Source organism: Capricornis sumatraensis, chromosome 1, assembly GCF_032405125.1.
Source record: "Capricornis sumatraensis isolate serow.1 chromosome 1, serow.2, whole genome shotgun sequence".
Lineage (NCBI taxonomy): Eukaryota > Metazoa > Chordata > Mammalia > Artiodactyla > Bovidae > Capricornis > Capricornis sumatraensis.
Window position 1 is genome coordinate 9,691,450 of NC_091069.1, and position 144,179 is coordinate 9,835,628.

General features: G+C 45.9%; 1 protein-coding gene across 1 annotated transcript; it reads right to left on the reverse strand.

The window, feature by feature from the left end:
• Window positions 1-21,711: 21,711 nt before the first annotated feature.
• Window positions 21,712-109,012, reverse strand: MVB12B (multivesicular body subunit 12B). The gene is made up of 6 exons (XM_068981446.1): window positions 108,923-109,012; window positions 92,372-92,494; window positions 39,557-39,664; window positions 34,501-34,597; window positions 24,325-24,454; window positions 21,712-21,838 (listed from the first exon to the last, which is right to left on the reverse strand). The coding sequence occupies exons 1-6, from the start codon at window positions 109,010-109,012 to the stop codon at window positions 21,712-21,714; spliced, it is 675 nt and encodes a 224-aa protein (XP_068837547.1).
• Between the last annotated feature and the right edge of the window lie 35,167 nt (window positions 109,013-144,179).

The following is a 144,179-nucleotide window of genomic DNA, read 5'->3' on the forward strand; positions in this document are numbered from 1 at the left end:
ATGAAGATGGCCCTGCCCAGGCAGCCACGATGCCCGCTCTCCTCTCAGACCGTCAGAGGGCAGCACCAAGGGGCCGGTGGCTGCTGGAACAGCAGAGGTGGCCTCGTGGTTAGAGATGGATGCTACTTTTATGTCCCACCCCCTACACGCACCCTTGCAACCAACGCACTCTGTGGTGTTAAAATCACAATTGCCATTGTTTTCTGCTGTATTTTAAGCTAAGATTGCCTTCTGGCAGCAGTTTTCTGAGTGCGCTCTGGGGACCTCCGGCGGCTCCTCAGACTCAGGGAGTCGGCCAGGTCACCGCTACTTTCATAATAATATGACATCAATGGTCTTTTCCCCACTTATCCTCAACAAGTGAAAGTGAAAGTGAAGTTGCTCAGTCCTGTCCAACTCTTTGCGACTCCATGGACTGCAGCCTACCAGGCTCCTCCATCCATGGGATTTTCCAGGCAAGAGTACTGGAGTGGGTTGCCATTTCCTTCTCCCTCATCACAAGCAGGCAGAAAAGATTTCCAGAAGCTGTGTGGCTCGTGAGGCTGTCCACTCTGATGTTTGCATAGGTAGCCTCAAGTTTTACATTCTTCTGAATTTTAATTTTTATAAGGTAAATATAAAGAAGGCTTCTCTGGTGACTCAGTGGTAAAGACTCTGCCTGCAGTACAGGGGATGCAGGTTCCATCCCTGGGTTGGGAAGATTCCCTGGAGAAGGAAATGGCAACCCACTTCAGTATTCTTGCCTGGAGAATCCCATGGACAGAGGAGTCTGGTGGGCTATAGTGCATGGGGTCGCAAGAGAGTCGGACATGACAAAGCAACTAAATAATGACAACAATAAATATAACCTACATAAACAAAAGTTAGTCTTAATTCTCAATTTGTTTTTCCCCAGCAAGAGGGAATCCTCAGTTTTTAAGACCTTGGGACTTCCTTGGCAGTCCAATGGTTAAGACTTCACCTTCCAATGCAGGGGGTGCAGGTTTTGATCCCTCATCGGAGAGCCAAGATTCCACATGCCTCAAGGCCAAAAAAACAAAAACAAAAACAAAAACCACAACCCAGTACATAAACAACAGAAGCAATATTTTAACAAATTCAATAAGCTTTAAAAATGGTCCACATCAAAACAAACAAACAAAAGTCCTAGACCAAAAGGTTTGAAAACTACTAATCGGGGATAATGTGTTAACCACAACTCTACAGAAGACTTGATCCGGCCAGTGGGGCGGAGGCAGACGTCTGGTTGTATGATCTCTGGGTCAGAATGTTCCCCAGACATAAGCCTCCTGAGTCAGGATGACAAGGCTACTCCAGATTTTTAAACAGCACTTCCCCCAGTGGAGATAAGTTGGAGCAAACTCTGGGTGATAGAGAGGGACAGGGAAGCCTGGGGTGCTGCAGTCCACAGGGTAGCAAAGAGCTGGACACAACTGAGTGACTGAACAGCAACAATCCCCTCCATAGTGAGAAACACCATTGGCTCACTCCCTTTCACTGGTGTAAAGAATTGTTAGTTGAAAGTACTTAAAAGAATGAAAAAAAATTCAAACCAGGAGGATGAAATGATACATGTCTTAAAAACATACCAGGACTACATGACTTGTAGGGCCAGTGATAGCTCCAGCTAGCCTCCGGTCACCAAGGGTCTACAAAAGCTAACGAGAATAGAGAACGGTAATGAAGATTCAGAAGATGAATCATTATTTGAATGATTCATCTCTCCCCAGGAGAGATGAGGGGAGGAGGCACGCACACAGCCTGCCCTTTGGCCAATACCCAGTCTACAAATACATCTCCTTGTGAGGGCCTGTAAAAAAAGTGTCACCCAACAGGAGAAAAAGAACATTACCTCTGGGAAAAAAATTTTCTGTACGATATAGAAAAAGCTATCTGCATTAGAAATAATACAGAAATAAAATCCCTCAAAACTAAATCAGCAGCATGATGGATAAACCCCCTCCCCCCTTGAGTTTCCAGAATGAAGAGAAAGAAAACAAAGATGATCACAATGAGGAAAAATATGATAAATATGGAGAACAAAGATCAATCTAAACATTCCAGATATTAGAAAGAAATCAGAACAATTACAAGTGAAAGCCAAAAAAAAAGTTGAAAGCTTGCCTGATTAAAAACCAACCAACCAACAAACACCAAAATATAAAAGCCAACAGGGCTTCCAAGATTCTAAGCAAAATCAATAAAGAGACTCAGAGCTAAATAAATCCCAATTTCAAGACTACGTAACTTCAAGACTTAGTGTAAAGCTACAGTAATCAAGACAGTGTGGTATTGGCATTAACACAGACATACAGATCAATAGAACAGATGGGGAGTCCAAAAATAGACCTACACATACATGATCAATTGATTTTCAACAAAGGTGCCAAGACAATTCAGTGGGGAAAGAGAAATCTTTTCAGCAAATGGTGCTAGAACAATGGATAGCCACATGCAAAGAAAAAAAAAAAAGAACCTTGACATCTACCTCACACCACACACATACATAAAATAACCCAATAGATTCACAGAACCATTCCAGAAAAGAGGAAGGTATAAATGATTAAGTCCAGGCCCAGGATTTGATACTTTTTATTTAAATGCATCTTGACTGGCCAGGTATAGAGTGGCCTCTTAAAGAAAAGACAGGAGAAAATCGTTGTGAACTTAGGTTTGGCAAAGACTCCTTACACAGGACACAAAAAAGCACAAACTATTTTCAGTTGGTATACAGGACTTCACCAATACTTAAAACTCTTGTTATTCAGAAGGTGCTGTTACAGAAATTGAAAGGTAAGCTAAAGACCTAAAGAAAATATTTGCGAACACACATCTGACTTATAACTAGGATACATGCAGAACTCTTACAGCCTAATAGAAGACTAACAAGCCAGTTCTAAAAAGACCATATGATTTAACAGACATTTCACTAAAGAAAGTACACAAATGGTTAATCAGTACATGAAAAAATGTTCAGCATTACCAGTGAGTTATTAGGGAAATGCAGATTGAAACCACAATGAGATGTTACTACACATCTTTCAGAATGACAAAAATTAAATAGACCAACAATATCAATTGTAGACGAAGATAATGAGCAATTAGAACTTCTATGTGCTGCTAGTAGGAATGTAAAATAGTACAACCACTTCAGAAAACAGTCTGCAGTTTCTTAAAAACTTCAACATACCCTTGGTACAAGACAGCCATTACATGGATAGATTTTCACTCAAGAGAAGCAAAAGCATATGTCTTTACAAAGATTCCAATACACATGTACTGGGCAGCTTTACATGTAAAAGTGAAAAACTAAGAACAAGCCAAATGTCCAGTAACAAGTGACTGGATAAACACGTAGTGGTCCAGCCATATGATGGATACTACTTAGCAATCAAAAAGGAACTGGTGATACCTGTAAGATGGATAATCTCAGGATGATGCTGCTCAGTAAAATAAGAAAGACAAAAAAGAATCCACATGGTATGATTCCATTTGTATAAAATTCTAGAAAATGCAAACTAACCTATAGGGTTAGAAAGAAGATCTGTTGCTGGCTGAGGAGAGCGGATATATTACTAAGGAGCACAGAGAAACTTTTGGGGGTGGTGGATATATTCACGATCCTGATTTTGGTGATGGTGTCACAGGTGTATACCTACCTACACCAAAGCTCATCAGGTTATACTTTAAATATGTGCGCTTTATTGTGCATCTAGTATATTTCAGCAAAGCTGAAAACACTTTCCTGATCTTAGAAAAAAAGACCTAGGTAAAGAAGCCAATGAGGTTCCCAGTATTCCAGAAAGGGCAGTAAACAGAGACCCATGATGAATCCCAGCAAACACTGACGGTGACCTCACACCTTTCCTGTTACACGACATGCTGAAGGCTAGGGAGCCACAGAGTTAGGAAGGGAAAGAATGCTCAACAGATGAAACATTCCTGAACCCCAGGTTGTCTTTTATATGTGAACATGACAACAAAGAAGATTATGAACCTTTCCCTGAAAGAAATACATTAAAACATGCTCCAGGTGATTCAAAATTAAGACCTAAGAATGGGGAAGTAATGGGACAAAAAGACCAACGTTTATTCCCTCTCTCTGGAAACGTAGCCTGAGGAAACAATCTGAAGCATGAGAGATGACTTACTTAAGACAGAAACAGTAAAATAACGTTCACTGACATTTTCACAGGGCTTACCCTGCACAGGCATCATGTGATCCTGCTTGAATCCTATGACCAGGCACTGAGATCATTTCTACTGGACAGAAGGTCTCAGAAAGGTTCAGCAGCTGCCCTGAGGGGGGCACAGCTTGGATCTGAACCCTGATGGGGCAAACTACAAAATTCAGCTCTGAGTCACGACTCTCTACTCAAAAACTGGAAATAACATTATAAGATGTCAGAATGCTTTACAGACTTAAAATGATGTTTACAGGTTTTCTGGGTGGAACTGGGGGATGGTGCTTATGACATGATGCTAGGTGAGGAACTCGGGCGCAGGCTGTGTGGGGAGAGTGATCTTGGCTACAGCAAGAGGCAGAAACTGGATCCTTGGGGTGGTGTCTGTAAGAGCAGGGAACTGGGAAAGTGTTCTTATGATGCTAGCGAGACAGACCAAGGAGAAGGAATGAGCTGGACATTTTTATACTAATGTTAACATGGTCAGATCTCAAAGACATGGTTGTTAGGTCGAAATAAAAGGGAACAAAACGAAAACCAAATTGCAGAAAGACATACGAAAACCACCCCAAGAATGACATCTTCCTACTGGCAACAGATACACACATGCCCCAGGATGAAAATGACTTGGAAGGACGTGCCTGCTCAGAGCAGCGATGGCCCTGGGTTCACGGCAGGACTATGCCCATGGTGTAGATGACACAAATCACCGTCTGAGGTCAGAGCAAAGATTTCTTCCCCTTGCTTTTCATATATTTTATGTTAATTTTTTCAATGAGAAATTATTTTCCTTTTTATCAGAAAACAAAGATGGCAGACAATAGGAGAATTCTGCAAGAGCTAGGGTCTACAGAAATGTCCTGCATGGCACTCAGTGCTAACGTGCCTGCTGGGGTACAAGGACCAGAGATAACGCGTGCAAAAGAAAGTCACAGAATGGGGGTAGGGATGGAGGATGAATGTATTATGCAAAAGCCAGTGACTGAGCTAAGGTGGGTAGGGGAAAAGAAACACAGCAAACGGCTAAATGAAATTCCACTTTATTCCTGCAAAACACCACTGGGAAGAAGTCATCTGTGACACACAGCTTCTGTGCCAGGTGTAAGGACGTGCTTAATGAATGCCATTTAATGAAGAAAAAGGCTCTTATAAAACACCTGGCACAAGCGGGGTGAGGGAGCCACAGGAAGGGGGACCTTGGCCGCACCTGCTGGCATTTTAATAAGCACCTTCTCGAGCGTCCGCTCTCCAAGGCTGGTCAGTGGTGTCAGAACCAAGGTCCCTGACCACTGCCCACACTCGCTGACAGTCTGGGGAAGCTGATTTCTTAAGGACCATATGCTCAGGTAACGGAGCATCAAGGAAGCTAATTAAAATGAATCATTTTCAGCTGGAAGGGCCTGGCCAGCATGCATAGCCTCCTCGAAGACTTCACAGGTAGAATCTCTGCACCAGGTCCCCTGTGCTTCCAGACCGAGATCCTGAGTTACCCTTCAGATCCTTGCAGACCCAGGGAGGTGAGAAAACAATGCATTTTCTTGTAACTAGGTTCTACTAAAATAGAGAGTCAGCTATTTTAATGACCTGGGCCCTAGAATATTTTTAGGTGAGGTGATTTTTTTTTCTCCCTCACTGACTTGAAGTCTGCCTCAGAAAGTGCAAAGTTTACTACCCTTTCTATTGATGAGATTTGCTTTGTTTCTTTTTGTAAATGACACCAGCAAAGTCAAGTGAGGTTTTATAAAAACCTAACAATGGACCGATTTCCTCTGCAATGACAAGTCACCATCTCAAACTTTCCATGCCTAGACCTGAAACTTAATTCCAAATATGGCCAATAAATTGATGTCATCCAAGGGGAGACAGACCATGGGGTCCAGAGGCACCTGGAGGTGCTAGAATTGATATGTTGTGACCAACACAGACCACCGGTTTTTAACTGAGCTCCTACTGTATGTCCCAGCACTGTGTTTGGCTCTTGAGAGGTTTTTTGTTTTTTTTTTTTTCAAATGATAAGTGCCTATTCCTAAACGAAAGAAGCCAATTTGAAAAAACTACATGCTGCATGATTCCAACTCTACAACATTCCGGAAAAGGCAAAACTATGGGGACAGGAAAAAGAGCAGTAGTTGCCAGAGGGGCCACAGGGAGAGATGAATAGGAAGAGCACAGAGAATTTGGGGGGCAGTGCAAATACCATTTATGATAATATAACGATCAACATATGTCATCATACGTTTGTCCAAACTCATAGAAGGCACAGTACCAAGAGCGAACCCTAAGGTAAACTATGGTGATTACACAGTGACAGCGTAGGTTCCTCTTTTAAAAATAAAAAGGAAACAGCCATTCTGGTGAGTGACAGTGATCATGGAGGAAGCTAGATGTGGGCGTGAAATCCCTGTATCTATTTTGTTGTAAAGCTAAAACTTCTTTAAAAAATAAAGTCTTTTAAAAATGGTTAAAAAAAAAACCCCAAATCCAATTAAGACTCATCATTCCCTTTTAGATGTATCTAGAAGTAAACTGAAGCTTCCCTCTATCATAAAGTACGTGTGTGATCAGTCGCTAAGTCGGGTCCGACTCTTTTGCAACCCTGTGGACTGCAGCCCATCTGGCTTCTCTGTCGGAATTCTCCAGGCAGGAATACTGGAGTGGGTTGCCATTTCCTGCTCCAGGGGATCTTCCTGACCCAGGGATCGAACCTGAGTCTCCTGCGTTGGCAGGCAGATTCTTTACCACTGAGCCACCAGGGAAGCCCCTCTATCATAAAACTTAAAAATCCTAAATATCACAAGATATACAAATAGAAAACTATAGGGCTACTTGCTTCAGTTTTAACACAATGGCATAAAACAAAACAAACATTTGTTCAGCAACTAACACACACCAGGCCCTCGACTAGGCCCTGTGAAGTACCTAGGGACGTACGTGGGAGTAGTGGTGTTACCTGCCAAGTGGGAGGAATGTGGTGGGGGAGAAAAGGCTGGAGCAATGGAACAGCGACAGCAACTCAAGAGTCAAGACAATGACCTAAGACTTGTTACAAAGTAAGAGAGGGGCAACAGAGACTCCTGCAATGAGATAAGTGGGACATTGTTTCTGATTCAGGGTTGGAAGTGGCTTCCTGGAAGCAGGGGACCACTGAAGGTTTTCTTCCTGGAATCACCAGTGAACTGTGACAGTCATCCCTTACTGAAAACTTGCACTATTCTTCATGCTTCTCACTCACCTCTTGTCTTCACAGCCCAGGGGAGGTTCTACCGGTAGGAAGAAAGAAGGTTCAGAGAGGTTAAGGAACCTGTCCAAGGTCACACAGCTAAAGGAATTGACTGAGCTAGGATTTGAGGTCATGCTTTTTCCACTCTGCCATGTTTTCCACCCTGCTTTACCAAGACGGCAGAAGCACGAAAGTATAAATGCAGACTTGTTCATTTTCCATTCAAGCAACCCATTTGCCATGATCAATATAACTTCAACCTACCGACTTGACTATATAATGAGTTTTCCTCGTGGACGACAACCGACACATTCACAGACACATGCACCCTCCAACCAAATCACTCTGCAGTGGACCAGGAATAAAAGGGCTGCCTCTGCAAGACTAGAAAATTTCAGTCCCAAACTCCCCAAGTTCCTAAACGCATAACTTTAAACTATGTGCAGCTCGACAGCATATGGCAAATCAATTACTAGTTTAAATCTTAAAACAAAAACATGGCAAGTGTGGTGCAGAAATAATCAAGAACAACGGTTCAGTTTAGATTACAGTGGGCCACTAGAGTTTTGAATACAATTAATCATCATTCCAGGCAATGGGAAGCCATATTGACACTTATTCCTAATTTGAATATTTAATTAGGGTGAAGTTCTTCATCAAATTATCGCAGAACTGGGAGAAAGCCTGGAAGACTTACACGATTACTATCTTAACCCCTTCCCAGCTGCTCACCTGTGAGCGCAGCTCTGCGGGGGAGCAGGCCGGTAACCAGCCTGATGCTCTTGGAACTCTCTGGGAATGCTAGCGATCAAGGCTGAAAGGGGCTGGTTGGGGACAACAGAAAGGTCTTAAGGGGACTGGCAGCTTGTGTCCAAAGGAAACTCGGAAACAAACCCTGGACCAAGACAGAAAGTCACACACATGGGTGCCCACTGTGTGCCCAGCATGGCACTTCCATGTGTCTTCCCATTTGATTCTCACAGCAACGCTGCAAAGAAGGTGTTCTTATCCCCATTTTACAGACAAGGAAACTGAGGCTCAGAGGAGTGATGTAACTTATTCAACATGACACTGCTTTTGAGTAGTCTTAAGGCCGAGTTACTCATCACTCAAGCACCCCTACCTTGTATTCATCAAAAGTAACAAATAGGACACTTAACAGTTAACAGAAATGTATTTAAAGCTGCATTGTTTTGCATTGTTGGTTTTCTGCATCCTGCAAATAAACTGGAGGGGAAGGGCAACAGACCCAGGCCTCCTCAAGCAGCATTCTAAACTTCAACTCTTGGATTCAAAATGCATCCCTGAGCTCCCCAAGCTGGGACATCACTCTGCCACTATGGCCAGCTGCTCAGAAGCTGGACAAAGGGATGGGTAGCAAAGCTTGAAGAAGTGGCCTTGAGTTATTGCCCATCTTGCCCCCTCCTCCCCACCCCGACCCTACATAAGGGGGCCGTGCCAAGGTGGTCACTGTGGAACACCACTGGTGTCAGGCCAGGGGGTGAAGATTGGTAACGGGACAAGAAAATGAGAATCTGGTTTTTTTCTTTTGAAATGGCAGTGGCTCAGCAATAGCCTTTATAACTACGTATCGGTTTGGACAAGAGAACTGCATTTCCTTAAGGTCTTCTTTTTCACTGTATGAAAAAGACTTGACGTTTCGCAGCCACCATGAACTTCTGCATGACCAAAAGTAACATGTTTTCCCGTGCAGTCTCTCCCCTGGCCCCCAGAACGGGGACAAAGGCTGACTTCGCACCCTGCACTTGGCCATGGTGGGTCCAGAGATCTTTCTGCTTCCAGACTCCACAGAGGAGCTTGGGGGGGAGTGGGAGTCCTGATGGTTTCCGATCAGTGGTTCTCTTCTAGAAGCTGGAGAAGGGCTCGGTTACCCTCTTGTGGACGTGGACGTGGCCAGAGCTCCTCTGGCAGTGGCCACTTCCGGCAGGAAGGGAAGAGCTGGCCATGCAGCCCCCGTTGCCCAGCCCCGCTGCCCAGCCGAGCGGGCAGTGGGAAACCTGGGATCCAGAATGTCTCCTCGGCGCCTGCTCCTTGCGGGAGCAAATGGCGTCGGGAACTTTGAAACTTTCCTTTGTATATTACATTAATCCATATAAGAAAATCTCTTTTAATGAGGAGTGATGTAGTTACAAACTCTCCAGAGCCATAATTAGAGCAAACTAATTGAAGTTGTGTTTTGACACACTTTCCAAATTCACGGGTGCCGGATGACATATTCACAACAGAGCTGCTGCACAACCATGGCGACGGCAAAATCATTAGGCTAATAACACTTATTTGCATTCTTCTCATGCCGGCAGCTCTCCCTTAAATACTGTTTCTGCTATTGCTCCTTTACTGTAAGTTTCCACGGAAAGATATTAACAGTAATTATTAGTCCTTTAGTGGAATTTTAATGTTAAAGAATAACAGCCTGCATTAACAGACACTGAATGCCAACTCGTCTCCGTAACCGCCGCTGGACGTTCGGGGGGCTCAAGCTGCACCCCAACCTGATGACACAGCTTCAGTGCCACTGAGGGCGACCATGCAGCGCCCACCCCAGCGCGACCTAAGTCCCAGCTTCGTGACACAGCTTCAGCACCACTGAAGGCAACCACGCAGAGCCCACCCCAGTGCAATCTAAGTCCCAGCTTCTCAACTATTCTGTTTCAAATGTTTGACAATGAAAAAACAAATTTTTTTCTTTAAGTACATTAAAATGAAATAGTTAGACATTTTTTCCAAGCAGTTAAAAAAAAAATTAACAATTTACAACACGGTCTTTGGTAATAATACTAATGAATTCCAGGAGGACATGCGTTAACTACTCTGCCACCGCCCTTTTTGGTGATTAAAGACAGACTTGGAATAACTGGACCTGAGAAAGGCCAGCAGGGGTGGGGCGGGCCTGATTTGTAAATAGAGATGCCCTGTTTGCCACCAACAAGGCCAATTTTTTGGATGCTTAACTCACACACACACACACACTCACACACACACACACACACACACACACACACGGAGGAAGACTCGACAGTTCTAAATAATGGTTATTAATGACTCCCGCCTCTAGACTGACAAATTACTTCTGAAATTTAGAATCGGAGAGGTATGAAGAGTGCAGGAAACATGACAGGAAACGCTGGCAGCACCGAGCTCCTGCTTCCTCCATGGGGTGGGGTGTCCGGGGGTGGGGGAAGGCCAGGCCCTGGAAAACAATGAAGGTCAAGGGCCCGCCTCTCTGGGCCTTTGGAGGTCCTACCGAGGCTATGACCACAGCCATCCCCCGCCTGCACCTGGGCAGGTGACCAGCATCTCACCTCCCAGGCACGTGGTAACAGGGAGGTGAGACCTGGTCCCAGATCTGATCCTCCTGCCCACATGCCGGCATCAACAGGTCATGCTAGTGGCCTCCTCACTGTATCCTTAGGGATGGGCTGGACAGTCACTTGGATGCTGGGCTTCTATAAATAACTTGGGATCAAGAAAAACACCCACCATGTCATTTGTTTTGCAAAATTCAAGAGAAAACGGAGGCAGAGGGTGGCAGTGTCTTAACTAAAAATGGGTGCTTGTGTAGCATTTCAACGTACAGTATCCATACAGTTCGGGACATATGTCTAATCTCAACTGGGGACGGTTTAGTTGAATGAAGAAAACACTTTCTTAGAAAAACGTCGAAGACTGTACTCCCTTAAGGCTTGGGAGTTTTTGGTTTCTGAAACTACCATCCTTGGACCAATCTGCTATTTTTCAAGTCACTGATTACTCGACAAGCAAAAAAGAGGGGAGTGAAAAAAAGGGTGGGGGGAAATCTAACTTTCATAGCTGCAGCAATGTTCCAAATCATGGCATTTATGCACTGCATTTAAGTTTTATTACACTTGAACCCTGCAATGCCAAAACACCTACCTCCATTACAGAAGGGAAAAACCAAGCCGGGGACTCGGGGCACCACACGTCCATTCCAGATGATCCAGTCTCATCTTATAAATTGAAATATTTAAAGAGTCTCTAAACCTCACTGACCTTGCTTTTAAAAACAAGGAACATATGGGCACTGAGAGCTTTTCATCTTCTTCCAGCCTACTAAAATATCCGCTTCTCCAAAATTCAAGGGTAGCAAGCCTGCCAAAACTCAGATTCATGAAAGGCCCCGTGTGCGTGAGAGCACAGGGAGGACAGGGAGGGGCCTGGGGCGGAAAACAAACCCTCGTAAAGAACCCAATGCACATTCTTCCCCTTCTTGCCCACTCAATGTCAAGAGCTGTGGAAAACAAAGTGAAACAATGACTAATTGGGTGGTGGAATGTGGGCCCTGGTCTGGAAGCACTGATGGCTGAGTTTGGTCTTGGCTCTGCCACTGGCTTCAGGAGACACTGAGGTGGGGAGGGCTCTAAATTCTAAATGCCTGAGGCTCCCTGAAGGCAGGGAGGGCAGGTTCCCTGAAGACAGGGACCTGGGCTCTGATCCTGGCTCCTCCCATCCTAACCCTCAGCCCTGGGGTAAGCTGCCACCTCTCCAAGCTTCTTATTTCTTAAGATAAGGACTCCATTATTCACCTCACTGCACGGTTGTAAAGATTAGAACGATTAAACACAATACGTAGTATTTACACAATGCCTGGCACAAGATGCTCAAAAAAAAAAAAAAAACCCTGTAGCTGAAATAATAATGATGGTGGTGATAATTGTATTTATTCTGATAATTATTAATATTATTATTCAACTGGAAACAAAACATCTGCTGCTCAGAAGGGAGTTCAAGTTGAATGCCACCCTACTCATGGGCAAAAGCCCCACCCAAGGAAATCCAAAGGCCTTTGAAAAGTTACTACAAGCAAAGAATTTTATTAAATACCCAAATTAATCGTTGAAACCCTGTCTTGAAATAGAATAGCGGTGGGGGGGGGTAGTTGGGGGGGCAGGGGCAGGGGGGCAGCACATGCAGGAGTGGTGAAATACCAGAAAATTCCACTTCACACTCATTTTTCCTTTGTTCAGCAGCTGGATTTACACAGAGAGGCCCAGGTGAAATATTCCAGAGAGCTACCTGCAAATAGACTGCCAGCTTCCACTCTGATAAAAGGTAAAATATCCTCCTCTAAATGGTCTGGTTCACAGAACTGACCCTAAAGTGAACTGATAAACCTGTTCTGACACATGGAAAACTATTTTCATAATCCTGAAAAAGACCTTTCTCCAAACCCCAGAGCTTACACCCACTGTGCAAAGAGCACTGGCACACTTGAGAAGCAGACACTGGAGGGAATCATTTCACATTTATAACCCTGCCTTCTGGGGCAACAGCAGCAAGCCTGCATAACCATCATAACCACCAAGGAAAATAAGACAGTCACAAAGTCACAAAGATCACACGTTTACAAGCAGATTTTTACCTTGTCAAAAATCTGACTCGGGAGAGTGACAACAGAGAAGGCTTGCTCAGAGGTGGGAGCTGTATTGACTACTAGTCAATTCTTCATTAAACAGAAGCTCTGACTTCCCAAGAAGTCATATTAAAAATTAATATCAAAAAGCATATCGCTCAGCCTAACTCATCATTCATATCTAACAATACCAAACTGTATTCTAATGAAATTTCACCTTCAGAATTACTCTGACACCCAAACTAAGCTGGGTATTGTTATAAAGGCAGCCCAGGCTTTGCAGCACAAGCATTTCAAAGATATTCAAATAACCTCGCTCTGCAGGTCTCTTTCACACCACTCTCATAATCACCAGAATAAATCAAACCGCTTGTAACCCTGCGTAATCAAGGGCTTTGAAGCTGGTCGAGGGACCCGCTGGGGTATGGCTCCCACATGTTCTCCTCAGGCAGCAATCACAACTCGAGAGGACTGGCCCCCAGCCAACATCCACACGTCTCCTGGGAAGAGTGCCGCCCACACCACAGGCTCTGGGAAGTCCTCTCCAGTGGCTGCGAAGGAGCCTGGAGAAGCTGCACCCCAACCACCAGCCCCTAAAGGTACCTGCTTCGCTCCCCAGGGACATGCTTCACACCAGGGAGCCTGTGACCTCCAGCATCAGGGCACGAGGACAGTCTGCCAACCAGGGGTAGCTCATCTGCTGCTGTTTAGCCACTAAGTCGTGTCTGACTCTTCGCGACCCAGTAGACTGCAGCACGCCAGGCTTCCCTGTCCTTCACCATCTCCCAGAGTTTACTCAAACTCATGTCCATTGATGGGGTAGCTCATCCATGCTTGGGTTCAAATCCCAGCTCTGACACTTAGTAGCTGTGTCATGTTGGGAAAGGAGTGTAACCTCCCTGATCTTAGTTTCCACATTTTGAAAAGGAGGGAAAAAACAGTACCCAACTCAAGAAGTGTTATAAGGATTAGATAAGCTTTTCTTTGTAATGCACTTGAATAGTGCCTGACACCTAGAGAATGCAAGTATAAGTCTCAGTCGGCTGGCCGGCTGGCTGGATAGATGGAAGGAGAGATGCATATGATACCTACCTGGTCCTGTGTGTCTAACCAGCTCACTTTATACATTCAATAAACATTGGCCCCCACGTGCCAGGCATCTGGAGTTCAAAGGTCCCTACCATTTTAGAGCCACACCATTTTCCACTGAATACTTACAGTCTCCAATGACAGGATGCAGCCTAAAGTACCTGGTAAATTTTGATATACGTGATGCAATGTTATCATCTCTATTTCTGTGACTAGCCTTTTCTGAGGCTTTAAAGGAGGGAAAAAAAAGGAATGTGAGACTCCCTGTCATCAATAAGCCAGCAGATCTAGTCACAAGACCAAATATAAATAAACACGGCAATGACAGGGAAATGTGAAATGCCAAACTGCAGGATGCGGGCAACTGGAGGGGAGGAAGGCCTTCCAGAAGTGGCGAGGGAGAGGCCAAGCCTGGAGGCTGGACAGGACCAGGCCTCCATACTCTGTGGAGGCCAATCTGCTGCTTTCAGGGGGTGCAGGGGCTGGCAGGCGGCGAGGCACACAGCAATGGCCTGAGCAGAGATGGGTGGGGGATAAGGACAATGTGCCCAGGAGCCAAGAGGAGATGGGCTTGACTCACGTGAGACCAGGTAACAGGCCAGGGAAGGCTCTGAATTGGAAGAAAAAAAAAAAAAGGACGTGTGTGTGTGTGTTTGAAAACCCCAACAGGATGGGAGGCGACCTAGGGCTTTAAAGTTCCAGACAAAGAATGTAGTGTGTGCTATTTAGGAGAAATTAATACCGAGCCCCAGGAGCCTCAAGTCTAAGTTTGATTGCGTGTTCTGGCTCCGCCCCCTCCAGCAGGCTCCTCTTGGGGATGCCCCTGGAGGCTGGTGCTTTTAGCTGGCTGGGTGGGTGGGTGCCCGTGAGCAGGGGGAGGCGGCGGCAAAGCCGCATTACCATCTCCATCTTCAAAGGATGGTCACAGCAGGAAGGATACAAACACGTGTGTCCTATTTTCAGACTGAAACAAAAAAGGCGTGTGGTGTGCGTGTGAACAAAAAGGAAGTCTAGTTCTCCTAAGTAAAGCCAGACTCGCAGCTGTGCCTGGACCTGCCCTGCAGACGGGCACGGTCCCACAGGCCCTTGCTGGGCTCACGCACCCCTGAACTGTTGCTACTGCGGAAGTGGAGCTCAAAATCCATGTCCTAAATTGCTTGCTATCAGGAGGTGGGGGGAAACGTCACCAGAACTGGCCCTTGGGCTTGCCTTCTAATCTCACCTTCATGTGGGACCCATGTAACCCTTCTCATACATGGTGAACCCTTGTTACAAAACAGCTTTCAACTTGAAAATGAATTCCCTCCAATCCTCTGCACTGGGCTTTCTCCTTTTGTTGTTCTTTAGTTGCTAAGTCGTGTCCAAATCTTGGCGACCCTGTGGGCTATACACAGCCTGCCAGGCTCCTCTGTCTGTGGGATTTCCTAGGCAAGATTACTGGAGCGGGCTGCCATTTCCTTCTCCAGGGGATCTTCCTGACCCAGGGATTGAACCTGCAACTCTTGCATTGGCAGGCAGATTCTCTCCCGCTGAGCCATCAGGGAAGCCTTCTCCTAGTAAAGCTACAAAAGTGGTGAAACTGCCAGGCCTCCTTATAGGCAAATGTCCCCTTGCCAAGCCTGCTGCCCCTTGGGGTGGGGGCAGGCACCTTGGCTGGAAAGGGAAAAGAGCCTCCCTGATCTGTGCAACCCTGGGCCTCCCGTTCAAGTCCTGCCACAACTGGTGTGGTCTAGTCATACAAAGAGCATCTTTACAAACAAACATGGACAGAAGGCAGCCCGAGGATTTTAAGCCAGCAGGACTGCAGCTGGTGAACAAGGCTCCGTCCCCGCTGTCGGCTTATTCCGTGGGTAGATCAAACGGCTCGGTGGATCCTACGTCCATAGGAAGCGGGGGCCAGGGGGCCAGGATGGAGCGCGGCAGCCTGCAGGCTCCTGACGACCGATGTGGAGGGGGGCCTGCATATGCGCGGCCTGAATGCTAGATCGCTGCGGCGGAATGCTGCCTCTCCTTTAGGAGGAGCCATTAACCTTTCAGATGACAGCCCTGGGATGGCAGTGACGGAACCATTTCTGAGGTCAGCGAGGATCTATGTTCTCAAAAACCTGACATGGACATGCGAAAGTTGTGACTGAATCCCGGTGTCCCTGAGTGGAAGAGTAAACGCGAGTGACAGATCCTCTGCAATCAAAATGCCCCATTTCCCAGAGTATCTGTCACAGATTGATAACATCCACGCAAAAAGTTAAGTACAATTATGTCTGTCACTAAGAAACATACCTCGGAACCTGTGACTGACAACTTGCTGGAAGCTGACAAATCACCGGAAGATTTCTGAACAACTCGGAGCAGCGCCGCGCACCTTATAAGGGAGGCTCAGCCCCCGCCTGACTGGGGAGAGGCTCCCAGGAGGCTGTGCCCTGTGGCTCCGGGAGGGAAGACGACATTTCCTCCCGGGGCGAGGGGTGGGGTGGGGGTGGGGAAACAGTGTCTGTGGAGGGTCACAGGACCTCAGACTAAGGCCTGAGGTCTGCGGGAGCAGAGTTAGGGGGCAGCTCCCCCCTGGGGACTCCCAGCCAGCAGAATGGGCAGAAGGAGCTGCTGGAACCAGTCCGGCTGCACCACACAGGGCTCTCCGCCGCCACCCCACAGGTCCCAAGCTCCGACCCACTGACACTGGTTCTGGATGAGCTGAAGGAGGCCAGGCTAGAAGCACTGGGCACGGTGTGAGCAGACCCGGGTGTCAGGCGCCCACTGTAGCACCCCATGGGCAAGGGGTCTGCAGCCCTAATGTGCAGGCCAGCTGAATCTGGATTCCTGAAGATGGGGCTGGAGAGTGGGACACATTTCTTAATGGGCTAAAGAAGAACCGCTGAAGGCCTGAAAAATCCACTTGCTGTTTGCATCCTCCCAGCGATGGGTGCACACGGCCTCCTAAGCTGGCTCCTTTAATGCCACGGGGTTTTCACCCTTGGTAAGTTCTCTTTATTGACTTTAAAAGGTTAAGCCCAAATCTACCTCCTGTGACTTCAGTCCAACTCCAGGGGCTCCCAAAGCCCCAGCCCCACCTGGAGGCACTTCTACGCTCCCTTCTACACGGTAACCATTTGGACATCTGAAGCCAGCTGTCCCATCTTTACTCAGATCAAAACTCAGCGATTCCTTGTACTCAAGCTCACTGCTCGATTTACGTTAACTTCTACAAGGTGACCTGTCCCACTGTGCGCATAAGGCTGCATTCATTCCACGCACCCAAGGCTGTGCCCGCTTCACACAGACTGCGGCTAAGCCAGGTCTCCTCAGTTTGGCTCCCGCGCAGGTGGATGTTTTGAACCGTGGGGGGCCCTGTCCGTTTTCACCCATCACCTTTCATCTTCTGGATGAGGCAGGATGCTCTGACTGCAGAGGAGACGTGGGGTATTGATTCTGCCATTCAGCACATCAGCTCTCCCTAATGACTCTGTGTCATCTGCACATTTGATAAGCATGCCTCTGATGTCTTTATCAAGCTACGGGTTCTACTGTTCTGCAAGCCGGGGGGCAACAACTCACCAGGGCCCCTCCTGGGAGGGCACAGAACCGTTCCCTCTCCCACACGCTGGGGCAGCTGGCACTCCATCAGCTGCAAGTCCTCCCGCCTCCCCGAGATTTTCCAGACCTTGGTACCAGCAGAAGCTGAAACTTCTCCTCCTGGCAGAATCACATATGAGGGCTGGGGTGGGGGCTGCCCAGGCTGAAGGGGGAAGGAAGGTGCTTGCTCTGTCTGCACCCATCCCGATATCAGAAGGGCCAGGACCCAGGGACACCAGTGTTTGCTCACACGCACCGGGCTGACCCAAAAATCTGAAGCCAGCCCAGGAGGCGGGTGGGCACGTAGGATCATGTCCAAGGCCCATGGCCAGGCCCAGCCTGCGGGTCAACGTTCGTGAAGCAGATGGCAGAGGACGGAGCAGCGCTGGGGCCCAGGGAGAAATGGAGGCTCCAGGCCCCTGGGGAAGAAGTGACACGCCCTTCTTCACGTGGGTAAAACTGCCAAGAAACGAGTGGAGAGATGTGCGTGTGAGAGAAAGATTCGCTGGACGAGGAAGAGGAGCTCTGCCAACACACCTTATCCTGGATCTTGCCATGAACTTCAAACACTCTGCCCCATTCGCCGGATACAGCCGAGGGGCCTGCCCATCCTGAAAGGACACCACCACGTCTGGCCCCGCAGCTGGCATTCTCTGCAACAACAGGGAAGAAACGGGCAGGAAGCACACGTTCAGCGGGGCAGTACCTGCCTCTGGAAGGAGAAGGCGGTTCTGTCAGGACCGTGAGGTCTTTGGATGGTAACCCACCATCTTGCCAACTGCCCCTTTGGGCTAAGATCAATAGGGGTGACAGCTCTCCAAAAAACGACTGGAAGTTATTTGAAACTCGAGTTAACAACAAAAGAAATGAAGGCAGAGAGCACGCTTTTGGCTCTTGAGACATAAACTCAAGCTCACAGAGGCAACAAGCCCTGCTACTGGCTCTCCCTGGCTTCCTTCCCACCCCCAGGGAAAGAAGAAATTGGGAAAATAGCCCGCGGCCCTTGCTTCCAACAGCCTGCCCGTCCTCCAGCCTCCTCCACACTTGGTCAGTAGAGGGCACTGCCTCACCACGCTCTCACTGCAGCCCTGGCTTTGCAACTTGATCCCTGCGTCCACACAAAGACCACAGCTGAGGTATTGCTTGTGCTTTCACAAGAGAAAGCAGCAGCGAAACACAGACTTTGCTTTTTTGTGATATGATAGCACTTATGTAAAAAGTACACAGGAAAACGACTTGAAAGAAATATACCCAAAGGTAACGAGCCTTTGCTTACTGGAGTCAGAATTTGTCTTTTTCTTTCTTTGATTATTTTCTATGCTGTTTTCTACCAGCTTGTCTTCCTCTCAGAATCAGAAAAGCCTGAGGAGTCTTCAGGGGCTCACGAGTCATCTGCGGTTGGAGTTGGGGAAGCCGCAGCATGGGGTCCCAGGCTGTTGGAGAGGCATTTCCTGCATAACTGAACGTGTCTGCACCTGGGCTGAGCTCAGGAAAGTAACAGACACTAGACACAGTCCCCGCCTTCCAGAAGGTTACAACATGATCACAAGGTGAAGGGGTAACGGCTGAGAAGACTCTGAGGGCAGAGCCTGGCACAGGGCATTCAGGGAAGGCTTCCTGCAAGAGGCAGTATTTGAGCTGACATCCGAGGCAGGGAATGCGAGACATATCGGACGCACAAGCGTCCACATGAACAAAGGCGCAGAAGCACAAAACAGGAAAGGAAAAACAGGCTGCTGGTTCTAAGTTGGAGGCTTTTGGATGAGAGAGACCATTCCTGGGAACCAGGCACAGAGGCCTCCATTCCACAGGCCCTCTGCAGGCCCCCAGCGGGAACACAAGCGTCACCCACAGCTCTCTGCCAGAGAGAAAGCTGCCAGGTTCCTCTGCTGGACAGATCACAGGATCTGAAGCCACACGGAATAACACATTCATCACTTCACAGATCTTCAGAGGATACTCTGAATTATCAGCATTTCATTAAAAAAAAAAATCAAACACATGCAATAGGAAAATAATACAAAAACTGAAGAACATTAAAAAAAAAACAACCCTGTTGAATTAGGAGGCTCATAGGTGTGTGGGCCACCTATAAATGACTGCACAATGAGAGAGGAGGCTTGGGACAGACAAGGGAAGCGTTAATGTAACATTCAATTATCCTACTGCACCCTGGCTGACTTAACTTGGTCAAATTAGAATACATTTTATATTGACTATTTTGACATTTGCTTTATTTGGCAAGTAAAACGAAACTGATCCAATTTTCTTGCAGCCACTGTAAACCATAAACGGAACAACAAGAGGTTATAAAATGCACAAGCCTTACAAGGCTCCTTCTGACGTGCTACCCCCAGCTTAGACCCTCCGTGGCCCCTGTTCCTGCATCCCCTGGCTTCAGCTCCCAGTGACTGTGCTCTCGTGCTGACCGGCTAGCTTCTGGGCGGGAAGAGCGCGCTCCTGCTGCCTTAACTGGGGTAGTGGAGCTCTTTATCTCACAAAAAGTTAAACCTGCCCAGAGGTGGCGCCTATTTCTAGGCCCTTCCAGACCATATGATGTCAACAGGGAGCAGCTGTAACCTCTCCGAGGTGATGGGTCCGAGCCAACCCCGGGCACAGGCGATGGGTCCAAGTCAACCCAGGGCACACCTGATGGGTCTGAGCTGACCCTGGGCACACGTGATGGGTCTGAGCTGACCTCAGGCACACATGATGGGTCTGAGCCAACCCTGGGCACACGTGATGGGCCCGAGCCGACCCTGGGCACACGTGATGGGTCTGAGCTGACCCCGGGCACGTGTAAGGGGTCTGAGTCGACCCTGGGCACGTGTGGAGGGGTCTGAGCCGACCCGGGCATGTGTGATGGGTCCGAGCCGACCCCGAGCACACGTGATCAGTCTGAGCCGACCCCCCAGGCACGTGTGAGGGGGTCTGAGCTGACCTCGGGCACAGGTGATGGGTCTGAGCCGACCCCGAGCACATGTGAAAGAGATCACAGCTGTGACGGTGCTTGGGGCAGTGAGAGAGGAACTCCAAAGGGCTGAACTGAGCTGCTTGAGCCTCATACTCCTAAAGACACAACTCTGGGAAGCTCTGGGGAGCTGTTCACTTCTCTTCACCTCGAAGTGAAACTAGAACTTACTTCTCAAGTTTTAGGTGAGGCCAGGGATAGTTATGATTAACCACCACTCTTGGTGTGTGAACCTATCTTGAGCGAGAAACACCTGTCTTTCCGAAAAGTCCTGAAGGACAGGCCTCTGAGCTGCCAGCTCCGGCAAGCACGTTCCCCTGAAGGCAGGGGAGGCTCAGCGGAGAACAGGGCGTGAGGGACCAGCCATGCCGCTCTCTCCTCTGACTTCTGGGGTGCAGGGTGTGGACCCTGGGGCGTGCGCAGGGGCAAGCGCCCAGTAACGGCTTTGTCCTGCTCCTGACCGATCCTGTCACCGCTGTTCGCCCAGATGGAAGCTCTGAGACCCCCTCTCGTTAACGCTCATCCACCTCCAACGGCACTGCCTCACCACTTCTTACCTGCTCGTTTACTTTTGTAATTCCTTTCTCAAGTTCAGTCTATCATTGCTGTTTGCTCCTTGTCCTCAAATAATTTACTGCTAACGATGCAGAGGTTTTTGATCAGATAGAAAGTGTTGAGACTACTACTCCGGTAATCTGCTAATACCAGATTTCTGCTCCGGCGGAAATCAGGTTAAATCAGGTACAGAGACCAGTCTGCTCAGCCACGTTTCTTTGTGGAAACAATTATTAAAATGAACAGCCCTTGAAAAACTTCTCGCTATTCTCTCATACCCAAACTACCTGTTTCTTAGTCTGCACCTCTTTGGGAAAAGAAACAATATGGAAATGAACAAAACCACTTACCAACTCTCCTAGAGTGAAACGAGTTGCTGGCTAAGGCAGAGAAGGAACTCCACCTTCCATGGCTAGCCTTCCTAACAGCGAGGCTACAGATCATGTGACTGGTTGCAGCTATGAACTCTTTAGAATAACAAGCCCATTTTAAGCTGCATATTCTGCTATTTTAGAAGCCTGCAGAATATGTACAACAGAGCACAGAATGGCTTTTACATTCATGTAATGCGAAGATTTCTAACCGGTTTTGCAAAATTTCCTCTAAAGGTATATTGCTCCGGCAGTGTTTCTGCAGATCCTAAGTGGAGGTGTTTAAGAAGTTACGCAGGGGGACCCAAGACCACATTCCTCTGGGACATGCATAACAGAACCGTGCCACGGACAGGGCCTCACCTGGGAAGGTTGGGGGCTGGGGTGGAAGCGACGGATGATGGGGAAGGCGTTGTGGGTTGAGATGAATCATGATTTCGTGGTACTCGGCCCATTCGATACCAGATCCCCATGCTGTTCAGCTCCCTTTAAGAGAAAAGAGAAATCCTCATGGAGGCGGTTTAGCATAAAATGACCTGAGCAACAAAGCAGACTGACTCATTTCAGAGGGTCATGGCCTCAGACCTCAGGGAGTCGACTCTGGCCCGCGAAGGTGTCACGGTGCAAAGCCTGAGGTGATGGCAACTGTCCCAACCCCGTAGGCCTGTCGGGTGTGGTCATCTTGCTCCATCCTGGGGCCTGCCATCCTACATATATGCTGTCAACGTGTTCCTCGGTTCTGAGTCTGCAAAATTCTTTTTACTTTGTCATTTCATTGAGGATATTTGTGCCATAATCCACTTCAAGAGGGCAGACCACCTGTGCCTGGTGTTGAACTGCCAGAACGGGCCCCACCCAGCTCCAGGCCACGCCCCTCCTCCAGGATAAGGCCCTTCACTGTCCGTCATTCTCAGGGCCTGTCTGGGAGACATCTTTGCATCACAAAGTGCTAGGCGTGTGCCCCATTGAACCACCACAAGTGAGGGTGGTGACAGAGGGGCTGACAGCTGGCCATGTCTGTCTTCCTGTTACTTGACCGGCACACCTGCCCAGCCCCACCCCACAGTCAGGTGCCCATGAGACAGGTGCACTCTTTGGAATTGTAACCGGATTATCTCAGCCACATCCAACTTCCGACTTCTCGGCTGCCCCATAGATCCACATCTTGGGATGTAGAGGAAGGTCATCTCTCCAAAAAACGAGGACAGATTTGCTCAGTGGATTCTTCTGGTAGCTTCTCTGTATCAGTACACTGCAGGAACTATTCTCAACCAGTTGTGTCTTATTAGCTGGTTGAGTCTAATCAGCTGCACTGACTTTGCCACCTCTCGGTCACGGCCACAGTCAGGCCTTGGAGGAGCTGCTCCTGGTCTGAGGTTTCTGTCCCTCACAGCCGACAACCCCAAACCTTTGCAAAGTAACCTGTAGGGCTGTGCCCGTTTTTAAGAAAAAGTGACTTAAGAGTTCTAAACACTGAAATTGTCTTCCTCTGGAATAGAATTTTTGCCCCCAGATGAAACAAAAATATACTTTATTTAGCAATCTTCTCAAAATGATATAAGAAAAGGATTCTAGTTTTGATTACCAAGACATATATGGTAAGAATCTATTCTTTAGAATTGCTTAAATTGGTTAAAAATTGAATCTTTGAAAAGAGTATAGGGTGTAATTTTAAAAACCTGAATACACATAGTAACTGAATATACATAATAGATGTAGCAATTATTAAATTGTTGGTTTCTACTATTTGTATGTAAGTGGCTGCTTCTAAGATACCTGAAGTATGGTTATTTTCTTAACTGTTTTCTACTCTAGTAATCTTGTTTACATAATGAGTTTAAACCGTGTTGCAAAATGGGAGTTTTGAGTATGTAGAAAGGGTGTGATCACAGAATCCTTCTTAGGGACCTCAAAATCTCAGAGAAGAGCATTCAGATTCCATAGCTGAAGAGTCAAACAAGCTGTTGTGAACCAAGATGAAAATAAACTCCATTTCTGTGACACTTGCTCCCCAAGTGCTTCAAGCAAACACTACTATAGCTGGCTATATCTATCTATCTATCCACCTATCCATCTATATATCTACCTCCCAGCCTGTGTGCAGCCTTCACGGAAAGGCTATGGCTTTTCAAGTAAAGAGGAGGGTTTAGGCTCAAATGAGCAAGATCCAGGAAGTTGACCTCCAAAGTCAAGTGGAGAACGCATCCCTGGGGACCCACAGGGACAGCCAAGAAGCCTGCAAAGCCAGCCAGGGAGATGGCACGTGGCCAAGAGGCCAAAAACCATCTACCACACTGTTAATCTGAGAGACCGAATTTCAGAGGCCTGATGGGTGAACATCTGTTATCTCTTGAATAGCCAGCACCCCTTCATTCCCCTTCTGACTCTCTACCTCCCCTCTGCACTTGGGAAGCAGACACCCCTCATTCCTAGTTGTCCCCATTTCTTCACCAGCTGAAATAGGTCTCACCCATAGGTTTCTTGTTTGTTGCTCGACTCTCCCTTTCTGAATACCAGTTCCAGGGGAGCAGGCTCTTTGCCTCACTCACCGCCATATCCAGGGGCTTTGGCCCTGTGCACCAAACAAGATGCTCCCTGAACTGTGACGGGGTGAATAAACCATGGGGAGAGTTGAGGCCCCGTGGCTGGAAAGGAGGCAGCCCCTTGGCTCGAGGCATCTGGAAAGACCCCTGAGAGCCTGAGGATGAACACATAGGAGGAAGGGGGAAGGAGAGCCCCCTAGGTGGAGCAGGTGGCGTGAGCACGGGAGGAGAGGTTGGGAGGGTGGTGTCCTGGACCGGCTGTCGTCTGGGCGGGAAGGGCAGCGAGAAGCGCTAAGGCCGGACGGAGGCCCACGAGAGGCAGGCAGCCGAGAGGCTGTGGGTCACACAGGTCTCCGGACCTGGCCCCTGGGAGGGACCTGAGAGCTCTCGGCAGACGGCAGTGACGAGCCTGGCCTTGCTGAGACTTACCCAATGAATGTGTACTGAGGCGGGGCCTGCTTGGTCCGGCCCATGATCCGGATGTCACAAATGGCCGCTTCGGTTGAATCCCGTGGGATAAATTTAATGCACAGCCTCTTCTTCCTAAAAGCCACTTCCTCTGAAGGAAAGGACCACAAAAAGGTATGAGTCTTCCAGAGGTGCCCACATCTCTATTCTCAACACCATGTCTCCCATCAGGTTCCCTTCCCGGCGGTGGAAATGACCGGTCATCCAAGACGCCCGACAAAAAGGCCGGGATGCCGCTGCTCCGGCCTGGGGCAGGGTCGCAGTGGACAGTCTCGGTCACCCTGCTCTGCCTTCAGGGCCTGATCCCCGACGTCCACTGCCGGGAAGGGGCCCACAGGGCACACACACCCCTCTGCCAGGAGGAGCCTGGGATAAATCCACGACTGCAACCTGCTTGCTGCTCCAGCCCTCGGACACAAGCACACGGACGCCCCCAGGGTTAACACAGTTCACTACACAGGCCTTCTCTTCTCTTTTTATTACAGAGATTTTCAAGAAGAAGATGAAGTCGCTCAGTCGTGTCCGACTCTTTGTGACCCCATGGACTGTAGCCTACCAGGCTCCTCCGTCCATAGGATTTTCCAAGCAAGAATACTGGAGTGGGTTGCCATTACATTCCCCCCAATAGAGAGAACAGGAAATAAGCTGAATCCACGTGTTCCTATGAACCCAATTCAATACTGTCAACAATGGAGGAACCCTCTCGTCTCCTCCCCTGCCCTCTTGAGCTCTGCGGAGATTTAAAATGACTCTCCAACACGATGTCATTTCACCCACCAAAATCTTGGAAGGCATCCAGGGCAGGCTAATATATATATATATATATATATTTAACCATAACCATCTTAATAATAAGATGTTATTATTCTTAACAAACAATGATTCCTTAATATCATCAAATAGTCTGCATTCGGTTATCTCCATTATCGCAAAAATGTCATTCAGCTGTCGGTTTATCTGGACCAAGATCCAAACACTGTCTGTGCGTGGCACTCGGTGGTTATGTCTCTTTTGTTCTGTGGTAACCTCTCCACCTACCCTTCACCTTCAGAGCACTCACAGGATGGAGAACTCGGGTCATCCATTCTATCTCCTGTAACGTGGCTGAGTGAAAGCTTTGATTCTACTCAGGTTAGACAGCATAGGCAGGAGCACTCCACGGGTGGTGCACGTACATCTGATGGGTGACGGGATGGATGAAATGTGATGACACTCTCGGTGGGTTTTAATGCCCTCAGCCTGGTGCCCTGGTTATAAAGTCCCTAACACCCTGCTCTGGGTGGTCTTCTCATCCCCTGATGACCGTGCCTAGATCCGTAACTTCATTAAAGGTGTCAAATAGCGATTTTCTAACTCTGTCATTCCTTCTGCATTTATTAGTTGGAATTTTTCTATATAAAAAAATCTTTCATTCTTCAACTGCTCGGTCTCCCTGAAACACACTCTAGTACAGGAAAGGACAGACACATCTGTGATTCTTTTCTCTAATTTATAAAGTCTTAGGGTAATGAGTTGGAGAAGGCAATGGCACCCCACTCTAGTACTCTTGCCTGGAAAATCCTATGGACGGCAGAGCCTGGTGGGCTGCAGTCCATGGGGTCGCTAAGAGTCAGACGCGACTGAGCGACTTCCCTTTCACTTTTCACTTTCACGCATTGGAGAAGGAAATGGCGACCCACTCCAGTGTTCTTGCCTGGAGAATCCCAGGGACTGGGGAGCCTGGTGGGCTGCTGTCTATGGGGTCGCACAGAGTTGGACACGACTGAAGTGACTTAGCAGCAGCAGGGTAATGAGTGGCTGCCTAACAACCACAAGCAGTGACCACCCACATGGTTTTGGTTTGTTCATGTGTGGTTTTTAAACCACACATGATGAGTTTCAATCAATTGCAGCCATTCAATACATGGGACAGATCTGGGTTAAAATTCCAGCTCCATCATTTTCCAGCACCCTAATCTTAGGCAAGGGCCTTAACTTCTCTGAGCCTTGGTTTCATCATCTAAAAAGGAGTTAATGAAGCCTGACACCGTAGGGACATGGGGTGGATGAAACATGATGACGCATATGCTTCACTTAGCCTGGTGCCTGGCACACAGTAAGTGATCAGTAAAGAATAGTCATGGTCATTCTTATCATAATACTGTGAGGAAGCCTCGAGCACGCAATCTGTGTCAGTGTTTGGCACTGATTTTCAAGGCCTTTCAGTTCTGTTGCAGGAAATAAGCATATTTACATTAGAGAGCAAGACACAAGAGGAAAGCGCTGTGTTGCTGTTAGTCTTGATTTTATCAAGGGAAGAGGAGAATCAGGTGCTGATGTTTTGGGATTACCAGCTGGAAACTCAGAAACTTTGTGAATTCTCTTCCTAGGAGAGGAAACTGAGCGCTTGATCAGACATACTAGCTCTGAGTAATAATATTGGAAATTGAATCTAGACCCCGAACACGGGATCCAACAAGCCAGAAAGGGTTACTGCGGGGAGACTGTCCACAGCAACCCTGCAGCTTTAAAAACTATTAGCCAATAAACTCAGGCCTTTGAAAGTGTGAAGGAGGTGAGACCTTTCCTCAAAGTAAACAAAGATGCAGGTATTTTATGTACTTGCTTTGCCAGCTGCTCTTTGGTCCATTCTTCCATTTACAGCAAACTGGGGGTAAGAGATGGAGCCGCTAATTACACATGCTTAAACAGGCCTGACTTTAAGTAAACATATTATACAGAGTCAATAGAAATGTGTTCAGTCATGCTAATGAACACAGAGAAAGGACACGGCACTTTACTAAAACAAACAGTCTTCCAGTTTTTAAGTGCTATATGGATTGCAACAAAACGTATTTTAAGTTAATTACAGGAGTCTCATCCTGCCGGCTGATTAAAAAAAAAAAATCAGGATCTTAAACGCTCTCAAACGTCCCAGAGCTGACCACAGATTGGATGACCCTAAAAGAATAGGTGACTCTACAGTCATATCCCTAGGGGGATATGACCCTTGTTGGAGACACCAGGACCCAACCTCACACTGTCCATGTGGGTAGTGACCAACACACCCCTAGTCCCCGGGGCAACTTCCCAGGATCACATAGCTGCACAGGAGCTGGACCAGGACTCAGTCCTGGGCCTCCTCGCTGAATAGATTCAACAAATTGAGAGGAAAATGCAGAACAAGAAATTCCTTGACTCTATTGTAAATCAATATAAAGATATTTTAAGCCACTTAGTTGTCAAAAACAAATGACAATGCAAATTTTAAAACTAAGAAAAACACGAGAAGTGGGAAATTAATACAAGTCAATTTTATTTCTTAAGCAGACCATTCATATAAGTGTAAGCAAAAACTTGTGGAGATGTTCAGTATTGCTAACAAATAATAAGTAAAAATTAAATAAAATGAGAATAGTAAAGCTAAATTAAAAATATAAAGCCTATGCTGACAGGCCTGTGGAAAAAAGGTATAGGTCGGTATCATCAGGGGCAACATGAACTGGTGTTTCTGGAAGTTAATTTGACAACAGAGGGTAATAAAGCCTAACTTTACTGAGCTCATCCTCTGAGCTGTGTATGGCAGGTACCTTACGTGATTCAAAGATGAATTAAACACAGGTCTTGCCCTTCAAGAAAGAGGTAAGTAGCAAAGACATGAAGAAAACATGTAAATGGCTATAATGTAAGCTAAGAACAACATTATGAGGTGGACAGTGATGCCCCATTTTACAGATGAGGAAACTGAGGCCCAGGAAGGTGAAGTCATTTGCCCAGGGTCCCTCATTTGTAAGTGGTAGAGCCAGACTCCACATTAGGCGAGATTGACTCCAGAGTCCAAGTTCCTCCCACTGTGCCAAGTGCAGTCTGTGCTAACAGAGGGAATGACGGGCGTTCAGGACCAGAACCGTATGGGCTTTCCACCACTGTCCTTCACGTTTGCCTACTTTCCTTTCACCCTTCAACAAACGTGTGCTGTGCCAAGCAGCTGGAGAGTAGTAGAGAGCAGACAGGGCTCCTGACCAGCTGATTACAGTCACCCTCTGGACTAAGCCCCTTGTGGGTTCTTTTCCTGGGCTTATCTCTGTATCCCAAAGCCAAGTCTGCAGAGCCTGCAGGAGACAGGCACCCACGGCAGCTGACTGAGGAGAGAAGAGAGCCTGCTTTACACTTGCATCTAGAGATCGGAGCTCACTACAAAGACATGAGCTGTGACATTCAGAGTTGAGGGAAAGGGCCTCTCAGGCAGGGAAAACAACAAAGCAGATCCGTCAAGTCAGAAAAGAAAGGAGCACAAATGGACTTCCCTCGTGGTCCAGGGGTTAAAAATCTGCCTCCAACACAGGGGGGCATGGGTTCACTCTCTGGTCTGGGAAGATTCCACAGGTCGCAGAACAACTAAGCCTGTGCACCAGAGCTTGGAACTGCAACTACAGAACCCACGTGCCCCAACCACTGAAGCCCACGTGCCCCAGAGCCTGTGCCCTGCAGCAAGAGAAGCCACCACAACCAGAGAAGGCCCAGGAGCCACAACAGAGACCCAGCACAGCCATAAATAAACAAATAGAAGGGAGCTTTTTAAAAAGAACAAAAAGAAAGAAAGTTGCACAAGAGGGCACAGTGAGTGGCTTCATCTGGGTCAAGCACAGGTGCCTGAAGATGAGGAAGATGCTTGCAGAGGAAGGTCGGGGCAGGTGTAGAGGACCCAGGACCCAGTAGCCTCAAGTACTTGTAAACTTATCACAAGAAAATCATTCAAAATCTATACATATTCAAACTGACCTATTCATTCAACACCATTCCTTATCAAAATCCCAGATAATTTCTTTGCAGAAATTGACTAATTTTAGAATTGGTGTGGAAGTTTGAGGGACCCAGAACAGCCAAAATAGCTTGAAAAAGAAGAACAAAGGTGGAGGATTCTTGGTTTCAAAACCTGCTACAAAACTCCAGTAATCAAGACTGTGGTTTTGGATAAGGCACGACCTACGGATCATAGCAAAAGAACTCAGAGTCTAGAGACAAACCTTCACATTTACAGTCAACTGATATTCAGCAAGGGTACTAAGACAATTCAGTGAGGGAAGGGATAGTCTTTTCAACAAATGATTCTGGAAAAAAGAATAAATCTGCTGTATATCAACTACACTTCAACAAAAAAACATTTTTTTTAAAAGAACAAATTTGAACTCCTATCTTGATCAGTTCACAAGCATTAACTCAAAATGGATCAAAAACCTAAGCAAAAGAGATAAAACTATAAAACTCTTAGAAGAAAACACTGGCATAAATCTTGGTGACCTTGGATTTGCAATGGTTTCTTAGGTATGACTCCAAAAGCATGAACAATAAAGAAAAAAATAGATAAATGGAACTTCATACAAAATAGAAAACTTTTCTGTTTCAAAGGACAGTATCAAGAAAATGAAATGAATGTATGTCAACTATACCTTGATTAAAAAAAGAAATGAAAACCCACAGAATGGGAGAAATTTTTTTCCGATCATGTAAACGATAAAGGACTTACATCTAGAATATATGAAAACATTCTTATAACTCAATCATAAAAAGAAAAACCAATTTTAAACAGGCAAAGAATTAGAATAGCCATTTCTCTAGAGAAAATATACAAATGGATAATAAGCATATGAAAAAGTGTTCACCATCACTAGCCACAAGGGAAACACAAACCAAAACCACAACGAGAGACCCCTGCATCCCCACTAAGATGGTTAGAATTAAGATGGCTAACAAACACATGAAAAGATGCTCAACATCACTCTTTATCAGAGAAATGCAAATCAAAACCACAATGAGGTACCACTTCACACCAGTCAGAATGGCTGCGATCCAAAAATCTGCAAGCAATAAATGCTGGAGAGGGTGTGGAGAAAAGGGAACCCTCCTACACTGTTGGTGGGAATGCAGACTAGTACAGCCACTATGGAGAACAGTGTGGAGATTCCTTAAAAAATTGCAAATAGAACTACCTTATGACCCAGCAATCCCACTGCTGGGCATACACACCGAGGAAACCAGAATTGAAAGAGACACATGTACCCCAATGTTCATCGCAGCACTGTTTATAATAGCCAGGACATGGAAACAACCTAGATGTCCATCAGCAGATGAATGGATAAGAAAGCTGTGGTACATATACACAATGGAGTATTACTCAGCCATTAAAAAGAATTCATTTGAATCAGTTCTGATGAGATGGATGAAACTGGAGCCGATTATACAGAGTGAAGTAAGCCAGAAAGAAAAACACCAATACAGTATACTAACACATATATATGGAATTTAGAAAGATGGCAATGATGACCCTGTATGCAAGACAGGAAAAAAGACACAGCTGTGTATAACGGACTTTTGGACTCAGAGGGAGAGGGAGAGGGTGGGATGATTTTGGAGAATGGCATTCTATCATGTATACTATCATGTAAGAATTGAATCGCCAGTCCATGTCTGACGCAGGATACAGCTTACTTGGGGTTGGTGCATGGGGATGACCCACTGAGATGTTATGGGGAGGGAGGGGAGGGGGATTCATGTTTGGGAACACATGTAAGAATTAAAGATTTTAAAATTTAAAAAAAAAAAAGATAAAAAATAAATAAATAAATAAATAAATAAAAAAGAAAGATAATAACAAGTGTTGGTGAAGATGTGGGGAAACTAGAACTTTCAAACCCTGCTGGTTGGAAGGCGAAAGGGTATAGCTCCTTTGAAGAACAGTTTGGCAGTTCCTTAGAAAGTTAAATATAGAGTTACTATATGACCTAGCAACTCCATACCTAGGTGTATAACCAAGAGCAGTGAAAACATATGCCCACACAAAAGCTTGTGCATCCAGTGTTCAGGGCACCATTATTCACAATAACCCAAAATGAAACAACCCAACTATCCATCAACTGAATGGATATGTAAAATGCTATATCCATATAATGGAGTATTACTTGGCCATAAGAAAGAATGGAGTATTGACATGCTACAACATGCACCTATCTTGAAAACTTATACTAAGTGAAGGGAGCCAGACACAAAAGACTACAGATGATATGATTTCACTTACATGAAACGTCTAGAATAGGCAAGTCTATGCAGCAAGTAGATAAGTGGTTGCCTATGGCTGGTAGAGGGTAGGGAGGTGAGGACTAGGGAGAAAAGGAGAGTGATTACTAGTGGGTCCGCAGTTTTAATGAAATTTTCTAAAACTGATTGTGTTGATGGTTGCACAACTCTGTGAATATACTAAAAACCATTGGGCTGCAACTTTAAATGGGTAAATTGTATGGTATGTGAATTATACCTCAATAAAGCAGTTATCCCCAAATTCAAATATACCAATATATAAAATCTATCAGTAAAAGGTGCTCCAACACATGCTTTTTCAGGGCGGCACTGTGGATAAAAGTGTGGGGAGTCACGCTCCTGTGTGTAATCTAGTTATCTCCCTACTTCTAGATGTGTGGTGGTGGTGGTGGTTGTTCAGTCACCCAGTCGTGTCCAACTCTTTGTGACCCTATGGACTGCAGCACGCCAGGCCTCGCTGTCCCTCACCATCTCCTGGAGTTTGCCCAAGTTCACGTTCATTGCATTGGTGATGCCGTCCAACCATCTCATCCTCTGAAGCCACTTCTCCTTTTGCCCCAGGAGTCTTCTCTAGGACCACAGTTCAAAGGCACCAATTCTTTGGCATTCTGCCTTCTTTACGGTCCAGTTCTCACAACCTTATGTGAGCATAGGAAGACACAGCCTTGACTATATGGACCTTTGTTGGCACAGTAATGTCTCTGCTTTTCAATGCACTGTCTAGGTGTGCCATTGCTTTCCTGCCAAGAAGCAATCGTTTTCTGATTTTATGGCTGCAGTCACTATCCTCAGTGATTCTGGATCCCAAGAATAGGAAATTTTTTCTACTATTTCCACCTTTCCCCCTTCTATTTGCCATGCAGCAACTGGGCTGGATGTCCACGATCTTAGGGTTTTTTTTTTTTTTTTTTTAATATTTAGTCTTAAGCCAGCTCTTTCACTCTCCTGCTTCACTCTCATCGAGAGGCTCTTTAGTTCCTCTTCACTTTCTGCCATTACAGTGGAATCATTCACATATCTGAGGTTGTTGATGTTTCTTCTGCCTATCTTGATTCCAGCTTGTAACTCATCCAGCCTGGCATTTCTCATGATGTGCTCAGCGTATAGGTTAAACAAACAGGGTGACAGCAGACAGCTCTGTTGTACTCGTTTCTCGACCTTGAGCTAATCAGTGGTTTCATACAAGTTTCTATCTGTTGCTTCTTGACCTGCATACAGGTTTCTCCAGAGACAGGTAAGATGGTCTGGTATTCCCATCTCTCTAAGAGCTTTCTACAGTTTGTCATGATCCACACAATCAAAGGCTTTAGTGTAGTTGATGAGACAGAGATAGGTGTTTTTCTGAAATTCTCTTGCTTTCTCTATAATCCAGCGAAGGTTGGCAATTTGATCTCTAGTTCCTCTTCCTTTTCTAAACTCGGCTTGGACATCTGGAAGTTCTTAGTTCGCATAATGCTGAAGCCAAGCATGCAAGATTTTAAGCATGACCTTGCTAGCATGGGAGATGAGCACAATTGTCCAACGGTTAGCACATTTCTTTGGTACTACCCTTCTTGGGAATTGGAATGAGGATTCACCTTTTCCAGTCCTGTGGCCACTGCTGGGTCTTCCAGATTTGCTGACATAATGAATGCAGAACCTTGATGGCATCATCCTTTAGGGATCTGAATAGTTCCACTGGAATTTCATTGCATCTACTAGCTTTACTAACAGCAGTGCTTCTTAAGGCCCACTTGACTTCGCACTCCAGAATGTCTGGCTCTGGGTGACTAACCACTCCGTCGTGGTTATCTGGTTCATTAAGATCTTTCTTATATAGTTCCTCCGTGTATTCTTTCCATTCAGTTCTAGATGTGTAACCTTGGATAAGCTCTTTAATCCTTAAGTTGCTACTGCACCTCATTTTTCTCATATATGAATTGAGTATGTATTAATAATACCTATCTCCAAATAGGTACCTATCTTCAGGGGTCTTCTGAAGATCAAATGCGATCAGGAACATAGAACATTTATGACAGGGGCTACATAGTAAATACATACTAAATACTGACTGCTGTGAAATTATTAGCTAATACATGTTAATAACAAATGACTAGAAGTAGACCAATGTCCAAAAGTGAGGCGAGCATTAAGAAAAGTATGCTACCCATGGAATCCACTTGTTTCATTAAAATAATAGCTATGTGGGGTCTGTGTAGATATGAAAAGTCTGATTCATAAGAAACATTTGCAGGAAAACAGCCCCCTCACCCCGCCAAAAAAAAAGTAGGTCTAAAATGGGGAAAAGAAAGTATGTGTGACAAAAAGTGAGATGCAGAGTTTCATAATGGATCATGTGTCATAAAGGAAGGATTCTCTGGACTTCTTTCTTATTTGCCATATTACTCTTGTGGATATATACACTGCTGCTGCTGGTCCTAAGTAATATAAAATAAAGCAAGCTAGTCGCCTTACATCAAACTGAGGAGGGTCAACCCCCCAGAGGTTTCCAGCACTGCTTAGGAACTGATGCCACAATAAGAACCTCAAACTGCCACGCGATCCTGAAGAAGCTTCCAACGTGTCAGCCACTCCTGATCCGTGTGGCTCAGGGTCTTCCCTCAATTTCAGATCTTGAGGACTCTAACTCGCAGTCTTTCTGGTTCTGACTTTTCCTGTACGCTCCAAGAACCAAAAGTGGGGGTATAAGGGCACTTGTATTCCCTGAGCGTCTTTTGTTTTTTTTTTTTCCTTTTGCTTCTGGGTCTTGTGTGAAGCCTGGCTTCAGCATCGCTGGAGGATGGGCTAAGGACAAACTACAACCGGTTTCCCGAGTGAACTGATTCAGCGGGGAGCCCCATTCTCAGAGAAAAGGGTGAGTTCTGCTCACTCCCATGCCCCTACCCAGAACACGCCAAAGGAGAGCCGAGTCAGACACGTGTCAGAAGCAGCAGGGTTTATTTGTGGGCACGCAGTGAGGCCGCCTAAAATGTTTCTGAAGCAAACTGCACATCAAAGTGTCTACACATACACCTGGAGGAAGAAAACTCTCACTGTGGTGAGTAGAGCCAGAGGGTGACTCACGTGTGTCCACCGTCTCCTGAATCGGGATGAAGCCGACGGGCAGAGTGTCCTTGATGTCGATGAGCTTCATGTCCACTAACACGTTCCCTAAATGGCTCTTGGGAAGAAAGGAAAGAGACACAGACGATTAATCTGAACACGCCTGTGGTGGGTCTGCCATTCTGGCTTCAAAACGCGTATTTAACACAATGACTCATGCAGCTTTACGACAGCAGGTTAATTAGAGTAGGTGCCAGTTAATGATCCCCAGCGGCTACACGGGGACTCTGGTGGCCCCCAGAAAAGGATTTCGTCTGCAGAATCTCAAGGCCACTCACTTAGACGTGGCCTTGGTTAGCAGAACGAGTGGCCCAGGTGATGCCCGAGAGGTAACCGAGCAGAGAGCAGCTGTGCAGCCACGTCCCGGGGGCCACGTGGCCCCGTAGCCCCGAGCATCAGATCTCGGGACAGCAGGTTTAGAAGAGCACATTCCCGGGGTGGCTGTTGCAGCGGGAGGCGGGGGAGCTGCATCTCTAACAGAGAATCAACCACCCTCCCCAGTGGTTGCTGGTCTCTGCATACTGACACGCATCTCGGTGGCTAGGTATGTTCTATAAAACCCCACGAATCATAAACTCACACAGAGTGGGAAAGCGCTGCTGCCTAATATTACACAGCTTCTAGAATGGCATGCACAGGGGCCTCTTTAAGCCTCTACTTAGTGGCGGTGCACGGGGCCCACAGTGCACAGTTTTCCGTAACCAAAGCAAAAATATCTTCGAAGACGGCACGCTGTCCTATAATTGCGAGAGAGAATTCTCTGCAAATGCCCTGGCACTTGCAGCCCACATTTCAAGCTGGAAACGAGCTCTAAAGAGATCTACCCTACAACTTAAACAAAGTGGGGCCACCTCGGAGGTTTCATTAACATCTTCAGAGTCATTTACAAAACTTAGCTCCCCCTCTCTCTAGAGCCAGTTAGAAGAAGAATGATGCCTTCCCATCCCAAATCTCTCCTGTTAGGATGCTAACAATGCACTTGGCATGCCCATCTCCCAGAAATGCCCAAGCCCCCGTAAGCACATGTGCGGTTTACTTGTTCTGCGTTCCCAGATGACCCCACCACCTTGCCCTGCACGGCAGTTCCTCCGGAGTCAAGCCTGGCCTGCTCAGAGAAGGGTGTGGCCCTCAGTCTCTGTGGCCCCACCCGTCCTGCCCAGTGCCAATACCATCACTGAAAACTAAGAAGGCAACTCCTATCATCTATACTCCATGCTTTGTTTTCTCTTGGCATGCTCAACTTTCCTTCGTATCAGTTTCTAATGGCATGTTTGTGAGGTTTTTATGTAGTATCTGCTTCCCCACCAGGGTTTAAGAACCACGAGGACCAAAACCATCTCTGCTACTACTATATACCCAAGCCTAGCATAGATCTTGCCAAACAGTAGGTACTCGATAATTACTGCTGAATAAATTACTATTTTGGGGTACATTTTCAACCAGACGGGCCACTCAGAATCCAAAATCAAAATGGACTTGCTCGGACGACAAATCTAAATAATGCCAACAAAAATATTAAAAGTATATTTAGTAAGTGCGTTATAAACCAAAAGTACACAAATGAAATACATTCCTGAAATTTAGCCATGAAGGTCAAAGTGTCGAGCGTAAACTAGGACCAGTGTTTTCTCGGCACTGTGGTCAGAAAGCCGTCTCTCTCAAAAGCTGGTGTTTGCGGAGGATTTAAAATGATTACATTTCAGGTAGCTGGGTCTCGGGAAAACAACGCACAGGCCAGCACAGCAAGTGGAGAGTGGAACCCTAACGCGGAATAAATCTCTGACCGTGGAGGAAGGGTTTGAACCATTAACCCAACTCGCAAACATGAGCTGCTTTCAGAATTGCCTGATCTAATCTATCATTTTTTTCTTTTTCCCATGGCAGTTGCTTTTCCATGTCATCACTGCCTTCTGCATTGAGAAATTAACAGCTGGATATGTTTCCCTGCCCTATAGATGGATGGGCGTTCATCAATATCCTTCTCCAACGTCTTCCATCTGACAAGTTGGGTTTTAACAGAAGTCAACTGCAAACCACTTAGCGACCTCACCCTCCACACTCTACGAACGTCCCTGATCATAAAGCCAGAACGTTGGTGGTGCAGCCATTAAAAGAGGCATGAAGACCCCCCGCTCCGGTGCACACGGAACAGGAGGTTGCACTGTCAGAGCTTCCTGCAGCCCAAGTGAGGTCCCTCGGCGCCCTGGGCTGCCGCTGCACCGGGTTTAATACAGTAGGTCTGCGACACCATTAATTTTGCCTGTTCCTCTCCCCTCCCCCATCCTGTGCTCTCTTTCATTTCCTCCTCATAAATATGAAGAACGTATTCCCAATCCTTGTTGAGCAAATGATTCATGCCAAAAGCCCAATATGCACTGACTCAGGGTATTTATATTGTCTCTGGTAGCCAGTATTTGCTAGTATACTGTAATTATTTTTGACAACCTTGCATTTAAGGTAGCCACAGATAACCAACTTAATATTCAAATGTTCATAAATCCTTCTGTTTAATATCCTCCCTACCTAATCTATGTACATTATTATTACAGGTAATGCAGAAAGTACAGGGCATGAAAAGTGCAATTAATCTCGATCCTTCCCCAGGAAGCAATGTCACTCCAAAGCCAGGTTTCTGTGTTAACAGCATTATTGGGGGAAAGGAATTCAGGTTCCAGAGGAGTCTCCCCAAACTCCTACACAGGGAGTCTCAAGTCGCCTAATTAAGAATCTGTCCAGTCTTGAGATTCTACATCCCTCCTTTGCAGTTGTAAAAAATTATGCCATGCAAAGTCTTGGCTCTGACAGCGGGGCTGGGACAGACCGGCTGTAACAGATGAAAATATGGCTCATTCCTGCTCTACTCCTGGGCTGGCAAGGGGGCCCCTGCCGCCCGTTTGAACTGCCTTCCCTCTGCGTCTCACTACAGGACCCATTCATTCTTTTTCTGAAAGTAAAATGCTCCTAATTTCCTTACTGCCTCAAAAGCGGGGCAGAGGATTCTCCCACTGCCCTTGTCCTTGTCTTACACCCTCTCCCACACACACTTCACCATGCCTGCCCGGCCCTCATACAGTAAGAGATACGAAGTAGGCACTCAACACACATCTCCTGAATGTTCGACAAATGATTAGATCGACGTATTTTCTACCATCCACTTACCCATGACACTAAAATTAACAAGCCCCAGTGACTTCTCTCTGCCATTTTTTAACTTGTTAGTGTCCTTACTCCAAGGGATCAGGGGCTCTTCTGGCCGAGAGTACCGACACCCTATTTATAGCCTTCAAGGAAATGCAACAAAAACAGAAACCAAAAACAGCCAATGAGATCATCTGTCCTCTGCAGCTGCGGGCTCCTCTTCAGCAGGAGGGCCCGAGGCTGAGTGGAGGTCAGGAGCGAACGTGTGAAACCACTGGGCAGAGCAAGGGTGTGGACACGAGCTGCTCAAGCCTGGGGAGGTGGTCTGGCAGCCCTGCGCAGTGAACATGCCGACTTCCTGCGGAGAGGGGTAGCCAGTGGCAGAACAGAGGTGACAACAGCTAAGAATATGGATGGTTTCAAAGAGGGTATAGGTAACCTCCAGGGACAAAGGCGACGAGACAGTGCCATAGGTGTTTATGGACGCAGGATGGAGGGATGGAGCCAGGGGCACTGCCCGAACGTCACAGGCCTGACGTCTGGAAAGGTAACCGGGCCTTCAGACCTGCCCCTGGGGTCTCCTCACCGCACTGTAACCCGACCTCAGACCTGCCCCTGGGGTCTCCTCGCTGCACTGTGACCTGAAGGTCCTGCTCAGATCCACCGCGGACCCAGCTGCCAGGAACTTCCCTCCTCCATCAGGAGCTCTGTCCTTTACAGCAAGCATTTGTTACTCTCATCATGAGTGGGAAAAACTGAGAGCAACGAGTCCTCCCTGAGTATGTTAGAAATCATTTTCCTAACAAACACTTATCAACAAATGCGAACAGCTGCTGGACAAGAGTGTGGACCACAGATCCATGTGACAATCCACAGCCAAAAAATGCTGCAGGGACGCACAAGGACTGTGACAGGACCACGGGGCTGTGGGCTTGTGACGGAGAGAAAGATGGTGACCTTTCCCTTCCAGGCTTCTGAATAGGGATGCTTGAACCTGAGTTTTTTAAAAATCACTTATGAACATATTTTATTGTTGCCATAAGATTTATAAAAATAATAAAAATATTTCCCATCTGATTTTTTTTTTGCATTTAGGCCTAAAATAAAATGGCACCCCTAAAAATGAAAATCTGACTGCTCCCTGTCAGGGTTAGGGAAGACAGGTGTCCTTAGACAAGCACATAAACTCCCTGATCTCAGGAGCTATTACTTTAAGAGTCTGAGGATGGAGGCAGCATATTTGCAGAGTGCCCAGGGCAGGCCTCACATGGAAAGGATACTCACAAGAGCCACTTCTCTTTGTTCTAAACCACCTATTTGAACATCTTTAGTAGGTGCCTTTAAAATTTCCTTATTTATGGGCTTAAGTATTAAAAACAACACATTAAAAAAGTAATCTGCATGTGAGGTGGACACCTACCTGCCAAAACAATGAAATGTCACGTGGCAGAGAGACCTCGGGAGAAAGTCAACACAGCCACGTCTTGGGGAGGGGTGACCATGGGGCATCTTCTGGCTATGTTCCCCTCTGTTGGTCAGCTTTAAAGCCAGCTCCCCTGGAAGATGCTCACATCATACTACCCCGCAATTTGTTACTCAGATGAAAGGCAGGCAGGATGAGAGCTGTGAGAGAAATCTTTTCTGTGTTTCCTTTGGAAAACGAGTTTTAATGGAATTCACTACACACTTGGGTATGTGGTTAATAATACTGTTAATAAATGAAACCCAGCGGTGGCTGCTGATCCTACCCTGTTTACTTAAAACCACCGATAAATTAACACAGCAATGAAAATAAACCACCACCAAAAAAGTGAGGAGAATTTCAAACACGAATGGAAATGTGCTCTCTTAGCAAACGGAAAGCCACTACTAGACTTACATTTTCTTTGGAAAAGGATCTCGTGAAGCACAGGTATCGGGTAACCTTGGATTTAAATAAGCCGTCTTTCCAGAGGTCAGCGTCCACACCATCTGCTGTCTGAGCGACCTGCACCAGAGAGACGGGGAAGAGGACACAGGTGAGGCCGGGGGCCGTGGAGGGCGGGCGTGAGGAGCTTCCGTACCTGCGCCAATTAACTCCGGCCCGGACTCGCGCGGCATCTCATTAGTCCACTTCACCAGGCCCTGGGAAGAGATTTTTCCAAGAGGGGCCAAGGGAGAGTGTGAAAAATACAACTTCTAAAAATACTGTCCCTGGGGAAGTCATTGATTAAAGACACCCTGACAAAAGTGCTTCTAATGAGAAAAGAGGAACTTCCGTTTGTCATGGACCAAGAAGGGACCGGAGAAGTCAGCACATTAAGCTGCTCACTGCCAGTCACTCCGGGGACAGTACAGGGTGCAGAGGGCAGAATGGGGCGTGCAGTGCCACCAGAGAGGGGCCTGCCTGCCAGGCGCCTGGCGCGGCTTCCTGCTCCGGGGCTGACTGGGCTGGCCAGGGGCTGCTATCACTGGGCATGGGGGGGCGGGCAGGGCGTCAGAGAGGTTCGCCCTGCCCCACTTCTTTTCAGCACAAGTTCTGTGAGTGGAATTCAAGGTTGAAAACCAGCATGATAGGAAAATTTAAAAAAGACTCAGCTGCCAGTTTCTAGTCTCACTGAGGAGCCATATTCTCGTATATGGCTGTAGAAATTTCCCTCTAAGGGCTTCCCTGGGGGCTCAGATGGTAAAGAATCTGCCTGCAATGCGAGAGACCTGGGTTCGATCCCTGGGTTGGGAAGTTCTCTGGAAAAGGGAAAGGCAACCCACTCCCATATTCTCACCTGGAGAATTCCCTAGACATAGGAGCCTGGCACAAAGAGGTGAACATGACTGAGCGACTAACACTTTTCACTTTTAGTTTCAAGAAGCGTTCAAGGATGAAGCCAGCCTTGATGTGAGTCTTATAGGGCCTGGGCCCTGGGCCGTGGGACTAAGGCCATCAGTGGGAAGAGCTCACAAGGAGACAGGAGAGAAGAAGGCTGGCTGGGACACGTTCTCCCCGTTCTCTCCACGATGCTCGTTAAGGAAAGATCAGGCTTGGTGCAGCTTCTTCCCTCAGCACCTAACAGGCCAGAGGAATCCACATCCTGGCTGCACCCCAAGGGGACTCTGGGAAGACCTGGGAGCAGCGCCCCTTTGGGGAGCAGCGCCCTCTGCAGTCTGGGGTCTCCCTGCTCCTCCTTCTGAGGCTTAGACTGTGGGAGGCATGTGTTCCCAGTTGGGTCCGATTCTTTGTGACCTCACGGACTGTAGCCAGCCAGGCTCCTCTGTCCATGGAATCTTCCAGGCAAGAATACTGGGGTGGGTTGCCATTTCCTTCTCCAGGGAATTGTTCCAACCCAGGGATTGAACCCACATCTCTTGCGTCTCCTGCATCGGCAGACAGATTCCTTTCCAGCTGAGCCAGCGGGGAAGACTACGGGAAGCCTTCTTTGATCTGACAAGCTCCGGGCTGTCCTCACAAACTGCTGAAAATGCCTCTGTTCTTTACACAAAACTGCCCTGATTCTGCCCCGTCCCGTGTGCACACAGCACAGCAGGCCCACATGGCTCGGACTGTCATGTGTGAAGCCTGGAGTGTGGGGGCCGACTCCACCAGGAGGGTTGCATAGCTCCCACGGCCACGTTCTCCGAGGGAGCCCCTGAAAAGACCAAAGGCCAACTGGCAAAAGAAAAGTACTTGCTTTCACAGCGAACAATTGTTAAGTTCATAAGTGCCATGAAGGGAAAAGAAGGGTCCTTATGCTGAATATGCAAAGATGTTTGACCTGAAATCCGAAGGAGGAATGGTATGGTGACAATCTCAGGGACAGTCTGGTTCAAGCACGTCACTCCCACAGAAAGAAACATGGCCGAACAGACAAGGCCTTGTCCACACTTGCCCCCATAATGGTCATACATAAAGTTCCTCAGAAAACCTGAGATTTGAGGCCGTGGCCCCAACTTCTACTACCAAGGATCCCTTATGCTTTGTTTTCTCCCACAGGTTCCACGTTTGAAAGATTTTTGTTTCCCAAACTGTACTTGTATTTCCTCAGTTCAAAGATGTAGCCATTTGAGAATCACCTGTGGATTTAAAGAATGCTCCTTTAGGAAAAAAAGAAACATCATGTCAAATTGCACAACGTATTTCTCAGATGCATTGCAATTTTGGAACCATTAAAATGTCATGAGATGCCACAGGAACAAAGAAAGAAGGGAACCTATGTAGTTTCTCTATAATACATGTATTATTTTTGATAAATTAAAAAAAACAGAGTCTGCAGAACACACAAAGGCTGTGGTACCTCAAAAGAGAGACAGCTGTGTCCAGCCTTCCACGGAAAAGTCTGGGGGTTCAGGAGGGTTTTCCTGGCTACAGTGGGGTGGTGTGCCCCCTCATTCAAGGCCATCGTCTCCAGGGTTTGAAAATGAGGATTCCCTCCTCTCGCTCCACTGCTAGAATCTTCCCTTTTCTGAATTAGAAGACACCCTGGTACGATGAAGAGGCTGGTGCAAGAATGCAAAGAGGGGAGAGGAAAGCAGGAGCAGGCCTGCTCCCTCCTCAGAGGCCGCCTTCTCTCCCTCTGTCCCTGCAGTTAACAGGCCTCCAACCTGCTCTGGAGACCCATTCAACAAGGTCCACCATGGCCCAGCTCTGCCCTGAGCCACAACTCATGTGCGGTGAAGTGAAAACGTGTAACGCCCTCCAACCCCACGGGGAGTGAGGAGGGAGGTGAGAGAGAGGAGGAGGGAGAGAAGCGTGTGTGGGGGTGTGCATGCACACATGCGTGTGCATTGGCGGGTGTGGGTGTGCAGAGCACAGAGATGCCTGCAGCCAGGGGTCCACAGTCTGGGATGGGTCCACCTCCAAGGCTGCTTGGGGTGTGGGGAGCCCAGATCTGGCTCAGCAGCAGGACTAGGGAAGTGGCCCTGGAGGAACAAGGCTGGGCCTTCACAGCTTGCCTTCCCTGGAGCAGGAGAAGTACCCAGGCAGGTAAAGGTGCTTCCCAACCTAAACTCTCCCCATGGCAAGCTAGATTAGCTACGAGGTAAGTTGGAGAAGGAAATGGCAACCCACTCCAGTGTTCTTGCCTTGAGAACCCCATGCACAGAGGAGCCTGGCAGGCTACAGTCCATGGGGTCACAAGGAGTCAGACACGACTGAAGTGACTGACCATACGAGGCAAGTATGTGGTCAGTAGCTACAGGGGTGCCCCGCCGAAGTTCACCTCTAAACTCTGTCCCTGTGAACTCAGTCTTGAGTCCCAGGATGGGAAGGGAGGGACAGGGAGGCAGGCTGGGGGTGGAGGAAGAGGACTCCAGGTACAGCAGACCCCAACCTGACACTCCAGGCTTAAGCAAGCCCCCACCCCTGAGGGCACTGCAGGGGCAGAGGGGATAACGCACGAGAACTGCCTCAGTGCTCACCCGGGACCCCATGAAGCCAGCGCCCACAGACAGGTCTACGCAAACATGATGACCCCATGAAGCCAGCACCAACAGACAGGTCCATGCAAACATGATGGCCCCATGAAGCCAGCGCCAACAGACAGGTCTATGTAAACGCAACGACCCCATGAAGCCAGCGCCAACAGACACGTCCATGCAAACGTGACAACCCCATGAAGCCAGAGCCCACACACAGGTCCATGCAAACGTGACGACCCCATGAAGCCAGAGCCCACACACAGGTCCATGTAAATGTGACGACCCCATGAAGCCAGCGCCAACAGACAGGTCCATGCAAACATGATGACCCCATGAAGCCAGCGCCAACAGACAGGTCCATGTAAACATGACGACCCCATGAAGCCAGCGCCAACAGACAGGTCCATGCAAATATGATGACCCCATGAAGCCAGAGCCCACACACAGGTCCATGTAAACGTGACGACCCCATGAAGCCAGCGCCAACAGACAGGTCTACACAAACGTGATGGCCCCATGAAGCCAGCGCCAACAGACAGGTCCATGTAAACGTGACGACCCCATGAAGCCAGCGCCAACAGACAGGTCCATGCAAACGTGACGACCCCATGAAGCCAGCGCCAACAGACAGGTCTACGCAAACGTGACGACCCCATGAAGCCAGCGCCAACAGACAGGTCCACACTACATCAGGATTCAAAAAGCCCTGCATTGTCACATGGGGGCTCAGCTCCAACCTCTGGTCCCTGGGGTTCCTTCCCCATCTCTGGGACTAGTCCTAGTCTTCAACACAGATTATGTACTTGTGTGATTAACCTTTATTGGCTCTACTGCCCCGCCACTGACAAAAGCTTTGCCAAGCCGAGGACAATGTCCGATGGCCGTTTATCCCCTGTACTCAGCGTCCTGCCTGATACACACGGGCTCAACCGCAACTGGCTGAAGGAGTGAACAGACAAATCAGCCCGTAGATCTGCAGCAAACTGTGAAAAACTAAGAAACCCCACTAGCTGCTGGAGTAAGGTAATACAAATTTTAAAAATGAAATTTCCAGGACTTAATCCCTGTGTTCCCTTCAAAATCACCACTCACAGGCCAAACCTCCATTTCAACAGTGAGGCCACTAATTCCTTCGGTTTGATCTGTACCCTGTCTTGTTCCCAAAATGACTAGAGGATGCCCAACGCTGTGGCCGGCTGCAGTGCCCAGGGTGTCTGTCATAGGGGTTCACACGCACATGCACACACACACACACACACACACACACACACACATCTCTTACACACTCACATGCTCAGACCCTCCCTCTCCTTCTCCCATCTTCCCAGTATAGGAGCTGCCTCTGCAGAGGAAGAGGTGGGCAGTGACAGACAGGACACTTGGGTTTACTGCTCTTCCCCACCAATATTCTTCTAAAATGACAATCTAGTGGAGACAGCAGGGAGCCACTAAAATAAAGAGCAAGAGAGGAGCACAGCACGAGGCAGATGCCATCAGACGTGTGGAGACGTGGGAGGTGGAAGGTCCAGGGTGTAGCAGAGGAGCAGGGATGGACATCCCAGGGCCCCAGACACCACTGGGATGAGGGTGGAGGGCCTAGAGATGGGCGCGATGCGAGTTTAGAACTGGAGACAGGCAGAACAAAGATGTTAAGATTCCTAGAGCCCCACTCTGCTTCAGAAGTATTTTCTGCAGAAATGGCATCAGCAGGGCTCCGGGCTCCAGGACACCAGCTTGGTGGGGAAGGAGGTAAAAGAGGAAATAAAACTCCAGAGTCAGAGCAGAGGGTAATGACTACGCACACTGAGCTGAACAGTGACTGAAAGGTGGGCCCTCCCCGTCCCTTCCAGGACCACCCTCCTTCTTGCTTCTGGCACCTTGGGAGCCAGGTGTACCCAAATGCTGCAAATTGAAGGATGTGTCTCTGGAGAAATTAAAGAGTGCCAGAGAGAAGACCAGCACCCACGGGCTCTGAGGTCTCTGGTTACGGTTACAAGAGCCAGCTCCTGGTGCACTGGCCACTGTGCCGCCCACCAGTCATCAGGCCCCACCCCTACCACAGGGCTCCAACCCCAGGAGCTAGGGCCTGGCTCTTAACTGACAACAAAGAATTACCAGGCACTAGGGGGAGTCTCAAATATGACAACAGGCTTCAAATTATTAGAAGAAAGGGAACCTGAAAATAGCACAGAAAACAGGAGGAAACAACAAAAGCTAAAGAATTAACAACCAAACCTGAAATGAACATCTTCAGAGGGATAAGTGAAGATACTGCAGTCACCAAGCAAGAACTGGGTTTCCCTGGTGGCTCAGACAGGAAAGAATCTGCCTGCAATGCTGGAGACCCAGGTTCAACCCCTGAGTCAGGAAGGTCCCCTGGAGAAGGGAATGGCTCACCCACTCCAGTATTCTTGCTGGAGAATTTCATGGACAGTCCCTGGGGCCACAAAGAGTTGGACACAGCTGATCGACTAACACTTTCATTTTATTTTAAACGAGAATAGAATATTGTAGAGAACGTTTTAAAAGGAACAATTTAAGACAACACAAGGAGTTTAGACATAAAAACTTACAGCTAAAATTAAACATTAAAAAAAAAAAAAACATATTGGAGGAGAAAATTGAGGAAATCTCCCAGAAGATAAAATACAAAGGTGAAGAGAGAAACTAGAGATGGGGGAAAAAAACCTGAGAACTGAAGAATCAATAACAGTATCCAACAATGAAATTTCCAGAAAGGGAAATAAAAAACAGAAGAAAAGGCGAGCCTCCACAGTAAGAGGAGGGATGAAAAAAACGCCCTTAAAACCCATCGATTTCGGGATGAAAAAAATGCCCTTAAAACTTCCAGAGAGAAGTAACAGGCCACGTACAGAGGAAGAGAATCAGAATGCACCCGACTTCTTATCAGCAACACTGAAAACTAAGGCGCGAACAGCCTCTTCAAAATTCCAAGGATTTCTGGAATTCTCCACCTCAACCAGGGTCAAGTAAGCATGAAGGTAGAAGATGATCTTAGCAGACGTTCAAGGACTTACGAAGTTCATCTGGCTGCCTTCTCTGGGGAGCCTAGAAGAGGATGTGCCAGCATGACTGGGCACTGAATCAACACAGAGGAACCTAGAGCTCCAGGAACAGGCCCCCACACGAGACAGCCCAGGGACGGCCTGGACGGAGGGAAAGGAGAGAAGGTCGTGGAAAGAAGAGTGATGCGGGCCGTCTCTGGGGGAGGACGCAATGTGGACTGCACCCTGGGAAGAGGTGTGGATGGATGGGCGCAGGACAGATGTGCGAGCCTTTATAGGCATGAAGCTCTGTGTGAAAATATAACTTAGTAACTAACTTGGAAACTTTAAAGAAAAACTTTAAATTCTCGTGTAAAAATCGGTAGGCATCTAGACAAGTAAGTAAATGAAAGAGACAAGTCAACAACTAATTCCAAGAAAAGGAAACAGTTACAAGAAAGAACCTCCAGTCCTGCTGAATCACTTGATCCAGGGGTACCCAAGGCAAAACTGTGATACTGCCTGATGGGCGGAGAACATGAGAAAACTACATGTGCAGGATAGGCGGTCAAAAAATAAACAGCACAATCACATTATTTAGAAATACGGAGACGAAGTACCAGAAGCGAAAAAATCTGAGAGCTGAAAGTAACTGCCTCTGGGGAATGAAACAGGGGGAGCAGGCAGAGACAGGCCGGGGTGGCTATGCTTTCTTAAAAGTCCCTTAGTACTCTCTGATTTAACTGTGTAGGCATCACTTTGTTAAAAACAGAAAAGTGAATTTTAATTTTAAAATCTCAAGAGAGCTGGGGAGATGTCTCATGGAAGACAGGATGGGGGCGATACTCCCTGGAGAGAAGCCACTACTCTGAGGACCACGGGGATGTTCCTGCAGGTACAGTTCCGGCTCCAGTCATCTCCTTAGTGTGTCCCAGCGTGGGACAACGTCCGAAGCTCCACATGACTTCTCCACTGCTGGGTCCACCAAGGGAACAGGAGCATGTGGAGAAGCTGCGGCCCCACGCCTGGCAGAACCACACCGGGGCCTGGTACGGCTGCCTGCCCAGCCCGGGCTCAGCCCCTGGCTCATGCAGCCCAGGCCCCTGACTTCCTTCCTTCTCGGGCTCCAGCTCAGAGGTCACATTCTGCATGACCACAAGGCAGTCCCAGGGGGAAACGTGCGTTCAGGAAGCCTAGAGAGCCCACGGGGTGTGGGAAGGAACCCCTGAGCGTAACTGCAGGAAAGCCTCCTGGTTCGAGGACAGGTGGAGGGGCAGGGATCCCGGCCGAGGACTCACTGCTGTCGGGGCTCTGGTCTAGGCAGTGTCTGTGCAGAGTCTCACTGAATCCTCCCAATCACCCAGCGCAAGGGGTGCTACTTCCCCCTCAGTTTACAGATGAGAAAATGAGGCTTGGTGAACTTCCATAAACTAACTCGAAGTCACTCCGTGGTCAGAGGAGAGGTGGGGCTCTGTGCCCTCTGGCTCTGCCCCCTCAGCACCCAGTAAGCAGAGCACTCTCACACAGCCCAGGGAAGGACAGCCCACTGCCCAGGTCAAAACCAGGGCAGCCCTGGGCCCTGCCTTGGGGACAGCTGACAAGCCATGGGCAGGCCTCTCTGACACAAAGAACCACCCAAGCCACTTAAAAACAGTGTCACAGAGAAACGGCATCCCTGAATGCTCCAGACATCTATTTCTGCTTTATTGACTATGCCAAAGCCTTTGACTGTGTGGATCACAATAAACCGTGGAAAATTCTGAAAGAGATGGGAATACCAGACCACCTGACCTACCTCTTGAGAAACCTATATACAGGTCAGGAAGAAACAGTTAGAACTGGACATGGAACAACAAACTGGTTCCAAATAGGAAAAGGAATATATCAAGGCTGTATATTGTCACCCTGCTTATTTAACTTCTATGCAGAGTACATCATGAGAAACCCTGGGCTGGAAGAAGCACAAGCTGGAATCAAGACTGCAGGGAGAAATATCAACAACCTCAGATATGCAGATAACACCACCCTTATGGCAGAAAGTGAAGAGGAGCTAAAAAGCCTCTTGATGAAAGTGAAAGAGGAGAGTGAAAAAGTTGGCTTAAAGCTCAACATTCAGAAAACGAAGATCATGGCATCTGGTCCCATCACTTCATGGGAAATAGATGGGGAAACAGTGGAAACAGTGTCAGACTTTATTTTTTTGGGCTCCGAAATCACTGTAGATGGTGACTGCAGCCATGAAATTAAAAGACACTTACTCCTTGGAAGGAAAATTATGACCAACCTAGATAGCATATTCAAAAGCAGAGACATCACTTTGCTGACTAAGGTCCGTCTAGTCAAGGCTATGATTTTTCCAGTGGTTATGTATGGATGAGAGTTGGACTGTGAAGAAAGCTGAGTGCTGAAGAATAGATGCTTTTGAACTGTGGTGTTGGAGAGTCCCTTGGACTGCAAGGAGATCCAACCAGTCCATCCTAAAGGAGATCAGTCCTTGGTGTTCATTGGAAGGAATGTTGCTGAAGCTGAAACTCCAGTACTTTGGCCACCTCATGGGAAGAGTTGACTCATTGGAAAAGACTCTGATGCTGGGAGGGATTGGGGGCAGGAGGAGAAGGGAACAACAGAGGACGAGATGGCTGGATGGCATCACTGACTCGATGGACGTGAGTTTGGGTGAACTCCGGGAGTTGGTGATGGACAGGGAGGCCTGGCGTGCTGCAATTCGTGGGGTTGCCAAGAGCCAGACACGACTGAGCGACTGAACTGAATGCTGCAGAGAAGACAGCGCTCGGGAACAGTTCTGGAAGCCCATGGGTTTGGAGAGCTTTGCTATGATGACAGGAGAAGGGAAGGAAACAGCCTACCTGGGACGCTTTAAAAGGGCCTGTGCACTCACACAGGGCCCAGCGTTCTAACGCTGCTCTTTAACTTGTGTGACACGGGGACACCTGAGCTCACCCACACAAGGGGAGGGTGAAGGACATGGGTGCACGGGGACCACGGAGCACCCCAGCCAGCAGGCAGGCCTCAGGAAGAGAACCTACTGGGGTTCACTTACTCGGAGAAGAGACGCAGGGGCTTGTGCGAGAGACTGCACACTCGTCACAGACGAACCCACTCTCCAGTCGGTTCACTGCATTCTGAACGCTGCGAGGACCCCAACAACACCACAATTCACTGTGTGCACTCTAGGTGCCGTGACCGGCCCCATGTATTTTATTCTCAAGTCGTTAGTGTCAGTTACCTCATTTAACACAACAGCCCTACATGAGTTACTGTAATAATTGGTTACTAGCTGATTTTACAGATGAGGAAATTGAGGAACAAAAGGATTGTGGCTAAATAAATTATGCTATGTCTATGTAATGGACATACAAAGGACACATATTATATAACTGAAACTAATATAAAGCTGCATGTCAGTTATACCTCAATACAAATAAATTTAAAGCAATAACATTAAAAAATATCCATATTGTCAATGGTGCAGAACCAATGCAGAACTGAAGGACACATATTCAGTTCTTAAAAAGGACGAAGTATGTATACGTAGAGAATTATGTCCATAATATATTGAGCGGGGGAGCAGGGATCTTCGTACTAGAAATCCATATAAGGGGGACACGGACACACCAGCTACTCCTGAAATGAGTATTAAATTCCATTAACTTGGTGCTGCCTATCAAAAGCCTTAAAGCTACATACGTCCTGTGACCAAGGAACGTCACTTCTGGGCAGGGAGTCTGAAGGAGACCATCAGCTTTGTGCACAAGAGTGGATCATCGCTTGTTCCTTCACCCTGAGCTTCTGGGCGCCAGACGTGGACGAGGCGCAGAGGACAGAGGGCTGAACAAGACGGACTCGGGCCCTGACCCCACAGGGGACGTTCCAGAGGGGGACAATGCATGACAAACAGGTAGGCAAACAAACATGGAAGATGATTTTAGGAGTCGTAAGAGTCTTATATAAAGGACAGTAATGGGGACAGCGACCGAGGGAGGGCCTCTCTGAGGAGGGGCCTCAGTGCCGACACCTGTGTTGGGAGATGCCGTCCTGAGACGTGGAGGCAGAGCTGTGTGCAGCGAGGGGAAGATGAGGCTGACGGGTGGGCCACAGGAGCAAGGGGAGGGCTCCGGGGACAAGGCCTGGTAGGAGGGGACTGGTAGGAGGCAGGAGTCTCGACAGCGTAGAGGCAGACGAGGGGAGCGAGTGACACACTTCCAGAGGTCAGAGGACGTGCTTACACTGCAGGACTCTGCAGCATTTCAAACGACGCCGAGGACACACATCTCCTGATGAGGAAAGCTGAAGGGAAAGAGGAAGTTACACAACGGCTTCTAAAGGACAATCTTGGGATCGAATAAAAAAAAATGATACAAATGAACTTATTTACAAAACAGACTCACGGGTCTCCAAATCCAACCAGCGAAAGGGGAAAAGTGGGGAAAGTGATAAATTAGAAGACTGGTATTAACACATTCAAACTACTATATATAAAACAGACTGTTGGGGTCCTTTAATGGACCAGAACCTGCCGGTGCGGAGTCGATGATAAGAAAGTCAAAGAGAGAGAGAAAGAAAGAAAGACACGGGAACCCCAAAGTGGAGAAAGTGATAAATTAGGAGACTGGGATTAACATATACAAACTACTATATATAAAACAGACTGTTAGGGTCCTTTAATGGACTGGAACCTGGCAGTCCGGAGTCGACGATAAGAAAGTGAAAGAGAGAGACAGAGAAAGAAAGAAAGACACGGGGACCCAAGCTCTGATGGAGCAAGGGTGCTTTATTAGCAGAAATGCAGGCTTATATATTTTTAACAAGATGATTACAGGATGAAATTGTATCAATAGTCACAATATGGATAGTCTAATACATACAAGGTCGCTGACGCAGAAAAGAGTCACTGAAGGGGATTCATACATGTCTCATCCTATGACCTCAGTCCTGGGAACAGCGTGCTCTTTCACTCATTCCCGGAATAGGAACTGATAAGGAACAGAGAATCCTTGAGAAACAACAACATATTGGATTCCTTAAAGTCAAACGTCCCCTGACAACGGACAACTAACAAGGACCTACTATAGCCCAGGGAACTCTGCTCAATATTCTGCAATAATCTATGTGGGAAAAGAATCTGAAAAAGAATGGATACACACACACATGTATATATACGGGCTTCCCTGGTGGCTCAGACAATAAAGTAACCACCTACGAATGCAGAAGACATGAGACATGGGTTCAATCATCGGGCAGGGAAGATACCCTGGATAAGGAATGGCTTCCCACTCTACTATTTTTGCCTGGAGAATTCCATGGACAGAGGAGCCTGGCGGACTATAATCCATGGGGTCAGAAAGAGTCGGACACAACTGAGCAACTAACACTTTTTCATATATATATATGATTCAATTTCTGTACATCTGAAACTAACACAACACAGTAAATCCACTATACTCCAATAAATTTTTTAAAAATACAATCTTATATTTTGTTTTTTAAAGTTAGCTATACAGGAAAGGATCTAAACAAATCAAAGCAATGTATTAAACTACTGTTTGGTTCTGCACAGTTGACATTATGGGTATTCTTTAATGTTATTGCTTTAAATTTATTTTTATTGAGGTGTAACTGACATACAGCATTATATTAGTTTCAGTTATACAGCATATGATTCAATATTCTATACACTGTGAAGTGATCACAGTAAGTCTAGTTAACATCTGTCAGGATACATACTTACAGAATTGTGTGTGTGTGATGAGGTCTTCTAAGACCTACCCTCACTGAGTAAGTTTCAAAAATGTGATACAGTCACAAGTAAATATAACTACGGTTGCCATGCTGTTCATGGTATCTCATCACTTATTTATTTTATAACTAGAAGTTTGTACCTTTTAACTCTTTATGGTTTTCATAATAAGAAAAACAAAAAATTTTGATATTAAGAAAAGAAAAACAACAATTTAAAAGACTTCATTTGATGGAATGAGAAATAACGATCTGCTGGATTTAAACCTAAGAAACACTTTGTAAATCAGCTCCCCAACTAAGCTGACTGGAGAGCGGCTGGCAGTAAATCCTTAAAACTGTCAGAGGTCCTTCAATGTCAGGATCAAGTACTCTTGCCCAAGGAGAAGCTATTGAAAGACTGCTAACCATGGGTTTCATCAACCCGTTCACACCCTGGTGTTTTAAGAGGGCCCACCCACAATTCAAAGATGTGCTTGGCAGACAGAAAGCAGTCAAAGGGCCAGGAAATTCTGCAGACATTCCAAAGGAAGTATCTGGCAGATGCTAGGAATAAGAGTCTCATTCAAAGGGCTCTGGAAGTGTTAGATCATTCACTGCTGAAACACACTCACTTGGCCCAGGTCAGACAGTGGCCAACCAGGGGGCCACTTAAACCTTTCCTCAGACCAGTGTGGGCACAACATCCTTCTGGTTCTCTAATAGGAGGTGTGACCAAAAGGCTTTCCAAAAATGATGAAGTGAAATGAGCCTTTTGACTTATCTGGTGACGAGCCCAGGAATTCTTTGCTTTTGGTTCTGATCTGATTTGCATCATCTTATTGTGTTGAATCCTGAATGGAGACTCAAGCCTGCCAGGAATCTTCAGCTGACAGTTTGGGTATTGCTTAGCCAGAGAAATGAATGCGTGGCTCCGTCCCGAGCCTGCCACGGCTCCCTCCGCCTCCGGGCTGGTCCCTCCACTCACACCCTAGCTCTCCCTCCTCGAGTTCACCTTCCCTGAATGCGCCTGGTGACCTCCTGGCTTTGTCCCCGTGGTTCCCTTTCATCACTCAGGGCCTGGCTGACAGAGCCCACTGCCGGGTCTCCCTGCTCCCACCAGCCAGGATTATGCTCTCTTCTTCCAGGATCTTCCCTTCTCACAGCTTCTTGCATCAAACCTTCTCTAATAAAGGAAACTGTACGACAGAGAAAAGTACTTGAGTTTTTGGAGGCAAAAGGTGGCAACAACCCAAATACCCATCACCTGATGAACAGATAAACAAAATGTGATCTATCCATACCATGGAATATTCAGTCCAGCTCAGGGCAGTCGCTCAGTCGTGCCCGACTCTCTGCGACCCCATGAATCGCAGCACGCCAGGCCTCCCTGTCCAGCACCATCTCCCGGAGTTCACTCAGACTCACGTCCATCGAGTCAGTGATGCCATCCAGCCATCTCATCCTCGGTCGTCCCCTTCTCCTCCTGCCCCCAATCCCTCCCAGCATCAGAGTCTTTTCCAATGAGTCAACTCTTCCCATGAGGTGGCCAAAGTACTGGAGTTTCAGCTTCAGCATCATTCCTTCCAAAGAAATCCCAGGGCTGATCTCCTTCAGAATGGATTGCTTGGATCTCCTTGCAGTCCAAGGGACTCTCAAGAGTCTTCTCCACCACCACAGTTCAAAAGCATCAATTCTTCGGCGCTCAGCCTTCTTCACAGTCCAATTCTCACATCCATACATGACCACAGGAAAAACCATAGCCTTGACTAGACGCACCTTTGTTGGCAAAGTAATGTCTCTGCTTTTGAATAAGCTATCTAAGTTGGTCATAACTTTTCTTCCAAGGAGCAGGTGTCTTTTAATTTCATGGCTGCAATCACCATCTGCAGTGATTTTGGAGCCCCCCAAAATAAAGTCTGACACTGTTTCCACTGTTTCCCCATCTATTTCCCATGAAGTGATGGGACCGGATGCCATGATCTTCGTTTTCCGAATGTTGAGCTTTAAGCCAACTTTTTCACTTTCCACTTTCACTTTCATCAAGAGGCTTTTTAGTTCCTCTCCACTTTCTGCCATAAGGAATACTACTTGGCCATAAAAACAGAACGGAGACGTGACACACGCTGCAACACTGACGAACCCTCGTAGCATCACAACAAGCGAAAAGATACTGTACGTTTACATGAAACGCCCAGAAAAGGCAAATCCACAGACAGAAAGTAGGTTCATGGTTGCCAGGGGCGGGAGGCATGGGGAGATGGGGAGTGACTGCTAATGGGTTGAGATTTCTTTCTGGGGTGGTGAAAATATTCTGAAACTGAAGATGACACAACTCTGTGAATATACAAAAAACTACTGGACTATACACTATTAAGGGGGAGGGTTTTCTGGTAGGCTAATTATATTTCAATAAAGCTGTATTTTGGAAAAAAGGCTTTAGACCTGGCATGTAGCAGATACTCCAAAAATGTGAGTTCTTTATGATTACTTCCGCTCCTTAAAGTAAGGATCCTACTTTACTCCTTGGGTGTTTTTCAGAATACCCAGCCCAAGGCCCCGCTGGTGGAACACAATCAGATCCTGACCAGATGTCTGAGTGAGCAAGTAAAAGAACACACAGTCTGAAAAATGCACATGGACTGCAGGGAGCACATCAGAGCTGCAGGGAACGGCCCTCTCTTTGTTCCACCCCCACCAGCTGCCATGGTTACTGCAGGCACAGAGAGGACCGGTTCCTGAGGCTGGCCGGGTGGAAGAAAGCAAAGGGCCCCGGAGACACCCCTGGAAAACAGGAGCCCCCAGAGGGCCAGACCAGGACACAGCCCTGGACCTCCTCCGCAGGCCTCCTGGAGAGCATTATCAGTGGCACAGAGGTTTCCTCGTGGCTGGTGGGCACCCAACGTGGAGAGTGCGCCCCTCTCAGCCACGAATATTCAGTCTGTGACACAGCTGTTGCTGACACACCAGGGGCCAAGGCATGAACCACGCAACAACAGCAGGCAGACAGCTCTGCCTCACATAAAAATCAAATTCTGGGTGGATTAAAGATTAAATGTGAAAAGCAAAACTTCAGAACTTTTCAAAAAAAGATGTAAGCTATCTTCATAATTTTAATAGAGAGAATTATTAAAGAAACAAACACGTGCATAAGAAAACCTATAAAAGAGAAGACTGATGAATCTTCAGTTCAGTTGCTAAGTATGTCCAACTCTTTGTGACCCCATGGACTACAGCACAACAGGCTTCCCTGTCCATCGCCAACTCCTGGAGCTTACTCAAACTCATGTCAATCAAGTCGGTGATGCCATCCTACCATCTCATTCTCTGTTGTCCTCTTCTCCTGCCTTCAATCTTTCCCAGCATCAGGGTCTTTCCCAATGACTCAGTTCTTCACATCAGGTGCCCAAAGTATTGGAGTTTCAGCTTCAGCATCAGTCCTTCCAATGAATATTCAGGACTGATGATTTCCTATAGGATTGACTGGTTTGATCTCCTTGCAGTCTAAGGGACTCTAAGAGTCTTTTCCAACACCACAGTTCAAAAGCATCAATTCTTCAGTGCTCAGATTTCTTTATAGTCCAACTCTCACATCCATACATGACTACTGGAAAAACCATAGCTTTGACTAGACGGACCTTTGTTGGCAAAGTAATGTCTCTGCTTCCTAATATGCTGTCTATGTTGGTCAAAGCTTTTCTTCCAAGGAGCAAGCGTCTTTTAATTTCATGGTTGCAGTCACCATCTGCAGTGATTTTGGAGTGCCAAAAAATAAAGTCTGTCACTGTTTCCATTGTTTCCCCATCTGTGTGCCATGAAGTGATGGGACTGGATGACATGATCTTAGTTTTCTGAATGTTGAGCTTTAAGCCAACTTTTTCACTCTCCTCTTTCACTTTCATCAAGAGGCTTTTTAGTTCATCACTTTCTGCCATAAGCGTGGTATCATCTGCATATCTGAGGTTATTGATATTTCTCCTGGCAATCTTGATTCCAGCTTGCACTTTAACCAGCCTGGCATGTCACATGATGTACTCTGTATATAAGTTAAATAAGCAGGGTGACAATATACAGCCTTGACGTACTCTTTTCCTGATCTGGAACCAGTCTGTAGCTCCATGTCCAGTTCTAACTGTTGCTTCTTGACCTGCATACAGATTACTCAGGAGGCAGGTAAGGTGGTCTACTATTCCCATCTTGAAGAATTTCCCACAGTTTGTTGTGATCTACACAGTCAAAGGCTTTGGCATAGTCATTAAAGCAGAAGTAGCTTTTTTTCTGGAACTCTCTTGCTTTTCCTATGATTCAGCAGATGTTGGCAATTTGATTTCTGGTCCCTCTGCCTTTTCCAAATCTGGCTTGAACATCTGGAAGTTCACAGTTCACGTACTGTTGAAGCCTGGCTTGGAGAATCTTGAGCATTACTTTGCTAGCATGTAAGATGAGTGTCCAAGTCCAAGGAGCGGTGGCTGCGCAGGTGCAGGAGGGCCTAGAGGAGCCATCCCACATTGAAGGTCAGGAAGGGCAGCGGTGAGGAGATACCCTTCATCCAAGGTAAGGAGCAGCGGCTGTGCTTTGCTGGAGCAGCCATGAAGAGATATCCCACGCCCAAGGTAAGAGAAACCCAAGTAAGATGGTAGGTGTTGCAAGAGGGCATCAGAGGGCAGACACACTGAAACCATACTCACAGAAAACTAGTCAATCTAATCACATTAGGACCACAGCCTTGTCTAACTCAATGAAACCAAGCCATGCCCGCGGGGCAACCCAAGATGGGCGGGTCATGGTGGAGAGGTCTGACAGAATGTGGTCCACTGGAGAAGGGAATGGCAAGCCACTTCAGTATTCTTGCCTTGAGAACCCCATGAACAGTATGAAAAGGAAAAATAATAGGATACTGAATGAGGAACTCCCCAGGTCAGTAGGTGTCTAATATGCTAGTGGAGATCAGTGGAGAAATAACTCCAGAAAGAAAGAAGGGATGGAGCCAAAGCAAAAATAATACCCAGCTGTGGATGTGACTGGTGATAGAAACAAAGTCCGATGCTGTAAAGAGCAATACTGCATAGGAACCTGAAATGTCAGGTCCATGAATCAAGGCAAATTGGAAGTGGTCAAACAGGAGATGGCAAGGGTGAATGTTGCATTCTAGGAATCAGCGAACTAAAATGGACTGGAATGGGTGAATTTAACTCAGATGACCATCATATCTACTACTGTGGGCAGGAATCCCTCAGAAGAAATGGAGTAGCCATCATGGTCAGCAAAAGAGTCTGAAATGCAGTACTTGGATGCAATCTCAAAAACGACAGAATGATCTCTGTTCATTTCCAAGGCAAACCATTTAATATCACGGTAATCCAAGTCTATGCCCCAACCAATAATGCTGAAGAAGCTGAAGTTGAATGGTTCTATGAAGACCTATAAGACCTTGTAGAACTAACACCCAAAAAAGATGTCCTTTTCATTATAGGGGACTGGAATGCAAAAGTAGGAAGTCAAGAAACACCTGGAGTAACAGGCAAATTTGGCCTTGGAGTATGTAATGAAGCAGGGCAAAGACTAATAGAGTTTTGCCAAGAAAAAGCACTGGTCATAGCAAACTCTTCCAAAAACACAAGAGAAGATTCTACACATGGACATCACCAGATGGTCAACAATGAAATCAGATTGACTATATTCTTTGCAGCCAAAGATGGAGAAGCTCTATACAGTCAACAAAAACAAGACCAGGAGCTGACTGTGGCTCAGATCATGAACTCCTTATTGCCAAATTCAGACTTAAATTGAAGAAAGTAGGGGAAACTGCTAGACCATTCAGGTATGACCTAAATCAAATCCCTTATGATTATACAGTGGAAGTGAGAAATAGATTTAAGGGCCTAGATCTGATAGATGGAGTGCCTGATGAACTATGGACAGAGGTTCGTGACATTGTACAGGAGACAGGGATCAAGGCCATCCCCCTGGAAAAGAAATGCAAAAAAAAATGGCTATCTGGGGAGGCCTTACAAATAACTGTGAAAAGAAGTGAAGCGAAAAGGAAAGATATAAGCATCTGAATGCAGAGTTCCAAAGAATAGCAAGGAGAGATAAGAAAGCCTTCCTCAGTGATCAATGCAGAGAAATACAGGAAAACAACAGAATGGGAAACACTAGAGATCTCTTCAAGAAAATTAGAGATACCGAGGGAACATTTCATGCAAAGATGGGCTCGATAAAGGACAGAAATGGTCTGGACCTAACAGAAACAGAAGATATTAAGAAGAGGTGGCAAGAATACACAGAAGAACTGTACAAAAAAGATCTTCACGACCCAGATAATCATGATGATGTGATCACTAATCCAGAACCAGACATCCTGGAATGTGAAGTCAAGTGGGCCTTAGAAAGCATCATTACGAACAAAGCTAGTGGAGGTGATGGAATTCCAGGGGAGCTATTTCAAATCCTGAAAGATGATGCTGTGAAAGTGCTGCACTCAATATGCCAGCACATTTGGAAAACTCAGCAGTGGCCACAGGACTAGAAAAGGTCAGTTTTCATTCCAATCCCAAAGAAAGGCAATGCCAAAGAATGCTCAAACTACTGAACAATCGCACTCATCTCACACGCTAGTAAAGTAATGCTCAAAATTCTCCAAGCCAGGCTTCAACAATATGTGAACTGTGAACTTCCTGATGTTAAAGCTGGTTTCAGAAAAGAAAGAGGAACCAGAGATCAAATTGCCAACATCCACTGGATCATCAAAAAAACAAGAGAGTTCCAGAAAATCGTCTATTTCTGCTTTATTGACTATGCCAAAGCCTTTGACTGTGTGGATCACAATCAACTGTGGAAAATTCTGAAAGAGATGGGAATACCAGACCACCTGACCTGCCTCTTGAGAAGTCTGTATGCAGGTGAGAAAGCACAGTTAGAACTGGACATGGAACAACAGACTGGTTCCAATAGGAAAAAGAGTGCATCAAGGCTGTATATTGTCACCCTGCTTATTTAACTTATATGCAGAGTACATCATGAGAAAAACTGGACTAGAAGAAACACAAGCTGGAATCAAGATTGCCGGGAGACATATCAATAACCTCAGATATGCAGATGACACCACCCTTATGGCAGAAAGTGAAGAGGAACTAAAAAGCCTCCTGATGAAAGTGAAAGAGGAGAGTGAAAAAGTTGGCTTAAAACTCAACATTCGGAAAACAAAGATCATGGCATTCGGTCCCATCACTTCATGGGAAATAGATGGGGAAACAGTGGAAACAGTGGCAGACTTTATTTTGGGGGGCTGCAAAATCACTGGCTGTGATTGCAGCTATGAAATTAAAAGATGCTTACTCCTTGGAAGAAAAGTTATGACCAACCTAGATAGCTTATTCAAAAGCAGAGGCATTACTTTGCTGACTAAGGTCCGTCTAGTCAAGGCTATGGTTTTTCCTGTGGTCATGTATGGATGTGAGAGTTGGACTGTGAAGAAGGCTGAGCACTAAAGAATTGATGCTTTTGAACTGTGGTGTTGGAGAAGACTCTTGAGAGTCCCTTGGACTGCAAGGAGATCCAACCAGTCCATTCTGAAGGAGATCAGCCCTGGGATTTCTTTGAAAGGAATGATGCTAAAGCTGAAACTCCAATACTTTGTCCACTTCATGCAAAGAGTTGACTCATTGGAAAATACTCTGCTGCTGGGAGGGATTGGGGGCAGGAGGAGAAGGGGACGATAGAGGATAAGATGGCTGGATGGCATCACTGACTCGATGGATGTGAGTCTGAGTGAACTCCGGGAGATGGTGATGGACAGGGAGGCCTGGCGTGCTGCAATTCATGGGGTCACAAAGGGTCAGACACGACTGAGCGACTGAACTGAACTGAAGATGAGTGCAACTGTGCGGTAGTTTGAGCATTCTCTGGCTTTTCCTTTCTTTGGGATTGGAATGAAAACTGACCTTTTCCAGTCCTGTGGCCACTGCTGAGCTTTCCAAATTTGCTGGCATAGTGAGTGAAGCACATTAACTGCATCATCTTTTAGGATTTGAAACAGCCCAACTGGAGTTCCATCACCTCTACTAGCTTTGTTTGTAGTGATGCTTCTTCCTAAGGCCCACTTGACTTCGCCTTCCAGGATGTCTAGGTCTAGCTCAGTGATCACATCATCGTGGTTTTCTGGGTCATGAAGATCTTTTTTTGTATAGCTCTTCTGTGTGTCCTTGCCACCTCTTCTTAATATCTTCTGCTTCTGTTAGGTCCATACCATTTCTCTTCTTTATTGTGCCCATCTTTGCATGAAATGTTCCCTTGGTATCTCTAATTTTCTTGAAGAGATCTCTAGTCTTTCCCATTCTATGGTTTTCCTCTATTTCTTTGCATTGATCACTGAGAAAGGCTTTCTTATCTCTCTTTGATATTCTTTGAAACTCTGCATTCAGTTGTGTATATCTTTTCTTTTCTCCTTTGCCTTCAGCTTCTCTTCTTTTCTCAGCTATTTGTAAGGCCTCCTCAGACCACCATTCTGCCTTTTTGCATTTCTTTTTCTTGGGGATGGTCTTGATCACTGCCTCCTGTACAATGTCACAAACCTCCATCCATAGTTCTTTAGGCACCCTGTCTATCAGATCTAATCCCTTGAATCTATTTGTCACTTCCACTGTATAATCGTAAGGGATTTGATTTGGGGTCATACCTGAATGGTCTAGTGGTTTTCCCTACTTTTGTCAATTTAAATCTTAATTTTGCAATAAGGAGTTCATGATCTGAGCCACAGTCAGCTCCTGGTCTTGTTTTGACTGACTGTATAGAGGTTCTCCATCTTTGGCCGCAAAGAATATAATCAATCTGATTTCAGTACTGATCATCTGTGATGTCCATATGTAGAGTCTTTTCTTATGTTGTTGGAAGAATGTGTTTGCTATGACCAGTGCATTCTCTTGGCAAAACTATCAGCCTTTGTAATGCTTCATTTTGTACTCCAAGGCCAACTTTGCCTGTTACTCCAGGTATCTCTTGACTTCCTACTTTTGAATTCTAGTCCCCTATGATGAAAAGGACATCTTTTTTGGGTTAGTTCTAGTAGGTCTTATATGTCTTCATAGAACCATTCAACTTCAGCTTTTTCAGCATTACTGGTTGGGGCACAGACTTGGATTACTGTGATATTGAATGGTTTGCCTTGGAAATGAACAGAGATCATTCTGTTGTTTTTGAGATTACACCCAAGTACTGCATTTTGGACTCTTTTGTTGACTATGATGGCTACTCCATTCCTTTTAAGGGATTCCTGCCCGCAGTAGTAGATATAATGGTCATTTGAGTTAAATTCGCCCATTCCAGTTTATTTTAGTTCACTGATTCCTAAAATGTCTATGTTCACTCTTGCCACCTCCTGTTTGACCACTTCTAATTTGCCTTGATTCATGGACCTAACATTCCAGGTTCCTATGTAATACTGCTCTTTACAGCATCAGACTTTACTTCCATCACCAGCCACATCCACAACTGGGCATTGTTTTTGCTTTGGCTCTGTCTCTTCATTCTTTCTGGAGTTATTTCTCCATTCTTCTCCAGTAGCATATTGGGCACCTATCGACCTGGGGAGTTCATCTTTCAGTGTCATATCTCTTTGCCTTTTCATGCTATTCATGGGGTTCTCAAGGCAAGAATACTGAAGTGGTTTACCATTCCCTTCTGCAGAGGACCACATTTTGTCAGAACTCTCCAACATGACCTGTCCATCTTGGGTGGCCCTACATGTCATGGCTCATAGTTTCATTGAAACTTACTATCCTAAAACTAAAAACTTTGATACAACAGAGGCCACTCAAAACAGTGAAAAGACAAGTCTCATACTGTGAGCAATGCACAACTGACAATACCCAAAATTAATAAAGAACTTCTGCAAATCAATAAGAAAAACAGGAAGAGAAAAGAAAAATAATATACAACATGTAAAAGCCACATGAGGAAATGTTCGACCACTCTGATGGTGGTTTAGTCACTGAGTCATATCTGATTCTTTGTGACCCCATGGACTGTAGCCTACCAGGCTCCTCTGTCCATGGGATTTCCTAGGCGAGAACACTGGACTGGGTTGCCATTTTCTTCTCCAGAGGCTCTTCCTGACCCAGGCATCAAACCCAGTCTCCTGCATTGCAGGCAGATTCTTTACCAACTGAGCCCCAGGGAAGCAGCTAAGAACACATTTAATGACAATTTTATACCGTCCATGGTAAATCACTGACTGAACCATCATAACTATCTGACCAAAGTGAGTGGGGCACAAGCTGGCACAGCTCCTTTGGAAAACACACTTACTAACTTTGGTAAGGGGGAAGCGACCTAGCAATTCTGCTCCTAAATTGTTCCCTAGAGAAGAAATTCTTAGCATAAAGACATAAGGATTATTATTTGTAATACAGTTTATAGTAGTAAATTATTGGCAGCAATGAAAATCCTCATTAAGAGAAGGGTGAATAATCACAGTATATTCATGCAACAAAAATCCACACAGCTTTAAAAACACGTGAACTGGAGTTACATGTACCCACAAGGATAAATCTCAAAAACAATGCTAAGCAAAAAAGCAAGTTGAAAATATGTACAGTAGGATAAGCTTTCCACATGATGATAGCATCAATATAAAAGCAGAAACAAATACACAGGAACAATAAACACTGAACTCAGTGGTTACTCTGGCTTAGGAAGGACACATGGGCCTAAAGGGTACACGGGCACCAATAATGTTTTGTTTCTTTTATTAAAAAAGAAAAAAAAAACATAAACTTGGTGAAACATTAAGACCTGGAAAAGCTGCATGGTGATTACATGGATATTTGCTCCTTTATTCTCTATACTTTTGTACATATATGAAATACTTTGTAACACAATTTTTAATTTAAGAAAATCAGACAAGAGACTTTAAAAGCAAAGGAGTGGGGCCTTTAAATACTTGCAAATGAGCATAAGGAAGACTGTTGCCAGAGGAAACATAGGACACCCGCTTAAATGTGAATTTCAGGTAAACAATGAATCATTTTTTTCAAATTTTAAAAAAATTTCAAAGTTTTTACATTTAACTGAGTATCCTGTATTCTTATTTGCTAAATCTGGTGATCCAAACAAGAGGCCTCTACTGAGGCTTTGTTTAGTGAAAAACTGGGAGGAAACTGAATCTGAGCAGTGAGAGGGGGCTGCCTGAGCAGAGCGCTCAGCCTACACACACACCACATACGGGGGAGTGAGAACCCGCGAGACACACACGCTGATACAGAAAGATCTAAATGACACGTGCATCCTCCAGTAGAGACAACGCGAGAGCTCACTGCATGATATAAGTCATACTGAGAGGACAAGCCATGAAGCTGTATTTCTGACAGTTATTTACATGTGCAAATGAAGGGAAAAAGGACGAAAAAGCAAACTGAGGACAGCGACTAATGGAAATAAGGAGTGTGGTCAAAAGGTGCTTGAGCTTTGGCTGTGCTGTTTGATATTTTTAAATAAGAAGCTTTTGTATTCCTTATTTAATTAAAAATAAATACGATTTCTTGCAGAAGGGAAACACAACCCAAGCAGGCTATCTCCAAACTGTTAATAAAAGGCGTGGGATTACACGGAAGAAAAGGTAGCATTTTTGCTCTTCGGTTTATATAATTCTACATGATTTGGGTTTTCTGAAATGAGCTTTTATAGTTTTTAAAATGTCATGAAGATATTTTTAATTAAAAAAAGGCAGGGTTCACCGATTCTCTATCACAGAATCAGGAGAGTTAGAACTTCATTATGGAGGATGTGTCTGGTGACAGAGAAGGAAGGAAAAGGGAATAAAAGAGAAGCTACTGCTGAAGACTATTTCAGCTCCTCAAGAGCACCCTCTCTGTCCCTGCTAACCATGGGACAACGTTTCAAAGTCCTTTTCTGGCTGGACTCTGGGCTGACAACCTAGACCTCATACCACCAAATCCCTTCTCTCCTGGGCAGGAGGACACAGCAGCTTAAAACGTGGACTATGCCATCAGCAGACAAATGGATAAGAAAGCTGTGGTACATATACACAATGGAATATTACTCAGCTATTAAAAAGAATGCATTTGAATCAGTTCTAATGAGGTGGGTGAAACTGGAGACTTGGAAGGAAAGTTAGTGACCAACCTAGACAGCATATTAAAAAGCAGAGACATTACTTTGCCAACAAAGGTCCGTCTAGTCAAAACTATGGTTTTTCCAGTAGTCATGTATGGATGTGAGAGTTGGACTATAAAGAAACCTGAGCGCCAAAGAATTGATGCTTTTGAACTGTGGTGTTGGAGAAGACTCTTGAGAGTCTCTTGGACTTTAAGGAGATCCAACCAGTCCACCCTAAAGGAAATCAGTCCTGGGTGTTCAATGGAAGGACTGATGCTGAAGCTGAAACACCAATACTTTGGCCACCTGACGTGAAGGGCAGACTCATCTGAAAAGACCCTGATGCTGGGAAAGACTGAGGCAAGAGGAGAAGGGGACAACAGAGGATGAGATGGTTGGATGGCATCACCAACTCAATGGACATGGGTTTGGGTAGACTCCAGCAGTGGGTGATGGACAGGGAGACCTGGCGTGCTGCGGTTCATGGGGTTGCAAAGAGTCAGACACGACTGAGAGACTGAACTGTACTGAACTGATACAGAGTGAAGTAAGTCAGAAAGAAAAACACCGATACAGTATATTAACACACATATATGGAATTTAGAAAGATAGTAACGATGACCCTATATGAAAGACAGCAAAAGAGACACAGATATAAAGAGCAGGCTTTTGGACTCTGTGGGAGAAGGCGAGGGTAGGATGATTTGCGAGAACAGGATTGAAACATGTCTATTACCGTATGTGAAACAGATCATCAGTCTAAGTTCAATGCATGAAACAGGGCACCCGAAGCTGGTATACTGGGACAACCCTGAGGGATGGGATGAAGAAGGTGGGAGGGGGGTTCAGGATGGGGGACACATGTACACCCATGGCTGATTCATGTCAATGTATGGCAAAAACCACTACAATATTGTAAAGTAGCCTCCAATTAAAATAAGTTAATTAAAAAAAAACACACATTGACTATGGTACAGGACAGATGTGAATTCAAACCTTGGCTTTGTCACTTAGTAGCTGTGTGACCTTGGCTGAGTTCCTTGACCTCTCTGAGTCTCAGCTTCTACCTCTGCAAATGGAGACAACTGGTTCTATCTCAAGCAGTTGCAGTAATAATTTAAAGTGTCAGTAATGTGCTTTGCCCAGCATCTAGTCTGGTGGTGCAGAGGGTAAGGAATCTGCTTATAATGAGGGAGACCCAGGTCTGAACCCTGGGTTGGGAAGATGCCCTGGAGAAGAGAATGGCTACCCATTCCAATATTCTTGCCTGGAAAATTCCATAGACAGGGGAGCCTAGCAGGCTACAGTCCATAGGGTCACAAAGAGTCGGACATGACTGACTAACACTTTCACTTCACTTAGCACACAGAAAACACTTCCTCGTGGTAAATACTGGTGTTCAAATTGTATGAGGTGCTCTGGGTCTTTCCTGTGCCGCCCTGGGGTATGCAGCCTGACCTGGCTTTAAGTAGAGACTTCTACCTGCAGGTACAGTCATCACTAGGCTGCAATTCATCCCTTTGGGCCACAGGTCTTAACTTTTCTTTCAGCAAATATTTACTAAGCACTTAACAATGTGCAAGGCATTGCACCACACGCTTCAGTATTTACAAGTATGAGTAAGACAGGGAACCTCCCTTGGAGGAAAGCCCGGAGATACTCTGGATCAGCAGGAGGGCACAACGCTGAGAGGCAGGAGACCCCCCAGGTTTGATTCTGGCTCATCCACACCTGTTGTGTGATCTTAGGAGGAGCCCTCGAGCTCTCTGAGATTGTTTTCTTATTTGTGAAGTGAGATTATAATAGCATCTTTGTGGGGTCATTCTGTGCGGTAAACACTATCCACGGAAGCAGTTAGCACAGGGGCAGACCTAGCACAGACATTCAGGATGCAGGGAAGGGTGAGTGAGAGGAGAATCGAAGGCAGCTTTAGGTGGGGGTCTTGTAAAGCATCGACAGCCGGGAATGGAGCAGAGGAAGAGGGGAAGGCACGGCTCCAGAAAAGACAGGAGCAGGAACGGCAGGGACCTGGGTCATAAGAGGCCTGCATGGGAGGAACAGGAATGGCTGGACGGTGAGAGCAGACAGAGGGTTGGGGGTGTCAGGGAAAGTACAGGAGTCAGGACTCGGCCCCGTGCAAGAGGGACAGTCTCTGGGGAGCTCAGAGCAGGAGCTGGAATTCTAAGTGATGCTTAAAGGAGAAAACCTGGCACTGAGAAAGGAAGGACTGGAGTCCCCCTGGAAGAGCCCATCCAGAACAAGAATGGTGAGGATGTGCGCGGGGAGGCAAAGACAGGAGAGGATGATGCAAAGGATGAGGCAGAAGGAGAACCCAAGAAACTGCCAGATGGGGTATGGGAGGGGTGGGGGAGGGCAGAGGAGCCCCAGGAGGAACCTGGCCTCCACCTGGGAGGAAGTTCAGGCCAGGGGCGCCTGTGGGTTGGGGGCCTGGGTGGGGAGTGGAGAGGACACAGAAGACAGTGGAGTTTGGGAATATTCAGGATGAGTGTCAGCCAGCCGCGATGGGTGGGCTTGTATGCCAGGCAGGAAACGTGGGCCTGGCTAAGGAGAGAGGCTGGCACAGGTGACTGGTGGGGAAGGGAGTGGCTGGGCCCCAGGCTGGAGGAGGACTCACAGTGAAGGAGGCTGGGTCATGTGTACAGCGTGGCAGAGACCCCAAGCGAAGGGGAAATCAGGAAAACACAAGGGAGAAGAGAGCTGAGATTACCTCTAAGGGATGAGAGTGCTTCAGGAAAGAAGGGCCACAGAATACTTGATGACCCAAGAAAACACTGCAATAGCATAACAACAACATACAATGGAATAACAGCAGGTTATCCAAGAGCATATATGACAGAATCCCACTATCGCTAACACACACATGGAAGGGAAAAAACTAAAGGACGCATCTGAAAATGTTAACAGCATGTTTCTTCTGAGTTGTAGAATTATGAGCCATTTTTTCCCTTGTACGTTTCTTCCAAGTTGGCTACAGTGAGCATGCGTTAGTTCTATATTCAGAAAATGAATATATTAAGGAAGGAAGAAATTGGTCAGCAGCATCCAGAGTTGAGATGAGGTCAAGAAGAATAAGAATTAGGAAAGAGCTATTGAGTGGCCCCTCTGCCCAGGCTCCACACAGACGGCGGGAGCCAGCTGCAGAGGTGCTGCGGAGGCCAACCAGACCGCAAAGGCCTGGCTTGTGGGCTTCTGACGGGCTTTAACAAAGCGGCCCTGCAAGCGCTCCTACAAGGCAGGAAGGACAGGAAGAGCGAAAGTGATGGGATTTAAGAGGAGACAAGCTGAACTCATGAGTCATGCTCAATGACAGGAGGCAGGAAAGCAAAGGAGATGAACTGGCGCTCGGGACGAAGACACCCTTCTTATTTACTCTATTACTCAGCCCCCAAACCACACTGCCAGCTGTAATTGCATTTCAATTCATGTTTAACACAAACATAACTTAGCTGGAGGTTGGCATCCAATATCCCAGACATAGAAACGCCAACCAGAAAGGAGCCAGCGACTACAACTCAATGAAGGCGTGCTGCATGCCTCCTGGAGCTCCGTGCCTGAGGGAGGACTGGTGAAAGGCACCTTGTATGGCCTCCAGGGGCCCTGGCTGCAGGGAGAGGCACGCTCACTGCCCCTGTGACTAGAGTGGTACGGGCTGCAATGGAGGGAAATAAAGGCACTATTACCACACAAAGCCTGAACATAACCCACGGGGAGAGGAACGGAGTGTGTGCACAAAGGCAAAAATGGCAACAGCAGGTCTGGAGAACTGCATAGAGTTCCCACGACAGGAGGAGGGCTAGGAAGGTAGGGAGGGGCAAACCTAAAAACGTCTTGGACTCCAGTGAGGTCCACCCATTGCATAGACACCTACTGAGTGTTAGCTGCTGAGCATCCAGCAGCAAAGAAATCAATGAACTTGCCTTTGAATCTAAAAATGGAGGGTTGGAGGACAATTCTAAGCAGGTGAGTAATCTGATCCTTAGAAAATTTCCACTGGTGAGAATGCAGGAAAGACAGGTTAGAATGGAGTTAGGGAGAGACGCTGGGAGCCCATTCAACAGGACTAAAAAAGGAGTGGAGAATAGGATTACTGGACGTTTGCTAACTTCTCCCCTCTCATTTGCTCCTCTTCACAAACATCATGGAATCTGCAATCACATAACTCCTATCACATAAAACTCATAAACTTATCAGCCCCAAACATAATCCAAAGGGTCATGAAACAGCCAGGAAAGAGGGTAGGGAAGTAGAAACAATAAAAGAATTCAATGAGGTTGCTGAACATAAGATAAATGTATTTTTAAAAGATTAGTTTTCTGCTAGACAAACTGAGAAGCTTCCCATCTTTTTCCAAAGTTTTAAGATAGTTTGCAGAATGGGGGAATTACCTTTTGTTGACAATTTTATAGAATGCTACCTTAAAAAGAGTTGGGTCAAGTGCTTTTGTTGGAAATAATTCTCTAATGGCTTTTCCAATTTTTTCCTTCGATATGGGTTTGACATCAAATTCCTTCTTTTTAAATAGCAGTAGAAATGATTTAACTCATCAAGAATTTCAATCTTAGCTGTATAGGGCTACACATAAGAGCTACGCAACATATTCCTTTCTAATTTTCAAATCTCCTTACACTTTTACTTTACTCTTTGCCATCTAAATTCTGCTTGTAATTATTTTATTATCTTTTACTATTATATTTGCCAAGTTTATTATGCTTTTTACCAGAATTGATTCTCAATGAACAACTCTCCTCTCTACTAATTTCTGATTACATCTGTATTATTTCCTTCCACGTGTTCATCTAGATATAGTTGGGACAATATAAAGTAGTCTACCTACATGTAATCAGAGTCTCAGAGAAAAGGAGAGATGAAAAACTTAATTTTAATAATCACCAGAAACTTTTCAACTACAGCAACAGCAGAATCTACATTCCTTTTAGGAGAAAAGAAACATTTACCAAGATGGATCATTGTTTAGGCTTGGGGTCATGTAAGCCAATCCAGACTGTAGATTGTGGCAGTTACAGACTGTGAGATACAAATGGTTTTCATATTTTTTAAGGGTTAACAAAATCAGTATGCAATTGATACCATATGTGGCCCACAAAACTCAAAATATTTACTATGCGAACCTTTACAGAAAAAGCTGGTTGACTCACGCGTGTGCATGCAAGCTTAGTCGTGTCTGACTCTTTGCAATTCCATGGACTGTAGCCTGCCAGGCTTTTCTGTCCATGGGATTCTCCAGGCAAGAATACTGGAGTGGGCTGCCATTTCCTCCTTCAGGGATCTTCCCAGCCCAGGGATCAAACCCGCATCTCTTGCTGACTCATGATAGGCCATAACACTGAGTTACTCTCTGATGACATGGAATTAAATAAGATGTTAATAACCTAAGTAGACAGTAAGTTCCCTAATGTGAACAAGTTCAGTTCCGAGAGTACATCTGTTAAGTCCAACTAAGGTAGCCTAGGTATTCAACTAACAAAATCAGCTATATAGCACTGTACTTTTAATACTTTTACACAAATACTTTTCACACAAATAATACACAACAAACAAATACAAACAATGAAAAAAATATTCCAAAGCTTACTGAATAATACCTTGAAAGGTACAGTAGTACAGTATGAGAGCTGGCATCCAGGGACTGGCATCAAGTGAAGAGGCAAGAAGAGTTACTGACTGGAGGGAGAGGAGGTGGGAGATGGCAGAACTGAAGGATCGTCAGTAACAGAATAGTGTCCAGTGACATACCTACACATTAAATCAACTGATTTTTGACAAAAGTGCCAAAGCAATTCAATGAAGAAAGGATAATCATTTTTTAAACAAGAGTGCTAGAACAATTTGGTAGCTATATGTAAAAGCAACACTTGATTCTTATAACACATTCAAAAATCAGTTTGAAAGAAGTCATTGACCTAAATGTTAAGAACTAAAATCATACAACTTCTAGAAGGGATTATAAAGAAAAACCTTGATCTGAACTAGGCAATGTTTTTTTAAATGTAATACAAAATGCTAACTACAAAAAAATTAATAAATTGAATTCATCAAAGTGTAAAAGTTTCAAAAACACTGTGAAGAAAATGAAAAGGTAATCTAGAGACTGGTAGAAAATATTTGTAAAACACATATCCAATACAGGACTTGCATTTCAAATATATAAAGAACCCTTCAAACTGAATAGTGAGACAAATAGCCCAATAAGAAAACAGGCAAAAAAAAAAAATTGAGCTAACACTTCACCAAAGAAGATATACTAATGGAGAAAAGCACAAGGTAAGATACTGAAAAATCACTGGTGATTGGAGAAATGCAAACCAAAACCATAATCTAAAGCCACTACACACGCACTGCTGCTGCTGCTAAGTCACTCCGGTCGTGTCTGACTCTGTGCGACCCCGCAGACGGCAGCCCACCAGGCTCCGCCGTCCCTGGGGCTCTGCAGCAAGAACTCTGGAGTGGGTGCACATGCACTGGAGTGGTGAAATTTAAAAGAATGAACATATTAAGTGTGGGCAAGGATATAAAAACAGCTGGACTCTAACGTCCTGCTGGTAGGAATGTAAAATGATTTAAGAACTTAGAAAATAGTCTGGCTGTTTCTTAAAAATTTAAACATACATCTACCATTCAAACCAGCATCCAGTCCTAGGCATTTACCCAAGAGAAATGAAAGCATATGCGCACACAAAGACTTGTATCTGAAAGTTCAGAAGTTTAATTTTTAATAGTCCCAACTGAAAAAACACCAAAAAAGTCATGAACAAGCAAACTGTAAGTATTCAATGAAGTATTTACTACTCATTAATAAGAAAATAAAAACTACTGACATGCTCAACAATATGAATGAACCTCGGAATAAATATTCTGAGAGCAAAAAGTCAGACAAAAAAAAAAAAAAATCCGAGAGAAAAAAAGTCAAATAAAAAAAATTTATATAAAATTGCAAAAAATGCAACCTAGTCTCCAATAAAGGGAAGTAGACCAGTATCGTTCTGGGGATGGTCTGGGGCACTGGCTGACCTGCTCATCAACTTGACCATGATGATGGTTTCACAAATGTATACATATCTACATCAAAATTCATCAAACTGAACACTTTAGATGTATGCAATAGATCAATTATATCTTAACAATCTGTATTAGAAAATAACCCATATATAACAGAAATCAAAGTAAAGCACTTCTAGAAATGATAAGAGATATGAGGAACACTACAAACTACTTAAAGACACATTGATAAAATAAGACCTAAATAAATAGAAATGTAAACCATGTGTCTAGATGGAAAAATTCAATATCATAAATATATGGATTCCCCTAAAATCAATGTTTAACTCAGCATAATTGTACTGAGAGTCAAAACATAATATTTTGTGGAATTTGACAAGTTGATTCTCAAGTTCTTTCAGAAAAGATCATAGATTGTAATAACCAAAAATTTTGGAAAAATGAGAACAAAAAGTAAACCACTCCATCAAATATCACACACATGATGAAAAGCTTGCAAACTTTATGCTGCGTGAAAGAAAAAGAAGTCATACTTAGATGATTCCAAATAAAAAAAATACCCAGGACAGATAAACCCATAGAGACAGAACCTCAGCGCTGGTTACCAGAAACCAGAACACGGGAGGCAGTGACTTCTTAAGGGGTAGCTGCTACTGCTGCTAAGTCGCTTCAGTCGTGTCCGACTCTGTGCGACCCCATAGATGGCAGCCCACCAGGCTCCCCTGTCCCTGGGATTTTCCAGGCAAGAACACTGGAGTGGGTCGCCATTTCCTTCTCCAATGTGTGAAAGAGAAGTTGCTTCAGTCGTGTCCAACTCTGTGCGACCCCATAGATGGCAGCCCACCAGGCTCCCCTATACCTGGGATTTTCCAGGCAAGAGTACTGGAGTGGGTTGCCATTGCCTTCTCTCTTAAGGGGTAGAGGGTTTCCTTTTGGGGTGACCAAATGTTATGGAACTAGACAGAGGTGATGGTTGCACAACACTGTGACTGCATGAAACACCTCTGAGCTGCTCACTTTAAAATGGTTAATTTTATGTTACAGGAATTTCATGTAAATTTTTAGAAAACTAAGGAATTGGCTGACTTCAAGAAAACCCATGCGCTGTAAAATTTCAATAACTAAACCAGTGTGTTATTGTAGAAGAATAGGTTAGATAAATTAATGGAACAGAAGTGAGCCTAGAAATAGTCTGGAAAATTCCCCTCTTTGGGACTCCAGCAAATGCTATCCTGTAACAAGACTGGTCAACAAACTGCTTCCTAAATCAGTTGATGGCTGCAGGCTTCCAGCTAGAAGCAGATGTTGCCACACTGACATAACACAGTAGTTTAGATTTAAGCACAAAAGCCAGGGTTGCATGATAAGGGCACAATTTGCTGTTAGTGGTATAATTTGACCAAACTGGGGTGTTATGTCTGGCCCTGGGCCTGCTGCAGTGGAGCTGCTATTAAACCTACTAACAAGGCACATGGACCTCACATCCCAGCCCTACAGGCAAGGGCTACCCAGCATTCCTTGCAGGACCCCCCACCCCACCTCCCAACCGCCAGAGCAGCTCTCTCTCCCCTACTCCATAACCTCAACCCTGGTGGTCTGGTTGGGGGGTCAGCAGAGGTCAGAAGGAGACTGTAATATTTTTGCTTGCTTCACATCCTGTGTTGTTTGCAGAAGGGCCCTGTCCCTAAGGAGAAGAGTTCCACCGCTGGGTCAGGAAACAAGCTTTTCAAGCACAACCCACTGGAGGATGGAGCTTACAACAGCAGCACATCAGACAGGTAGAAGGCAGTGCTCAGAGTGTGGCTGCCCATTTGGAAAAAATAAGTTAGACTCCACCTTACACTGTACCCCAGAATAAAATCTGGATGTTTAAAAAGCCAAATCAATAAGATAAGATGAAGTATTAGTAAAAACTATAGGATAATATTTCTATAATCCCGAGACAGGAAGGTGCTTTGTATCTTTAATGTTTATTTTGTAAGATTTAGAGCTGTTATAAAAATAATATAAAGAATTCCTACATACCCTCTACCCAGATTTCCTGAAATGTTAACATTTTACCATCTTTGCTTCTTCTCTCTTTTCTCACCTCTCACATATATTATATATGTAACATTTTATAACCATGTCAAGAGAACATGATATTGATTTGTCACTGGTAATGTTAACTTCTATGACTTGCTTAAGGTGGTATCTGCTTGGTTTCCCCACTTTTATTCTTTTGTAATTAGTATTTTGAGAGAGATAATTCAAGACTATGTAAATATACGTGTTTTTTTTTTTTCCCCTAAAACTTCTACCTACTAGTTTTAGCATCTAGACAGATCTTTTAAACCATTAAGTCCGAAAGGAAAAAAACTGGGGACTTCCCTTGTGGTCCAGTGGTTAAGAGTCTACCTGCCAATGCAGGGCACACGGGTTTAATCCCTGATCCGGGAAGGTCCCACATGGCATGGACCAACCAAGTCCATGCACCACAACAATTGAGCCTGAGCTCTAGAACTCAAGCTAGCGAGCCTACGTGCTGCAGATACTGAGCTCTCAAGCCGCAACTACTGACACCAGTGGGCCTACAGTCCATGCTCCATAGCAAGAGAAGCCACAGCAATAAGAAGCCTGAGCACTCCACAGAGAGTAACCTCTGATCACCACAACCTGAGAAAGCCCGCACGCAGCAAGAAAGATCCAGTGCAGCCAAAAGTAAGCATTTTTTTTTAAAAGAAAAAATCTGACAGATGTGACTACATAAAATGAAAAACTGATAAGATGAATCAATCAAAGTTTGATACTAGGAACAAATTTGAAAGACAATGATAGTAGGAGAAAAAGATATGTAACAAATATAACAGATGAAGAATTAATAAACAGAAAATATGAGAGATTCCTATAAATCTATAAATCAGTAAGAAAAAGCCAACCAAGTGAATCAACTGTAAAAACAGGAAATTAATAGAAAAAGCACAAATGGCCAATGGACATGAAAAGGTGCTCAACCTTATTTACAGCACTGCAAATTTATACCACAAGCCCCTAGTTTGGAAAAATAAAAATAGGAATACTGATAATAAACAATGATGGTAAGGATGAGGGTAAGTAGAAACTTTTGTAAATCATTTACAGGGAGTATAGATAAACTGGTAAAGCATTTTTGAAAAGCTACTGAGAGTAACTACTGATGCTAAAACTGTAAATGTACATATCTTTTGATCCATCAGTGCACACCTAGAGATGTATGTACCAGGACACTTAGCATTGCTTTACAAAGACAAAAAAACTGAGTTTTCATTTGCAGAACAAGGGGTTAACAAGCTACTTACTACCCAGCAGAAAAACAGCCACTGGAAAAAATGAGACTGATATACTTGCCCAGACATAACATGGAGAGATTTCTCATACATACTGTTAAGGAAAGAGGAAAGCCTAGCACTTCTACAAATAATAACAACAACAACATACTAACAGCTACAGGCTACTCTATGAACATTATTAGCTCATTTAATCCTCACCAGGAAAGGATTAAACTGAGGAAAGTTCTGTTGTTGATCCCCACTTTAGAGACAAGGAAACTGAGGCACTAAGAGGTAGAACTCCGGGAGATGGTGATGGACAGGGAGGCCTGGCGTGCTGCGATTCATGGGGTCGCAAAGAGTCGGACACGACTGAGTGACTGAACTGAACTGAACTGAAGAGGTGGAGTATCCTGACCAAGGTCACTCAGCTAGTAAGTGGAGGAGCCAAGATCTGAACCCCGGTTGGAGAGTCTATGCTTCTGACCACTAAACTATACAGCCTCTCTCTATATATAAACAAGTATTTGCAAATTCACAAAAAAAGAATCGGAAGGATACAGACCAAACTGTTAACAATAGTTACTTGTTATTAAGGTAAAACAATACTTCACAAAGAATGCACTACTGCTGCTGCTAAGTCACTTCAGTTGTGTCCGACTCTGTGCGACCCCATAGATGGCAGCCCACCAGGCTCCCCCATCCCTGGGATTCTCCAGGCAAGAACACTGGAGTGGGTTGCCATTTCCTTCTCCAATGCATGAAAGTGAAAAGTGAAAGTGAAGTCACTTGGTCTTGTCCGACCCTCAGTGACCCCATGGACTGCAGCCTTCCAGGCTCCTCCGTCCACGGGATTTTCCAGGCAAGAGTACCGGAGTGGGGTGCCATTGCCTTCTCCGAAATAATGTGCTAGTTAATGAATAGAACTGGTTACTAGATCCCCTGGATGTCTGCCTATTCAAGAACCAGTGCAGATGCTCCCTTCAGGTCTCATCTCCCTTATCTGGAAACATCATACCAACTCTCCCTTTCAGTGATTTGGATCTTTCAAAAACACAGCTCACCGCCCATAGCTCTCAACTCCAGCCACGTCTCCTCTTCCCGATACACACCATCCTCACACAAACAGCCTCTTAACACTGTAAACATGGGCCACAAACCTTGAGAAAGGTGGCCCTGAAGCATTCTGAGTCTTGCAGGCATTAAGGAGTAACCCGACAAGTATTTCACAAGCACGCAATAGTGTATTTCTTGCCTATATATGTAATGTAAGGCTGGATCATGAATTTAGGGGGAAGATTTCTGACAGGCTTAGAAACAAACAGATTCTCTAGTTAACCCTGAATTAACATAAGATTAAAGTGAACCAGGACTTCCACTTCCAGGAGTATGGAATAGATATACTTTTCCCTATTCCTCCTACGTACAACTGAAAACCCTGAACATTATATGAAACAAACAGTAAGTGGACTCTGAAAGGTGAGAGAAGAAGGCAAGCAGGTAGGGACCTCGGGACCCAAGGTACAACATGGTGGTAAGTTTCTGGGTTTCCGTCAGCCTGATACATCCCTGACTTGGAGCTAAAGAGGCCAGCAACCCGGAAACAGCAACAGACACAGACCAAATATTGCCCCCTGCCCCTGCCAGCTGCTTTCTCTAGAGGGTCTCCTAGCAAGACAGACACTTTCAGGCAGTAACAGATTCCAGCCAAACACCACATAAAATACAGCGGCCCCACCCCTACTCATGCCAGCAAAACCAAGGTAGGGAGCCCAGACTTCCATCCTCACCAAGCTATAATGAGACATCCCCACACCTCAAGATGGTGCCAGGGAAGGCCAAGTAGGAAGCCAGGACTTTCACCATGATGATCTATCTACCATGGCCAGCTCCCCAGCCCTGTGATGTCAGTGGAGGCCACAGTGGGAGCTGTAATGAGAAACTCCTGCCAGGAAGGTTTAAGTGAGGCCTAGAGAAGGCAATGGCAACCCACTCCATTACTCTTGCCTGGAAGAGATCCAGGGACGGAGGAGCCTGCTGGGCTGCCGTCCATGGGGTCGCAGAGAGTCGGACTGAAGTGACTTAGCAGCAGCAGTAGGGAGTTAGACCGTCCCACCTCCATCCAGCAGTAACAAGGAGCCCCAACTCCTCAGGTGTCACCAAGGGGAGAAACTGGACTACTACTTCCTGTCAGGAATCAGAGCAATGTCAAAAGAAACCAGGTGAAATAGATTAAATAAAATCGAAAGTCATGTAGCATAGTACCCCAAATTTCTAGTCTCCTATCAAAACTCACTCATCAAAGAAAATCATCAAGAAACAGAAAGATCTCAAACTGAATACAAACTAAAAAATGAATATGCCAAGGTCATGATTACAGAGATGTCAGAATGACTGGAAAAATGTTTTTAAACATGCTTGGAACAGATGAAAAGACAAAAACTCTCAGCAAAGAAACATAAAGTTTCATAAATAAATAGAAAATAAAAGAAGAACCAAAATGAAATTTTAGGACTGAAAAATATAATAACTGAAATCAATATAATAGATGGGCTCAACAGCAGAATAGAAGACAGAGAAGAAAGAATCAGTGAACTGAGAGAGAGTATAGAAATTACCCAATATGAACAACAGAGAGAAAACAGACTGAACAAAAAATGAACAGTTTCAGGACCCATGGGACTATAACAAAAGATCTAACATTCCTGCCATCAGAGTTCCAGGAGAGAAGAAAGAGGGTGAGGCTGAAAAAGAACTTAAAATAATGTCTAAAAACTTCCCCAAATTTAGCAACAGGCACAAATCCACAGAATCAAGAAGGTAAACAAACTTCAAACAGAATAAATCCACATAAATAAATCCAAATAAATCCACACCAAGACACATCACAGTCAAACGTCTGAAAAATTAGGACAAAGAAAAATTTTTGAAGAATTGAGAAAAAATGACACTTTACTTACAAGGGGAAGAACAATTTGAATGACTGCAGATTTCTGATTGGTAATCATAGTGGCCAGAAGGAAATGACATATCCTTTTTCAAGTGCTAAAAGAACTATCAACCCAGAATCCTATATCCAGTGAAATATCCTTCATGAATGAACAAGAAATAGAGACAGTCTCAGATAAAGAAAAACTAAGTGAATTTGTCTCCAGCAGACATACTCTAAAACATTAAAGGACACTCACTAAGCAGAAAAGAAATGATAAAAGAAGGAACTTTGAAACACTGGGAAGGAAGAAAAAAATATGCCAAGCAAAAATATGGGCAAATGAAGTAGACTTTTCACTCCTCTTGAATTTTAAAAATTATGTGTGATAATTAGAAACAAAAATGGTAACACTGCTGACACGGTTCTATATATATATGTAGAAGAAATATTTAAGATAATATTTATAAACGAGGGAGAGTAAAAGTAGTCATGTATGAATGTGAGAGCTGGACCATAAGGAAGGCTGAGTGCCGAAGAATTGTAAGGAGATCAAACTAGTCAATCCTAAAGGAAATCAGTCCTGAATAATCACTGGAAGGACTGATGCTGAAACTGAAGCTCCAATACTTTGGCCACCTGATGTGAAGAGCTGACTCACTGGAAAAGACTCTGACGCTGGGAAAAACGGACAGCAAGAGGAGAAGCGGGAGACAGAGGACGAGATGGCTGGATGGCATCACGACTCAACAGACGTAAGTCTGAGGAAACTCAGGGAGATAGCGATGGACAGGGAAGCCTGGTGTGCTGCAGTTCATGGAGCCACAAATTGTCCGACAGGAATGACTTAGCGACTGAGCAACAACAGCAGCAACAAAAGGATATGAGAGAGAGTAAAGGTTCCGCTCTTCATATAAACCAGGAAAGTGATGTCACCAGGAGACTGCTCCAAGGTACACACATAGATACAAACAATGCAATGCCTAGAGCAACCTCTAAAAATGCTATACAGAGAAGTACACTCAAAAACACTCAGAGAAGCTAAAAATTAAATTCTAAAAAATGTTCAAGTATCTCACAGGAAGTCAGGAGAAAAATACAGGGGAAAAAACCTCTAGAAAATAAAACACACGTTTCAATGCCATTCTGCCAAATCATCCCACCAATACTGTAAAGTAATCAGCCTCCAATTAAAATATATAAATTTAAATTAAAAAAATAAAAAATAAAATGGCAGCTTTAAGCCTTACCATATCAATAATTACACTAAATACAAACAGTCTTAATATACCAATCAAAAGACAGAGATTGGCAAAGGAGATTTAAATCTTTGATCAAATTTGTGACATCTACAAGAAACTTATTTCAAACATAATTCTATAGGCAAGTTGAAAGGATGGGAAAAGATATATTATGAAAGCTTTAATAAAAAGGAAGCAGGAGTAGCTATACTGATATCAGATAAAACAGACTTCAGAGCCAAGAAAATTACCAGATAGAAAGGGATATTATATAAAGATAAAATGGCCAATACACCAAAAAGACATAGCAATCCTAAATGGTAAGTGCACACCAAACAACAATGCTGAAAAATGTGAAGAAAAAAACTGATACAAATGAAAGGAAAAAAAGATAACTCCAAAATTACAGTTTGAGAAAAATTAATAAAATAACTGGACAGAAAATTAGCAAGGATATGGAGAAACACAAACAGCACTATCAACCCAAAGGATCTAACTGATATTTAAAGAAGATTCCACTCAGTAACAGAAGACTGCACAGTCTTTTCAAGTAACCATGAATGTATGCCAAAATGGACCATTTCATGGGCTATAAAACAAACCTCAACAAATTGAAAAGAACTGAAGTCATTCAGAGTGTGTTCGCCAATCACAGTGGAATCAAACTAGAAATCAATAACAGAAAGATTACGGAAAGTCTAAATTCCTAGAAACTAAACAACACAATTCTAAATAATCCATGGGTCAAAGAATTCTAAAGAGAAATTTAAAAATACATTGGAGAGAATGAAAACAAAAATAAAGCATATGATAATTCGTGGGATACAGCTTAAGCAGTGCTGAGAAGGAAATTCTTAGCACTAAATGCATATATTAGAAAGGAAGAAGACTCTTAAATCAATAATCTAAGCTCCTACCTCAAGAATCGAGAAAAAGAGCAAAATAAACTTAAAGCAAGCAGAAGGAAAGTAATAATAAAGATAAAAGCAGAAATCAATGAACTTGAAAACAATATAGAAAATACAATGAAATAAATAAAAATTGCTTTAAATGTTAGTAAAACTGATAAACTTCTATCTAGGAAGACAGATAAAGAGAGAAGACAAATTATTAATATTGGAAACAGAGTATTATAGACTTTGCAGACATCAAAAGGATAATAAAGGAATGCTACGAACAATTCTACACACGTAAATCTGGCAAATTGGATGAAATAGGTCAAGTCCTTGAAAAACACAAATTATCACAACTTACCCAATATGAAATACATTATGTGAATAGCCCTATAACTAGTAAGAAAACAGAATTCATCATTTAAACACTTAAAAAAATTAATCTCCAGATCCAGACCTCACTAGACAATTTGACCTAATGTTTAAAGCCTATCCAAGCCTCTTATCCTCATCCATCAGAGGGCAGGCAGAATGAAAACCACAATCAGAGAAAACTAGCCAAAATGATCACATGGATCGCAGCTTTCTGTAACTCAATAAAACTATGAGCCATGCCATGTAGGGCCACCCAAGACAGACAGGATCATGGTAGAGAGTTCTGACAAAACGTGGTCCACTGGAAAAGGGAATAGCAATCCACTTCAGCATTCTTGCCTTGAGAACCCCATGAACAGTATGAAAAGGCAAAAAGATATGACACTGAAAGATGAACACCCCAGGCTGGTAGGTGCCCAATATGCTCCCATGGAAGAGCGGAGAAATAGCTGCAGAAGGAATGAAGAGGCTGAGCCAAAGCTGAAATGATGTGAGGAGTCAACTCATTGGAAAAGACCCTGATGCTGGGAAAGACTGAGAGCAGGAGGAAAAGGGGGCAACAGAGGATGAGATGGCTGGATGGCATCATCGACTCAATGGACATAAGTTTGAGCAAACTCGATGGTGAAGGACAGGGAAGGCTGGTTTGCTGCAGTCCCTGGGGTCGCAGAGTCGGACACAACTGAGTGACTGAACAATAACAACATTTTATTAACACCAACTCTAAATAATCTCTTCCAGAAAATGGAACAGGAGGGAGCACTTTTCAATTCATTTTATGAATCCAGTATTACCAAACCAGATAAAAATGGTACAAAAAGGAAACTACAGATAAACATCCCTCATGAATACAGAGTCAAAAACCCTAAACAAAATATTAGGAAAGAAAATTCAGTAATACACCATGACTAATTGGGACTTATTCAAGGGATGCAAGGCTGGTTCATTCTTTAAAGATCAATGTAATTCACCATGTTAACAGACTAAAGGAAAAAAATCACGTGATATATTAATCAATGCAAAAAAGGCATCTGACAAAATTCAATACCCATTCATAATAAAAATTCTTAGAAAAACAGGAAAAGAAAGAAACTTTCTCAACTTGATAAAGAGTATGACAGCTAATGTCATACTTAATGGTGAAAGACTGAATGCTTTCCCACTATGATCAAGAATAAAGCAAATATGTTTACTCTTACCATTCTTATCAAAATAGTGCTAGAAGTTCTAGTCATTACAATAAAGCAAGAAAGAAAAATAAAAGACATACTGGCTAGAAAGGAAAAAAGGATGATGTGACAGTCTACGGAGAAATCCAAGGAATATACACTAATAAATGAGTTTAGCAAGGTCTTAAAATTCAGCAAAAACAAACACACAAAACTCCATTTTACTGCAATATTTCTATGTAATAGCAATGAACACATGGACATCGAAATTAAAAATACAATTCCACTAACAATTGTTCAAAATAAAAAAATAAAGCACTGAGGCTTAAATCAACCAAAACACATACAAAGCTTATCTGCTTGAATCTACAAAATGCTGCTGAAAGTAATTTTTAAAGTAATAAATGAATGGAAAGACATACTATGTTCACGACTTGTAAGACATAACATAATAAAGACGTGAAGTCTCCTTAAATTTACAAATTTAAGGCTGTGATAATGTGATTTATAATAAAAGATACATCTTTGGTCTTCACCCGCAGTTTCTGGCTCACAGCTCCCCAAAACTTTGGAATCTCCTGAATAATAACAGCAATGGGAGCATCTTTTGTCATAACATATATTTTAAAAAGAAATTTTGGCCATGCCATGCAGGATCTTATTTCCCCAACCAGGGAGCAAATCCATGGCCCCTACAGTGTAAGTATGGAGTCTCAGCCGTGGGACTGCCAGGGAAGTCCCTTGTCAGAATATTCGGTCTCTTCTCCTACTTAGTTCCTGCAATCACTTCAGAGCCATGAAAGTGAAGTATGTGTCTTGTTATTCATAACAAGTCCCTTTTCACAACTGGGTTAATGTTAATGTGGTAACTTCTGGAAAGCACCTAAAGGTGGGGGCTGGTTGCCAGGGAAACCAACCATGAATAAAGGGTTGGAACTTTCAGTCCTATTCCTTGATTTCCAGGAAGGGGAGAGGGACTAGAGGTTGAATCAGTTACCAATGGGCATCAGTTTAAGCAGGCATACCCATGTAAGGAAGCATCCATAAAAACCCAAAAGGATGAGGTTCGGAGAGCTTCCGGGTTGGTGAACATAGGGGATTTGGGGGGAGCTGCGTGCTAGGAAAAACAGCATGGAAGGTCCTCGCCCTTTCCATACACCCTGCTCTATAAACTCTGCCATCTGGCTGCTCCAGCGGCATAGCCTCTTATAATAAGCCAAGGACCTAGTAAGTAAAATGTTTCTCTGAGTTCTGTAAGTCACTTTAGCAAAGCAATTGAACCTAAGGAATGATGTCATTGGAACCCCTGAACTACAGCCAATTGGTTAGACACACAGGTGACAATCTGGGCTGGTGATTAGCACCAAAGTTTGGCGGGGGGGCCAGTGCAGTGCTCTTAACCTGTGGACTCTGATGCTATTTCCAGGTAGACAGTGTCAGAACTGTTCAGCTATCGGGCACCTACAGGTGGTGACTGAGAACTGCTTGTTGTTGATATAGGGAACCACCTCCCTGTTGGTCCACAGCCCCTTTCACACATTAATTCCCATCTAAACTCCAATAAGATTATTCTAAAATTTATATGGAAAGACAAAGGAACTTGAATAGCTAAAAACAATACCTTAAATGAAGTATAAAGCTGAAGAAAACATTTTACCCAATTTCAAAACTTACTATAAAGCTACAACAATCAATACTGAGTGGTATTGGCAGAGGGCTAGACACACAGAATAAAACTGAATGGTGAGTCACACAAATATGCCCGATTGATTTTTTTTTATAAAGGTTCAAAAGCAATTCAACTTTCAACAAATGGTACGGGACCAGCTGTTCATGCATTGAGGAAAATAAGAACTCTGACCTAAATCCACACCTTATACAAAAACTAAATCAAAATTTAACACAGACTTGTTAAATGTAAAACTGTAAAACATGTAGAAAAAATATAAGAGAAAATCTCTAGGATCCAGGGCTAGACTAAGAGTTCTAAGACTTAACACCAAAAATATGATTGATAAACTGATAAATTGGATTTCATCAAAATTTAAAGCTTTTGCTGTATATAAGATCCTGATAAGATAAAAAGACAAGTGAAAACTAGAGGAAAATGTTTCCAAACAACAAGACTCACATCTATAATATACAAAGAACTCTTAAAACTCAACGGTAAAAACCAAACAATCCAATTAGAAAATGAGTAAGAAATGAAGCAACATTTCACTAAAGAAACAGAGATGGCAGATAAGCACGAGAAAAGATCTTTAACATCATTAGCCACTGCTGCTGCTGCTAAATTGCTTCAGTCGTGTCCGACTCTGTGCAACCCCATAGACGGCAGCCCACCAGGCTCCCTCGTCCCTGGGATTCTCCAGGCAGGAACACTGGAGTGGGTTGCCATTTCCTTCTCCAATGCATGAAAGTGAAAAGTCGCTCAGTCGTGTCTGACTCTTAGCGACCCCATGGACTGCAGCCTACCAGGCTCCTCCGTCCATAGGATTTTCCAGGCAAGAGTACTGGAGAAGGGTGCCATTAGCCACTAGATGAACACAAATGAAAACCAAACGAGTTATTACCACAACCCTATCAGAATGGCTAACAACAACAACAAAGGCTGTCAGTAAAAGATGCTGGAAAAGAAGTGGCAAACTGGTAGAAATGTAAAAGGTTACCAGCCACCCAGGAAAGCAGTTTGGCATTTTCTTACAAAACTGAATATCCAACTACCATATGAGCAGTAAGTACACTCCCAGGCATTTATCCTGGAGGAATGAAAGGGCACGTTAACACAGAAACCTGTGCACAAGCATTTATAGCAGCTTTAATCATGATAGCTCCAAATTGGATAAACAACCAAGATGTCCTTCAATGGGTAAATCGTTAAACAATTTGCGCTGCAGTCATATCAATTAAATCTATGCAGCAATAAAAAGGAACAAACTATTGACATACGCAATAGATTTTCTAGATGAAATCTCCAGAGAGTTATGCTGAGTTTTTGAAAACATAACAAAAAAACTTGCAAAATATTACATGGTATATGATTCCATTCATATAACATTCCTGAAAAGACAAAATTATAGAAATGGAGAACAAATTAGTGGTTGTCAGTGGTTAAAGAGGAGTTAGTTAATTCCTAGAGATGGAACACAATTTGATATGCAAACCAACCAATCCGGAGGCCATATGCCCACCTGCCCTCTTTTCTCAGGCTCCTTCAGTCTGAAACACTCTCTCCCTGCCCTAAATCACCCCAAGGCCAGCTATCTGACAACTAAGGCCACCCTGAAAGCCCAGAGCAAGCTGAAATTACGTAAACTAGACAATCCTAAATCTGCTTATGCTGCCTTGCCTTGCCCACAGAAGCCACAAAGGAGGCTCTTGCCCAGGCCTGCTCCTCCCTCCCTCTGCCTGCTGACCAACCCCTGGTGCCTCCCCATGTGGCCCCCCATGGAGTGGAGGGATCCCTCCTCTTAAACTATAAGAATAAATTCTCCTTCCAGTGGCAGTGTTCTGCTGATCTGCTGGCCTCACCACACCCGAATAAAAATAAAATCCCGGGTAGTACATTTTGGAAGTGAAATGTTCTGTATTTTGACCGTATCCCTGTCCATATCCTGGTTATGATGCTCTACTAGAGTTTCCAAGATGTTACCACTGGGGGGAAACAGGTTAAAAACAAGCTCTCCCAATAGTGTCTTACAAATGCATGTGAATCTATCTCAAAATTAACAGTTTGCCTGAAAAAAAATGAAAGAAAGATTAAAGCAAATTCCTCTTCTTTCCCATTAATCCACTCTGTGAGGTTTCTTTGTCAGGAGCCTTTGTAAATGGGGAATAGGAGGTTGCAGCAAGCAGGATGGAGTGCCAGCACACTGCAGTGGCCCCCAGGTCCTCTCTCCTTTCCCACTGATCCCACTATGGAACAAGTCATTAGCGAGAATAAAGTCTTTGGGTCAAAACCAAAATGCATACTTGGTTGGGGAGAGCAGCCTACAAGGAGGCAATTTAAGCCAGGATCTCTGAGAGTCATTCTGACAACAGCAATGCTTGCCTTGCACACCCCTCCTGGAAGCCAGGCATGTGCGCATGTAAGTGGCCCTGCCCAGCCGCCCGGTGCAGCTCCACTGGCCAGGCACCCGGGAAGGTGTAGGGATGATGCTGTTACCAAAGCTGGCTAATCCAGACCACAGGAAACAAAGGCCCAAGGGCTGGCCATAAAGTCACCTTCTGTGTTTTCAGTGAATCTCAGTTTCATGTTATTTTCCCACAAAACAAAAGGGAGGAACACCTGGTGCCTTTTATGAAAACTAGCTCTGGTTCTGAAAATGAACCAGCGTGTGGTGGGACTCGGATCTGCGGTCATTTCCGCCCTTGGGAGCAGGCCCTCGGTAGCGAAGTCACATGGGGCAGGAGGTGGGGGCAGTGGGAAGAGGCTGCCGCATCTGCTTCTGCATCTGCCTCATGGAGCCAGAGCTTCGGGGGCGGGGAGGAGGGCACGGCCCTCCTGTCCTCTGGCCCCGAGGCTTGGGGTGGTCCTCCTGCCTGGCTCGGACCTCCCCACATCAGCTTTCTGGAGACTCACGTGACAGCTGTGCTCAGGTCGGACGTGTGATTATGTTCCATAGTTTCCACCTGATATCTACCATATGCTTTCAATTAGACATCATGACCATCCTCGCATGCCTTTCACTGACTTTTTAAAGTTTCTTGAGCTGTATATAAAAATACCAATGTGCTTGAATTAGGCTTCAGCACTTGGCGAATTATTTCTTTCTTTCTCCACTTTTGTAGGTTGAACTTCACTTGCAGGTTTAAACTCATCCTTCTCTATGGCACTAGACAACAGTCCACAGCCCCGGAGGGGGAGCTGACCTCTTAGCACCCCCCAAACCCCTCTCATTTGGCAGTTTAAGCATCAGAATCTTTGAATAATTTCCCATTATTTAGGAAATCTCAAATATATAAACTATACAGGTCCAGCAGTTTATAAGAAATGTTTTGCTGTTTAATCAGCCCCAGAAATAAATGGGAGTGTTGAGAGAAAGGGAGTAGGAGAAGAGGAAGCACAGAAGAAATGGGAAGTAAAGACCCAGGGGAGGACGGGGCCGTGCACAGCCCCCGGGGGCCCATTTGATGGTCAGAGGCCACGACCAAGGCTGGCTTCCCAGCACGCAGCCCTGGGAAGGACCAAGAAGGACACGAACACAACCTCCTGGGACATCTTTGGTGGTCCACTGAGTAAGAACCTGCCTGCCAATGCAGGAGACACAGGTTCCATCTCTAGTCTGGGAAGATCCCACAGGCCAAGGGGCAGCTAAGCCAGTGCAGCACAGCTACTGAGCCTGTGCTTTCGAGTCTGCGTCCCCCAACAAGAGAAGCCACCACAACGAGAAGCCCACAGCCCGCACCGAAGAGAAGCCCCGGCTCACCACAACTAGCGCAAGCTGGCAGGCAACGAACAAGGTCTAGCACAGCCAAAACATTCATTAATTTTAAAGACACACGACTTCCTGGGCTTTTCTCTGACCAGCCTCTGGACACCAAGTCCTCGGCTCCTCGGGGGCCCTGCTTCATCAGACAGCTATCACCGACAAAACACACTCAACACCTGCACACCCTTAAACAAAGGCAAGAAAACTCCCTATCCCAAGGCATCCTCTAGCTGCCACCTTCCCTTCTTTAAGGCATCTATGCCCACACCTCCCACTTCAGGTGGACCCTTCAAGCCCACTGGCAGTCTTCTGAGCCACCACCAAGTTCATAAGCACCTTCTAGTAACTGAGCCCAACAGAAACAGTTCAGCCTCATTTTATTTACCCCTTACAGAGCTTTGACTAATACTGACCACCCCTTCTAGAAATACTCATTTCCCTCCCCCTCCCCACCCCCTGTCGTTTCTTACTAATTTTCCATCCACCTCTCTGGATGCTCAGCCCCAGCCCCCCAAGTGCCTCCTTCCCCCTACCCCTAACTGGTGATGCTGCACTGGACTCAGACTGGAGTCTGAGATGACAGGACCATCTCCATGATGCCACAGGGTCTGCCATGTGATGATAACACTCAGACATCTCCCCGGACTTCAGACCTAGGGCTGCTCAACATCCCTACCCACATATCACACGAGCGCCTCAAGCTCAGTGTGTCTAAAACTGAACGAACGGTCCCCCTCCACCCTCAGTCTTCCTGGTTATCTATGTCCCCATCTCAACAGAGAGCATCAACATCCCCCTAGCTGCTCAGCAAGACAACTGAACCAACAGTCCCCCTCCACCCTCAATCTTCCTGGTTATTTACATCCCCATCTCAACAGAGAGCATCAACATCCCCCCAGCTGCTCAGCAAGACACCCTTCGTGTCGCTCTGGTCCTTCCCTTTCTTCGCCTCTGCACCCATCTCCCAACGTTCAGCCTACATTTTTTTCTGTGAAAGAATGTGCATTTGGGTCCAGGCCGCATGTTCCCGAGTCCCTCCATTGTTAGCAGGTTAGGTTTCTACCCTCTCACCCTACACCAACACAGACCCTACAAACTGAGCCCCCTGACTCAATATCTATGCCCTCCAATCACTTCTCCTTCTACACACATCAAGGAAACTTTTAAAAACACAAATGCAAGAACCTTTTTCTTAAAGTCCCTAATGACTCCTACCGCCCTCAGAATAATGGCCAATGCCTCTGTGTCGCTTATAATCCTCTGGTGTGACCTGACCTCATCCACCCCCACTACCTCATCTCTCACCTTTCCCCTTTCACATGATGGAACCCCTCCCAGGATACTGGAATTCCCGGGGCTTCTGCACAATAGGGGGTCAACAAACATGTGAGAAGCAATAAACGCATAACATCAGGAAAAGCCTCACCAAGGAGCTTTCAAACTGGGCTCTGAAGGATGAGAAAAATTTTATCCAAAAAGGTGGGAGCACAGGAATTTTGAAAATCTGGGCCAAGTGGGTTCAAGGGTTTGATGGTACAAAGTTGCTCCTTATTCCAAATGTGAGAAACTAGAGGTTTGATGAGGTTGGAGGAGGAGAAAGTAGAAGGAAGTGAGACTGGAAGACACGTGTGCCAAGTTAAAGGATTTGGGTATCTGTCCTCTCTCTGGTTGTCTGAGAGGAGGATGCTCTTCGGGAGAAGATCCATGGCCACCACTTACTGCTTACTGCCCAGGCCCTCACCCCCGGAGGTCTGCCTGGACGTACTGGTGACGGGAAACTGGACACAGAGTCTGGAGGGAGGGGGACTTGATCAATTCATCCCCCAGCCCCCAAATTTCACTTTACTCAACACTTGCTTGAGTGAGAACAGAAACCTAAAATGTAACAACATTTTTCGAAAACAATAGGCAACACTTACCAAGTTTAAAATGTGAACACTCTGACCCAGTAATTTCAATCTATTATTCTATGGCACTAATAGGATGGCCACGCCAAAATACAGACACAAGGGTGTTGTTTATTGCATTAAAAACAAAAATGGGAACAAATTCAATATTCTCCAATATTGATCTATTAGCCAAATTTTGGCATGCATGTGTGCTAAGTCACTTCAGCCCTGTCGACTCTTTGCGACACTATGGACTGTAACCTGCCAGGCTCTTCTGTCCAGGAGATTCTCCAGGCAAGAATACTAGAGCGGGTTGCCATGCCCTTCTCCAGGAGAATCTTCCCAACCCAGGGACTGAACCCACTCCTCTCATGTCTCCTGTATTGGCAGGCAGCTTCTTTACTGCTAGCACCACCTAGGAAACAGCCAAACAATAAATACGCATTATTAAGAGGAGCTGATACTTCTATATAGACTGATATCGAGCTAAGCCCACAATAAAACTTTTAAGTTATGAGCGTATAAATGGTACCATCTCATTTGTATTTTTTAAAAACCCACAAACACATACACACATCCCCTGAGACTTTCTAAACTCTAAATCAGGACACGCCAAAAATTAACAGGAAAAGCTAGTACAGCCCTTCCTGAGTTAGACTTGTGGGGTCCATAGGTACATATTATTTAAGAATGACTTAACTTAGACCAGCAGTTCTCAAAGTGTGGCCCCTGAACCAGCAGCATCAACATCAGTGGGCAATCGGTTAGAATGCAAGCTCTCAGCCCCACCCCAGACCTACTGCAGCAGGAATCCGGGGTGTGGGGTTCTCCAGAGGACTGAGGCCCTCCAAAGCGTGAGAACCCCCGACCTGAGCGTCTGGGAACAGTCTTTGAACTAGGTGATAAACTGTCACTTCTGGGCCAACTATGCCACAAAGACTCCCATTTGCACACAGGGCTTCTTAGGAAGGGAAGGAAGGAGTTCTTAGAGCACAGTGAAGAAAAAGACAAAAAAAATCTCCAAGTCTCTGGGAGGCCAAGACTCAGTTTGGCTGGGCCCCCACACCTGGCAGTTCTAAACGCCGCTGTCAGGGAGAACGAAGGTAGCCAGGAGAGGGCAGAGGCTGGGCACAGACAGGCCAGAGGATAGACCTGGGCCTTGGCAGCAACGTTCTAGATCTGAGCCTGTGGCTGCCGGGCAGGAAGAGGAGGCTATTTCAGAGGCAGCTGCAGAAACAGGGACAGTAAACTGAGAAGTTTAGCAAGTGATCTCCAGCCTCTACCTGAGGAACCATCCCCTGACTGGCAGAGAAGTTGTCAAATTCAATTTTTATAAACAAACACTTGGCATCTTTTACTTCAAGCAGCACCAGGGCCTCTGCTCATTTTAAAATGGTTGTGCCCCTGAGGGTCAGCGGTCCATCTGGCGTCCACTCTCGGGTCTGTGTGTCACGGTACTTAGCGTGCTCTGAGTGCACGGAGGGATTAGGCCTCCAGCACATGCTGGAGAGGCCCCGGCCGTAGTCCGCAGCACAGCCTCCTTCGGCCACTGCACTTCTGTCTCGGCATCTCTGCAGCCTGGCCACCGCCAAAAGCCTGGCACTTCGGTTCAGATGTCAACCTCCCACTAAACTCTGGATAAAGGGAAGGGGGGTGTCCTCCCCATCCCCCTTGAACTCAGGGTCAGACCTCTGAGGAGGCAGATGCTTGTCTGAGAAGAGCCTGGCAGTCAGTACAAAGACAGGACTCCTGCATCTCTCCCCGGAAGGGCTTTCGGAGAAGCTCGGACACTCAGTCTTGGCGTGTGGAGGCTGGGTAATTGCCGAGCTGACCCTCTGGAGCCTTCTGGCCCGCTCACCTTTCACGATGATGCCTGGTGCGGCCCCACCGTGAAATGTGCTTATTAATCTCACTCATTTGACACCGCGCTCTTCTGCCCTGAGCTCGACGTTAGGAGAAAATGATAGGGATAGATTCTGCTCCTGTCAGACTCACCAAGACTTTCAGAAAACCAGACTATCAAAGGCCATCTGCCGCCCACTCGCCCGGCATTCACAGTGACCCCAAAGGGGCCAGCAGAATGTTAAAGACACAGATCCATACGAGGGAACAGCCAGAAGACCCAGGTTTCCACCTCCCCCCAGCCCTGCCCCCCACCCGGAGAGTCACCCTGGAGACGGTCCTCCCAGAGACAGGCACGCACCAAACCCCTGCCCTGATTCACGACACGCTGCTTCATATCTAATTCATCAAAAGACACTTGGGCTTCTCAAATAAGGAACATTTTTATTAGCTTCCCCAAGAGTTTTATGGCACAAAGCCATACCTAATGATTCTATTTTATGGCAAGTTATACATTCAAACAGTGCTTTGAAGTCAGGCAGCAGGTAAGACTCAAATCTTTGTCAAAAAAAAAAAAAAAGATTCCCCCATTCATTCGCTTTAAAAATGTTTATAAGCTTTCCAGCAGCTGGGAAAGTGATGTGGAGGATTGTAACAGGCTCCCCCTTCCTCACATGGGAGCCAGCGTGGGCTGACGCGACAGGCACTATTCACCACGGGGCTGATTTTGCCTGCCTGCCCCCTCTGCCTGGGGACTTGTGCAAGTCTGAACACGTTTTTGGCTGTCACACCTTGGGGGTTGGGGCTGTCGGCATCGAGTAGGAAGAGGCCAGGGATGCTGTCCCCGCCATGCACGAGACCACCCCACCACATACTACTATCTGATCACCTGGCCCAAGATGTCAGTAAATATCAAGGGTGAGAAACCCTGCCTTAGGGCTTCTTCTGGACTAGGCAAGGCATGCCCCTCCCAACTCACACCTCACATCAGACACTGATTTTATCACTGTGCCAGGTTTTCAGTGCTGACGAATGAGACTTATATTCTTTTACTCTTATGTAGTCTGGGTATACATTTTCAATGAGCAAGAATAAAACGTTATCCCAAACAAAATCAGTTCAGTTCAGTTCAGTCTCTCAGTTGGGTCCGACTCTTTGAGAACCCATGAACCGAAGTATGCCAGGCCTCCCTGTCCATCACCAACTCCCGGAGTCCACCCAAACCCATGTCCATTGTGTCAGTGATGCCATCCAACCATCTCATCCTCATGAAACAAAATAAGCAAAGTGAAAAATAAGACCACTCAGGGGCTTCCCTGGTGGCTCAGTGGTAAAGAATCCACCGGCCAATGCAGGAGACACAGGTTCGAGCCCTGATCCAGGAAGATCCCACATGCCACGGGGCAACTAAGCCTACGTGCCACGGCCACTGAAGCCCGCATGCCCCAGAGCCTGTGCCCTGCTACAAGCGAAGCCATGCAGTGAGACGCCCTCACACCACAGCTAGACAGTAGCCCCTGCTCACCGTAACTAGGGAAAAGCCTTCACACAGCAGTGAAGATCGAGCACAACCAAAAATAAATACATAATGATAATTTTTAAAAAGTCCACCTTAGAGGTTCAGAACACATGACAATAGTCACTGTTAACTAAAGCCTCCCAATAGTTCCTCTGCACATTTTAAGCCCCACCCAAGTTGGAATTTATCTACTGAAAAAACAATATAATTAATCCGAGTCATCGGTACTACTGAACATCAGCACAGATGTGTGCTGAAAAGCAAAGCGAATTGTCTACTAAATTGTGGTGATGCAGTCATCCACTCCCAGGCGCTAGGCCTCCATTCCTTCCCTTCTCGGAGCTTGTGTTCTCCTGATCAGCACAGTGGACGGAAGGCAACTTGTCCTCCCACCCTCCAGGGAATTGTGAGAGCCAGCTGAGTTCATGAGTGGGAAAAACTGCTTTGTAAACTGTAAGAAGCTATATAAAGGCATGTCAATATATTTTTAACATTTATACAAGACAATCTGTGACAACCAAGGGTCTTTCAGATGCTTAGATTCTTTTCACGAAATGTCACAACTAAAAAGGACTTTGGAAATCAACTAATTCAATCCCTTAATTTTACAGAATGTGAAGATGACCATCACAGAGATCAAGCGACCCAGCTAAGGCCAAGCAACAGCCCAGATGGGCTCAGGTCCAGCCAGGACACTCCCCACACCTTGCCGTTTGTGATGCTTTCCCTTCCTGTTTAAGTTCTTAGAATGCAGAAACACATCTTACACACAACGTTCAGAGGGTCTTGAACAAAGGAAACAAATATTTGCCAAATCAGTGAATCTTGACTCACCACATCGTAGCCTGTCGGGGCTCGGTTCCGAGAAGCCACCACCCCGACTCCTGTGATGGGATCCATTGACGTCTCTGGCAAGGCTTCCGAAAGGTCTTTGACTTCAGGCATGGTGGCTTGCTCCTAATTCCAAAAAGGAAAAAGAAAGCGCAAAATTCAAATGGAGCATTTAAAGTGAGCAATACAAAGCCTCAAACAGAGCCAGAATCCTGGGGCAAATATCCGGAACTTAGCTGGGACCAGCTAAGGGAGCCCTGGCTTTACCTGACCCTTTCCTTAGATCAAAAATTCACATAGGGATTTCCCTGGTGGTCCCTGGTGGCTCAGAGGTTAAAGCGTCTGCCTCCAATGCGGGAGACCCGGGTTCGATCCCTGGGTCGGGAAGATCCCCTGAAGAAGGAAATGGTAAACCCACTCCAGTATTTTTGCCTGGAGAATCCCATGGGCGGAGGAGCCTGGTAGTCCACGGGGTCACAAAGAGTCAGACACGACTGAGCGACTTCACTCACTCACTCACTCACTCACTCCAGTGCCTAAGACTCTGCGCTCCCAAAGCCAGGAGGCCTGGGTTCGATCCCTGGTCAGGGAACTAGATCCCACATGCCACAACTAAGAGTTCAAATGCTTCAACAAAGATCAAAGATCCCATGTGCCCCAGCTAACACCTGGCACAGCCAAATACATAAACAAATATTCTATTAAAAAAAAAAAAAAAGAATTCAAGTCATCTCCAGCCCCTGCTTTTCTCAAGTTAGTTTTGAACACTCTCCCATCCTGCTGTCTGACTTCCGGACAGATACCAGCAGCTTCTCTGAGGATAAATCATCCATGGTTAAATCTAGCAACACCTTCCATCTCTCCCCCTCACAGCATCTTCTGGCAGAATAACAGCCCTCCAAATCCACAGCCATGACTACATCCAAGGGTGGGCTGTTGGGGGGACAGAGCTTTGTGAACACATAGAGGAAAGTGCTCTCGCCATGGAGGACACAGCAAGGCAATGGAGTCTAGGCTCCATGACTTACAGCTGGTGAGCAGGCAAGCAAAGGTTCAGGACACTGACAGCTGCAGAGCTGCTGTGAGAACTAAGGGAATCCCGTAAACGAAGGGCCTGGAGAGGTTCCCTGGCACACAGTAGGCCCTCAATGAAATGCAGACGAGAAGGGTAGGTGAGGGACACAAGGATCCAGTGTAATCGGCCAGAAACGTGGTTACTGCTGTTTCCAAGAGGACTGGTGGGTCCCTTTGTTGTGTTTAATCCTAGGGTCATGTGGACACTTACTCAAAGCTAAACACTAACAATGACTGTAATTCTTGTCGGACACTGGGAGAAAGGGAGGGAAATGAAATTATTATTCTGCTGCTGCCTGCCTCCTGATGTGACCGGAGGAGACCAGCAGAATATAGAGAGCACTGGGTCTGGGCAGCTCGAGTGGCAGTGCACCAGAAAGCATATAAAATGGTAACACCTTATGCAAATGGCTTCTAGAGCTTTTTCAAAGGACCAGCAGTGGAAAACAGCAAGTTAAATTCTACCTCCTTCTGCAGCGATTACATTCCACTGGCTGTAGGTCTGTCAGATCTCTCAAGGCTGGTTACTGCTGCTAAAGCAAACCAAACACTCTTGTCTAACTAGGCAGCCAGTAGGAATATTGTAAGTTCTCAGCCTAGAATCAGAAAAGGCAGAGGACGTTAAAAATGACTACAGCCTCCTCCGTAGAAACCACCAGAGGGCTGTATGCAAGTCACCATGTAATCAGCATTCCCTGGAACCCACAAAAGGCTCCGGAAACAGGCCCGTCAGTGCCAGGGAGCTAATTCCCCGATCAAGGCTAGGAAGCGCCTGGCAGCAGCCACAGTCGCAGCTTCTGTTTATGACAAAAGCCAAACTAAGTTAAACCTTACTTAATTCTACTGAAAATAAGCTTCTGGAAGTAAAGGGCAGGGGGGGGCAGGACACCACACCGAATCACTGAATCATTTTCTATTTTAAGATCTCATTTACCAGGCAGGTTTATCTGCATAAAGCACAGGACTCAATGCTTCCTGCACACAGTAGGCACTAAGTGAATATTTACTGAATGAATCCACAGGGATGCCCCCAATCCGGAAGGTTTAGAATTCACTCTCTGCACCAGCGGAATCCAAAGCAAACCCTGATCAAAAAGTACTTCATTTGGAAAACTCGGTATTCTTGGTTAACATGGAAATAACATCGCTGCCGTTAGCAAAATACTGGTATACCTGCTGTTGGTTACCGAAATGCTTTGCAATTAACAACTCATTAACAGAAGGCACTGAATTCTGCCAGGGCTAAAATATCATGCTGTGAATTTAATAAAGAGCATGAGACGTAAGTTTTATTATTATTAAGACAGTGCTGCCTCTACTATCTGAGGTGGGGGGTGGGGAGCATGGGAATAAATAAGAAATATTTTATACGCTGAGAGATGCCCCATCCTCGGGTCACTGCATCCCGGTCCAGGTACCAACCGCCCTCCTCTGCTCTGCAGCGCGAGCAAGTTGCAGAAGCAGGGAAGGCTGACGCCGCTGCTCCCACAATGCACCGGGCAGCCGGGCACCGGGCCCCAAGATGGCTGCGGGCAGCCTCCGGAGCAGACAAAGGAGCCGGCGGGCGGGCGGTGGGCCTGCAGGCTGGAAGGATGCGGCGGGCAGGGCATTAGCACTGAGCATCTCAGATGCACGCCTCCCCCCCTCACACACACACCCCCAGTGGCAGTGCCCTGGGGGATCCAGCAGCCTTTGTGAAATACAGACAAATGACTCCTCGCTGGGGCGGCGGAGGAAAGCGCCACCACCAGCAAAGGAAGCTTTTAATGAGAAACGCCCAAGATATCCATGGCAGAGGCAATCACTCAGAGCCGCTTGCCCTGAATTACATATTTTCTGACTGCAAATTACTCTTAACAGCGTCTCTACCGTCACTTCAATTGACCTTCCTCACAAAAGGCCATTTATTAACTAGCACTCGGCGCTCCCTGGGCTGCGCGGAACCTCCGGCCCGAAGGGTATGGCACCGCAGCGGCCGCGGCTGCCCGGGTCACAAGCCAGGCCTCGGCGAAGGGGAGAAGAGGCCATTAATGGGGTGGGGGTCGGGGGGGGGGGGTAGCTGCAGAGCAGAGCTTCCTGGGGAGAGGGGCAGAGAGTGGGGGTGTTTAAGACCACCATTAACCTGTCTGGCAAGACGCTGACGCTGGGCTGAAGCAGAAAATGCCAGGCCTGCTTGCAACAACGGGCATCTTTCTCAGCTCTCTTTGCCCAGCCTAGCATCCACCTCCAGCTCCAAATTCTAGCTGCACACAGAAAGCATTAACACACCTCCCCTCATCTGAGCAGTGCCCTGCAATTACCAAAAAAGCTTTCTCCAAAAAAGCTCACACCAAACCTAGGAAGGGGACTGGAGCATATTAATCCCTGTTTTAGAGGAAAGAAACAGAGGCCTGGAGTTCTCAGACGCAGTGGGCTGGCAGAAGGCAGAGCCCCAGGGGCCTCTGACCCTCCCTCCCCAATCTGGTGTACTTTCCACACACTGGGCAGAGAGAGACCCAACTTCCCATCCCATACCTGATCAAGAAAGTGCTCTCAGCACCAATGATATTTTAAAATGCCAAAGCTCTCCTTTCTCTAGCAGTAATCCAGTAAGTGAAGTGAGGGGGAGAAAAGTATTGAGAGATACAAGTAACATGGGATTAATTTTTCTCACACCTCAGTTTCGAGATGCAACATTTCCCTCATAAATAATTTACAGCAATAAAAATGAGCTAAGGCCATGTTTGTGTAGGACAGAGGTAAATTTAGGCCTAATGAGGGAGACCCGCGTGCTGCACAGGAGGGAAGAGGGTGATGTACAGCATGGTGTGAACACAACAGCACATGGGTGGGGTGGGGGGGCCTCCATTACCAACTGCAAGTTGCAGGGCCAACGGAGTTGGGGGCAGGGGATGGGGGAAACTTCTACTGCCCAGGCTGTGGCTGCAAGGAGGGTCCCTAGAGGAAAAGCCAAAAGTTCACTCGATGTTTTAGATGACAAGATAACAGAGACTGAGATTTCTAAGAACTCTAGAAAGGAGCCAACCTGAAGCTAAGTGGATTTTCAGGAAATGTTAGGGGAGGAATGACGATGGTAGCAGCACCTGGGAGTCATGTCTGATCTCGGGCAGGGTCGGAAGAGTAGAGAGTACCCTGGCAGCACTGACCTTGACCTAGTCCTCCTAGCTTAACCTCACAGGTCGTTTGGTCCCTGTCTATCCCGAGACAGGGATCAAGACCATCCCCATGGAAAAGAAATGCAAAAAAGCAAAATGGCTGTCTGGGGAGGCCTTACAAATAGCTGTGAAAAGAAGAGAGGCGAAAAGCAAAGGATCAAAGGAAAGATATAAGCATCTGAATGCAGAGTTCCAAAGAATAGCAAGGAGAGATAAGAAAGCCTTCTTCAGCAATCAGTGCAAAGAAATAGAGGAAAAGAACATAATGGGAAAGACTAGAGATCTCTTCAAGAAAATTAGAGATACCAAGGGAACATTTCATGCAAAGATGGGCTCGATAAAGGACAGAAATGGTATGGACCTAACAGAAGCAGAAGATATTAAGAAGAGGTGGCAAGAATACACAGAAGAACTGTACAAAAAAGATCTTCACGACCCAGATAATCACGATGGTGTGATCACTCCCCTAGAGCCAGACATCCTGGAATGTGAAGTCAAGTGGGCCTTAGAAAGCATCACTACAAACAAAGCTAGTGGAGGTGATGGAATTCCAGGGGAGCTATTTCAAATCCTGAAAGATGATGCTGTGAAAGTGCTGCACTTATTATGCCAGAAAATTTGGAAAACTCAGCAGTGGCCACAGGACTGGAAAAGGTCAGTTTTCATTCCAATCCGAAAGAAAGGCAATGCCAAAGAATGCTCAAACTACTGAACAATCGCACTCATCTCACATGCCAGTAAAGTAATGCTCAAAATTCTACAAGCCAGGCTTGAGCAATACATGAACCGAGAACTTCCTGATGTTCAAGCTGGTTTTAGAAAAGGCAGAGGACCAGAGATCAAATTGCCAACATCCACTGGATCATCGAAAAGCAAGAGAGTTCCAGAAAAACATCTATTTCTGCTTTATTGACTATGCCAAAGCCTCTGACTGTGTGGATCACAATAAACTGTGCAAAATTCTGAAAGAGATGGGAATACCAGACCACCTGACCTGCCTCTTGAGAAATCTGTATGCAGGTCAGGAAGCAACAGTTAGAACTGGACATGGAACAACAGACTGGTTCCAAAAAGGAAAAGGAGTACGTCAAGGCTGTATATTGTCACCCTGCATATTTAACTTATATGCAGAGTACATCATGAGAAACGCTGGACTGGAAGAAACACAAGCTGGAATCAAGATTGCTGGGAGAAATATCAATAACCTCAGATATGCAGATGACACCACCCTTATGGCAGAAAGTGAAGAGGAACTAAAAAGCCTCTTGATGAAAGTGAAAGAGGAGAGTGAAAAAGTTGGCTTAAAGCTCAACATTCAGAAAACGAAGATCATGGCATCTGGTCCCATCACTTCACGGGAAATAGATGGGGAAACAGTAGAAATAGTGTCAGACTTTATTTTTTGGGGCTCCAAAATCACTGCAGATGGTGATGGCAGCCATGAAATTAAAAGACGCTTACTCCTTGGAAGAAATGTTATGACCAACCTAGATAGCATATTCAAAAGCAGAGACATTACTTTGCCAACACAGGTCTGTCTAGTCAAGGCTATGGTTTTTCCAGTGGTCATGTATGGATGTGAGAGTTGGACTGTGAAGAAGGCTGAGCACTGAAGAATTGATGCTTTTGAACTGTGGTGTTGGAGAAGATTCTTGAGAGTCCCTTGGACTGCAAGGAGATCCAACCAGTCCATTCTGAAGGAGATCAGCCCTGGGAATTTCTTTGGAAGGAATGATCCTGAAGCTGAAACTCCAGTAGTTTGGCCACCTCATGCGAAGAGTTGACTCATTGGAAAAGACTCTGATGCTGGGAGGAATTGGGGGCAGGAGGAGAAGGGGACGACAGAGGATGAGATGGCTGGATGGCATCACGGACTCAATGGACGTGAGTCTGAGTGAACTTCGGGAGATGGTGATGGACAGGGAGGCCTGGTATGTTGTGATTCATGGGGTCGCAAAGAGTCGGACACGACTGAGCGACTGAACTGAACTATCCCGAGCGTGCAGCCAGCCTCACTGACATCATCGCCAAGGCTGGGGGCTACAGAGCCTCATTCTGGGCAGCTGTGCCTGTCTCTGTCCTGAGAGGATTTCTCCACAAGGCAAGGGGAGAAAGACAGCGGGCAGGAGGGTGAGAGTATGTGTGTGTGTGGTACATCCTGGGACTGAGGGACTAGGATGAAGAGTGACAGAGAATGAGAGAGAGAGAGAGAGAGAGTGTGTGTGTGTGTGTGTGTATGTGTGTGTGGTACTTCCTGGGACTGAGGGACTGGATGGGGCCAGTTAGGGTGAGGTGTGTTTTCCAGGCCAGCAGGATTTTTTCCAGCTGTGCTCAATAAGTTCCATCCAATGACACTGGGTAAGAGAAGAGCTTCCTACATGTGCAGCAAACAGTGCCTGGGGGAGGTCCCAGCCCCCCGGCACAGCAGCACCTCACCAAGGCTGTCACCCCAGGTTCACAGAGAAATGAACTTTAACTATAAAGCCCCTTCACACAGACAGCACATGGCTCCCTTGTAGCTGATCAAAGAATTACTACGACAGTGTGCTTAATCCCTAAAAGTCAGCAGTGCTGGGCTTAACTGATGCTGAACATTGTTTCAGAATCAAAGGCGTGCCTCCCGGCCGCAGTCTGGGAGAAAACTAAGCTACTGAATCACAGTTGAAAACTCAGGGGAACTTTGATATCATCTCTGTTTAATTTCCCCGGCCCTGTGAGCCTGGGGTTTATCTCGTTTTATCAACTCCTGTACTGAAATCAAAACCCAACTAACAGAGCTCAGGCCTCTCTCCACCGAGGCCCCTCCAGCAGCAGGGTAGGGCATGAGCCGAGGAGTTTAAAGCACTTTGGGGGTGGGTGGAGGCAACAACTGCCGGAGGGCAGTGGATGCTGCCTTCAAAGGAGGCACAGCAGGATCCCAGGGCAAGGAAGGAAGACCAGCTCAGAAGCGGAGCCTGTGCTGCCCACCAGGGCTGAAGGTGGGACTCACACACAGCTTTGGAGGAGAGTAATATCAAAGTATTGAGGGGCAGGGCAGGTTAGATAGGGCTACTGGGATTGAAGTGACAAAACCAGTGGGTTAATTAAGTCTCTACAGAAGGATGAACTTGTGATCGGATTGTCTGAAATCCAAAGTCAAGGGCAGGAAAGACATAAACTGTCTGCCCACATCTACCAGCTTGCAGAGCTGGGGAAAAGCAGTGGATAAATATTTCACTCCCCATGGCAAACGACCGAAAAGCAGAACCTCCCTGCAGAAAAGCTGCAGCCCGGCGTGGAGCAGCTCTCTGCCTGCTTCCCAGCAGCTCAGTGGTGCCGGTGCGCTGCAGGAACCCCTGCTCATCTCTGTTACCCCATAACTACCAGTTCCTTCCTGCTAACAAATCTTAAGCAGGGGACAGAAGGACAGGGGAGGAGGCTAGGCTTCACCCACGTGCCCACAACACACACAAATACAGAAACCCAGCCACCACAGGCAGCCATGGCACATGCAGAGCCCTACCTCCTCAGGAGACTGCAGGCTAAGGTCAGGGTCCACGCAGCACCCAGGCAAACCCCAGCCGGCTCTGCGCACCACCCACAGGGATAGCGCACACAGGCTGGGAGGCGGCCACTGTGGAACCTCAGGATAGCCTCCTGGTGCCTCCTGTACTTTGGCCTGGACATTTGATCCAAGTGACCAGTCAGAAACCAAATCGTTCTGACAAATGCTGTCAAGTACGATCTGGTGGCAACAGGCCACAGGCTGCTGGGAAGGCTGCTAAGATACTGGGGAATGAAAGCAAGAATTTTCCTAAGCTCCCCTGGATCACAAAGAACTTTCCAGCCAGGGAACTAACAATGGCAAGCACTTCCTTTTTTTTTTTCCAGTAAAAATCTGTTACTTCTAATAGAAGAATCGGTGTACAAATGCATCCACCCCATCAGACCTCTGCTTAGACTGGCATTAACCATTTGATAGCCAAACAGATTTATCATAAACCATGTGAGGTGGGCCTGGGGTTTGAGTGGCTGCAGCACAGTGCAGTGCTGGATCCCAGAATACACTCTCCCAAAATAAATCCGGATCAAGTTCTACAGCACGGCTGTGGCCAAAGGCCTGCCCCTACAGGCCCGGCTCTGCAAAACCAGGGAGCCTGGTGCTGGGGAGGAGGGGGCATTCTCCAGGACACTGTGAGCCCCACCTCAACCTGCTCACAGTTACTGCAGATGAAGGTCATCCCTACCCACTCCCATCAAGTCTTTGTACCATAGTGGCCCCTGGAGAGAAGGCAGAAGGTGGACCCCCATGGAAGGCAGACGCCCTACAAATGAAACCATCCCAGGAGGCCCCAAGAGCCGGCTGGCCGTTTGCCTAATATTCAGTGACAGGAAACGGTCACAGCCTTGGCTTGATGGCCACAGTGTCTGCTGAGTAAAAATGCTAACATGTCACCTCGACATGGACAAATGGGCCCTGGGGCCAGAATCGTCAGAACACCTGGCTTCAGGTCAGGAGACACCCCGCCTCATCACCACCCACGCTCTTGACTTTCACATGGGCCTTAAGAGTTTCTTTGGTCATATGATCATTCTACCTGTGTGTGCTGATGATTTCCAAATTACCCCCAAGGCTGGGATTTTTCTCCTAAGACTCAGATGTGTATCTGGTGCCCTGCTGGCTACTGTCACCTGCGTGTCCCATTGATACCTTCAACCTGGCTGACCTTGCCATCCTCCCCCTGAGGCATCTCCACATCCCTAGTACCGAACAGGACCTGGTACATAACAGTCAGCCCACAAATGTTTGTAAAAAGCTCTTGTGCTGAGCATGGAGCAGCGACGAAGATGGGAAGCCTGACATTCTCGAACTCTAGCGTGCTTGAGTCACCTAGAGAATTCACGAAAACAGATTCCTACACCCACTCCCCGAGATGCTGACTCGGTGCCTGAAAAGCTGCATTTCTAACAACATCCAGGTAGATGCTGAAACAGCTGGTCCACAGTCCAGAGTCTGAGAACAAAGCAGTAGGAGCTCATCCGATGTTTGACGAAGGAAGGAAATTGAGGCGGGCAGGGAAGAAGGGAAGAAGGAGCCTAAAGGTCATCATCCCTGGGGAGCAGCCTCAGAGTAAGTCCTTCAGTCTTTCCCTCCCTAACACAGGTTGCCCAAGAGCACCCAGTCCCTCCCCTATGGCACCCACCCCACTGTTCAAACTCTGGGTCACATCTCCTAGTCACCCCAAACCTTCCCCACTGCCCAGCCAGACAGATGCTGTCACTAAGAATCCTGATGTTGTCCAAGGACATGACCTTACCACATGGGCACACATGTGTGTGCGCGCACACACACACACACACACACACACACACACACGTAAAGAAACACAGTCTTGCCTCTCAGAAGGTTTCAACACTTTCCCAGGCAGAGCATTAGTTGTTCAAAGGTATATGTCCATCATAGTACTTAGTCTATCGTGAATAGACTATGGATAAATGGATGGACGGATGGGAGGATGGATAAATGAAGTCCCTGTCCTGCTCTCAAAACTGTCTGTGTTCCATTGGACTAAGGAGGCATGTAAAGCAGCAGGAGCAATGGTGAGCGTGCCCCGCTGGGGTTACTGATGCCTGGTGCAGGACAAACACCACAACTCCAGGGCCGAGCCACCTGCCGAGCAAGGGAGGTGGGACCTCAGTACTCTGGGCGGTTCCAGAAGTGGGTCTGCCCTAGATCCAGCGAGTGGGCTGGATGAGGACCTGGCCGGGGGCTTCATGAAGACTCCCTGCGGAGTTTGTAAAACCTACAGCTATCCCCCAGGTTCTGATCTGATTGGTCTGGGCTGGGGCAGAGGCTGGATAATGCACTGCCCAGGTGCAGCGGCACTGTGCTGGCTGACAGTGACAGGTAAGTCATGGCTACTGCCCATGAGGCTCACGGGCTAGAGGGAATGTCCTCAAAGAAAGGAACTGTAAATGAAGGGGACACTCCTTTCTGCCAGGGGCAGGGGTGGGGGCTGGCCTTCCTGAATGATAGCAGGCACAGAGCGCTGCAAGGAGTGCGGGGAGGGCACAGGGCAACAGCGGTGGCATGAAGGGCCGGCCTGTCTGGGAAACTGAGGAGCAAGGGGCTTTGAAACAAGCTTATGAAATGCTAAACAGACAAAACCAGTCCAAACCTGTCTGCGCTTCTCTGCTCCTTCCAAGGTCCAAGTAAGGATGAGGGTCTACAGGAAGGAGCACCCCAGTAGTCGGGAGGGGGATTCCCCAGTCTTGGGTTCCCACTTCCTCTCCTGAAGCTGAACGCTTCTCAAGCCATCGCCACTTCCTGCAGACCCGGCAGGGCCTCTACGCTGTTAGCTCAGGGGAGCGCGGGGTGGTAGAGGAATAGGAAAGGTGCGGGCTGTGGACTCAGAGGAACCAGGGCTTGAGCTGTAACTCTGACACAGCTGTGTGACCGCAGGCAGGCAAACTGAACTGGGCCTAAGTTTCCACTCCTATAAACCTGTAACAACGCATGATATTTTCTTTACAGAGTATATAAAGAACTTGTAGAACTGCCATCAAAAGAAACAAAAGAATGGGAGAAAATATTTGCAAACCATGTATATCTGATAAGAGGTTAAAAATCCAGGCTTCCTTGGCGGTCCAATGGTTAAGAATCTACCTTGCAATGCACACTTCCCTGATAGCTCAGTTGGTAAAGAATATGCCTGCAATGCCGGAGACCCCGGTTTGATTCCTGGATCGGGAAGATCCCCTGGAGGAGGAAAAGGCTACCCACTCCAGTATTCTGGCCTAGAGAAGCTCAAACGGTAAAGAATCTGCCTGCCATGCAGGAGACCAGGGTTTGATTCCTGGGTTGGGAAGTTTCTCTGGAGAAGGGAATGGCAATCCACTCCAGTATTCTTGTCTGGAGAATTCTATGGACAGAGAAGCCTGGTGGGCTACAGTCCGTAGGGTTGCAAAGAGTCGGACACGACTGAGCAACTAACACACACACACACACACACACACACAGAGTCCATGGGGTTGCAAAGAGTTGGACATGACTAAGCAACTTTCACTTCGCAATGTGGGGCATATGGGTTTGATCCCTGGTCTGGGAAGATCCCACATGCCAAGGGGCAACTAAGCCTGTGCATCACAATTATTGAGCCTGTGCTCTAGAACCTGTCTGTGCTCAGCAACAAGAGAAGCCGCCCAAATGAGAAGTCCATACACGGAAACTGGAGAAAGTCTACATGCAGCAATGAAGACCCAGTGCAGCCAAACATAAACGAAAGAAAAACAAACAAACAAAATATATGGGAGGTTAAAATCCAAGTCTACAAAGAACTCCTACAACAGAGCAATAACAAAAAGCAAATAACTTGATGAAAAAAAAAAGGGGGGAAAGGACTTGAAAAGGCTTTTCTCCAAGGGAGATACACAAATGTCCAAAAAGCATCTGAAAAGATGTTCAGTGTCACTACTCATTAGGGAAATGCAAACCAAAACCACAGTGAGATATCATCTCAGACCCATGAGGACAGTTACTGTGCTGTGTTTAGTCGCTTAATCGTGTCCGACTCTATGCCACCCCATGGACTGTAGCCCACCAGTCTCCTCTGTCCAGGGGGATTCTCCAGGCAAGAATACTGGAAGGGGTTGCTATGCCTTCCAGACGGTTACTAGCAAATTAGTATAGTTGAGGATGCGGAAAAATTGGAAACCTGGGGCAGTCTCGGTGGAAAAGGAAATGCAGCAACTATGGAAAACGGTATGGTGATTCCTCAAAAAATTAAAAGTAGAATGACTGCTGCTGCTACTGCTAAGTCACTTCAGTCGTGTCCGACTCTGTGCGACCCCACAGACAGCAGCCCACCAGGCTCCCCCGTCCCTGGGATTCTCCAGGCAAGAACACTGGAGTGGGTTGCCATTTCCTTCTCCAATGCATGCAAGTGAAAAGTGAAAGTGAAGTCGCTCAGTCATGTCCGACCCTCAGTGACTCCATGAACTGCAGCCCACCAGGCTCCTCCACCCATGGGATTTTCCAGGCAAGAGTACTGAAGTGGGGTGCCACTGTCTTCTTTGGAGAGAGAGACAAAAGCCACATGTCTAGATCAGAGCCCTCTGTGTGGTGTGGAAGGCCTGTTTGCATTTAAGTCACTTCAGTCATGTCTAACTTTGTGCGACCCCACAGACAGCAGCCCACCAGGCTCCCCCGTCCCTTGGATTCTCCAGGCAAGAACACTGGAGTGGGTTGCCATTTCCTTCTCCAATGCATGAAAGTGAAACGTGAAAGTGAAGTCGCTCAGTCATGTCCGACCCTCAGTGACTCCATGAACTGCAGCCTTCCAGGCTCCTCCATCCATGGGATTTTCCAGGCAAGAGTACTGGAGTGGGGTGCCATTGCCTTCTCCGAGAATGACTACGTGATCTGGTAATTCCACTTCTAGATATATACCCAAAAGAACTGGGTATAGAGTCTCGAAGAGACATTTGTATGTGTATGTTCACACCAGTATTATTCACGATAGCCAAAAGGTGGAAGTAACCCAAGTGTCCACAGACAGATAAATGGATAAGTAAAATGGGGTCTTTACAAAAAATGGAGTACTGTTGTTAAAGGGAGGAAATTCTGACACATGCTACAGTGTGGACGAACACTGAAGTTGTTATGCTAAGTGAAATAAGACAGTCACAAAAAGACAAATACTACATGATTCCATTTATATGAGGTCTGAGGTACTCACAGTAGTCAAATTCATAGAAAGTAGAATGGTGGTTGCCAGATGCTGGAGGAGGAGAAAATGAGAGCTCCATATGAGCACTGACAGCCCTCCAACAATGCAGGAGTCAGGAACACCAACTCTCCGAGTCGTCAGAAATCTGAATATACCTTATAGGTGGCCCTCCAAATTCACGGTCCCTCCCACACTGGGGATTCAACTCACTGGGGAAGGTGTAGTACTGCAACAGTTTTTATTGAAAAAATCCCATGTGTAAGTGGACCTGCGCAGTTTATACACATGTTGTTCAAGAGTCAACTGTACAGAGTTTCAGTTTTGCAAAATTAAAAAGTTCTAGCGGTTAGCTGTACAACAACATGAATGGACTTAATGCCACCAATGCATTAGGTGGCAAATTAGGATGGCAAATTTTATTTTGTGTGTTTCACCATATTTTTTAAAAGCATCTGTAATGGTGGTCCTCAAATTTCAGTAAGCATTAAGTACAACCTAAGATTCTTGTTCAACAGGCAGATTCTGGGGTCCCTTCCCCAGATATTCTGATTCAAAGTCTGGGTTTGAGGCCTTGGGATGTGCATTTCAATAAACATCCTGGGGATATTTAGCTCATTAAGAATTCATTTATTTCTCTCTTCTAAAGGATCCAAGGGTATTCTTTTGAACATTTTCCTGGGCCGATCAGTACCTGAAAAAAAAAAGTGTGTGTGTGTGTGTGTGTGTGTAGAACAATCCCATAGCCACAGGCCCAACAAGATGGCCCTCCAGTTTTCAGGGGAGTCTGAGCTGCTACAAAGCTCAAGTATGTGACCCCTCGGCTCTGAGCCCACAGGCCTCTCACATTTCAGCCTACACAAGCTCTGCATCTCACCAAAAGTGTGTCGTGTAAACCAACGCTTACCCACAGGATGTCCCCAGCAAGGAGGTAATGTCAAGCACACCTTGCCTCCCAAGCAGCGGGGAAGAAGAGATCTGAGGCAGGCAACCCCACTGCAAACAGTGCAGACAACTCAGGGAAACCACAATCCCAGTGGCAGCCCAGTGAGCAGGAGGCCAAGGAGAGCCAGTGGAGCCAGGCACCACAGGCCAGGGAGAGCCTCAGATAGAGCCAGGACAGCCTGCAGAAAGGCAGCTCATTCAGGGAACCCAGGCCTCCCCTCCCACAACCCAATGAGCAAACAAGACCCTGCTCACTCAGCCGCAGCCAACTAAACGCAGTGTTCTCAGCCCATCACATCCAGCCATGTAGTCATTTGTTATCTTCATCATCATAACAGCACCTTTGACATTTCCCATGCTTGACTCCGACACCATCATTGCTTTTCAGTGTGGCAAGGACACCGTGCTCTGAGCACAAGGCATGGAGCACTTTCAACCTGCTATGGCAGCAGGGCCCAGGACACTTGGATTCAGACGTTCCCCTCCCCAGCCCCCACTCACCCCTTCCAAGGCCCTGAGAGCAGATCACAATGTGTTCACGTGGTCGTGTGGTTTTGTAAAATGTACGGCAAGATATTCTTGCATTGTTTTTTCTGCCAGCTCCTTCCACCCACAACAAATTGTCAAAATGTCAGACCCACAAAACTAGGGTCTTAGACCCCTAGTTAATTGACTAGGGGTTAGGGTTAGACCTCACTTAAATTTAGTGAGGATCCCCCCACCCCCTCCACAGTGTCACACATATTCACACACCTTAGCTCGTTCAGCCTTACAGGGTAGGTTTTATGCTTAGGTCTCTTTAATAAATAAGCAAATGGGGATTCTGAAAGGCCCCATGAGGTTCCATGACTTGCCTAGGGTTACCTAGGTTCCAGGAGGTATCCCGAGATTCCAAGCCCAGTGTTCTTTCTACTCCCATCCTTTCCTAGTGGCCCTCAATACAACCACTAACAGAGAAGCACACTAAAAAAATTGAAGCTGCTCTCCTGATTAACCAGTTAACAAACCCTGAATACTAACCACTAATTTTTACTGACCACTTGCCCTGTGGCAGGCACGGAGTTGAGCGGTGCTCCTGTTATATTTCTTACTTCTTACTATAATCCTATGAGATAGACATTATCATGAGCCTCACTCTACAGATGAGGAAACTGAGGCTCAGAAAAGTTCACTAACTTGTGTAAGAACACACAATAAGGTGAGCCAAGGCATAAGCTGAGGTCTAATTCTGATGTCCCCGCATTTAATCATGGTGTACTCTTCCATCTAGAAGTGGAGGAAAAGCCCACCAGTGGGAAGGAGGCAAAGCAGAGAAATGCCTTTAGCATAAATCAGGAGTGTGGCCTAAAAGCTAGAAAGAAGGAATGAAAAATGTGGATCAGAGAAGGCAATTCTGGGCTCAAGCGAACCAGTAATTGCTATGTCAATTGCTTTGCACAGGTCTTGGTGCCCAGGTCCCAAAAGAGGCCCCATCTCTCAGAGGCCCCATTTAAATATTCTTTGCAAGGCACATCTTGAAATAGCCAGTTCAATTTCCCACAAGCAAGAAAGATGTCACCTGTCTTCTGTGCTAACTTTCTGAGTACGCTGAGTTTTTGAGTTAGTCTTGGCTTCCACTGAGCTTATCTCCTAACTTTTCTAAGGTTTTCTGGTGCAGCTGATAAGATTTTCTTGCCCTGTTAAAATGAGATGAGATCCAGCCAGCTGTCCAGAAATGTACAATGAGATTATATTGAGAAGGAACCACCAGAGACAAAGGCCCCTAAAGAGATTCTAGCTTGCTGTCTGCTTTGTGGCAGAAAGCTGAGTGGGGGCTGGCTCACGGGTGGGGGCAGGGAGCAGAGAAGGGGCAACAGCCACTCCCTTTTTGCCCTTCAGTGGGCCTTCCTCTGGGCCAGGCTGAAGAGGCTGTGGAGGGGTAGAGAATACAAGAGTCATTTTTAATGGTTGGGAAAGACTGATGATTTAGGAAGAGTTGTGTGTTGGTAACAAAGGACAAAGATGCTCATGGGTCTGCCTTCTTCACTTGGCCCCTGCCCCTGAGCCTCATTTGCACTGCCCCATAGGGTGACTATCAACAGGCTCACTACCCTTCAAGGATGGTACTCTGGGTCCTGGGTGCCTCGACCAGCACGTCACCTTGCAGACAGGTGCCCTGGAGTTTGGCTGTCCTCTCTGCTCTGCTCAGGTCACAGATGAGGCCGCAGATCATGCCCGAGGCTCAGGTGCAATCTGCTCGGCACCCACGTGACCACAGAGAGTGGACCCCAGGCCCCGCCAGTGAAACGACGGTCCAGGTCTGCGCAGGTGGCCGCCGCGCCCCGGCACAGGTGGGCCGCCTCACCTTTCACCGGACGGACGTGGCTCTCGGCGACTTCACATGCCCCGGCCCGGGGGGTCGCTGCTCGCCCCCGGGTCTCCGCGCTATCCTCCCGCCTGCCGGCTGCAAGGCCAATCCAGGACGCGAAGCCGCGGCGCGCGCAGGGCCGAGCAGAGGCCGCCGGGCCTGTCCCCGCGGCTGGCCGGGCACGGAGCCCGCAAGGCCTCGGCGCAGCCCGGCTCCGCCCGCCCGCCCGCCCCTCGGCCCGGGTTCCGCGCCCGCCCGCCCGTTCCCCGGAGTAGGGCCGGCTCGGCCGAGCCTCCGCGGCACCCGGCCCGCCCGCCCCTCACTTAACTGTTCCCCGCTGGGGCGGCGGCGGCGGCGGCGGCGGCGGCTGCGGCGGTGGCGGGTCCCGGCTCCGTCTCACGCAGAAGCAGCTTCTCATCGCCCGGGCGGCGCGGAAGGGGCCGGGCCCGGGGCCCAGGCGGCGGGGCCGGCAGCTCGAGCGCGAGCCTCACCGGGGAGCGGCGGCGGCGGCAGGGGCGGGGCGCGGCCTGGCGGCGGCGGCGGCGGCGACAACAGCGGCGGCGGCTCCCTCCGCGGGCCGCGGCGGCAGGCCGGGCTCCGGGCCTCCCGGCTCTGGCTCTGGCTCCGGGGGAGGCGCCGGGCGCCTGAGGCTGGCTCGGGCGGGAGGAGGGAACGGGAGCCCTCGCGTCCGGAGCCCGCGCCGCCGCCCGGTCGGCACCCCGCCTCCCCCTCCGGCCTCCCCCACGGCCTGGCCCGTTAGCCCGGGGAGGGCCCTGGTGCCGCCGACCCGGCCTCTCAGAGTCCGCAACGGCCCCCCGGCGCAGCCCAGACCCGAAGGAGCCCCGGGCCTCTTGGAGCCTGGGCCCCGATGTCCCCCTCCCCCAAGCTGGTCTCTTCCAGGGACCCGCAGCCCCCTCTGCTCTCCTAGGCCTCACTATATTTCTATACCCTAGACCAGTCCTTACATCCCTGGAAGCCCCCAGGCCTCTTGGAACCTGAGATAAACGTTACACACCCACACACACCCAGCACACACCCACATGCCTCTTGCAGGGACAGGGACACACACACACACACACACACACACACACACACACACACGCCTCTTGCAGGGACACCCAGCCCTCCTATGCTTTTCCGGAAGCCCCCAGGCCTCTTGGAACCTGGGATAAACGTTACACACCCACACACACCCACATGCCTCTTGCAGGGACAGGGACACACACACCCACATGCCTCTTGCAGGGACACCCAGCCTCTTGGAATCTGGGATAAACGTTACACACCCACACACACCTCACACACACCCACATGCCTCTTGCAGGGACAGGGACACACTCACATACACACACACACCTTTTGCAGGGACACTCAGCCCTCCTATGCTTTACGGGACCCCCCAGACCAATCTTTCAGCTCAGCTCACTTGGGTTCAGGAGACCCCACTGCCCAGCTGACCCAACACAAGCTTAGCCTGGCCACAGTCCCCAGTACCAATACAGGCCTCTCAAACTGACCCCAAATTCCTAGCATTATCTGTCTCCCTCTTATGCTACCCACAGAGGTCCAAAGCAAGGACTGTGAGGCTGGCTTGCTGCTGCTGCTAAGTTGCTTCAGTCGTGTCTGACTCTGTGCGACCCCATAGATGGCTGCCCACCGGGCTCCTCGGTCCCTGGGATTCTCTAGGCAAGAATACTGGAGTGGGTTGCCATTTCCTTCTCCAATGCATGGAAGTGAAAAGTCAAAGTGAAGTCGCTCAGTCGTGTCCGAGTCTTAGCGACCCCATGGACTGCAGCCTACTAAGCTCCTCCGTCCATGGCTTAGGGGAAGTATTTAAAAGTTTAAGCTCATCTATGGCCCTACAGTACTTGGGAAATGTACAAGCCAGAGGATAAAATGGAACTGGATGAGGAGAGGGATCCAGAGCTTGGCCTTCAGCTAGAGTGGCTAGTCAGTGGTGCCAGCTGTGCACCCTTAACTGAAAATGCCCCGCACAGCCCCAGCAAGGCACTCAGAGGCAGTGCCAGCATGCTGTTTGTTAGAGATGAGGACCATGCAGGCCTGATTAGTATCAATTTGCTAATGTCTCAAGTCTAATTTCCACACATTCTTAGGCTTTTCTAAAATAGCTGTTTGATCCTTTAAAAAAAAAAGAAAAAGGTGTTCTGAAGAACTGATTGTTGAGGAAAATGTCCTATGGGGAAGCCTTCCTAGTGTGTGCATTCCAAGCATTTTTATCACTCAGAAATGCCACTGGTTCAGATGGTTTTACAGGCAAGTTCTAGCAAACCATTAAGGGACAAATAATCTCTATGTTATTTAAACTGTTACACAGAAGAAAAAAGTTTTCCATTTCACTTCCCAAGTTTAGCATACTGATACCAAAACTGACAGGGATAATACCAAAAAGGAGAATTACAGGCCAGTTTCAGAACACTAGTCCCCAGAGAATTTAATACATGTTTTTTTGAAAAGGAGGTTCTGCAGTCAAATAACGAGCAAGTGCTGCATGCCACATATAGTCTACCTTTTAAAGAATCACAATAAGTATAATTAAGGTCTCTGTGATGTCCAGTTAAGTTCAGTCTCTCAGTCGTGTCCGACTGTTTGCAACCCCATGAATCGCAGCACGCCAGGCCTCCCTGTCCATCACCAACTCCCGGAGTTCACTCAAACTCATGTCCATTGAGTCAGTGATGCCATCCAGCCATCTCATCCTCTGTTGTCCCCTTCTCCTCCTGCCCCCAATCCCTCCCAGCATCAGAGTCTTTTCCAATGAGTCAACTCTTTGCCAAAGTATTGGAGTTTCAGCTTTAGCATCAGTCCTTCCAATGAACACCCAGGACTGATCTCATTTGGACTGGTTGGACTCTCAAGTCTTCTCCAACACCACAGTTCAAAAGCATCAATTCTTCAGGGCTCAGCTTTCTTCATAGTCCAACTCTCACATCCATACAGGACCACTGGAAAAATCATAGCCTTGACTAGATGGACCTTGTCCAGGAGTAAACAAACCTGGTATTTCCCAAAGTCATCTGAGCCAGGACCACCTTTTCAAAGTTCACCAATTAATCTCTAACCTGTGAATCATTACTCTTATAGACCAATCTACTGAAGTATATAGTAGTTGCAAAACTACTAAATAAAATTTTAGCAATCTGAATCCAACTTGCTCTAAAACAAGTCAAAATCCACTATAATCAGGCAAGATTTATTCCAAAAGTACAAGGATGATTCAACATTAGTGACTCTGTAAATTTCATGGGTAAAGAAAAATAAATCACAGGATATTATCAACAGAAGAGACCCTTTAAAAATATTTGATAAATTCAACACCAACAGCTTATAATTTTCTTTAAAAAAAACCTTAATAAACTAGGAGGAATATTTAAGCTTCTTAATGACAAAGTTTACTTATCAGAAGTCATCCATAAACATATTTAATGGTGAAACACTAAGGGCATTCTCATTTTAGTCAGAAACGAAACAAGAATACCCACTATAATTGCTACAAACTAAAGCCAATACAATAAGATAAGAAAAATAAGAAATATAAATAATGGAAAAAGACAAACATCATTATTTGTTCATGATGTCAATACATACCTAAACATAAAAATGGAAGGGAATCAACTAAAAAGCTTAGAGACTTTAGTAAAGTGGCTAGTTATAAGATAAAAACCAAAATTAATGGTTTTCCTAAATGTTAAAGGAAAAGGCTTCTTTTCATAAAGAGAGACTTCCATGAGAGAAAGACTCATGGCCTCTCTCTGGAAAAGGTCAGTTTTCATTCCAATCCCAAAGAAAGGCAATGCCAAAGAATGTTCAAACTACCACACAATTGCACTCATCTCACACGCTAGCAAAGTAATGCTCAAAATTCTCCAAGCAGACTTCAACAGTATGTGAATCATGATCTTCCAGATGTTCAAGCTGGATTTAGAAATGGCAGAGGAACCAGAGATCAAATTGACAAAATCCGTTGGATCATCGAGAAAGCAAGAAAGTTCCAGAAAAACATCTGCTTTTGCTTTATTGACTATGCCAAAGCCTTTGACTGTGTGGATCACAACAAACTGTGGAAAATTCTGAAAGAGATGGGAATACCAGACTACTTTACCTGCCTCCTGAGAAATCTGTATGGAGGTCAAGAAGCAACAGTTAGAACTAGACATAGAACAGCAGACTGGTTTCAAATCGGGAAAGGAGTACCTCAAGGCTATATATGGTCACCCTGCTTATTTAACTTATATGCAGAGTACATCATGCAACATGCTGGGCTGGATGAAGCACAAGTTGGAATTAAGATTGCAGGGAGAAATATCAATAACCTCAGATGTGCAAATGATACCACTCTTATGACAGAGAGCAAAGAAGAACTAAAGAGCTTCTTGTTGAAAGTGAAAGAGGGGAGTGAAAAAGTTGACTTAAAACTAAACATTCAGAAAATTAAGATCATGGAATCTGGTCCCATCACTTTATGGCAAATAGATGGGGAAACAATGGAAATAGTGACAGACTTTATTTTTGTGTGCTCCAAAATCACTGCAGATGGTGATTGCAGCCATGAAATTAAAAGATGCTTGCTCCTTGGAAGAAAAGCTACGATCACCCTAGACAGCATATTAAAAAGCAGAGACATTACTTCGCTAGTAAAAGCTATGGTTTTTCCAGTAGTCGTGTACGGATGTGAGTCTTGGACCATAAACAAAGCTGAGTGCTGAAGAATTGATGCTTTTGAACTGTGGTGTTGGAGAAGACTCTTGAGAGTCCCTTGGACTGCAAGGAGATCCAACCAGTCCATCCTAAAGGAAATCAGTCCTGAATGTTCATTGGAAGTTCTAATGCTAAAGCTGAAACTCAAATAATCTAGCCACCTGATGCAAAGAACTGACTCATTTGCAAAGACCTTTATGCTGGGCAGGATTGAAGGCAGGAGGAGAAGGGACGACAGAGGATGAGATGGTTGGATGGCATCACCAATTTGATGGACATGAGTTTGAGCAGGCTCTGGGAGTTGGTGATACACGGGGAAGCCTGGCGTGCTGCAGTCAGGGGTCGCAAAGAGTCAGACACAACTGAGCCGCTGAATTGAACTGAACATGGCCTCTCTCCACCCTAGAGGAAAATGAATGACAACCTAATTAGTGAATTTGGGAGAAGGAAGCGGACAAGAATAGATGCTTATGAGTTCTCTTTTTGGCTTTGGCTGACTGCAGAAAGCAAATATCTTCATGTGCTCTCCACCATACGGTAAGTGGACTATTTGCCAGAACGACCTCTTTCTGTAGAGGTAAATCTATCCAATTCAGGAGGAAATACAGCAAACCCACTTGGCTACAGGACAAAAGCTACATTTTCCAGTCAAGTTTATCAGTAACGAATGCAGTATTTTTATCTCCTATGCCTCAGCTTCTTCCAAATTCAGAAAAGGAAGAAAGGTATTACATATAGGGCCCCCTAAACACAATACTAAATAACTGTGATTTCCATTTATAAAGTATGCCTTTTTAAAAAGGTATTTCATTAGCAGTGAATAAATGCTATGAAATACCTAGGCATACCTTAACAAGAAATGTCAAGGCCCATAAGAAAAAAAAACTATGAAACCTTACTGAAGGACCTAAAAAATAAGTTCCTGAGAGGAAGTCTCAATATTGCAAAGATGACATACTTCCCAAACTCAACTTATATATTTAGTTGAATTCAAATCAAAGAACCAATGTGATTTTGGGGGTAGGATGCAATGGAACATAGCAAAATTATTTTAAAACTAATATTAATAAATATGGAAAAATGTCTAGGAAATTTTAAAAACTAAATTATAATTTTAAATTATTATGATAAGAACATTATTAATGAATATAAAATATAAAGTAAACATCATAGAGCAGTAATAATACTGTTCTAACATATTAAAATATAGTGTAAGTGAGTGAGTGAGTGAAGTCGCTCAGTCGTGTCTGATTTTTTGCGACCCCATGGACTGTAGCCTACAAGGCTTCTCCGTCCACGGGATTCTCCAGGCAAGAATACTGGAGTCGGTTACCATTTCCTTCTCCAGGGGATCTTCCCGACCCAGGGATTGAACCTAAGTCTCTAACATTGGAGGCAAATGCTTTAACCTCTGAGCCACCAGGGAAGATAATATAATGTAAAACTTCATTAAATAAAATATAAGCAGGCATTGCAGGTGGATTCTTTACCAACTGAGCTAGCAGGGAAGCCGAACTTATACTCAGTTCAGTTCAGTTGCTCAGTCGTGTCCAACTCTTTGCAACTCCATTAATCGCAGCACGCCAGGCCTCCCTGTCCATCACCAACTCCCGGAGTTCACTCAAACTCACATCCATCGAGTCGGTGATACCATTCAGCCATCTCATCCTCGGTCATCCCCTTCTCCTCCTGCCCCCAATCCCTCCCAGCATCAGAGTCTTTTCCAATGAGTCAACTCTTTGCATGAGGTGGACAAAGTATTGGAGTTTCAGCTTTAGCATCATTCCTTCCAAAGAACACCCAGGATTGATCTCCTTTAGAATGGACTGGTTGGATCTCCTTGCAGTCCAAGGGACTCTCAAGAGTCTTCTCCAACACCACAGTTCAAAAGCATCAATTCTTCAGTGCTCAGCCTGCTTCACAGTCCAACTCTCACATCCATACATGACCACTGGAAAAACCGTAGCCTTGACTAGACAGACCTGTGTTGGCAAAGTAATGTCTCTGCTTTTGAATATGCTATCTGGGTCATAACTTTTCTTCCAAGGAGTAAGTGTCTTTTAATTTCATGGCTGCAATCACCATCTGCAGTGATTTTGGAGCCCCCAAAAATAAAGTCTGACACTGTTTCCACTGTTTCCCCATATATTTCCCATGAAGTGATGGGACCAGATGCCATGATCTTCGTTTTCTGAATGTTGAGCTTTAAGCCAACTTTTTCACTCTCCTCTTTCACTTTCATCAAGAGGCTTTTTAGCTCCTCTTCACTTTCTGCCATAAGGGTGATGTCATCTGCATATCTGAGGTTGTTGATATTGATTCCAGCTTGTGCTTCTTCCAGCCCAGGGTTTCTCATGATGTACTCTGTAAATAAGTTAAACAAGCAGGGTGACAATATACCGCCTTGACGTACTCCTTTTCCTATTAGAAACCAGTCTGTTGTTCCATGTCCAGTTCTAACTGTTGCTTCCTGACCTGCATACAGATTTCTGAAGAGGCAGGGCAGGTGGTCTGGTATTCCCATCTCTTTCAGAATTTTCCACGCTTTATTGTGATCCACACAGTCAAAGGCTTTGGCGTAGTCAATAAAGCAGAAATACATGTTTTTCTGGAACTCTCTTGCTTTTTCCATGATCCAGTGGATGTTGGCAATTTGATCTCTTGTTCCTCTGACTTTTCTAAAACCAGCTTGAACATCGGGAAGGTCATGGTTCATGTACTGCTGAATCCTGGCTTGGAGAATTTTGAGCATTACTTTACTAGCGTGTGAGATGAGTGCAATTGTGCAGTAGTTTGAGCATTTTTTGGCAGTGCCTTTCTTTGGGATTGGAATGAAAACTGACCTTTTCCAGTCCTGTGGCCACTGCTGAGTTTTCCAAATGTGCTGGCATATTGAGTGCAGCACTTTCACAGCATCATCTTCCAGGATTTGAAATAGCTCCACTGGAATTCCATCACCTCCACTGGCTTTGTTTGTAGTGATGCTTTCTAAGGCCCACTTGACTTCACATTCCAGGATGTCTGGCTCTAGGGGAGTGATCACACCATCATGATTATCTGGGTCGTGAAGATCTTTTTTGTACAGTTCTTCTGTGTATTCTTGCCACCTCTTCTTATACTAGTGGCACACAATTTTATTTAATGAATATAATGTAAAACTTCATTAAATAAAATTGTGGGCCACTAGTATAAGTTTGGCTTCCCTGATAGCTCAGTTGGTAAAGAATCCACCTACAGTGCCTGCTTATAAATGCTTTGTTTCTATCCACTGATCTATTTGCATATTTCTAATATTCCACTCCAAATCATATTATCTTGCTTAGACAACTTCAATGAATTTTTTACTGATCTGGCTTGACTCCATCCAAACAATGGAAAATAGCAACCAGAGTGATCATTAAATAATAATAACAATAAAATATAGCAAGTCACTCCCTCTCTTAAAGCTCTTCAGTGAGTTTCCATAAAATAAATTCAAATACTCCATGACCTACATGATCTCATCTAGACCTTGCGTCCCCTTCATTTCCTTCTCAGCTGTTCTAGTCACACCCATTGCCTTTTAGATCCTTAAACATCAAAGTTCTGTCTTCCCTGGGGGATTTCACCTAGAGCACTCCAATAAACTGTGGAAAATTCTGAAAGAGATGGGAATACCAGACCACCTGACCTGCCTCTTGAGAAATCTGTATGCAGGTCAGGAAGCAACAGTTAGAACTGGACATGGAACAACAGACTGGTTCCAAATAGGAAAAGGAGTACGTCAAGGCTGTATATTGTCACCCTGCTTATTTAACTTCTATGCAGAGTACATCATGAGAAACGCTGGACTGGAAGAAACACAAGCTGGAATCAAGATTGCCAGGAGAAATATCAATCACCTCAGATATGCAGATGACACCACCCTTATGGCAGAAAGTGAAGAGGAGCTAAAAAGCCTCTTGATGAAAGTGAAAGAGGAGAGTGAAAAAGTTGGCTTAAAGCTCAACATTCAGAAAACGAAGATCATGGCATCTGGTCCCATCACTTCATGGGAAATATATGGGGAAACAGTGGAAACAGTGTCAGACTTTATTTTTTGGGGCTCCAAAGTCACTGCAGATGGTGACTGCAGCCATGAAATTAAAAGACGCTTACTCCTTGGAAGAAAAGTTATGACCAAACTACATAGTATATTCAAGAACAGAGACATTACTTTGCCCACTAAGATCCGTCTAGTCAAGGCTACGGTTTTTCCAGTGGTCATGTATGGATGTGAGAGTTGGACTGTGAAGAAGGCTGAGCGCCAAAGAATTGATGCTTTTGAACTATGGTGTTGGAGAAGACTCTTGAGAGTCCCTTGGACTGCAAGGAGATCCAACCAGTCCATTCTGAAGGAGATCAACCCTGGGATTTCTTTGGAAGGATGACGCTAAAGCTGAAGCTCCAGTAGTTTGGCCACCTCATGCTAAGAGTTGACTCATTGGAAAAGACTCTGATGCTGGGAGGGATTGGGGGCAGGATGAGAAGGGGACGACTGAGGATGAGATGGCTGGATGGCATCACGGACTCGATGGACGTGAGTCTGAGTGAACTCCGGGAGATGGTGCTGGACAGGGAGGCCTGGCGTGCTGCGATTCATGGGGTCGCAAAGAGTCGGACACGACTGAGTGACTGAATTGAACTGAACTGAACTGAACTCCTTCTAGGCTCTTCTCATCCTTTAACTCTGAGCTTAAATGTCACCTCCTTGGAGGCCTTCACTGGTCATCTATTTAAGTTAGGTCCCCAGTGTTTTCATACCATATCAGTTCATTTCCTGCTTATCACTTATCACAATTTGTAACTATTTACTAGTCGTTTGGATTTCCCTTGTGGCTCAGTGGTAAAGACTCCACCACCCAATGCAGGAGACACAGGTTTAATCTTTGGGTTGGGAAGATTGCCTGGAGGAAAAAATGGCAACCCATTGCAGTATTCTTGCCTGGGAAATCCCATGGACAGAGGGGCCTGGTGGGTTATAGTCCACGTGGTCACAAAGAGTCAGACATGACTAGCAACTAAACAACAACTCTTTGTTTGCTTATTCAACTGTCAGTCTCCCCCCCAGACAAAAACCCCCACCGAAATACCTGTTCATCCAGCATAAATGTGCCACATATACTGGCCGTTCAGTAAGCATTTAATAGATAGATATATCAACATCTGCTATGTGCATACCCTTTGTCCATGTCTAACAATGTATATTCAAGGATAATTGTTTCAGCATTGCTTATAATGAGAAAATATTGGATACATCCTAAATGTATAGCAATAGAAGATTAAGTTGTTAAAAAAAAAAAGTGGTACTGACAGAAATAAGCCATGGTATTTTGTTAATAAAAAAACAAGCAGGTTATAAAACAGAATGCATTTATTCTATGAGTCCATTAATTTTATATGTTTTGTGATCATTTATATGTACTAATATATGCAAACCATACTTAGAAAAATCTATACCAAACTTTAACAGTGTCTATATCTGGAGCAAGAACAGAGACTTTCATCTTCTGTTTTACTGTATCTACAGATCATCCTCTGGAATTCCCTGGCAGTCCAGTGGTTTGGACTTTCATTGCTGTGAGCAATGGTTCAATCCCTGATCAAGGAACTAAGATCCCACAAACTGGGCAGCAAAACAAACAAATACAGATTTCCTTGTCTTATGATGGGGTACATCATAAAACACCCTGATAAATCCGTCATCAGTTGAAGAACTTCCCTGGTGGTCCAGAGGCTAAGACTCCACACTCCCAATGCAACGGGTCTGGGTTCTATCCCTGGTAAGAGAACTAAATCCTACATGCTACAACTAGGAGTTTGCAAGCTTGAGCTAAAAAGCCTGAGTGCCACAACAAGGACTGAAGATCCCATGTGCCACCACTGAGACCTAGCGTGGTCAAATAATCAGATAAATATTTTTTAATAAAAAAATTAAAAATCCAAAAGTTGAAAATATCATAAGTCAGAAATCCTTTTAATACATCACCGAACATCAAAACTTAGCCCAGCCTACCTTAAAGTGCTCAGAATACTTCCATTAGCCTATAATTGGGCAAAATGATTTAACACAAAGCCCATTTTATTAAAAAAAAACTGTTGAATAACTCATGTAAATTACTGAACACTGTGGAAAGTGCAAAACAGAACCATTGTATGATTAGAGAATGGCTGTAAGTGTACCAGTTGTTCACCTTCGTGATCCAGTGGCTGACAGAGTGGGGGTTCGCTGCCACTGCCTAGCATCACAAGGGAGTATCCTACTGCACGTGACTAACCTGGAACAAGAGCAAAATTTGAAGCCTTAAGTACGGCTTTTACTGAATGACTATATGAGTGTGTGCTCAGTTGTGACTGAGTCTTACACCATAGCCTGTAGCCCCCCAGATTCCTCTGTCCCTGGCATTTTCCAGGCAAGAACACTGAAGTGGGTTGCCATTTCCTACTCCAGAGGATCTTCCCAACCCAGGGACTGAACCCACATTTTCTGCTTCTCCTACATTAGCAGGCATATTCCTTACCTGGGAAGCCTATCATTTCTACTGAATGCGGATCACTTTTGCATCACCATAGAGTTGAAAAATTGTTAAGCTGAACCATAAGTCAAGGAACATCTGTATGTCTATATTTTAGCATATTTAGAAATCTGGGTGCAAAAAATAGAACACCCAACCAACAGGAGCTTGAATAATAAGCATTTGTTTTTTCTGGCCAGGAGTATCTACCTCCAGTCTTCTTGTTATGGGAAAAGGAAGACAGTTAGAATCCATGTCCTAGACTTCCCTGGTGGCCCAGTGATTAAGAATCCACTTGCCAGTGCCGGGGACATGAGTTCCATCCCTGGTCCGGGAAGATTCCAAATGCTGCAGGGCAACTAAGCCATGCGCCACAACTACTGAGCTTGCATTCTAGAGCCTGCAACGAGAGAAGCCTTTGCAATAGGAAGCCCGTGCCTTGCAACGAAGTGTAACTCGCACTTGCTGCAACTAGAGAAAGCCCTTGCATAGCAACAAGACCCAGCACAGCTGAAAAAAAAAAAAAAAAAGAATACAAGTCCTTCCAGGCTTTGTGGACCTCCTCAAGCCGTTGTCTTTCACACTCTTGTTTGTTGCCTCATGGGCACAAAGTGGCTCCTCCAGCCTCAGGTGTTTTGGCCTCTTCTTTCATGGCAGGATGGGGCATGGAGTGAATAGCAAAATCTTTCCCAGAAACTCCCTAGCAGATCTGCTGTGATCCAAAAGGCCAGAAATGGGTCACTTGGCTATTGTTAACTGTAAAGGAAGCTAGGGAACTGGTTTTGTCAGTCACTGCCTGAGACTGCCCATTCTGCCTGGCCAATAAAAATCACTATTCCCTTGGCAAACAGTATGGAGGTTCCTCAGAAAATTAAAAAGAGAACTACACATAATGCCATTTCTGGATATATATCTAAAAGACATGAGAACAAGTCCTCAAAGAGGTTATTTGCACCCCCATGTTCATTGCAGCTTTATCCACAACAGCCAGGACATGGGAAAAGCCTAAGTGCCTGTGATGGACAAATGGATAAAGAAAGTGTGAGATAGATATAGACACAGATATGTAAAATGGAATATTATTCAGCCACAAAATGAAGGGAATCCTACCATTTGTGACAATATGGATGAAACTTGAGGATATCATGCTCAGTGAAGTAAGTCAGACAGAGAAAGGCAGGTATTGTCCGAGCTCACTTGTATAGGGTGAGCTGGAATATAAAAAAGACATTTTGTAGAAACAGAGAGTGGATTGGTGGTTGCCAGGGGCAGGGTGGGAGGATTTAAACTCCCAGTTGTAAGATGAGTAAGTACCAGGGCTCTACTGTATAGCATGGTGACGGCAGTTAACCATACTTACTATGTACTAGAAAGATGCTAAGAGGGTAGACCTTGGAAATTCTCATGTCACGCACACAAAATGATGATCGTATAAGGGGACGGATGTGCTGTTCTGGTAATTACTGCACAATATGTGCATCTAGCAAATCATCACGTTCGGTCGGATGGCATCACCGACTCAATGGATGTGAGTCTGAACAAACTCCAAGAGACACTGAAGGACAGGGAAGCCTGGTGTGCTGCAGTCCACGGGGTCACAAAGAGTCGGACACAACTTAGCGACTGAACATCAGAAGCTGAGGAAAAAACAAAATCAAAATAATCACTATTTCCTTATTAGGGAGGAAGGCCATTAAGATTTTTTTTTTAATTTTAATAATGAACATATATAACCTTTATTGTCAGGGGGAAAAAAATGGTCAGTGTATTTCAGATGTGATGAAATCCCTAAAGGTGGTCAATATCACAAAAAGTATTTGTTCTGAGAGAGTTGAGCAGAGTACTGGGAACAGCTTGGCAGTATCTGCTTGCCAGACCAAGCCCAGGCAGGTCAGAGACCAAGTAGCCAGCATCCCGAACCTGAGATCACCACTGATCACTTTCATCCTTTTTGGCCTTTCTTAACTGTTCTCTCAATTAATGAATTCATCATTACTCCTAAGGCTGTTCTCTGGTATAGATCCGTAGGAACTAGAATGGATCGATTCTGCCTTGAGGGAGGGAGGGTAACCTCTCATCAGTTATCAGTCTCGCTAGCTAAACAGAACTCTCCCCTGATCTGCACAGTGTTTAACCTGACTGGTGCTCTCAGATTGAACCCAGATGGTTGCAGGAGCAAAAGACAGGCAGGTGGGAGGAACACACTTGTGGGACAGGTGTATAAGCATGCCTGGCTCTCTCTCACAAGAGTTTAACTGGAAGGATGTGAAAAATAAACATGGCATAACCACAAACGGTGCTGTTGAACCTGAGAAACCATAACCACGTGCAGAACTGCTTTTATTACACAGAGGCACCGCATCATGACAGATCCAAAGTGTGAGTCTTTCAATACCGTCCCTGATCAAGAGGAGCCTGACCTGGAGCACTGGAACACAGAGGCAATGAGGAAAAGCCACTTCCTTTTCTTTTGACTGTAACCTTTATGAGAGCAGGTGCCTCAAGGATCTTGTCTCTCTCTTTATTACTCCAGGGCACAGTATGTACTCAACAAATATTTCTTGAATGGATAAGGTCAGTTCTTGATAGCAGTTATAAATCATGCCAATTTCCATTCACAGGGCATTTCCTCTGTGCCAGGCATCAGCCTAGGTACTTCTGCAGAAATTATTTCACTCCATACCAATATCGAGGCTGTGAACCTGGAACTGGGATCTGCATGTTAAAGCTATGGAAACTGGGGCTTCCTCCGTTACATTGCACCAAGTAGCAGGGTTGGAAGCCAAACTCCAAATCCAATGCTTGTAACTCTACTGTGCAAAACTCTCCAATAGGATTCCTGGAGCCGTCGAGAACACCCTGATGGACAGAGCCCTGCTACTCTATAAATAAGCAGTTTTGCCCTCAAAATGCTCACAGTCTGGAGGGGATTCAGTTACTGCTGGTCAGCAGCCATTTGGCCATCAGTAACAGAAATGCACTAAAGCCAGCTTCAGCAAAAAAAGAGAAGTCATGGAGCAAATGGGGCTTCTCAAGGCTGCAGTCACCAGGCAGGCAATTCCAGACTCATGTTTCCTCCTGTTACTCCTTCTTCCTATGTCTGCCTCCCATCTTTTCTCTCCTCCCTGTTCAGTCTAATGGGGCTGCTGTGATGTTACTGTATAGCCTGTGTATATTACATTATATCAGATTGCTGGGAGAAATATCAATAACCTCAGATACACAGCTGACACCAATCTTATGGCAGAAAGTGAAGAGGAACTAAAGAACCTCTTGATGAAAGTAGAAGAGGAGAGTGAAAAAGCTGGCTTAAATCTCAACATTAAAAAAGTGAAGATCATGACATCCAGTCCCATCACTTTACGGCAAATAGGTGGGTAAACAATGGAAACAGTGACAAACTTTTATTTTCTTGGGCTCCAAAATCACTGCAGATGGTGACTGCAGCCATGAAATTAAAAGACACTTGTACTTGACAGAAAAGCTATGACCAAGCTAAACAGCATATTAAAAAAGCAGAGACATTACTCTGCCAACAAAGATCCGTCTAGTCAAAGCTATGGCTTTCCAGTAGTCACGTATGGATGTGAGAGTTAGACCGTAAAGAAAGCTGAGTGCCAAAGAATTGATGCTTCTGAACTGCGGTGTTGGAGAAGACTCTTGAGAGTCCCTGGGACTGCAAGGAGATCAAACAAGTTTGCCCTAAAGGAAATCAGTCCTGAATGTTCATTGGAAGGACTGATGCTATACTTTGGCCACCTGATGTGAAGAACTGACTCATTGGAAAACACCCTGATGCTAGGAAAGATTGAAGGCAGGAGAAGGGGATGACAGAGGATGAGATGGTTGGATGGCATCACCAACTTGATAGACATAAGTTTAAGCAATCTCCAGGAGTTGGTGATGGACAAGGAAGCCAGGCGTACTGCAGTCCATGGAGTTGCAGAGTCAGACACGACTGGGTGACTGAACTGAATTGAACTGTTATCTTATTAGTTCCAGTGACCTGCAGACATGAACAAGCATCTCTAAGCCCCAATTCCAGAGTAAGGGCAGCAGTGGGGGTCGGAGGGCAGGAATCTGAAAGACCCAGTAATGGTCAGGTCTACCCTGAACCCAATAACTTAGGGCACAGGGCAGGCTCATATCTGTTGACCTATTTCCATGGTTCAGGCCCTGTCATCTGCAAATATCTTCTCCCAATTTGTGGCTTTTTCTCTTATTCCCTTGATGCTATGGATTTTGTTTTTAACGTGAAACTTGAAAACTCAAAATCAAGAATTTTTTTTTTTGCTATTTATTTGTTGATTTTGTTTTGTATTACTTCTCTGAGCTATTAAGCCTCCGAGAAGATGCTTTAAAGAGGGAAGAGGCTCAGGTTGAGACACCAGAGGAACTGCCAAGGAGAAAACACCTTGGGTAATATTTCAAACTGTTTATCAATGACACAGGTATTATATTAATAATATAGCATGAAGTAATTTGCCCTAGGGTTTCAGTTCATGTAGTCAAAGTGTTGTTGTAACCGTGAGAATAGGAATATTCAATCTTCCAAAAAAGGTACTAAGAAAAAAGATGTTGGTTTTTGAAGAATAAGGAGCCATCAGTGACAGGCAAAGAAGGAGAGCTGTGGAAATATCCAGGGTGGTGCTGCTGGAGCTGCTATCAAGGGCACATGGCTGGAGGGGCAACAGTGGGGTTAAGTGATGCCCAAGGCCAGCTGGAAGGCTCTGATGTGCCAGGCTGAGGGACTCTGGAAGCCACATTCCACATAAGCGCCTGCAAAAAATGACTTTAAATATCAGCCTTATGCTGATGATGCTGAAATTTATGCCCCTAACCTGGTTCTCCTCCCTGAACTCCAAACATGTGTATCCAAAAGGGTATCTGACATGCCCACTTGAATGCCTAGCGAGCATCTCAAATGGACCACATCTAGGGACTTTCCTGGCAATCCAGTGGTTAAGACTCTGCACTCTCAATGCAGGGACCCCTGGTTGGGGAACTAAGATCCTGCATGCCTCATGACTTGGCCAAAAGAAATAAAAAAGTTACCGTCTTAATCAAACGTACGACATCTGAAACTTGGTCCCTGACGGTGGCTTCCCAGCCCACCCCTTCCTCAGTTTTCCCGGCTCAGCTGCTGGAAACTCTACCTTTCCAATTGTTCTGACAGAAACCCAGGAGCCATCTTTGCCCCCTCTTCCTCTCTCCTCTCTCACATCTATTGTGTGAGCCTCAAGGCTCGGGGCAGTGAAGCAGGTGCCTCCACTGTGTGCCGAGTTTCTTTTTATCTGTGTGGAAGAAGACAGAGCATGTTCCATTTGAAGGAGGCATACAAGTTGGCCAGGCAGAAAATGGTGGGGTCGGGGCACAGAAAGGGGGTGAAGCAGGCAGAAAGGACAGAGAGCACAGGGGTGGCAGAAGCAGGCCTTGTGTGGGGGTGACTGGTAGGTCGGTCTGGCTGGAGGCAGCCACACAAGGGCAGGCGGGAGAGGGGTGTGGAGTCCTGCCAGCTCCTCCTGGGCCCAACAAGCCTTCACTGGGCTGCCCAGCTCACCCTGCAGGCCTGCTGCGGCCTGTCACCGATCCCCCAAGACATGTGTCCAACCCTTCTGTAGTCACCCAGACTCCTGCCCTTTGCCTACGTGGCCGCCCTTGGCATCCTGGTTCCCAAACCTCTGTGTTTGGCTCTGGACCTTGGCTGCTGTTGTGCACCCAGGCCTGCTGCCTCCAAATACAGTTCATGGGCCAGTGCTTGTCCTTGAGACAAGGAATGCAAATAGGGAAATGAGAAAGGTAAGGACAGTGTGGCATCACATAAGCAGAATTACACTTCCACCTGTTTGTTACCGAGTCCCAGGAACATGGCTGGACCTAACAAATGTGAGTGCGGAGTCTGGAAAGCTCTGGCTTCAAGTTTAAGCTATGTGGTGAGCACAGAAGTCACTCTGGGACTTTCCTAAGAGGAAAGGCCTCAAACTGACAGGCAGTTCTTATAATAACAGGCCTGTCAAGTGATGCATCGAGAGGCACGTGACATGAGATTAAGGTATCACAGTAAAAGGCCAAGGTGACTTCAATTGTGACTCCCAAATTGAAAGTTTTGAGGATGACTCTTTGAATGAAAAGGGGTAAGTTGCCTCAAGCAGCTTCTCACACAGGCGACTCCGGATATCTCCCTCATTGGATGATGATAGAAGATTCTCACAGGTAATTCAGAAAGCACCAATGCCAAATATGCACAAATATATAATATAACCTACATGTGGAATCTAAAAAAATAATACAAATACACTTATTTATGAAACAGACTCACAGACCCAGAAAACAAACATATGGTTATCAAAGAGGAAAATGGGGGGATGGGATACATTAGAAGTTTGGGATTACTAGATACATATTACTAGATAAAAAACAGATAAGCAACAAGGGCCTACTATATAGCAAAGGGAACTATATTCAATATCTTATAATAAACTATAACAGAAAAGACTCTGAAAAATATATATAATATATACATACAACTGAATCACCTTGCTGTACGCCTAAAACTAACACAACATTGTAAAGCAACTATACTCCAATAAAAAGCCAAAACAAATTCCAAATGTTTATCAGGAAGGCCCTGATTCCCAGAATTTGGGATCCTGGATTGGTAAATTCCATAACTAATTTGGAAACCAACAAAGAGTTATTTTGCCTCACAAGTAGATAGTGTCACCATCATTTCATTTTAAAAAGGCATCTTAATATTTATCAATGAGAAGGAAATAATAGCACAATACAGAACATTACTAGAAAAGACAGTTGACAACTTTACACAAATCATACATACACACGCATCTCACACACACACATACACACACACACACACACTCTTTCTCTCTCTCTCTCTCTCCAGCATTTCTTATTTGCAGACTTTTTGATGATGGCCATCCTGACTGGCATAAGTTAAATGTTTGGGTTTGCACTCCAGACTGCAGCTTTGATCTGAACATTCCTTCAGGACACAACTTTTAGTATATTTTGTTCAAGAAGGTAAACCTTGCCCAGCATTTAAGGCCACAGAAGACAGATTCAAAGGCAAAGAAGTTAGCCTCCCATTTCAGAACCTAACCACAGCCTGCTCCCCACTGCTCATGACTCACTTTTTTTTTTCCTAGTAACCAGAGTGCCTACTTGCAATATGAATCAGATCCTATTACTACCTGTGGTGGAGAATATTCAGAGCTCTTAGATGGATCTGTATGCTCTTTCCCATTCCCAGGCTCCCTGATGGTTAGCTTGGCCATGTGTCTAGTTCTGGCCAATGGGATGTGAGTAAACTGATTTATACTAGTTCCAGGTTAAGGGAGGTAAGTATCTGATGTGCCTTTCCCATCCCTTGTTCTCCTTTTTCCTGTCCCTCGGTAGATGACATCCCATTGACCTTGAAGCTGCAAGATGCTGGAACCACAAGATGGGAGGCAGCTTGAGCATCTAAGGTGCCAAGTAGACGAGATGGTGTAGACACACTGTCGACTATATGTAGGAAGAAAATAAATTTCTACTGTGGGAAGCCACTGAGATTTGGGGGTTTATTTGCTATTGCAGCATCGCCAACTGATTCTTACTGACACATCACTCTGCTAAAATGCCTACCAGTGCCTTCTCATTGCATTTGGAAAAAAATTTGCAGTCTTTTCCTTGGTCTGCAGAGCCCTGCATGCTCTGCCCCTGCACACCTCTTGGCATTCCTCTCCTGCCTCTTGCACCCACATTCACTGCACTGTGGTCATGCCAGGCGCTGAAGGATGCCAAGCTCACTCCCACTGTAGGGCGGTTCCACTGGCAATTCTTTCTGCCTGGCATATTATGCTGCCAGCTCTTACTCCCTCCTGACCTTCATCTTACCTTAAATGCCTCCGAGGAAACTTCCCTGATCACTTAAGTTGAAAAGACTCCATTTGTCACTCTGTCTCATTAAGCTTTATTTCCATCCTGGCATTTATCACTACCGGGTATTTTCTCTTTTTATTTATTCGTCTGTTTCCTATCTTGCCTGTCTTGTTTACTGCTGAGTCTTCTGTGCCTAGCAAAGAGCCCGTGGCACAGATGGGACTCAGCCTCTGTTTGCTGAGTAAACGGACAGATGAACAAATGATGCCATGCTGTCTGCCCAGGACTTAACTGTGCCTAGTAAGCAACAAGACAGTGTTCATGCTGGCTGCTGCTGTGTGACCACTGTTCCCCACACATTGACTCACAATAAAAGCCATTGTTTACTTTGCTCATGAAGCTGGGGACTGCCTGGCTTCTGCTAGGCAGTTCTCACTGGGGGTCCCTTATGAGGGTATATTCAGATGGTGACTTGGGCCCCAGTCATTCTAAAGACCTCTTCACTCATATGCTTAGCTCCTGGGACGACAAGACTCAGACATTTGAGGTTTAATCCATTGACCAGCTGAGTGACTTCAGGCAAGTTCATCTCTTTGAGCTCAAAATCTTTATATGTAAAACAGAAGCAGAAATTATAATCACACTTCTCATTTATAAGACTGACTATATTCTTGGTACTGTATATGTTTAATTCTTTACATGTCTGTCACGTAATTCTTATAACAACCCATTTTGTAGATATTACAATCATAGGACCTACTTATTTTATAGATGAAAAGACAGTGTCAGAGAAGTTAAGTGTCTTGCTCAAAGACACAAAGTTAATCACACTAGAAACTTCTAGTTAATGTCATACATTGGGTCAATATGGGAAATTCTGTCTTCTTTTCTACACACATTAAAATGCTTGATATATTATAACCCTCCAAAATGTAAATGCCCAGCTGAGTTCAAAGCCAATAAAAGAGGAAACCCCAGGAACTAGGTAAAGAAAGAATTTGGGGTTGGGACAGTGAACAGGACCTGAAGTTGAGGGGCTCTCTGGGGAAGGGGCTGGTGGGAGCCTTGGGCCATCTAAACACAATGGGCAGAAACTGAGCTACCCGCATAAAGCCAGGAGCCACAGGCAAGTATTTACTAAGAGAAAGAGGTACCAGGATGGCTCTGCCCAGGGCTCTCTGCCACCATGTTCCTGATGAACAGCCAGAGGCCCTGAGACTGCGGAACTGGATCACCCAAGTGACATGACTAAGTCAGGCCTGGAGCAGAGGTTCCACTTGGCCACCGGACTCCCATCTTGTGTACTGACCATCAGGCACTGTCAATTTATTTAAACATTCAACTTGAATAAACCATCTCTAGATGCCTCTCTAGTTGTCCTTGCTAGTTAGAATCCACTCTAAAAGTCTGTTAGAACTGACAGAAGATAAAGAAGAGAAAGAAACCTTGGGAAGTAAACAAAGCACTTATAAATCCAGGGAAGATCAAAGATGAAATTGCAACGACTGTTAAGATTGCTGGAGTTGGAGAACACTTTTTATCAAAACTCACAGATTGCAGCCAAAGCCCAAGGTTAGAAGGGAACTTTTACCCTCAAAGAAATCTGTGGTGGAAGAATCAGGCCACGAATAAAGCAACGTAAGATGACAGCACAAACACGGGAACTGTAAAGGGAAAAAGGATCTAGTTGCCAAGATATTTCCAGATTATGATGGCTCCAAGAAGACACTGCCATGGAAATCAGAAAGGGCGGCACTTACAAGTAAACAAGGACCCAAACTCTATCTATCGAAGCTTACAGGTGCACCTCTAGACTCATAGCAGCGCCATTCGCAATAGCCAAGCCATGAAAGCAAGCTAAATGTCCACTGACAGATGAATGGGTAAAGAAGATGTGGTGTGTATACACACACGTGCGTGCACACACGCATACCCCCTCACACACACACATGCACACACACACACACACACACCCCGACACACACCCCGACACACACATCCGCACCCCCCCCACACACACACACTGGAATATTACTCAGCCATCAAAAAGAATGTAATAATGCCATTTGCAGAAACTTGGGCGGACCTAGGGTATTTCCCAGGTGGCTCAGTGGTAAAGAATCCACTTGCCAAGACAGGTGATGCAAGAGATGAAGGTTCGATCCCTGGGTTTGGAGGACCCCCTGAAGAAGGAAATGGCAACCCACTCCAGTATTCTTGTCTGGGAAATCCTATGGACAGAGGAGGCTGGTGGTCTATAGTCCATGGGATCTCAAAGAGTCAGCCATGACTGAGCGACTAAGTGACTGAGTATGCACACATCCTTAGAGATTATCATCCTAAGCAAAGAGGTCAGAAAGAGAAATACAAATACATGCTTATCTCTTGTGTGTGGAATCTAAAATATGACACAAGTGAACGTGCCTATGAGACAGACTCACAGACTTGCGGCCACCAAGGGTGGGGTGTGGGGGTGGACTGCGAGTCTGAGATCCGCAGATGCAAACTATGTATATAGGTTGGATAAAGAACAAGGTCCTGCTGTACAGCATCCTGTAATAAACCACAGTGGGAAAGAATATGTGTATCTGTAACTGCGTCATTTTGCCATTCACCAGAAATTAACACAACACTGTAAAGCAATTACATCTAAATTTTTTTTTTTACTTTTAGGGAAAATTTTCTGCCCACTGGCCTGTGAAAGAGGCAAGAAGCCTTGCCCTCCCACCTGTATCAGAAGTGGAAAAGGAAATGGGAGCCCAGGGCAGCAGCATGCTCCTATAGAAAGCCTGAAGCCACGGAGATATCCTGGAAAATTAATAAACAACCTCATCTGGGACTAGAAGAAAGCCTTTGGATCCCTAGTTGAGGAAGCTTCCCACTGCTCTACAGCTACCACCCAGGGCACGTGGGACACCCACAGGACATAAGCTTAGTGTAAGGGTACAGATGACAATTACAAAGCACACAGGGAATCAAGCCACCAAGAGGAAGAACCAGGGGGTACATACAGGGGGCACATTTGTACCTAAAAGCCCTGGTGATGAGAAAACAACCCGAGAGCTCTGTGCATGAAACCTGCTCATTGAAATAAAGGAGGGCATGAAAGGGCAAGTCCAGAAGAGGAGAGCAAGGAGAATGAACAGGCTAGTGTGTGGCAGAGATCATACTCAAACCCGGGGCCACAGCTGAGCAAAACCAAGGCCGGCACTTAGTGACTGAGTGCTGGGGGGAGGGTGGGGAACAAAAGAATCTCTGTTCGGACCATCTCCTTCCTGTTTGTTTCCCAAGGAAAAGGCTGCTCCCTGAGAGAGAAGACACCAGGGTCCACTGTCTCTTGACTGCTACTGATTTTTCCAAAAGAATAAATCAAAGTGTTTAACCCCATTTATTACAGGATTGATGGGTGTGGTGGAGAAAATACGGGTTAGTTACTGCCCTTCAAGGCATGAAATAGTTAGTGCCTGGACATAGATGCCACCTCAAAGCATGGGGACTATTTTATCATTTCTTTCTTCCCTTCCTTCTTCCTTCCTCCCTCCCCGCTTTCTCTCTCTCAGGCATGTATTCATTCATTCATTGTTTCTTAACCAAACACCATCCAGGAATCCTGAGAGCAATTAGACAGATCTCAGTTCATTGGAAGGACTGATGCTGAAGCTGAAACTCCAATAGTCTGGCCATCTGATGCAAAGAACTGACTCATTGGAAAAGACCCTGATGCTGGGAAAGATTGAAGGCAGGAGGAGAAAGGGATGACAGAGGATGAGATGGTTGGATGGCATCGCCGACTCGATGGACTTGAGTTCGAGCCAGCTCTGGGAGTTGGTGATGGACAGGGAAGCCTGGTGTGCTGCAGTCCATGGGGTTGCAAAGAGTTGGACATGACTGAGCTGAACTGAACAGTCCAAATCCTGGCCACTAAATCCTTGACCAAGGCCGGGTGTCTCTCCAGGACTCAGTTTCCTCAGCTCTTAGATGGAAATAATCATTACTCCCTTGCAGGCCTCCTGTAGGGAGGAGTGGAGAGCACAGCACAGCCTGAGTGGGGGCTCTATATATGGGCCCCCCCAACCCGCTCCACTGCCCCCGGGCTCCAGGTGCAGACTCCTTTCAGCTGGAAAGCAGTGGGGGAGAGTGAGTTCCCCCAGCCCCGACCCTCAGCCTCCTCTGGGCTGCTGTGGAGATGGAGATACAGTGGCCTCAAGAGGACCCCACCTCCCAGATGCCTCTGCTTCCTCCTCTCCTTGCCCCACCGTGGCGTCGGCTCAGTCTCATTGTTTCCTTCCGTGTCTGGATTTGTGACCGTTTTAGAGACACCAGCATGCCGCAGAATTCACACTAGAGCCAGCCCAGCCTCAGCTGCGTCCTTTCACTGTGATCGCCAACATGTGTTTAACCCACTGGTCTCCGCGTTTTTAAACACGCTGTTTTCTTTCAAATCTCAAATTAATAGGATCCTTCCGCCCTCCTTTCAAACCCTGCCTGCCAGCCACACACCTGGTCAGATTTCAGATTCACACACACACACAATTTCAGATTCACAGACACACACACACGTGTGCGCCATAGGACTTACCTGCACAGAGACCCAGAGGTGAGAAGATCCAGTTCCCAGGCATTCCACACACACCCACACCCACACAGACACACAAACACACACACACGCACACGCACACGCACATGCACACGCAATAGGGCTCACCTGCACAGAGACTCAGAGGTGAGAAGATCCAGTTCCCAGGCCTTCCACACACACACACACCCACACCCACACCCACACTCACACAGACACACAAACACATACACACACACACACACACACACACACACACACACACACACACTAGGGCTCACCTGCACAGAGACCCAGAGGTGAGAAGATCCAGTTCCCCAGGCATTCCACACTCCTACCCCCTACCCTCAGACCAATGACATCCTGGATTAGAGACCTACTCTGAATAATTACAGGTTTGCAGTACAGACCAACTCATGGAGGACACACAATACAAGCAGGTTGGTGAGGAATGCTATCAGAGTCTACCAGGTCAGGCCCACCAAGACCCAGCCTCACAGAGGCATAAGGACAGTCTCTGAAGGTCAGACACTCAGACAGACACACAGACACTGACACAGAACCACAGGTGTGCAGTCACGTGATGAGAGGGACCCACAGAACAGCCACTCAGTCATAGACATTATTACAGGCCAAACTGTGTCCCTCATCAAATCCACGTGTCAAAATCCTGATGCCCAGGAACTCAGAATGGGACTGTATTTGGAGTCAGAGCTTTAAAGGGGTGACTAAGGTCAACTGAAGTCCCTGGGTGAGCCCTAATCCAGTGTGGCCTGCTGTCTTGATAAGAGACAATCTGAACACAGGTGCACATAGAGGAAACACCACGTGAACACAGGGAGAAGACAGCCGCTGGGCAGACAAGGGCAGAGGCCTCAGAAGAAACCAGCCCCACCACTCCCTAGTCTCAGACATTTAACCTCCAGACTCTGAGAAAATAAATTTCTGCCATCAGCTACCCAGTTTGTAGTATTTTGTTATGGCAGACCTAGAAATAGACATGGAGAGACCAAGCAACCTCCGGCAGCCCCCAAGCACCACCCCAGGCCCACTTCTGCCTTCACAGCCTTGATCGAGCTCATCAGCACATCCCACATGCACGGATCAGAAGCCCACTTCCTGTTGGTGAGTCCCCTTCCTCAGCACAGGGACTGAGTTTGGTCCCATCTTTCAGCATCACCAAGACACAGGAGGAGAGGACACCCAGAGTCTTCCTCCATAGGTTAGCATGGAAAATCATGCTAAACAGTGTAATAATAATAGTTCACATAAACTGAGTCTTAATTGTAGGTTCCATGGGCTATTCCAAACATGTTGCTGGTATTAACTTGCCTAACTTTCTCAACAATTCTTTGAGGTGAGTACTGCTATCATAATCCCCATTCAAGAGATAGCGGGCACAAAGACAAGTAACTTGCCTGAGATCACACAGCCAGCAAAAGTAGCAGAGTTGGGGTCTGAACTGGAGCAGACTGACTCAAGCCTAGCTCTGAACTGTGGGGCAATCTACCTCCAGAGTCAGAGACAGGGTCAAATTACACAAGAGCTGGACCACCTGGTCAAGAAATAAGTGAGCCCAAATGCCTCCCCCAGAGCACACACTTTCCCTGGTCTTGAGGCCCAAAGCACAACTCTGCCCTTGGGGCTGGCAAAATAATTTGCAGAGGTGAGTGCAAAATGAAAACATGGCCCCGTTGTTCAAAAAACAGGGGGAAAGTGCAGTAAAAAATATTGAAATACACAGCTTTTTTCTTTCTTCAGTGGGATCTCTCTTGATTTTTAATATTTTTATATGCTAGTTAATGCTGCTCTAGGTAAAGAAAAAACACAATGTAAGGTTATTAGCATGGATTTTACTTTATATTTTGTAATGCATATATAAGAGCATTAACTCATAGGCAGAATCAACAACCTCACATATGCAGATGATACCACTTTAATGGAAGAAAGCAAAGAGGAACTAAAGAGTCTCTTGATGAAGGTGAAAGAAGAGAGTGAAAAAGATGGCTTAAAACTCAACATTCAAAAAATGAAGATCATGGCGTCTGGTCCCATCACTTCATGGCAAATAGACAGGGGAAAAGTAACAGATTTTATTTTCTTGGGCTCCAAAATCACTGTGGACAGTGAGTGCAGTCATGAAATTAAAAGACGCCTGGTGCTTGGAAGAAAAGCTATGACAAACCTAGACAGTGTATTAAAAAAGCAAAGACATCACTTTGCCAGCAAAGGTCCATATAGTCCAAGCCTTTCCAGTAGTCATTTACGATGTGAAATTTGGACCATAAAGAAGGCTGAGCACTGAAGAATGGATGCTTTCAAACTGTGGTGCTGAAGAAAACTCTTGAGAGTCTCTTGGAGAGCAAGATCAGACCAGTCAACCCTAAAGGAAATCAATCCTGAATATTCATTTGAAGGACTGATGCTGAAGCTGAAGCTCCAATATTTTGACCACCTGATGTAAAGAGCTGATTCATTGGAAGAGATCCTAATGCTGGAAAGACTGAGGGCAGGAGGAGAAAGCGTGACAGAGGATGAGATGGTTGGATGCACCATTGACTCAATGGACTTTGAGCAAACTCCAGGAGATAGTGAAGGACAGGGAAGCCTGGTGTCCTCCAGTCCGCGGGGTCCCAAAGTGTCGGACATGACCAAGCAACTGAACAACAGCTGAACAACAACATACATATTCGGTCGTACACTGATGAATTTCTTCTTACCAGAATAATAGGGACACTGCACAAAACAAACTCAACTGTTTTTGCTTCTTATTTACTTCTTCATTCCAATTCCAAAGAAAGGCAATGCAAAAGAATGCTCAAACTACTGCACAACTGCACTCATCTCACATGCTAGTAAAGTAATGCTCAGAATTCTCCAGGCCAGGCTTCAGCAATACGTGAACTGTGAACTACCTGATGTTCAAGCTGGTTTTTGAAATGGCAGAGGAACCAGAGATCAAATTGCCAATATCCGCTGGATCATCAAAAAAGCAAGAGAGTTCCAGAAAAACATCTATTTCTGTTTTATTGACTATGCCAAGGCCTTTGACTGTGTGGATCACAATCAACTGTGCAAAATTCTGAAAGAGATGGGGATACCAGACCACCTGACCTGCCTCTTGAGAAATCTGTATGCAGGTCAGGAAGCAACAGTTAGAACTGGACATGGAACAACAGACTGGTTCCATATAGGAAAAGGAGTGTGTCAAGGCTGTATATTGTCACCCTGCTTATTTAACTTCTATGCAGAGTACATCATGAGAAACGCTGGACTGGAAGATACACAAGCTGGAATCAAGATTGCTGGGAGAAATATCAATAACCTCAGATATTCAGATGACCCCACCCTTATGGCAGAAAGTGAAGAGGAGCTAAAAAGCGTCTTGATGAAAGTGAAAGTGGAGAGTGAAAAAGTTGGCTTAAAGCTCAACATTCAGAAAACAAAGATCATGGCATCCAGTCTCATCACTTCATGGGAAATAGATGGGGAAACAGTGTCAGACTTTATTTTTGGGGGCTCCAAAATCACTGCTGATGGTGACTGCAGCCATGAAATTAAAAGACGCTTACTCCTTGGAAGGAAAGTTATGACCAACCTAGATAGCATATTGAAAAGCAGAGACATTACTTTGCCGACTAAGGTCCGTCTAGTCAAGGCTATGGTTTTTCCTGTGGTCATGTATGGATGTGAGTTGGACTGTGAAGAAGGCTGAGCACCGAAGAATTGATGCTCTTGAACTGCGGTGTTGGAGAAGACTCTTGAGAGTCCCTTGGACTGCAAGGAGATCCACCCAGTCCGTTCTGAAGGAGATCAGCCCTGGGATTTCTTTGGAAGGAATGATGCTAAAGCTGAAGCTCCAGTACTTTGGCCACCTCATGTGAAGAGTTGACTCATTGGAAAAGACTCTGATGCTGGGAGGGATTGGGGGCAGGAAGAGAAGGGGACGACAGAGGATGAGATGGCTGGATGGCATCACTGACTCGATGGACATGAGTCTGAGTGAGCTCCGGGAGATGGTGCTGGACAGGGAGGCCTGGCATGCTGCGATTCATGGGGTCGCAAAGAATCGGACACGACTGAGCAACTGAACTGAACTGATGCACACTGTGCTAGCATTATCTACCCTGAGCTTACTGAGGAAGAAGAAGTATAGAGAAGAAGAGGAACTGTGGTTGCTCTATCTTTTCCTTCTAGTCACTGCTTGCAACCTAAGTGGTGGGCTAATACCGGAAAGGAGCTTGAGTACCAAAGGATGTGGCAGGGTTGCTTGGTAGCTCATATGACTTAGAACACAACTGCCTTCTTTCTATGTTCCAAGCAAATTCTTACTTAAAGGGAAAGTGTGACCACTTGGAGCTACGGGCAGCTTCTAATTTCCATGAAGTGGGTCCACCAGAAATCTGTGCTTATGTGGTGGTGCAAATACTATGCATCAACGGGGGGTCAAAGAATGGGGTTCACAAATATTGTGGGCATCTCCTCTGCTCACATGTATTCCCCATCATCCCACTGGACGAAGAATAGGATGGGCATTTGGACATGGGGGTGGGGAAGGACCTCTCTCCAGGGCCAAGACACTGAGGTGAGGACAGAGGGTGGGTCTAGACTCAGAGGATGGTCGCAGATGGAAAGCCCTCCTAAGCGGACAGTGGGAGGGGCAGGGGAGTGCGGGGAAGTGTTGCCAGAGGCAGGCCAAGGTGTGTCCCGAAACATCTACGTAAACGGGAGCTGGTGTGAAGCAGACACTGCTCTGTGATCACCAAGCACACAGCGAGCCTACAGGTTGCAGCTTCCCTAGTAGTTGTGTTGCTGTTCAGTTGCTAAGTCGTGTCCAGTGCTTTGCGACCCTGTGGACTCTTTGCCACCCCGTGGATGGTAGCACACCAGACTCCAGTCAGCAAAGTGATGTCTCTGCTTTTCAGTACACTGTCTGGGTTTGTCATACCTTTCCTTCCACAGAGGAGGCATCTTTTAATTCCATGGCTGCAGTCATTGTCCCTAGTAGTTAGGTGGGGCCATATGACTAATTTCCAGGCAGTAGAGTGTGAGATATGGTCACTTCTGAGCCTGACCCCTACAAGTCTCCTGAGCGGTCCTCTTGTTTCTTGGGTCACCAGCCAATTGCAGAGGAAGGCAAGGGACCACAAGATAATACAACCACAACATGAAAGGGTCCTGGGTTGCTAAGTATCTGTGTGGAACAGAGCTTTCCCCCCAGCCCCAGGTACACTGAATTGTGACATGAGTGAGAAGTTAACTTCTGTTGTGTTGAAGCACTGAGATGGTGCTTATGGTAAGTTATCGCAGTGACCTTTTGAGGGGTCCACAGTTCCTCACCCCATTCTTGAGACAGGCACCTGAAGAATGAGTGCCTCAGTGATGGTGACGTGTGTGCTCCTGGTTCCTGACTCTCTTTCTGCCAGTGGGGAGGGGGTTCATGAGCCACATAGCTGGTCTTTCCCTGTATAAATGATTCACTGCTACTCACACAAGCAGTCCATTAATGCCTTCTCCTTTTTCTCTTCCATAAAAAACACAGAACTATTGACAATAAAGTTCAAGTGCCCTTTGACGCCTTCCCATTATCGCCACTTGTCTACACCTTCCCATCACCACCACACAAGGTCCTTTCCCACGGTTGCTACTCTTTGAATCACCCTGGCAGATATTTTATGCATTCATATCTATTAACAAATTATTATGTGAATTTATTCCTCTATCTCTACATTAAAAAAGTTTCCTGCTTTATGCATTTTTGCCACTTGTTTTATTCACCCAGTGGTATCCTTTCATGTTACATCATATATTTATCTCATTCCCATAAACAGTTGCAGAGTACAGTTGCAGGGAAGAGGGTGTGGCTTGAGAAAATGGTCACATCCCAGGTCACATCCGAGTCCCTGGGACAGCCGCCAAGTGTGGGTTCTTGGTTTCTCACAGGAAAGAATTCAAGAGCAAGCCATAGTGAAGTGAAAGAAGGTTTACTCAGGGAGGAAACACACTCCATTGACAGAGTATGAGCCACCTTGAAAGGGAAGAGAGGCCCCATAGGGTATGGGGTTGTCAGTTTTATCAGGCTGGGTAATTTCATAGGCTAAGCAGTGGGAGGAGTATTCCAGCTGTTTGGGGGAAGGAGTGGGGATTACCAGGACTTGGGCCACTGCCCACTTTTTGACTTCCATGGTTGGCCTTGGAACTGTCATGGTTCGTCATTTAGTTTGCTTGCTTGTTGCTGTTGTTGCTCACTTGTTGTGTCCAACTCTTCGCGACCCCATGGACTGCAGCATTCTAGGCTCCCTGTCCTTCACCATCTCCCGGAGTTTGCTCAAACTCATGTCCACTGAGTCAGTGATGCCATCCAACCATCTCATCCTCTGCTACTCCCTTCTCCTTTTGCCTTCAATCTTTCCCAGCACCAGGGTCTTTTCTAGTGAGTCAGCTCTTCGCATCAGGTGACCAAAATATGGAGCTTCAGCTTCAGCAGAAGTCCTTGAAGTGAGTATTCAGGGTTGATTTCCTTTAGGATGGACTGGTTTGGTCTCTTTGCAGACCAAGGGACTCTCAAGAGTCTTCTCCAGCATCACAATTCGAAAGCATCAATTTTTTTGGTGCTCAGCCTTCTTTACAGTCCAACTCTCACATCCGTACATGACTACTGGAAAAACCACAGCTTTAATTACATGGAACTTTGTCAGCAAAGTGATGTCTCTTCTTTCTAACATGCTGTCTAGGTCTGTCATAGCTTTCCTTCCAAGGAAAACATGCTAATGTGTTACAAGGAGTTTATCAGTTCAGTTCAGTTGCACAGTCATGTCCGACTCTTTGCAACCCCATGAACCACAGCCCTCCAGGCCTCCCTGTCCATCACCAGCTCCTGGAGTTTACCCAAACTCATGTCCATTGAGTCGATGATACCATCCAACCATCTCATCCTCTATCGTCCCCTTCTCCTCCTGCCCTCAATCTTTCCCAGCATCAGGGTCTTAGTCAGCTCTTCGCATCAGGTGGCCAAAATATTGGAGTTTCAGCTTCAACATCAGTCCTTCCAGTGAACACCCAGGACTGACTTCCTTTAGGACGGACTGGTTGGATCTCCTTACAGTCCAAGGGACTCTCAAGAGTCTTCTCCAACCCCACAGTTCAAAACATCAATTCTTCTGCGCTCAGCATATACTAAGGCTCAAAGTCTGGTGGAAATTGATTCACCTGCCGTCTTGGACCAATTTGGTTCTAATCAGTTTACAGTCTCCAGGCTTTATCATTCTTTTAAAGGTTGTGCCCCTGCCCCTTCCTGTCTCAGTACCTCATAGGATGGCCATGCTAGAGTTTATTTAGCTAATCCCTTGGTGATGGACATTTGGGTTTTCTCCAGTTTCTTCTTCCAGACAATACTGCAGTAAAGAACCTAACACAGGCTTTCTTACACACGTGTGCAGGCATTTTCTCTGGGGGAGATACTACCACTTTGTTGGCCTTCAAAGTGGTTGTGCCAATTTGAACTGTCATGAGCATTATTCAAGAGGCCCTATTTCCACACACCCTCACTAACAATATCAAACTTAATTTTTTCCCCCATTCTGATGAGTAAAATATAGTTCACAGTAGTTTAATGTTTTATTTCCTTGATTACTAGTGAAATTGGACATTCTTCAAGTTTATTGGCCATTTGAATTTCCTTTTCCATAAATCGACTGTTTTTCTTTTCTTTTTTTTTTTTGTCATTATTTGCAGAGTGCTCTATTGGGCCATTTGTCTTTTTCTTATTGATTGGTTAGAATACTTTATATATTCTGGATGCTAATCCCTTATCTCTTATATAAATTGCAAATATTTTCTCCAGGCTATTGCTTGTTTTAGCTTGTTTATGGTGTCGTCATTTGAAGGTTTACGTTTTAGCATAGTGAGCTCTGTCAATTGTTGATTTCACACTGCTTCCTCTTGGCCAGTCTGTTTGCAGCAGTGAGACTGTGAGGCAGGGAAACACAGGCCCTCCCTCTGGTGGACAGATTCACTCTTCTGATCTTCTTTGTGACATAACAGTAACTCCAGTGGATGCTTGCTGAGGATCTCAGACTTAACTTGGGATGAGTGGGGAGACTATAGCGTAAGTGCTCTCAGAAGCGAAGAAAGACACTCTTTCTGCTCCGGGCAGATGGGATCTGAGGGTCACTGGAATGTTAAAAGGTGACTTTATTTTGTATCCTATATGCTAGTTAAGCCAGACATACGGTTTCTATTCCAAATTCTCCATGATCTGGCCTCTCCTGTTTCACGTTAATTGATAACTACTCTCTTTCACGTACCCTTCCCTCCAGTTATGTCAAATTCTTTACCAAACCAAAATCATGCCTTCTGCCTCCAGGCCTTTTATTAGTAATATGATCCCTTGGCTTTCAAGAGATAGGAGAAAAATCATGACAGCACTTATTCTGAGCCAGGCTGTGTGCTAAACCTTTTGTGTACCATCTTATCAATCAGGATAGGCCCGCTACATTGCAGTAACACACAATTTCAAAATTCCAGGGTCTTATAATGGCCAAAGTCTATTTCCCACTCATGCTGCCTGCATGGGGTCCACTGGTCATGGCTTGGGAACATGTTTTCATTCTTCTAGGACCTAGGCTTCTGGAGCCTCTTCCGTCTGGTTGTAGTTGTCACTTCAGCAGGAAAGAATGTGGCAAAACACAAACTAGCTCTTAGAGTTTCTGCCTGGAATGACGTGTCAGTTTCACTCACATTTCATTAGCTAAAAGTAAGCTACCTGGCCAAGACTAGCTTCAAGGGGCTGGGACATTGACGACCAATAAAATATTCTACCCTAGACTGCCCTTCTGGTCATCACATATTCAATACTGCTCCCCTCCACCCCCCAAACCTTGTAGAAGATTCTTGCCTCTAGGCAAGCAAGCCATTGGCTCATTGAAAAGCAGAGACATTACTCTGCTGACAAAGGTCTGTATAGTCAAGCCTATGGTCTTTGGCACTGACATTTCCAGAGGTCTCCTCCCAGGGCCTGGGGAAGAGACCTTGATTAGGCCCCAATTCCATCTCCTGGGAGAAATGTGTGGATCCAGTAATCCCTGTGGCCCTTGGCTCTTAGAGGGTCTTCCCTTTTCTGAGGTTGAACCACATGGAAATCCACTTTTATGGGCCAAGATGTCTGCAAAACATTGAATATTGACAATTTCATACGACTAAACCTTTCCTCTTCCACGTTATGATGAGAGCATTGGAGAATAATGCCCAGTTTGGGGGTTGAGCAGACTTCTCTGCCTTTTTTCTTTCCACAAAAGATTGGAGCCCAAAGGGTGAGGTTAATCAGTCACAATCTCTTTTACGCCAGGCTGGTTGTTCTTAATGAGAATAATATCGGTGAAGAGTAACACTATTGTCAACTACAAATTGGTACTTGCCATAGGCACTTGCCATCTACCTCTACAAGAATTAAATCAGGCGCTGCTGCAGCTGCTGACCTTCAACACCCCTGAAGGGAGTTCAGGGTGGAGAGCAAAAATGAGGCCCTCTGCTCTCTGGAAAAACTGGCAGAACAGGTCTTCAGACAGTTAGATATTTTCAGGAGCTGATTTTATGAGCTCAATTTTTGTATTGCCTCATATCTAGAAAAGCACTAAATTCCTTCATGGTTACATCTGCTCCTTGTGACTAGCAGAAACCTTCTGGAAAAATAATGTGCTGGATTGCATGTATTCCCCTTTCACCAAAATCACGTATATATACCGACCTTCCCTCTACCTCTTTGGAGCAGTTTCTCAGAGCTATCTGCAATGCTGTCTCCTGGGCTATAGTTTTCATTTTGCCTGAAATAAAACTTAACTCACAACTCTCTATGTTGTGCATATTGTTTCAAGTCAGCACCATCTACTTCATCATCTCACTGAATCCATAGCACAAGCTTCTGAGATAAGTGCTTTTATGATCTCTTTTTTACAGACAAGGCAATTGAAGATCAGAGAGGTTAAGTACTTTGTCCAAGGTCACACAGCTAATTCGTCTCTGAGTGAGAAGTCAGATTTTAATTGCACTGCCTCTTCAAACAGAAAAAAGCAAAACAAACAAAAACTAAACCAACTTCTATCATAAGGCTACAGATAGGCTGGGAGCTGAGGAATCTGAGGCATTGGAGGCATTGTCCTGATTCTGCGTGCTTAGTTATAATTTCCACTTTGTTGTGCAATGATATTTTCATCACGGAACTTTCAGCTTTGGCTCTCCGCCCAATTCTTCCACGTCTTCTATGTCAGATCACAGGTCACTGGCCAACCTGTGACTGGCTCTTACTTGGTCAGACACTCTCCCCTTGTCAAGTTGCTCAAGCTAATGTTTGCTGTTGTCCAGTGACCCAGTCACGTCTGACTTTTTGTGACTCCATGGACTGCAGCACGCCAGGCCTCTCTGTCCCTTACCATCTCCTGAAGTTTGCCCAAGTTCATGTCCATTGCATCAGCGATGTCATCCAGCCATCTCATCCTCTGATGCCCTCTTCTCCCTCTGCCCTCAATCTTTCCCAGCATCAGGGACTTTTCCAATGAGTCCTCTGTTTGCATCAGATAACCAAAACACTGGAGTTTCAGCTTCAGCATCAGTCCTTCCAATGAGTATTCGGGGTTGATTTCCCTTAAGATTGACTGGTTTGATCTCCTTGCTGTGCAAAGGACTCTCGGGAGTCTTCTCCAGCACCGCAATTTGAAGGCATCAGTTCTTCGGCGCTCCACCTTCTTTACAGTGCAGCTCTCACAACCAAACTTGACCACTGGGAAGACCATAGCCTTGACTATACAGACCTTTGTCAGCAGAGTAATGTCTCTGCTTTTCAATGCACCGTCTAGGTTTGTCATTGCTTTCCTGCCAAGAAGCAAACGTCTTCTGATACCATGGCTGCAATCCACAGTGATTTTAGAGTTCAAGAAGAGGAAATCTGTCACTACTTCCACATTTCGCCCCTCTATTCGCCATGAAGTAATGGGGCCAGAGGCCATGATCTGAGCTTTTTTAATATTTAGTTTTAATTTGGCTCACAAGCCATGTTCTGTAAAAGGTTGCTGCTGCTGCTGCTGCTAAGTCACTTCTGTCGTGTCTGACTCTGTGCGACCCCATAGATGGCAGCCTACCAGGCTCCCCCGTCCCTGGGATTCTCCAGGCAAGAACACTGGAGTGGGTTGCCATTTCCTTCTCCAATGCATGAAAGTGAAAAGTGAGAGTGAAGTTGCTCAGTTGTGTCCGACCCTCAGCGACCCCATGGACTGCAGCCTTCCAAGCTCCTCCATCCACGGGATTTTCCAGGCAAGAGTACTGGAGTGGGGTGCCATTGCCTTCTCTGCTGTAAAAGGTTATGAGACACAAAACATGGTTTCTGAGCCACAGGGCATCAAGGTGAATGATTTTTACTCCTCATAAATACCTTCACACATGCTATACCCTTCGCCTGGAATTACCAAGTTCTGGCTATATATTTCCAGAAGTCATGTACGTTAAGGAACACTTATTCCACGAGCTGTGCTATGAATACAGTTAATCTTTGCAACAAACATACGATACAGGCACTATCGAAACCGAGCAGGACCCTGCGGGACTCTGGGGGCTTGGAAGTCTTTCTGACCCCGTTTCTTAACCCCAACTTCCATGACCTTCCCTAAGTTCCAAAGGGCAGATTTGAACGGTTTCTAACCCACGAAGGGAAAAGATGGAATGCAAAGACAACACAGGAGCAACCTTGGGGCAGGTCCTGGTTCTACTGCAAAGGATACAAATAACAAGGTCTTTAAGCCCTTTATAGAGCTGTGTGTGTTAGTTGCTCAGTCATGTCTGGCTCTTTGCGACCCCATGGATTGTAGCCCACCAGGGTCCTCTGTCCGTGG

Bases quoted from the DNA above. Each gene is read 5' to 3' on its own strand.
- MVB12B (XM_068981446.1), bottom strand. From the start codon at position 109,012: ATGAGAAGCTGCTTCTGCGTGAGACGGAGCCGGGACCCGCCACCGCCG. The intron at 39,665-92,371 runs GTGAGTCAAGAT...TCTCTGGTGCAG, and splicing joins CCCCGACAGGCTACGATGTG to GTCGCTCAGACAGCAGATGG. The intron at 34,598-39,556 runs GTAAGTCTAGTA...TTTCTTCCCAAG, and splicing joins GATCCTTTTCCAAAGAAAAT to AGCCATTTAGGGAACGTGTT.